This window comes from Chaetodon trifascialis, chromosome 1 (genome assembly GCF_039877785.1).
Source record: "Chaetodon trifascialis isolate fChaTrf1 chromosome 1, fChaTrf1.hap1, whole genome shotgun sequence".
Lineage (NCBI taxonomy): Eukaryota > Metazoa > Chordata > Actinopteri > Chaetodontiformes > Chaetodontidae > Chaetodon > Chaetodon trifascialis.
In genome coordinates, this window is record NC_092056.1 from 5463561 (window position 1) to 5607739 (window position 144179).

The 144179-nt window shown below is 42.2% G+C and overlaps 7 protein-coding genes across 22 annotated transcripts; 4 read left to right on the forward strand and 3 right to left on the reverse strand.

Annotated features, from left to right (window-relative positions):
• Positions 1-2140: 2140 nt before the first annotated feature.
• On the forward strand, positions 2141-5357 carry fibinb (fin bud initiation factor b). Its single transcript, XM_070958867.1, has one exon. It carries the CDS (start codon positions 2522-2524, stop codon positions 3137-3139), a length of 618 nt encoding a protein of 205 aa, XP_070814968.1. The 5' UTR covers positions 2141-2521; the 3' UTR covers positions 3140-5357.
• Positions 5358-7733: 2376 nt separating this feature from the next.
• On the forward strand, positions 7734-33047 carry bbox1 (butyrobetaine (gamma), 2-oxoglutarate dioxygenase (gamma-butyrobetaine hydroxylase) 1). Its single transcript, XM_070959389.1, has 9 exons — positions 7734-8000; positions 9506-9966; positions 12257-12371; positions 27430-27628; positions 28485-28590; positions 28775-28971; positions 29461-29627; positions 30865-31905; positions 32720-33047. Exons 2-8 carry the CDS (start codon positions 9562-9564, stop codon positions 31023-31025), a joined length of 1350 nt encoding a protein of 449 aa, XP_070815490.1. The 5' UTR covers positions 7734-8000; positions 9506-9561; the 3' UTR covers positions 31026-31905; positions 32720-33047.
• A 75-nt stretch (positions 33048-33122) lies between these two features.
• Positions 33123-75051, reverse strand: madd (MAP-kinase activating death domain). 16 transcript variants are annotated; one of them, XM_070966117.1, is made up of 36 exons: positions 74841-75051; positions 73442-74083; positions 70459-70762; positions 69001-69132; positions 68762-68875; positions 68578-68658; positions 64500-64672; positions 63958-64193; positions 63719-63875; positions 63482-63585; positions 63192-63397; positions 62683-62936; positions 62306-62445; positions 61578-61679; positions 61030-61071; positions 59137-59196; positions 54305-54413; positions 53968-54154; positions 53360-53510; positions 52858-53061; positions 51425-51475; positions 49759-49862; positions 49331-49414; positions 48535-48693; positions 47681-47801; positions 46214-46276; positions 45103-45223; positions 44865-44970; positions 44661-44771; positions 44470-44577; positions 44207-44371; positions 44044-44116; positions 43377-43483; positions 39892-39961; positions 36865-36911; positions 33123-35821 (listed from the first exon to the last, which is right to left on the reverse strand). In XM_070966117.1, exons 1-36 carry the CDS (start codon positions 74897-74899, stop codon positions 35708-35710), a joined length of 5061 nt encoding a protein of 1686 aa, XP_070822218.1. In that variant the 5' UTR covers positions 74900-75051; the 3' UTR covers positions 33123-35707. The 16 variants fall into 16 exon arrangements, with proteins under 16 accessions (XP_070822218.1, XP_070822207.1, XP_070822198.1 ...); XM_070966106.1 differs by having other exon boundaries at positions 49334-49414; positions 68569-68658; XM_070966097.1 differs by having other exon boundaries at positions 68569-68658.
• Positions 75052-87824: 12773 nt separating this feature from the next.
• nr1h3 (nuclear receptor subfamily 1, group H, member 3) lies at positions 87825-102634 on the reverse strand. The gene is made up of 11 exons (XM_070962006.1): positions 102461-102634; positions 98922-99123; positions 96627-96709; positions 95923-96165; positions 94525-94791; positions 94160-94365; positions 91191-91370; positions 90733-90832; positions 90228-90341; positions 89980-90074; positions 87825-89614 (listed from the first exon to the last, which is right to left on the reverse strand). The coding sequence occupies exons 3-11, from the start codon at positions 96667-96669 to the stop codon at positions 89468-89470; spliced, it is 1395 nt and encodes a 464-aa protein (XP_070818107.1). The 5' UTR covers positions 96670-96709; positions 98922-99123; positions 102461-102634; the 3' UTR covers positions 87825-89467.
• A 1483-nt stretch (positions 102635-104117) lies between these two features.
• Positions 104118-107944, forward strand: arl14ep (ADP-ribosylation factor-like 14 effector protein). The gene is made up of 5 exons (XM_070964329.1): positions 104118-104300; positions 104883-105078; positions 105178-105306; positions 105616-105656; positions 107033-107944. Exons 1-5 carry the CDS (start codon positions 104230-104232, stop codon positions 107259-107261), a joined length of 666 nt encoding a protein of 221 aa, XP_070820430.1. The 5' UTR covers positions 104118-104229; the 3' UTR covers positions 107262-107944.
• Positions 107945-112511: 4567 nt separating this feature from the next.
• On the reverse strand, positions 112512-115335 carry fshb (follicle stimulating hormone subunit beta). The gene is made up of 3 exons (XM_070962496.1): positions 115322-115335; positions 113377-113560; positions 112512-112715 (listed from the first exon to the last, which is right to left on the reverse strand). The coding sequence occupies exons 1-3, from the start codon at positions 115333-115335 to the stop codon at positions 112512-112514; spliced, it is 402 nt and encodes a 133-aa protein (XP_070818597.1).
• A 9730-nt stretch (positions 115336-125065) lies between these two features.
• kcna4 (potassium voltage-gated channel, shaker-related subfamily, member 4) lies at positions 125066-129556 on the forward strand. Its single transcript, XM_070957570.1, has 2 exons — positions 125066-125616; positions 125913-129556. The coding sequence occupies exon 2, from the start codon at positions 126540-126542 to the stop codon at positions 128631-128633; it is 2094 nt and encodes a 697-aa protein (XP_070813671.1). The 5' UTR covers positions 125066-125616; positions 125913-126539; the 3' UTR covers positions 128634-129556.
• Positions 129557-144179: the final 14623 nt, after the last annotated feature.

The following is a 144179-nucleotide window of genomic DNA, read 5'->3' on the forward strand; positions in this document are numbered from 1 at the left end:
ACACTGAGGCAAAGACACGGTGACTGACATCAAATCATGTTCTTTCAATTTCTCAGTGTTATTATCGAGGTGAGATACAGACACGATGAGCAGTGAAGCATTTCTCCGCATCATAAATCAGACTGATGCACATTGCAGACCCCGGTTTATGTAAGGCTTATGTAACACTCACTCTCTGGTTTTGTATCACAACAGGATATTTCATAAATAAACTGCAGATATAAACCAGCTTTTTACGACGGGTTTACCACTTAAAACTTGCTCTGCTCAGGCTTAATTTATGCAGGTCAGAACCCTGAATAATCACTCGTGCAGTGGAAAAATGAGAGCAGGATTCCTCAGAGGTACAGTAGGTGATGGTGTAACGTCTGCTGTTTCCACTGGAAAGATATGCACACATTGAGTGGAATTGTGGGTTTAGCCAATTAGATCACTCTTAACATGCTAGTTCTTGAGATATAAGATCACGATTATTCTTCCCTTTGGGCATTGCCTTTGTGACTACGGCAGCTTAAGCTCACTGGAAAAAGTGCTATCATTACATTTGAATGGCATTTGTTGGATCAATGTATTAAAACTTCTACTTTAAACACTGCTGGTGTACTGTTTCAGTACTGGAAGATATTTCACAGCATGTCTTTTATCCCCCAAGTAAGTGCAGTTGTAATCAGTGTGGAATACAGTACTCAACAGGTGACCATTGCATGTATTTTTATTTCCTTTGAACTAATCTGGACTTGTAATTTGATGCCAACAGGCGACGAAAAAAAACAGGTGGTCGCTATGTTTTTATGCCTCCTGAACTCAAACAGTAGTCTTTGTAATGTCACCTACACTGGCTAGACATGCTTTATTTCTGCTGTTGGATACTGACTTTTACACTTTATCCTATTGCTAAATAAAACGCTGAACAATCGTAGATAAAACGGGCATAAAATCTTTTAAATCCAGTTCACGTTTTATTCTTGGATATGTTTAAACAGGGATAAAGTGGACATTAAAGTGGACAAAAGTCAGGTTTAGCTCTACTTTACAGAGTGATACTTCTAACAGTAAAGGACTGATGTAGCCTGCTTTGCACTTACTTGCAATCACTTTATAGGCAGTGCAGGGAGAAGAATTTGGATACTTTACTGAAGCACAAATGGCAATACCACACGGAAAAACACTCCGTTACAAGTCCTGCATTCAAATTTTTATGTAAACATGAGTCCAATAAGCAAAATGCAGCAGAATGACTCCTATCAGAGGAATATATTATGACACATTGTAATACTGGATCATTATCCTTGATGCACAAAACCTGCGGCATGTAAATGTTGTATCGGGTTGAGGTGGAACAAATTTTAACTACTTTATATATAGTGGTGGGCAGTCTAATCTGGAACAACACATCTAATTTGCATGTTTTGTATGTAAAGTATTCATCTGTTGTTCATCATTTTTAAGTCTTTATATTTCATTGTGTCTCATCTACTGGAGCCCACGCTGAGCTTTTGCTTGTAGCATCATTATACATTGACTACACTATAATGTGAGAACATATATGCAGAACTGCCCATTTCAGAATAAAACATATATAGTGATGCATTAATGTGTGAGCATCACTTTAATGTTTGCAAATGCAAGAGCTGATTTCACCTGATTACTGAGTATCTTACAGTAATCTATATTAATACATTATACTTTATAAATTGATAATATTGTGGACTAATAATCTGGATCTGCAAAGTAACTAGAAAGTAAAGCTGTCAAATAGTAGAGAATCAAACATTATTTCCCTCTTACATGTAGTGGACTGAAAGTATAAAGTAATGCAAAATGGAAATACTCAAGCAAAACACAAGTACCTCAAAATTATACTTGAGTAATAGTTTACATTCCAACACTGGATTCAAGTTTTACGTATGTGGTCTTATTTCTCAGTAGCCTAATAACTTTATTAACCCTCAACGCCAACTTGTCACGGCTCTGTGAATTAACACAAACTGGGTCTTTCCTGGTCTGAGCGAGGCTCTAACAGCTTGGCCCCTCTGGCAGCCTCCTCCAGACTGAATGCAGCCTTTTAAGTGACGGAGGGGCTGTAATTTGAGAGTAGCACCGTGGTATTATTAGCCAAAAGCCGACGCGCGGCACTTGAGACATCCAGATGTTGCGTTTGAGGCACCAAGCGAAGTCGGGTTTACTGCTCTTTCCACGCTGAAACCAACTTTCATACATTGCTTTCCTGCTCAGGACAGCGATGGATGCTGACAAGCTCGACTAAAGGAAGACAAGTGGGGCTGTTAAAAAGCATTTTCACGCCACTTTTATCTGTTTGGACAAAGAGGATATTGAGGAGGACGTGAACGCTGCGGCAAAGCCTCCACTAACTGCGCAGTTTGGCCGCTTTAACCTGATTGAAATGTTTGTGTTTCTACGCCGGATCGGAATTAAGTAGTCCATCAGTCACTTTCAGAGATACCGATTAAAAATCTATCATTTCCTAATCCTCTGTGTATTTTGGGACAAGTGGAGCATCATGGCTATTCTTCACTTTCTCCTGTGTGCCGGGATGTTGTCAACGTGTGGAGCTTTTTTCAAGGGACCGTTACATCCGGAGATGTCCAACGGTACTTTTCATCATTATTTCGTGCCGGACGGTGACTACGAGGAAAACGACGACCCGGAGAAATGCCAGATGCTCTTCAAAATGACCGACGAGCGAAAGTGCGGTCTCGACGAGGACCAGGACGCCGTCATAAAGGACGATTTCACCATCATCAAGAGGCAGATCGAGGACTCGGCCAGGGTGCTGGAGGGGATCGGGAAAAGCATCTCGTACGACCTGGACGGAGAGGACAGCTACGGGAAATACTTGCGGAGGGAGACGGCTCAGATAAGCGAGGCGTTTACAAACTCGGAGAAATCTCTGCTGGAGCTGGAGGTGAAATTCAAGCAGAGCCAGGAGAGCGAGCTGAAGGAGGAGCACCGGCTCAGCGACGACTTTCTGAACATGGTCGTGCACACGCGGGACGTCCTGAAGGAGACACTGGACATATCCCTGGGACTGAAGGACAAGCACGAGCTCCTGTCCCTGATCATCCGCAGCCACGGCACGAGACTGAGCCGACTGAAGAACGAATACATGAAGTTCTGAGAGAAAGTAGTTCCTACCCGTCCTATCACAGTACTATTTTTATTTTTATTTTTATTTTTATTTTTGTGGTGGAGTGTGAGGCAAAGTTGAGCAGTCATATCAGGGATAAAACCAGCTTCAATTGAATCATGAAAAAACAAAACAACACATTTTCTCCTTTAACTCTAGAGTAGTGGCTCCCAGCGACGGGGTCGTGACCCCTCCAGTGGGTCAAAAGATATCTCTGAGGTCACAAGGTGATTAATGGGATAGGAAAGAAGATTGTACATATATATTTGTCTTTTTCACTTTTATTTGTGCAATTCTGGACAGTTCACCTCTTATTGTAGCTGAAAATGAATGAAATTAAACAATGGAAGTGAAATCTGGCCCATTTGCTCACAATTCATAGACATATGAGACGTAACCACCGCTTTGGAGGCAGCCATGCAGAGAGTCTTGGGTTGATATACTCAGGTTTTGTCATCTGTCTCCAAAGTTAGATTACCAAACAGGCAAAAAAGGCAACTACCCCAAGGCCCCAGACCCCCAGGGGCCCCCCAAAAAGCCCAACATTCACTGCACCAGTTGTGTCTTGCTAATTTTGTTAGTTGTAAATTATGTGGCAAATTTAAACTACTGAAGTACAATATCAACTATGACGGGTCCTACGTTATTACCCAATCTCATGACATAGTTTATATTGTACTCAGTTCCAAAAAAATGTAATGTGAGAAACACATTTATAGATACAGTTGCTATTATAAAAACTACAATTCAAATCCAGGTTATATAAAAACCTGGGCATATAAAACTATTGCTAAGTGCCACTCATGGCGAGTAAGAAAATGTGTTGTTCTGACCTTTAGAAAAGTCTGTTGGACTGTATCTGACATGAACAATGTTATTTTTTTTTATAGAAAGAGCACAAAGGGTGGGCAATGTGAATAACAGCCTTTTTCACAGTACATGAAACTTTATATGACAATATTTTGATAAGTTTTCTGGAGAAAATCCAACTGAGAAACTGTTAATGGGTAAGATAACCAGAGAGGAATGTCTGCTTTTGGCCGATCCAGCAAATTGAAAGTACCTCATCATATTGATGGAAAAGTTCATATAAAAATCCAATATTGCCATAAAGCGTTCCTGCTAAGTGATTTGCAGTTCACCTAGAGATATGAAAGATAGCTACCGCAGTGTAAACGATATGGCTCTCAAGGCAAATATATCATCATCTGACTGCGTAAACTGTCATATTGCCCACTTCTAGAAACACACAATAGTGATCTGTACAGCTAAATACAAATTACAGTAATATTTTCAATAAATAATGTATGGCCTTAATGTCAGTGAAACATTATCTGCCAATCAGTAAACCAAAGCTTCCTCTTTTCTTGGTCATTTTTGGTTGTTATTGCTTTGAATTTACCTGTAATGAGTCACAGGTTTGTGTGTGTGTGTCTCTGTGTGTAAAACAACGGCTTCCAACATGAGTCAGCCAATCAAAACAAGTGAGAACAGGAACTATCAGCTTTTAAAACACAAGTACTGTCATCAGATGAAGGGTTTTCCAAAACTCACTGTGAGCAAGATAAAAAGGATTAAGTACAATTGTTGACATGTTGGAGATCTTATGTTCACTGGTGAATGCTCTGTGTTTGGTCGAATAAAGGAGTTTTGGAAAACTCTCCATATAGCAGTGAAGCAGTAGACAAGGTGCGCTTCGTGTATTTGGTTGAAAGCTCCTAACATGAGCAGCGTTATTGTTGCCCTTCTCTGACACTCCAGATGAATGTTTCTAAGAATATCAAAAAATGTTTACATATTATGAACACCTATCTGTTGTATTTTTTTCTTTACAGGCTAGCACACTTTGCACAATTCTTTACTACGGTGCTAAAGGTTGTGACATGGTTTAAATGCAAGGCCTTCACTGTGCTGTTTTGCACAGGCAGTATACTCTTGTAAAATGTACAGTGTATTATTAGAGGTAAGTAAATACTGTGAGTGCCAATATCTTTATTACAGAACACATTAATATGTATTCATTGTTTATATAAAGTTTTGAAATAGAGCAGCATATATCTATTCTTGTTTACCTTTAAGATATGTGGCGAGATGTGATACTTTGACGGATAAGACTGCAGGCAGCACTCGTGGACTTCAGTGTCAAACATCAAACTGTGTGACAACATTCTTGGTGGATTGAGTTGTGTCTTCTCAAATAAAGAGTTTGTGTTTGAAAATACAGTTTTGTTGTGAGAACATTGTTTTTTATGGCAAAAAATCTCAATTTTATGAGATATTCCTTTGAAACATGGTATGAGTTCAAACAAGGTCAAAGCATTCGTCTTTTCCACTCTTACTGGCCTCTTCTAGTAGTTAATAATGTAAAAGTGGGAATAAACCAGTCCTTATTTTGCTGTGAATTACATTAAGCTGCATCCAGGAGGTCCCCAGGTTTTGTATTTAGCAGACCCCACAATGTGGCACTAACACTATAATCATTAGGATGGCGTACTGTATTCCTCTCGGTATTCGTTTTATAAGGGTTTGAGGTCTGCTGGTAATTATACACACAGGCAGTGCCCCCCTATGAGTGCTTTGAAGGAAGAAGCTGGTTGTTGGTATTTATGAGGAACAGAGATGTAAAGAAGTCGTGTTGATGGTATTTTGAGTGGTGCGGTCGGCCTCTCAAACAACCTGTTTTTCCTCTATTTTGGTCCACTCTGCTGATTTCTTTTTCTTTTTAAGTTCCCGAATAAGGTTGAGTAAGCAGTTTGAAGCAAAGGCATTCAAATGTCACCAGTATCCACAAGTACATATTCAAAAGTGCCAACTGATATAAATTATGTAACATTGCAAAGACATTTTCACTTGTGGTTACACTCAGACAATAGAATCTTTGAGCACTGATTACACTTGTGATGAGGCAACATACAGTACATGCAGAACCAAAACCTTTGGCCTGCATTGAATGTTTCCATGAAAGGAGAAAGCCCCTGGTTTTCTCATTTATGTAAACAGATTACTGGCATCATCCTGAGGAAAAAACTTATACGTGACATGCATCTTGAATGGTGGAGCTATCATTGTTAGTGGAAATTTACTGTTCTACATCATATTTTATATTGCATTTTATTTTGTGATTTTAAATCCAGTGTTGCATAACATTAACAACCTTCAACTCAAGATAACCTTTGGTTTATTTGAGATATGGTAAAACTTTTCAGTGAATTGTTTGTGCAAAGTGTCATTTACAGGCTGACACAAAGTGCATTCCATGATACAACTATCAATCTTACTGTTGTTGTTGTTAATTTACACGTATGCACTGATGTCAGTCACAAAGGTGGCTGATCACAATCATCACTTACCCTTTGGAACTCAGGTCTCTCATGCCAAATGGATGACTGTGCGTGATCCTGGGTTAATAATTGCAAAATAAGGCTTTTAAAATCTGAACCCAGAAGTTAGGAGGTGTCACTCGGATTGAAGCCTGCACTGCACATCTACTAGGTACGGGTCTTCCTGCCTGAACCTGCAAGGGACGTAGGAAATATAAACTGAAAGAGGTATGACTGAACACAGACAAAACGATCATCACTTACATTTATCACTGACCAACATGTCACTTAGGTTCTTGATTAACTGAGCAATCTAGTCTTACAACAATTTCCCAGAGTCCAAGGTGGTGTCTTAAAATTCCTTGTTTTGTGCAACCATCAGTCCAAAATCCAAAGATATTCAATTTACTGTCAACATATGCCATATGCTGCAACATGTCAGAAATAACAGGTATAATTGGCTGGTTGGTTCTAAACATTGTAAGTCAGACTGGCTATGGTTGCTAGGCTAGGCTAACAATAGCCATGTCAGCTCAGGCTAGCTCTAATATTAATTTGTTGGGTCACTGCCAACTGTTTTTATAATCAATTAATCAGCATTTTTCAAGCAAAACTATGAAACAGTTGCTGGTTTCAGATTCTTAACTTTAATGATTTGCTGCTTTTCTTTGTTATTTATGATAATAAATGAAGAGTCTTTGGGATTTGGACTGACTGTTGAACAAAAGAATCAGAATTTTTTGATTTTTGACATTTTTTAGATTAAATTATTTGAATGAATGAATGATTTAAACGAAAATAATTGAAAATGAAAATATTTAGTTGCATCCCTTATGTCAATGCTGCATTTTCTACACATATTCAAGGTGTCTAGAGATTTAATTTGAATAATTTTGATATTGACTTCTCACTGAGAGCACACACAGGAAGTCAACCGTTTTATTTATCCACGTTCAGGGTTAGCTCATGTTGCTACTTAGCAAATGTTAGCATGCTAACAAGCCATACTATGGTTAATCACTGTAGCTGCTAAGCATATTAGCATTGTAACTGTAAGAAGACTGATGTTATTATGTAGCCCTAACCACCAATGTTCTTACGGTCTCTCGGGGCTTAGCATGGTTGTGTTGTGAAATTACCAATATTCTGATAGAGGGCCACCAGATCCCACAAAACCATTGTCCCCCAGAGACATTTGGTGGTCGGGCTAGTGGCTCACAACAGTCACTGCTCCCTCACTGCTCCCTCAATTGTTTCAACACAGCAGTTCACCCAGGAGAAATGCTCTTCCTATGGCGGGGCTGCTGTACTTTATCACTGCTGTTTAATAAAACAACAGTGTTGGCTCAGGACTCCGGTTGGGACTGAAAAGTAGGGCAACGTTCATGCACTTTGACGGATTATGTCATCCAGCACAGCCTCCCGGTCAACCTTTCACCTACTTTCTCTCACACTGACAGGCTTCATTTGTGTTGATGGAAGCAACACTCGCCGGGAAGAGGAGCAGTCGGCAAAATATTAACGTCATACAGGTATCGTCTGAGAGCAGAAAACACTCTCGTTTGTGCAGAAAACTTTAAAGGAGGAGTTGAGAACGAAGGATGACCAGTTGGCTCCTCTGTTGGCTTTAAAACGGAAACAAGGATGGAAGTTAAACTGGAACCGAGGGGCGCGTTTAGCTAGCTAGCAAAAGTTAGCTGACAACAGTTAGCTCCTTCAGAGGCTAAACATGGATTTAGCTGCTTCACGGTTGTCATTGTCAAAGGACGTGAACTACACGAACCAATAAGACGGGCAGCTAGTTTGTCGCCAGAGGCTTGCTTGTGTTTAATGTATGTATGTTGTATGCTTATTAAACTCAGATCCACCTCTGGTAATGACGTGACAGTTGCAATAGCTGTTGGTAAGTTAGTTTAAGGAAACCCGATTCAGTTTTAACAGTTTTAAAGAAACTGCAGTTAGCGGGACTTGGTATCCAAACAAGTCCCGCAAACAAACGCCACACGCATTCATCAAGTCAGACAAGGTGTTGTTTTGAAACGGCTGCCCAAAAACCTTGTCCTTAGAGGAACATAATCAGATGGTCACACTGAAAACATCAGATTAACAGCCGTATGTTGGTGATTCGTGAGAGCTGCATTGGTTTTCTTTCACTGGACTAATCAACCAGCCACGTGAGGATAATGTATTAATCGTTTTGATAGAAATGCCAAACATTTGACAGCTCCAGGTTCTCAGACTTTTCCTTCCGCTGCTTTCATTGTCTTAACATTGCAGTAAGTTGAATATATTTGGATTTTGGACTGTTTAATGTCACTTGGGGCTGAGGAAATTGCTCAGGAAATTGCAATGGGAAATTTTTACTTCTTTTGTAGACCAAATGATCAATCAATTAATCAAGAAAATAATCAACTGATTAATCAGCTATGAAATCAGCTATGAAGCTATGAAATAATAATTGCAGCCCTAGTTAAATAATTTGCGGCCTCTAATGTGTCTGGCACAGGGGAACAGCTCAAGAAAATTGCACTCAGGTGCAGGATTTTGGACCATGGCACACTTGTATTGTGCGTCTTAAAATAATGCTGCTGTTTTGCACTGCAGCGTCGCCATCGTACTGTCAGCAGGCCAGGCTCAGAAAATCCCTCTGCTTGGCACAGCAACCAGCCGCAATTCCCAAAGCTCCTTGAAAAAAGATCACTCATTTTGAACTGTATCTGATGAGCTTGGCGTTGATCAGAAACAAGTGTAGCGCCACGATTGTGCTTTTTAAATGAGGTTTAGAAGTAGATACGAATTAATATATGATATATATAGGCCAGAAAGAATGTTGGTGATGCTCTTTAATACATCAGTGCGTTAATTTACCTTCCTCACATTGGCTCTTGCTATGCAGTTGTGATCTAAGTAAATGTAGCTTTGTAGGAGACTCTTAATGTTGAAAACTTGATAAATTTGGTGTATTATCCACCCCTAGTTTCTATTAGATTCTCTGTCATCCCAGTTTTTTCATTACACTGCTTCTCTTTGCCTACAGAGTTGGAGGCCCTTCCTGATCAAGAGACATAGCTGTCTGCAGGGAACCATTCAGAAATGTGGATGAGTACATTTTCACGTTTCGTCCTGCCTGCCCTGCAGAGGAGCACCTCTGCCATGGCCTGCCAGGCGCTCAGGGCTTGTCGTAGACCAGGACAAGCTGCAGGTCCACCACCCTCTTGTCTGACATCAGTGCAGCTTCGTGGACATCATTCGCTGGGGTCAGCTTCCCTCCCTTTGGCTCGCCACTCAGTGAGGCACGTCCGGGCTCTGGACGAGGAGAGGCTGATGGAGGTGGAGTGGGAGGATGGAGGCCACAGTCTGTACCCGTTCATCTGGCTGAGAGACAACTGCCAGTGTCCACTGTGTACTCTGGAGTCAGCTCAGGCTCGGAAACTGCTGATGGCCGATCTCGATATCCACACAGGAGTCAATGTTGTGGAGGTCACCGATGACAACAAGGTAGGCTGCTGCAATTATCTGACCTATTCACACACTCAGTGTGAATGTTCTATATTAAGAGAAAAATATGAATGTTGGAGTTATTACTTGCCTGAATATGTAAATGTCCAATAAATTCAGAGAACATCCTGTTCGACATTAATTTCCTTTAAGCACTGTGGTTGTGCTTCTGCACAATTTTACAATTCGACTGGATGGGACATTTTGGGTGCCTTAAGTTTCATTTTCAGTGACAGCTGATCTGATCTAAAACCCCTACATCACATTACACTATTTCTCTACCTATCGATCATTGCTTTTATAAGATGAACATGATATGCTACTGCATGACACTAGTCTTCCCCACAATTTTTGATATCACTCTGCATTTTTTGTTCATCATGTATTCAGTGTTTCCTCTAGGATTTTTTTTTCAGCAGCGGGGGCAGGCTGTCTGGGGGGCTGGGGCGGCATAAACAAATTGACTGCAGATTTTATTTTTGCAACCTATTTATTGAATGGCTAGATGAAAATTGCTTTTTAAAGGCTGAATGTGTGTGTGCGTGTGTGTGTGTGCGCCTGCGCTGTGTCTGTAAACCCCGCTCCTCCCCCTCCTGCTCAGTGCATACACACTGAAGCCACCACACATCATGTAGTTGACCAATCAAGTGCAGCTTGAACGGGAAAAATAGTCGAGAAAAAAAAAACAAAAAAAAAACCCCAAAGCGGCTCCTGCTCTGGCTCCGATCGTTCATGTCAAAGAGCGGCTCTAAGAGCCGTTTTGTTCACGACCGACACATCACTACTGACTAGCATCATCTTCATCAGCTGTCTTTCTCTTCTTAGAGAAATATTTGAACAAGGTCATCTGAAAATGCAGTCAGCTGTTCAGGCGTGTCAGACTCATTCCACAAAGGGCCGTGTGGCTGCAGGTTTTTCCTCAACCAATCAAGAGCATGCAGTCTGACCAATCAGCTGTCTGAAGACTGAGATCATCTAATGAATTGAGTCAAGTCTGGTGTGCTGCTGCTTGGTTGGAAAGAAAACCTTCAGCCACTCGGCCCTTTGTGGAATGAGTTTGATACCTGTGAGTTACATCATGGCGTGTAGCGACACTGAGTTGGCACCGGGCCCAATTAACTTAAGCTACTGATATGATATGTTACATAACGTTAGCTGGCCATCATTATTTTGTGAATGTCTATTTAAGTTGTAAAATCTATTATCAGTTATCTTAAGCTAATAAATCTACCTTTTCTCCGGTAAGTCGCTGCCCTATTTTCCAAGACGACACTCCTCTGACTCTCTGACCTGGTGCCTGGGTGCTTGACGTGATGTCACTTTCAAGGCTGCACTCTTGCAAGTAATTAACGTCGGACTCTGCTGTGAGGTGGAGACATGCGGCCGTGTGTATTTGCGACAATAAAAAAAGAAAAAAAAGAAATTTGAAGGAGCGGCGGCTAGGATTTAGGAACGAATGTAGAGGAAACACTGTGTATTGCAGTTAAACAACACAAATCTTACTGTACTTTGGTATCATGAAACATTTTAGGTTGGTATGAGTGGCATTGCACTTTATGAGGGCAGCTGCCTGCTTATAAACTGTTAACTAAGATGATCTGATTTTGGCAGAAGTGCACGTTCAGCCTGACCTCTAAGTCCTCCAAAAGAACCGCCTTTTGTGAGCTGCGTCATTCACTGGATTCGGCCCCTGGAGTGGGACACAGATATAAACAGATTGCTTTGACGTGACAGTGTTGCCAAGCTACTGTGTGCCATTTGTTTTTGTTGATAAAAATCAAATGCAATACATTTCCTGTATTTTTTTTGTTTCATGTACCAAGATTTACTGAGTGGCCTATTATAGTGAACGCGTGTTGAATACCACAACAATGGTTCCACACTTGCTGCTGCCTCTGGCTATGGAAAAGATTAGATGACGCATTGGCCAAAAGCTCCCACAAGTATTAAAAAGGCACATGGTAAACATAGGACATCCTCATTTGAAAAGAAAACAAACATTTCTTTCTCAGTTTTATGAACCAAAAGAGCAGCTTCAAAGCTTTCAGGAAGGTTACGCTTTGAAGCAGATAAGTATTCTTTTTAGAAACAAGTGAAATATTATGAGCATCAAAATCATCTATGGTTTAACCACATCACTGCCAATCAACAAAGAAGACTGTCACCTACTGTTAACTTGAAAGAGAGGCAGTATACTGTCTACTGATGGTTTATCGTAGCAAAATATTGAGAGGTGGAAACATGGAGAAAGTGGCCCGTTGGGATCGCTAACCTTTCTGTCTCTCCACAGGTGTCCATCGTGTGGCCTGACCAGCACACCAGCGTGTTTGACACAGAGTGGCTGAAGAAACGCTGCTTCTCTCCTGCTGCCAGACAAGCAATGCAAGAAGAGCTTTTCCTCAACAGTGAGTCTCGCTTTTAACGTTTTAAAGCGTAAGTCTGTGTTGTGGAATTTCATGTTATGAACATGGTATCGGGGACTGCCTCCTCCTGCAGTTTGTAGGTACAGCTGCTGTAAGTGCCATACAGGAATTTGTCCTGTAGAAATACACTCAGTTGCCACTTTATTAGCTTAAACTAATGCAGTCTAATACAACAAGCCTGCAATAAATCCTACTTTCATAAACGGTTCAGTTCTGTTTTTGTTGAAAACGCTGTAGAGAGATGTTGATTCATGTTGCAGGATGTGTAGCTGTTATATTGCATTGCATTATACTGCCATTATTTTTGTACACATCATTTGTATCAATGAGGGCAGCCTAATAACAGAAACACCCCTCTATGAAATGCAGTACAGTTCAACAGCATCATAAACGAAAGCTTCCAGAATGATTATACAGTTTAATCTATACCTCTCTGAAACTAAAGATGAACATTATTACCTTTGTGATGGGAGGATTTATTGCAGGACTGTTGTAGCAGACTTAGTTTTAGCTAAGTGTACCTAATAAAGTGGCCACTGAGTGTATGTTTAATATACATCAGGGGCTTTTTATAGAGAACTTTCAGTTCAAGTTGTGACGTACCTCCCAAATGTGTTTACTATGTGTATGCACATATCAGTTCAGCGGTATAGCACTGATATGAAAAAAAAAATACACATATTTCACACAAGCTGCTGACTGCACTGATCTGACACTAATGATTGCTTTCTAATTGATTACCCTTTGGTTGATTTAATGGTCAAAGAGACAGTTTCATGAATTACAGCTTTTTAAAGCAGAGCCTGAGAACTGCAGTTTGTCTGCTTGCCAGACAGCAAGTGTTACCCCAACAACCCTGATGGAGTTTATCATGGATAACAGTTTCCACACCGTGAGCACGTGCCATCGCGAATATTTCACTTTGAATACACACCTTTGTCGTCAACATTAAAAGTATATCCTTGTAACTCCCCCCAAAATCCCTTTGTTAAATCCAGGCAGCCCATTCAATGACAGACTTCATCCATCGTCTATACCCGACCATCCCTTTTCGGGGTTGCGGGGGAGCTGGAGCCTATCAACGGGCGAGAGGCGGGGTACACCCTGAACTGGTCGCCAGCCAATCGCAGGGCAACATATATAGACAAACAATCATTCACGCTCACACTCACACTCACACCCACACCCACACCTAAGGGCAATTTAGCGTCACCAATTAACCTAATGAACTTCCTCCTCTGTGGGAGGAAGCCGGAGTGCCCGCAGAGAACATGCAAACTTCATACAGAAAGGCCCCGCCTGACCCGGGATCAAACCGGCGACCTTCTTGCTGTGAGGCACGCGCACTACCTGCTGCGCCACTGTGTCGTTCAATGACAGACTTCTCAGACTTGAAAATGAAATGGTCAATGTAATCAATTTTGACTTTTATCAAAAGCATCAATGTAGTAACATGCTCGGTGTAACTGATTGCAAAATACAAGATGATCTCATTTTCATATTTTCCTTTCACTGTAACCACACTGGAAAGTGAGTAATAAAAAGCCAGAAAATGAAAGAGCAAGAGTTTCAGTGATACAGTTGTTGTTATGAAAGAGTATGTCATGGTCAGCTGAAACTCATTTCACCCTGACTTTAGAGTAAAATAACAAACAGAATAATTTGTGATTTTGTTCTGGATTGTCTGTGTCATTTTAGATGTTTTAGACATCGTTTCCATCATTACGTCTTTTGTTCTATTGTTACCTCCGTTGAGGTGGTTAGCCTTTCGGTCCGCTTTGTTGGTTTGTCTGTCAGCAGGGTTACGGGAAAAACTACTGACCCCATTTTCATGAAAGTTGGTGGACGGGTGTAGCATTGACCAAGGAAGAACTCTGCTCTGAGCCATGGGACAAATACATGAATTATTTTTTACTTTGACTAACATTGCAAGGGAGGGCATTTGGCCTCAGTGGAATAAGTGCCATAGATCCTAAAATCCAGTACATGGCTGTAAGAGTCAGTAGTGACAAAACATTTATTGTAGAAATACAATGAAGGCATATCACATTCCACATTGACAGGTACCAGTAATCCTGTGGTGTAGCCGACACACACTGATGCTCAAACTTCATACAGAAAGCACTCGTAATGGAGCAGTCAGTGTTTTCATGGGAGAACGAGTAGGATTATAACATCGCCACCATTGTAACAACGCTTTTTTCTCAAACTAAGGTCTGGCTTTGGAAACGTAATGTCTGGTTTTCGCAAATACATGTTAAGGATGTGAAATATTTCCAGTTTAGAAGAACATAATGAATGCACAGCTGAGCTGAGATCCTGAGGCTTCAGCTAAGCACAACCGTGTTCTAGTTTCTAGTTTTGGAAGTATGTCCACGCATACTGCATAGTGGACTATTAGCCATGGTCGACGTCTGCACTGTCCTTTTCTAGGTGTTAGCTATAAAAACACTGCCATATTCTAATATATTTTGCAGATAACGCTAATCCTTTTTTGGAATGAAGAACATCAAAAATTGTCTTAATTAGGTGTTAACACTTAATATTTTAAAATTCACTTTAATAGGTTAACACTTGGCATGTGTCAGCAGCAGGAGCTGAGTAGTTGTTCATTGTCATTATGTAATTAAGCAGCAGCTCCCTGTGTGTGTGTGTGTGTGTGTGTGTGTGTGTGTGTGTGTGTGTGTGTGTGTGTGTGTGTGTGTGTGTGTGTGTGTGTGTAGTTGTTGAAATAAAAATTAATGGACTTTCTCTGCTAACTTTCCTGAGCATAAAAAGATGCCCCTGATTTAAACTCTTCTTTCCACACATTTTTTTTTCTCAGTAACATAACAGCATTGTCGAGGAAGGAGGTTTTCCTAAAGACTGGGAAGAGAAGTCATTTTACAGTACATTTACAATGGCCCAATACACTTTACAGTCTGCCAGACAGCAGAGGAGAAAGTCTAGCTGTGGAACAAGGTAGCGGCGTTTCAGTGGAGCGGGGGATGGACTGAAGTTGGTTTGTGTACACACACGAGGTCCTGAAGGACCCACAGGGCTGAGCGGCTCCTGCTCTGTTCCGGACTGATTAAGGTCATGTGTGTGTTGCAGACCTCCTTTATTCACGTTGAGGTGTAAATAGATCCCCCTCATAGCAATTTAGAGTCATTTTGTAGTGTATATCCTTTTCAGCCATTCTCAGCACAGAGCCAGGAGCGCTCCTGGAAGACACGGCTAAGCTCATACACCAAAAGACAATTCAGGATGACGTGCGCTCACACACACACACACACACAAACACACACACTCTGGGTTTAATTATTTCCTCATGAACGCCAGTCTGAAATTCCTTGCACCGAAAAATTCTGGGAAGGCCCTTATTCTCGAAAGATGGATGATGAGCAGCGCTCGCCTCTGAGGATTTTGCTCACATTCTCACTCATTACCTCTCCGTGACGTCAGCTCGCTGAAGCGTGGTCCACGGTTTGAATTCCTGTTTCCTTTTTCGTGCAGCGCACCTAGATTTTACAGGCCCAAGTGTGCCTGTTAAAGTGATCAAAACAGTGAGAGTTTAGCACACTGGGGACACAGTGAGGTCAATATGAAAATTGGAGCTGTGGGGATATTATTCAGCCTGTGCTACACCTCCTGCTTTTATGTCTTCAGTAATGTTTTTTTCTTCTGCTTATGCCGTTTCTATGGAGTTGTGCAACTGAGACCGCAGTATGTAGTTCAGCTATTACTGGAGGAGACATAGAACTAGTACTATTCAAGGGCACTTTTTATGTTTATTATACAGTCCAGAATATAGAAATCAACTAGAACGTGCTGAATTCACGCTTCTGAATAGTTTCCGATGGAGCAGGCGAATGATCAGGTCAGCTTTAGGATCCTGTTGATTCGTGAGCAAGAAACCATTTTCCATCATTCTCAGACAGTGAATTTTACTTTTTAGAGACTCTCCATGTATCATAACTGTTCTGTCAGTCCTCCAGGTCGGGCTTCATTTTCAAATGTCTTCTGTAGCATATTGGATGCACATGTGGATTGTTAGCATCTCAAGTTTATTGTCCTTGTATGAAACTGATCTGAGGCACAGTTCGTCTGCACGTGAATCGGCGTGAGGCTGAAAGGCTGACGTCTGTATAAATGTGAGCCTCAGACCCCCTTCTGCCTCTGCCATATGGAAAACTTATTTAGAGCGAGGGTCGAGAAAAGATCTGCATGTTCTTACCAAACACAAGCTCACTGTTGTCAGCATTTCCTTCCTCTGGAACGGACAAATCCCTGAGCCTGTAGGTGTGTGTAACCAGGCATTTAAACTCAAAATGCCTGGTGTCCAAGGCTGGAGAGTTCTTCTTACTAAATCTCTGATATCCCAGTATGTAGTTAGTTTTTTTATGGCCAGCTTTTTGAATTTTACCACTTTTGTCGCAATTTCTTGCAAATTTGGTTTCTATTTCCTTGGACAAACTTTTTTTGTGTTTGGCATCTTTTGTCAAAACTACTATGTGCTGTTGGATTTATGTCTTTTTAATCAAATGCCTTTGACTCTGTTACCATGAACAGAAGTATTACATCTCATTCATAGACGTATTCAGGATCATTGGAATTCACACGTGCCGTTTTTTTGCCGGCATGCGCACTTTGAACCTTTCAACATCTCATGGAGGAGAGTGATGATGTTGAATCGCTCTCGGGAACACCGAAAGCTTATGTCACTCACAGCCTTATCTGCAGTGACTCTTCCTTTCACCGATAAATCTGTCAGTGATTTACTGAAACGCCAGATGCTTTTAATATTTGAACCATGTCATCGTTTCAGGACTCCCATTTTGCACTTGTCATGTTTATTTAGTCGAGGTGGGAATCATGACTAATTTCATGTCACTGGTATTTAAAAGATGGATGTGAAACAGGTTAAATGGATTTGTTAGAAATGTAAAAATATGCCCAAGCACATAGCCAAAACCTTTTCCAACAGCTCACATAGGTAGTTTGTAAAAGGAGTCTGGCTTCTCTCCGAGATGCATAGAAGACCGTTCTCTCATTCACTAAGCTTCAGACTTCAAAAAGCATGCTGACATGTCATTTTTATTTGCTTTGATCACAGAGAATAAGTGCATCAAGTTGTACTAATAGAAGTACCACAGCCTGGCCATCTTTGGCCAGTCACATTTCTTTCTAGTCCATTTATTATCATTAGCTTTCGTTCCCCTTGTTCCTTCAGTTGATTGCTAATTTTATTTTTTAGCAGCAGGACAAAAGCAGTTGACATACTTAAAGTTTATCCTAAAGAGTGGGACTTACCACCTATAATAGATACAGTTAAATAGAACAGTTTGAGCTGCGTGGTTCTGATTTCTGATAATAATAATGATGGTGGCTTGGTCTTAAAGTTTGTTTTATTCTCTTATCCTGTGTTACACATTGTTAAAATTGGGGTTTCTTTTTCTTAATTTAGTCTCTGATCACTACTGATGCTGTCGACCAAACCATCAGTGAAAAGTTGAAATAAACTAGAAAGATTATCTTTTATTCCAGAAAGTTCATTTTTGACCTTGGATGTAGGAGTTTAACCATCCATGGGACATGACAGTATAGTAGTGCAATAGATTGGACCATAACACAGTAGAAAGTATAATAATGTACTCAAAGAGATGTAAAGTATGATTAAGAGTTCAACACCACACCCAAAATGTCCCAAATGTTTGATTCCTGTTTTTCAGCTAAGGTTGCAATAAATGGCCACTTTTATTGTCCTGCAAATACAGACATTTCTAAATAATAGCTTTTCAATAAATGAACAAACACAGTCGTAAAATATGCTCCAAATATTTGAAAGCTTAGGAAACATTGAAAGGAGTTTGCTGGACACATTTTGTGAAATGTATCGTTTTTCCCACGAGTGTGATTGAAAACAATGATGACATTAAAGGTGCAGTGAGATTCTCTCACTGTAACAGCTGTCCCCGTTTTGTCCATCCCCTGGCCTGCCAAAAAAACGTCCCTGGTTACCAGTGGCAGCCAATAATGCGAAAAATTTTCAACCTTAAGCTGTAGATTGTCTGACAAAATATCCCTGACACCTCACAATGTCTTTACCTCAACTGTCTGGTCGTAATCAGCCTTTTTGCAGCTGTATAAAAATCTCTGTGAAGCTGTCAGAAGTCTGACAAAGGCCATACATGCCCTAAATACATGGTGGAAAATATTCCCCCAGCAGTGTGTACTTTATCCAGCCCATACTCCAAAAAAACAGAATGAAATCATTTGCAAACGAACTGTGTTTACTGACAGCAGTTTTACAAAGTGTTCCTGAGCTCATGGAGTAATCCCCTTCACACAATCATGTGTTCACAAAGTGGTGAACCTCACTCCATCCTCGCTTGTGAATGACTGAGCCTTTCCAGGATGCCCCTTTCAATCAACCTGTTTACCTGTGGAATGATCCAAACAGGCATTCCACATCTTTCTCAGTCTTTAGTTGCTCCTGTCCCAACTTGATTGAAACGTGTTGCTGCATCAAAATTCAGAATAAGCAGATATTTACAGAAATCAATGTAGCAGATCAACTTTTTTGTAATCTGGGTTGTAGAGTACCGTGGTGCATGTTAATGCGTTAAGATACCAGTACAGACAGGTGATGTTTAGCAGGCTCAATAAGTATAATAATTCTATCTTGTCTGCCAAAAAACATCATTAATCAGTTAAAGTTGATTCAGAACTGGGTGCTCATTAGAACCAGAGGAAGATACCTACATAAATATATTAAAGTTATAGTGGTAAAGGTTGTCTTTGCAGTTCTCTTGGCAGTAGTTTGCTGTGTAGCTTGTGGCATTGTGGCTTTTTGCTCTCATTTCCAGCTCTGAATACTTACAGCGTACGTCAGTTCGTGTTCCATTTGGATTGGACAGTTATCATAAACTTCCTGACCAACTGGACTGAGGTTCTTCTAAACGGACTCAGCTGGGTTTGGACTTTTGTCCATTAAGTCTACTGACTGATTCTATAATTCAGCCAAGTAGCAGCTGATTTGTCATTTCCCTGTCTGGCTGGTGTTTCCCCTTTGCCATCTGGTCTGAATTTAGCCTTCTATGTCATCGCTCGCCAGTTGACAGACAGGCTCCTGGAAACATAGCTGCGGAGGTCCATCCGTGGAAAAACGTGTTTTTTCAAACCCGACCATCACTTCACAGCCGCTTACAGCTTCAGTAGAAGTGACTTCTCAAACACGTGCTAACGTACACGTGTATATGCTGTGTTATCGACTTGAAAGGAATTTGAGGAATCTAATCTGGAAACTGTGACTTCAGTGTTTTCATTTGTCAAAATGAGCTCTTATCATTGTTCAGTGTGCTATAATGGACAGCTGAGGGTTTTAGCAACTCAGATTTGTTAAAAGTACTGGTGGCCAGCCAAATCTTTTTACATTTCGAACGTCTCAAGAGAAGCTTGGCTTCCTTTCAACAAATTTCACTATTTTTCACCCACACACAGTTTATTTTTCAGTGTATTCCTGTAATTCCTTCACGGATCAACTGTGTTTGGGTTAAATCCCTTTTCTTTGTCATCTCTTTTGAAATTTCAACACCTTTACATCAGACTGCATGGAAAGCTGGTGACTATAATGATTGGATTTTTCATTTCTCTGGCAAGCCAGACCTCCTGCTTGGCACTTTAAATAATACTGAAAGCACCGAATATAAGTTGGCAAGAAGGACATAATTTGACAAACTACTGCAAGAAATTTGGGAACCCGAACTTGCTGATGGAGAAAGAGTTGAGTTTGGATTAGTGTGTGAGGGCCTGCAGCTCTCCAGTGAGAAAACACTGCTCACTCTGTCTCTTTCAAACTGGGAAAGCAGAGGTTGGCTGCTCTGTCTTCCAGGCATGTTTCATAGATAAAGGTGTGTTTGTTGAATTAGTGGAAGGTGGAGTGAGTTTCTTGCAGCCCCATTAATATGCAGACACACATTACGCACACTGTGAAAACACAAACATACATGCTAACTGTTGAGTGGAATATAACTGAGAACAGAGTTTTTATTTTTCAAATGTCTGGACTCATGGGTGTGGTTTGCCTGGGTGTAGACCTTTGAACCCGCCCACTCCACCGAGGTGTCTGATTCGTCTGGCATCATGACATGAAACTGCAGTTTCTTGTTTGAAAAGGCAACGATCCAATGAGTGCCACAGGGGTGCGAACCATGAGCCAATCAGGCCGCTATAGACACGACAGATGCTGCCATCGAGCCTGTCCTAAATCGATGTAAAGAGCCAATTGTTTTTTTTGTTTTTTTAACACTCTTAAAACCCTGGCAAAACCATGTTTTAGCATGGCTACACATCAGTGTCGACTTAAAGGACCACTGTATAGGATGTAGTGGCATCTAGTGGTGAGATTGCAGATTGCAACTAACTGAAAATCTCTTGCCTCAGCCCTCCCTTCCCAAGAGCAGAGCCTGCAGTGGCTACAAAACTAGCAAGAACACATAAGGTGCTCTGTAGAGTCAGAGTGTGGTTTGTCTTTTCTGAGCTACTGTACAAACATGGCAGTGCAATATGGTGGACTCTGTGGAAGAGGACCTGCGCCCTCTATAGATATAAAGAGCTCATTCTGAGGGAGCGAAAATGCAGCAGTTCTTACTTTCAGGTGATTTCACACTAATGGAAACAAAGTTGGGAGTATTATATTCCATTTCTGCCATATTCTGCAAATATATCCACCTAAATTTTAACGCACTGGTCCTTTTAAAATGGCATTAGATTCGGGTGGATACGGTGGTCTCCAGGGAATGAATCCCCTTCTCCCTCAGAAATCGGTTAGAGTGGAGGCAATGTCACACTGAAGAAGGAAACTGAGTATAATGAGCTGAAAGTTCTGTCTGAAATCAGGCAACAGTCTGGTAAGAATAGGACTATTCTTACACCTCTAAAAATGTAAAACCTTCATACGGACTGCAAAGACTGCATTTACATTTTCCTCTTTCCACGTTAACCTTTGCCACTTTGTATATTTACTTCCAGACATTGTCTCCAAGAGGAAACGAAAGTCTTCAAATAAGTATTTGTGGCAAATGTGTTACATTTCTCCATATAGGTGTAAATAACAAATTAACCAAATATGATGCTCCTCCTCATTAAATAAATAAGTTGCTTTATGTTGTCATGTGAGTTTAATGATAACTAATGAAGGCACATGTTGGCGGTGGTGGTATTGTAATGGGTGCTACGTCTTCTCAAGACACTACTCATTAATCATTTATCAGATTTTGTACTTGCAGCTGTTTACAAGATGAGTTGGGGGTGAAAACATGGTTTAAATTCAGGGTGTCTGTATTGTCTTACACATGTATTAACAGAGATGGAACAGTGTTAATGATTTATTGCTTACTGTGATTAATGAGATAGTCAGTCAAATGATTCTTCATTGGAGGAGGAAGTAATCAGAACTTTTACCTCAGTAAAAGTCACAGGACTAAATAAAAAAAAAACAGTTACTCATAATGCAGAACAATGATGTTCTTAGTGTTAAACTGTTGTGTAATTATTGGATTATTATTACCGATTCATTCCTATGTTAGTAGTGTTTTATTCATAGATTGTATAAAACATGGAGATGTCATGATGCCACCTGTAGGTTCCTGAAAAGCCATTGTGGAGCTCAGTGACAGTGGCTCCGGACATCGCCACCTTGTTAGCGCCTGACTGCACAAAACTCTCAGTCAATCCAAAAATGAACCAAGAGGTGAAGCTTGGGTGGAGCTGAGGTGGGCCAAATGAAGCCGGTTGTTGAAACATCTCGGTTAGCTGTCACCAGCTGGAGTCTATGGGGATTGACTCGCTTTTGGAGCCAGACTTAAGTGGCCATTTGAGGAACTGCAGTTTTTGGCACTTTCAAGTTGCCTCTTGGTTTCAATGCTATAGTTGATCGAGGTGCTATTTTCCATATTTATCTCTTCTATGGCCTCTGATGGTTAGTTCAGTCTGTGAAAATGCATCATATTTTGTAAGATCATCAAATGTTTGGTAAATGAAATCTAAATTTTTAATGTGACTCATAGCTGCAGCTGTCATGTCACACCAAGGACTAAAAAGTACAATATTTCCCTCTGAATTGGAGAAGAAATAGGAAATACAACAGGAAACACTGAGGAAGAGCACATGCCTCAAATTACTTGAGTAAATGTGAGTGGTTACATTCCACCACAGGCTTTATTGATACTGACGTTTCAGTAAAATCAGATAAATTAGATATTTGGGAATCAAATTACAGATGAAATAATGCAGTCTCATTCTGTTTTATCTCAGTGAAATTTCTGAAATGTGCTGTACAGCAGCTTGAATCAAATGTATAAAGCTTAATCTTCGTAAAAAAGTTGTTTGTGCCCATCTGGTTTTGAGCCCTCCGCTGTGCATTGCACAGACGGCCCATTGAAGTGAGCTGATCTGAGCTCTGTGATAAAACTTAACCAAGTCAAAACAAAAGCTCTCCGGATAACTGCAGTGATTCAAACTGAGCTTTGAAGGCGCTTGCAGCTGCAGAGGAGAGCGACGCTGCCCTCTGAGCTTAAACAGAGCACAGTGAGGGAGAGCCAAACTGCCATGAGCTGCCTGACAGCCACAGGAGCCACGGCTTCAGGTTTCCTCATCTGGAAAAGCCACTGTAGCAGACCACGACCGAGGGGCAAACAGGAGAGGGGATTAAGCACATATACTATCTTGTCAGAGTGTCAGTGGTGTTCTTTCAAACACATGCCAGCACAGTCCCCCCTGTGACAACTGCACTGATTTTACACAAATGAACAAATTAAATTAAAGCCGCAGTTGCTGATTTTGTTTGGCTACTTAACAGCAGCTGTAAACACAACATTAACATATCATCATCTTAGCAAACAGTTCTTATTTTCACATTCAGTGGTTACATTATAAGTCATTTGGATTAGTTTTTCTGGCCACCATGTGAATGTAGGTCTAATATTCACTCTCCTTTAGCTCTGTTTTTGGTCTCCATCAACTCCAAAATATCTGGCTATTTATGTGCTACATGCAGGTAGTATACACTGGATTCATCCTTTCCAAACTTTTCTCAGGAAGCACTGTAAAAGAATACATCTCTTAGTATTTCATTCAGTTACAGACGTTGAAGAACAATATTGTTATATTGGCTGTTTTAAACGTATAGCAACAAATGCACTAGCTTATGGCTAACGTATATGGGAAATCCCATTAGGATGCTAGCAGTTGCATATATGATTAAAATGCACATTTCGAACAAACTTGTTTTCATTAACAAAGGATTTCAATACTAGTATTCTTAATATTCAATGTCAAAATGACTGTATGAGTCTATACTCATAGGCAAACGTGTTTTCTGGCCAACTAAAGTCAAAAGAGACAAAAGAAGTGACCGTTTACTTCCCCATGTATCATCGAAACTACGGCAAGACTAATAGAACAAAATAAACATGACATTAGTAGTCACTCCCTTTCCCCAGATGAACATCAGAACATCACAGGAAGGATATTAAAATAACATGACAAACAGGCGCGTACAATCAGAATCAGAAACCTGACGACAACTAGACCATAAATCACAAAAGACCACACAGCTGTAGTCTAACAAGCAAATACCTGCAAGCCTGCAGTACATTGTATTCAGTAAACGTTTCATTGTTGCTGCAGTGGAGGAGAAAATTTCCTCCTGAAGTAAGGTGGAGTAAAAGTACAGGGAATACTCAAGTGAAGCACAAGTACTTCAAAACTACTGCAGTAGAGTTCTTAAATAAATGTACTTTCCCACAGTTGGAGCTCTGTCTTTTCTGCTCTAGATTAGCTAGATTTGCTATCTGCAGCAGTTCAGGTGACCAGGCCCTCATTCGTTCTTTACTCTGCGACCAGTGTGAGCTGACAAGACCCTAAAACAAGAACTTCCTTGTGATCCTTCACATCTAAGATTTGTGATTAACCTTTCCAGTTAAAAACAAGCACATGCAAGCAGCTCATTACATGATGAGAAGGCAGATAGTCATGCGCAGTTTTCATCTTTTGTTCGACCCGGCCGCCTCAGCGTGAACTCACTCAACAGCAGCGAGCGTGCTAAGTGTTCACAATGAGATGCGAGCTGAACTGCAGCCAGGGCTGCACAGCTGATGTACACGCACAGTGCGACCAGCGCTGGAGCCTCTTTGTCATAGGTGACACCCCAAACCGCGGTACTGAAGCACCGCCGTGCCTCTACAAGACATCCAGGTACAGTTTCACAAGAGTAATTGTAACACTCAGGCTTGACCTTTGCCCCAGTTCCTCATTCCCTGCCTTTGTTTCCCTCCGCCCTCTTGACAAGTTTTAACAAGCGGGGGGTTCCCGACCCTTTGAACTGTGCGGCCGGAGGCTGATTATTTGTGACAACAACCTGGAGGGAGGTCCACGAGTCATGATGACCACTGTGTTTCTGACTGATGTTGCGTCTCCGTGAGCTCTGGGCCTCACTGCCTGTCTCACTGGAATTCCTGGTCACCACTTGAAGTCTGTCTGTTGCAACTGCAAACCTTTATTGCCTTCAGAGTGAACACCACATTGTCTTTTCATGTTTTCGACACTTTAGAGGACGATAAATTATGCAAGAAGTTCAGCACGCTCGCCCCGCTGTGTGTCCATGGCCTGCAGGCTTTGGCTGCGTAATCTGTTTGTGATGCAGCCATTTGGAAAGTTGTTTTGAAGTTGGTGGGTACTGAAAAGAGACGCGAGGAGGAGCCATGAACATCAGACAGGTACACAATCTCCTCAGCTAAACCCTCCTCCGCCTCCTCCCACAAATGTACTTAGCAGCTGTTTCTGTGGAAGTCACTGGAGAGCAGTTGTATGGAAAAAGCTGTGGAGCCAGCTGGGTGGAGAGCTGTGGGAGGATTTTTTCCACTTCTGTCTGTCTGACAGAGACGGGCTCATTTTTCTCAGCGAGCTATTCTTCTTGAAGCGTGCAGGCTATTGCATGCAGAGGCAGCGTTTTCAAATGGAGACCAATTAATGAAGTTGTAATATTGGTCTACTTCTCATAAAGTTTTTTCAAAGTTTAGTTATTTTTAAGTCTGAAAATTTTCAACTAGACGTTGATGATGTGTGTAGTTTGACAGAAAGCGTGTGCTCATACTGGACTTGTTTTTGACTTGGTTTTCTTTGCCTGTAGCACACCAGACAACATTTTCAACACATTATTCGACTTTCTTGATACCACCTTGGAAAAACAAAAAAAGTGCCTTAAAAGTAGAGATGTGTGTTGATGGAAAATATAAATGAATGGGTGGGCGATATTGTCGATTTTTACTGTGACAATATTGTATCACAATATTAAAAAATAAAAGGGATAACCACTCAAAACATGATTCTACCTGCTTTCGCTCTATTAGCAATGTAAGGGAAAACATCTTCTGAAAGAAAAAAATATTTAAAAAGCAGATGTGTTTATTGGCTCCAGATGGGAATGAAAATGAATTGATGAGTGATTATAGGCCTGCATGTGTTTTGGGAGGAGTAACCTGCCCCATTATGTAGGTTAATTATTAAATGTAATGCGATTCATTGGCAGAGTTAGGGGGGTAGGATTAGGCGTCTCAACAGCATTTACTTGGCAGAAAACCCTAAGTGTATGATATAAGAACAACATTCAGTATACCATGGGGCATGTCTATAGAGTAGATTTACATACAGCAGCAGACACACATAACGACACGGCACGCTACAAAGGAGTCTTTCATGCTCAAAGCATGCTGTGCTGCAGTAGGAAGTGAGGAGATAATGTTAGCTCTGGCTATCTGAGACTAAAAAAGCAACCTGAAAAACAAGCGAAGCCTCTTCTCAGTGTTAAATACGCCAACATTTCTCCAGCTCGTGGTCTACGGTAGATGTTATTGGCAGCATTAGCTGCAGAACATGCTAACGGCATATTCAACAGGCTAACCAGCAAAATAAAGAGTAAAGCAACACAAAAATTGCAAATCAAAATAAAGGCCCTCAAAGCAGTGTGTGGTTAAATGAGTAGCACACAGTCTAAGAGTTCTGTTGATTCATGCAGCCAACAACAGAGAAACTGCCGTGCGATGCTTGTCGTATATACTGCTTCTTATCAGAGTCTGCATTTATACTGAGGAAAATAGTAGTTACTGGATGTAACTCCAGTTCTGTGAGCACAATTACAATTAATCACTTGGCAGACGCTTTTATACACACACTGTTGGTGCAGCATCAGGGGCAGTTTTGGGGTTCAGTATGTTGCCCAAGGATGCTTCGGCATGTGGACTCCCGAGGCCAGGGATCGAACCACCGACCTCCTGATAGGTGGATGACTGCTGGATGACTTGCCCTTACAAGTACATGCATAGCCCTTTACCTTCAGCCACAATAAATCACGTTATTTTTCCTATGCTAAAACATTTGTCACGATAATGATGGCATTACAAAATCCATATCGAAACTGATATACTGCCCACCCCTGGTGGGCTCTATAGGTCATTTCTGCTGCACACCTGGATGGTTCTAGTCCATTTTTATTGGTTGAACCGTACAATGGGATAATGTCGACACAGATGTCTTCCTTGAAAACATAAAGTATCTTTGTGAATGCAAGCTTCCACCAGTGAATTCTGACAGTGTCCATCTGTGGCTTTTATTCATGCATATGCAAAAACCTGCCAGTGAACCAGTTGTTGAGATTTGTTAATGTGACATGCAGAGACATGCAGAATCTCACACAGGTTTGTTACAGACAATATAGAGGGAGCTGGGTGGGGACGAAGAAAAGGCCGCAACATCTGATAAAGTTGCTATGATACAGGCCAGTTCTGTCCTTGTTGTACAGCGTTTGTTTGTTTAACAGAGCAGCTACAGGAAAGGACAAAGACTCACGGTCGGGTGGAAAAGCTTCATGTTGGTGCATTGCAGACATGGCTTATGTCCTGTCAGACAAACAAAAACCAAAAGAAACTCCTGCATGTATGTATGTAAGTCTCCCTGAGATGAGATGAAATAACATTTCTTCCATGTCCTCTTTCTACTTCAGAGCGTTCTTATTGGGGCTCCAAGCTGCACATTCCCACAGCTGACTACCATGAAGTCCTCCATGACGATAAGGCCGCGCTGGCCTGGCTCCTGGCCCTGCGTCGTGTTGGCATCGTCAACCTGAAGGGGGCTCCAGCAGAGCAAGGCCAAGTGTCCAGGCTCGCTGAGAGGATTGGCTATCTCCGGCTGACATTCTACGGGTAAGACTCTGTGACGTTCATCCAGTTCGCTCCAGTCGTTCTCAGCCAAACCACTGTTTAATAATCGGACTCCCCACTAAATCATGAACTGCTGAATTTTTCCGCTGATCATATTTTAGCTGGAGCACTGCCCAGGGAGCGTTATTAGTGAAGATTAAATACAAAAGACCTTATTTACATCCCTTTTCCAGGGAATCGGAAAAACGCGGGCAGATATTTTGATGAAAGAAGTTCTCAGATTCTCACTTTACAAAATTAATGTTGAGGAAAATGTGTCCACTAGTCAATTATCTGTAGCTTTGATTCATTTTGGTTCCATGGAAACGCTTAGAGAGTGTCTGTTAGCCCTTCATCACTTTGACGTATTGCAGTGCTGATTATTTGAGGACAGAGACGAGCAAAACAACCTTAAAGCATTCCAGCTTTTTTAAGCCAGAGGAATTACCTGGTGCACTCAGTCAGAACAGAGGTTTGGAGCGTAAAGCTTTTCCACTGCCAGTGGATGAGCTCATACTGCTGCAAGTGAAGAGACTGCAGACTAAAGCTGAAGGCCCGCCATCAGAGAAACTCGACTGTTTTACGAGTCGGGCATCCAAACGAGGCATGCAAACAGAACATGGAAGATAACTTTACCTCATTAGTGCTCAACTCCTGCTGCATCTCAATGAAGTATCTACTTCAGAGTCTCCAGTCTGTGCATTCCTGTGAAGCTGCCCAGTCTGCCCTCAGGGATCCCTGCAAAGTTCATCTCATCTCTGCCTTTTCTCCACTCAGCCTAATTGTTGCTGCTTATCTTCTAAAGCAACGTTAAATAATTAACGTGGAGTTTATTAATGGATGTTATCTTTGTCCTCAGGCACACATGGCAGGTCCAGGACAAATACATGGCAAACAATGTAGCCTACACATCAGGAAGGCTGAGTCTCCACACAGACTACCCTGCATTACACTTTGCACCTGGAGTGAGTAGAATCTGATTTGTATGGTCTATTTAGAGGATTAAACTGGACTAAACAGACATGGTTTCACTTACGAATTTATGTGCTGCTTTTATAAGTTCGTCCCAACTGCTGCCATTTGCCTTATGTGTCGTCAGAGCTGCAAAAGGAGCATTGTGTGGCATGTGTGCGTTGTTGGCTTTTGTAGGTGCAGTTTCTGCACTGCATCAACCAGGCCGTGGAAGGAGGGGAGAGCATGGTGGTGGACGGCTTCTACATGGCCGAGCAGCTGCAGAGAGAAGACCCGGAGGCCTTCCGGACGCTCACCTCGTTGCTTATCGACTTCACCGACACGGGGACCGACTACTGCGACTTCATGCTGCAGTCCAAGAAATGCATCATCGAGTGAGTGGAGGCATCACCTGTTTGTTCTTTATTCCCACACACACACACACACACACACACACACACACACACACACACACACACACTCACGCACATTTACTATCTGTGTGTGAAGCAGAGACTCTGCAAAAATTAAAATGAGTAGCATTTCAGAGAAGAGATGCGGTGGTCCTTCTCACCAGTGAGAGTTTGTGTGATTTGAAATGAGACACTGCCATCTGCTGTTCAGATTTATTATGACCAGATATACAGCGTGGCCTCGTGTGGAAAGCCCTCACTGAAGAATGAGAGCCACACAATAATATTCATCGTGCTGGAATGAGATATTTATTAATCAATGTGTGTGATAAATAACAGTTATTTCAAATTCTGTCCAGGTAGAAGCACTGAAACCATTGATTACGCTCATAACTGATGAATCCATTGATCTATGTGAAGATCATGATTGATGTTAGTTTGACTTTGAACTTCCTCCTTCTCTCTGAGCAGCGCTGACGCCGAGGGTCGAGTCTTGAGAATAAACTACAACAACGCCACCAGAGATTCGGTGCTGGACCTCCCCTTGCATCAGGTCCAGCCCTTCTACAGAGCCCTGAAAGCCTTTGTGGATATCATGTACCGACCAGAGAACGTGGTCACCTACAGAATGGAGCCAGGTCAGTGTGCGCCTCTCGAAACTCTGCTCGTATGAAGGGTAAGAAAAGGAATCTGCAAAGCCCCCTAATCACAGGAGGCTTATATGTGCCCGAACCTCTGATCCAGTGGATGAAAGATGAAAAGAAGATAGAAGGAAAGACACGGTGAAAGATTCGCACACAGAACGTGAACATGCACATTGATGTGCGACATGTTTGTCATCGTCAAGGTCACGATGACAGAATGAATGTTCCTCTGTCACCGTAGACTAAATCAAATCACCCAAGTCTCCTCTAACCGTTTCCAAATACTCGCTAAGAGTCCGCAGCATCCTGTGACAAAGATAGAGTGATGGTATCGTACGAGACACCGAGGACATCAAAGTGCAGCAGGATGGCGTGGTTAGTATGGAGACGGCGTTTCGACAGCAGCAGGGTTCAAGCCTCGGTGTGAGAAAGCATCCATCCTGATGACGTGTCCTTGAGGCGGTTCAAAGGGTTCAGTATGCTACAAACAAGCCTGTTAGCATGTGCTGTCCAACCACGTCTTAAGGTTTAAACCTGCCACGCCTGAGCAAGGGCAGGGACATGATGACATGACCAATAGCTAAACCCTACGTGAACAGTAGCTGTCCAATCATTGTTCAGCAATCATTCAATCAATCATTGACAGAATTCACACATGTTGAAGTGGTGAGCATGAGGCTGTCGTGAGAGAGATGCATGGACGTTTAAACAGTGTGAGAAACATACTAAACAGTGTGTTTATCTGCTTCAAAGGATGACCCCGATGTTAGCATGTCTGGCTAACTAGCTTACAGTGGTAACCAACTGTTAAAGCCCATTTGTAGCACAGTGACTGTGTCGGAGCTGGTCCTTAATGCTAAGATCTCACAGTGTTGCTATCATTAGCAGCTCTGTTCTGCTCTTCATTGGATTTTAGTTTACACCCCAGCAGCTGCAGCCATCGTTACCTCGGACAGCTTTGATTCTGTGTCTTCATCCAGTAAAATTAGTCTTATCTCAGAATTTTGCAAACCCACCAGGGTTTGGAACTGAACATGTTCAACGCCTGCTCGGAGAACCCCAAACTGTTCTACTCCCCCCTGCAGAATTCACTGTACCGTCATTTTCATCTGCTGTTTCAAGTCACGCATGCATGCGTCAAAAACGGTGGGTCTGGACCTGCAAGGGAAGAAACCAGATGAAATATACCTCAGACCTTCCTTTCTGATCTGTGTTCGTTGTTGTATTTCAGGAGACGTGGTGACCTTTGATAACTGGCGTCTGCTGCACGGGCGGAGGAGCTACATCAGCAGGCCAGACAGGTTGCGACACCTGGAGGGGGCCTACCTGGACTGGGATGAAGTCATGTCTCGCCTCCGGATACTCCGCAGCTCGGTCCACGGGAACGTCTGAGCTTTACAGCCGTAGCAGAGTCTGATTATTGTTGCTGGGCGGCTCTAAACGATGAGGTGATCTTAAAAACAGTCACAGAGGGCAAAGTGCAACTGAAATATGTGACAACACGTCGAGACCTAATTCTCTGAAGTAGCCAAGCATCAAATCATGAAGGAAAGACAGAACCGATCCTTTTGATTGGTTAAACATGTGCAAAGTTTAAGTGATGACAGCAATGCCTCAATGCAAAGATGAAGAAAACACGTACCTTTTAAAGGTGCCAAATTATTTTTCTATGCCTAAACTGAAGAGGTGTTATACACCGAGTACTCCATGTTTTGTAATAGTTTTATAAGCTTTCTAAGCTGGTTTATTTTTCCTGCTTCTCTGATTAATATTTGGCTCGAGACGTCCTCTGAAATCTGCTTATAATCCACCACATTCACTGCCCGTCATTCTGCTCGATGACGATAAATCAGTCTGAAATTACAGCATCACAGCGCGTCTGTTCCTGCGTGTAGGGAGTGATTTCAGACTCTGCCCTGAAGCTAATGTTGCTGTAACTCTGTTTTCGCTTCCCTCTTACTGTCTGCTACAGTATCTTCTACCTCTACCTTTAAATCCGGTGCCTGCACACAGGAGTGGATGTCTTGGACTTTCCTTTCAGTCTGTTGAGTTGCAGTCTGAGCTCAAAGTCGCCTTAAGTCGCAGTTTATCTTCTGTACGAGAAGTGGCAGCATGAGGCAACTGTAATTAATCTGAACTGACCCTTCAGATTTAGTTGTAGACGTGTTCGTGTGGTTGAGATACAGTGTTCTGTAGCTGTCCAATGGAAACCATGTATTTTTAAAGAAAAACGTAAAGGTTGAATATTGTAATTAGAAAATAATTTTGCCTCGTAAAGGTCCAGTGTGAAGGATTTAGCAGCATCTAGTGGCGAGGTTGCAGACAAGTGAATACCCGTCACCTGTTGGGGGCTGTTAAAAATGTGAAAGGCGCTCTCAAGAATCAGCGTTTGGTTTGTCTGTTCTGTGCTACTGTAGAAACATGGACTCCATGGAAGAGGACCTGCTACCTCTGTAGATGTAAGAGCTAATGTACGAGCTAATTAAGATAACGAAAATGATTCTCATTTTCTGGTTTTCACGCACTGATGAAAACATACTTATGAACACCCCCTGTACCCCCCCCCCCCCCCCACAGGCCTCACACTGGACCTTTAAGCTAAATCAACCACGTAAAGCTCATTGGATTATCTGAGAGGTGTATCGTCACATAAGAAAACCGGCTCGGTTATCTTGGCGACATTTTAGAGACACTTGGTTTTTGAGGCACAGCGGCGAAACGCTTTCTCTCGCACCTGCAGGAGTCTGAATGTGATCAGGGAGGAAAGACGTTATTTCATGGTGGAAAACTCACACTGTCCTGTTTGAGGTTTATTCTTTAGCTGCTGGAGATTTGATGTTGAGTCCTGCTCATGGTTTCAAGTCTTTTCCTGCAGCTAAAGAGCCCCCAGACTCTCCTCTACAACCCCCCCCCCACTTTATTTTTAATGTGTTTCTCAGCAAGCTAAAGACAATATGGACGTACTTCCATAGTAAAAACCAGTCTGATCAGGCTTTCATAGAAGTGCTTTGGTCGACATTTTGCACAATTAATAATGTGCCGTTATTTTTATTTTTTTTCCTTTTTCCTTTCCTGCAGTCCTAAAGGTTCAGTGTGTAGGATTTAGTGGCATCTAGTGGTGAGGACCCCTCCCGTCACCCTTCCCTATGGAGGCTGTTAAAAACACGAAAGGCGCTCTTTAGAGCCAGTGTTTGGTTTGTCCTTTCAGGGCTACAGTAGAAACATGGCTGACTCTGGGAAGGAGGACCCGCTCCCTGTAGATGTAATGAGCTCATTGTGAGGTAACAGAAGCACATTAAATCCTCCACACTGGACCTTTCAGTATGAACTCAGAGCATTAAGTGAACTTTTAATCTTAATCAGATTTGTTTCACTGAAGTCACAATTTGCTATAATAAATCTTGAAAGTTCTTCACTGCGTCTTCCACTCATTTACAAACTTTTCATTTACATTTTCTCTTCAGAAAATGACAAAACATGAACTGCACCGAGCTTTGTATGCGACAACTTTATTATATTGCCAAAGCTGTACATATTCTATAAATACTTTGTCAAATACTGGAATACTTACACTCGGCATCTCATTTCATGTATTCCCTCTCGTTACAGCAGCTGGCTAGTACAATGACAGAGATGAGTTGCAATAATCCAGTTTAAAAAAATGTCCTTTTAACTGAAGCAGAAAGAGCTGTGTCCCATTCTCTCCGACCAAACGGGTTTTGGAGCTGCGGCAGATCCAGTTCAGTCTTCTTCACGCCGGCGTGCGTGGCGGCTTTCATTAATGCAACAGCATCTGAATATCCTACTGATTACTTTCCTTTGCACAGTTAAATGACTAAAAACACAAGCATGTCAGAATCAAAACAAAAGCATCTTCCAGTGATATAGCTGTACCGATATATTGCTGATCTGGGGAAACTGTTCACCACATGAACGCATGTGCACGCACACACACACAGACACACAAACACACTCGTCACGGTGGAAGGTAATGGGCCAGCGATGGGACCAGATTCAACTGTTCTTTACTATCACAGAAACAACATTAAGACTTGGCCACGGCTGTGGGCTTCAACACGTCTGAAAGATCGATCACAGGACGCAAAACTGCTGCTGCCAGTTCAGAGGATTTTGCGCTTTTGTCACAAGCGAATCCGCGACGTCAGAGCAGGTGTTTCTCCTCAGCAGGTTACGGCGTGAATTGTCCTTAACAACACACAATATTCTGTATTCAGCCTCTCAGATGTGACACTTTTTTAAGTCTAAAGCTGAGCAACAGTACGCAACACAAATTTTAATGAGTCAACGTAGACTCTGGGAAATAATAGATTCTATTTACGTCTATTTTCCAGACCAAACCATAATTTTATTTGCAGCCTTCATGTGACCACAGGTGGTCGCTGTTTGCAAGTTTCTGTCTGCAAGGCTGCTTTCCCCAATTTACACAAACAATAAGCCACATTTTCTGATGGTCTGTGTCATAAATGTCTGACTTCTGTGGTTTCATTCGCTCTTAAACTGCAGAGTCGCTGTTCTGACTCATCTCCAGGCTGATGTCGACACGTCTGACAGTTTTTGGATGCAGCATTTTTTTAAAAGCTTTCCAGGTTGAGATCAACAAACGTATGACGGGCAATGGGTCACCATCAACGTAAAGTGTGATCCTTTACTGCCGACCTGTTGTAAAGACTGAATAACGACCACGCAACAGCGCCGCCCGTGGTCACACATCGGACACTGCGGTGTAACGCTGGTCTGAGCCGGCTGTGTTTGCTTTCTACCTCATTTCAGTCCCACAAACAATTCAGACTAAATCCAAATGGAAAAGTTACTGTAGCGTCTGTGCCAACACCTGACCTGACGTTCACCTGCACCACCTGCTGCTGTTTAAAACACCTGCTGTGACATCACTGACTGGGGGCGTGGCCTGAGCGCAAAATGCTCCAAAGCTTGCTCCTGTGGAGAGCAACGCAGCAGCCGTTTTTAGAGTTCAACAGACAAACTTTAAACAGTCATATTAAACTGAAATCATCATATTCACTTCAATCAATATGCACTATAGAAAAAAAAAAGGTCTTCCTTACATTCGTCACCCTGTGAACGCCAGTTAACTTAAGAAAACCTGGCTCTGGCAATGGCTAACTACTTATTAAGTATTGCACATCTAGCAAATCAACAATTTGTAACATTTTTTTCCAGAGAAATGTACAGTCAATATATGTATATATTAAATAAATACTATATATAGAAATATATATAATATTTATTTTTCATCCTCATAATAACATGCAATTGATAACAGCAGACCACAGACGAGAAGTTTTACAGTAGAACTAGAACAGTAATTCAGCCTGGCGGGCCGATATAGGGCGAGAGAACACATCTGAGACCACTCACATTATTTTAGGGTTCAAACACTTGAAGAAGCGTTTACATGCGGTGCTCTGGTGCAGTTTACAGTAGCTTTTTCAGTATGGGACATCCTGCACTACAAGAGGGTCTCTGGATGTTTCACCAGGTTTAACTTGGACAGACTGGAACTTTACAGTAACCACATATCACAGAATAACTCACACAGTCGTATGGAGACGGGGGGGTGGGGGTGGGGGGCGCGACTCTGTAGTGAACTGTCAAGGCTGTGCATGGGACCTGCATGCACTCTGTGCCTCGGGGCCATCCCTCACATCTCCTCCTGTCAGTAAGAACAGTTGGGTCTTGGCAGCCGGAGCGATAGAAGACTTTCACGCTGACGAGAGGAGCTCGAGGGGAGTCGCTCCCCCCGAGTTCAGGAGCAGGCAAACATTTAGCTAGTTGGTATGATCATCAGGACGACGGCAATGAGGCGTTGGAAGTTATTTACACGACAATACAGAGCAAACACGTCTACACAACAGGGTCGAAAAAGGGTCTTAGGCTTGTATGTACAGGAGGAGGGAGCGGGGGTGTGTGCTTAGAGTAAAGTGAGGGATTGTCAGGAGTCTGTGGTTTTAGAGCTGAGATGCCATTTCAAGTAGAGGCACACCGAAGATGGGGAGGGGGGCGGGGGTGGAGAGGGAGAGGGCACGGGGCGTAGACTAGCTAGGAAGGGGTCTCGGTGACAGAATCTTGGGTTTTCCTTCTGCCTCCTTCCCCTTCACTGCCGCCACGTAGGAGAAAAGGCAGAGGACGGAGTAACAGATCTGATGTGCCTGCAGGAGGAGGAAACAAGTGTGAGGACGACAAGGCCCAGGTGTGAGGTCACATCTGTGTACAGTTAAACATAGGACGAGGATCAAAGCGACACGAGAGGCTCCCGGTCAGTCCGAACGCTGCCGGAATGAGGACTGTTGCATAATTCAGCATTTAAAGGCGCCCTGAGGAGTTCTCTGACCACTAATAACGGCGTGGAGCCACGTTTCTGTGAGCGGCTTCCTGTTTTGTTGTGCACGCTGGCGTCGTCGCGCACATTCCTGCAGCTTCACGCTGATCGACAGCTGGACAGTAAAGAAGACGTGCAGCAATTTCCTAAAGACTGCGAGCACGGATGTAAGCAACGCACGCAAACGCTTCAAAAATCAGCTCCGCAAATGTTTAATGAGGAAGGAAATGACTTCAGCATGTTTGTTAGAGCTCGAGGAGACACACGATTGGCGCGTAACACGGAATGGAAACAGGAATGGACTTTTGCTCACAATAAAACTCCACAGGGCTCCTTTAATGTGTGCTGAAGTGAGCCTGAACTCTGCCGATGGAAGCTGCTGATTGGTCAGTGCACTGAAATGTCTTTGTGATGTAACCTATGAGCTCACTGGTCATTAAAGGCAATAAACTCTCTGGTCTCACAGCTGCTGAAACCTCTCGTTTCGAGTAAGTTTTAAGTATTCAGTGGAGGTCGTGCTCAGTTTACTTCGTGCTCATCGAGCCAGAGGATTGAATAACTGCTCTATAGATCTACTTTTCCTGAAGATCTCCTTATCTACAACCACGCTGGTGCAGGCGCGTGCATTTTTAAAATCAGTGCTCATCTTACATTGAGTTAGAAGTCTCAAAAGGTGCTGTAATCTGAAAACAGGAAGTCAAACTGCCTCCGTCTCAGAGACGATGGCCTCAGTTTTCAGTCCTCCACGGGGCTGCTGCTGTTTACAGATGTTAATGTCGAGGCACACATCGTTCTGCACACCTTGCGTCTCACTAGCACTCTACATGCACTGGTAAGAAAGTACTGACTCTGGCAGAAGAAGCGAGGACTCACCATGGGGGTCTTGTACTTGTGGATCACCACTTCTTTAGTTTCAGGAACTATGCCGGTGCAAGAGACAAAACAAAGAATTCAAAGGCAGCAGGAACCTCAGTGAGATACTGTTTGAGAGCTTTGGGGACTACAGGGGTGGACTTTCAACAAGGTGTAAAATGGGACGTGGGCCAAGAAGAGTCCACCTCAACAGTCAGCTGACGTTTAGACAGAGGGGGTGACGACAGCGAGGGGGGGTCATTCTGCAGGTTTCAGCAGCAGGCTGCTGTTAAAGCCTGGTTATGTTGAAAGACATTAAAGGTTGGAAGTTTGGACACAGCTTCCCATTCAGTGGTTTGTCTTTACTCTGTTATCTTCTGCATTGTGGATCAATACTGAAGACATTCAAAGTGAGAAATGACACATGGATTTGTGTAGCGAGCAAGAACATGTTTTAGATTTTAGATCCGTCAAAACAGCCACTGTTTGCATCACCAGCTTCACGAGGTGTTCACCTGGAATGGTCTTCAGTTCACAGGTGAGCCTCTTGCCTTGTTAATGTGTTTGAGAGCATCAGCAGTGTTTGTGTTCAGTTAACAGCTCTATTTGACCTCTGCAGTGATCCAAGAACTGATCAACTACGTAAAGACAAATGACAGTCCATCATTTCTTTAAAGGCCAATCAGCCTGGAACATTTCAGGAGCTTTGAATGCATCTTTAAGTGAAACTGGCTCTCATCAGGACCGCTCCAGGTAAAGAAGACCAGCAGTTCCCTCTGCTGCAGAGCATAAGCTCATCACAGCTTCCCTCCTCAGAAATCACCACGTAACAAACTCGTCCTCGCTCTGGGAATTTTCCTAAAGCTCGGACTCCTTGTTAGACATTCTCAGGCTGAGTCAGGAGCTTTCCGACGGTATTCTCTGAGTGTTTGTGAACACCTCGTGAAGCTGCTGAGAGGACGCCGACAGCGTGCAAAGCTGGCATCGCAGGAAAAGGCTGCAAAGACAAACTCTGCTGTTTGCACTCGTTTCTCTGACCACATGTGTCCGTTCATGTGTGTAATGCCGCCAATATCAATCTGCAATGTGTAAAAACAGTAAAAACAAAGAAAAAGCACTGAACGAAGAGGCTGTTTTTCATACTGCATATTAATACTCTGACTATGTGAATGGTGAGTTATGTTTATATGTGACAAAGTATTAAATCTGAACTGTTGGTGAGACGTTCATGGCCCACAAAATGGACAAATAAAAACACAAATGTCTTACAACAAGAGACTGCAAAGGTTGTAAAGTCTCAAATATGAAAAAGAAGAATACACAATAAAAAAACAAAAAAAAGGGGGGGGGGGGCAGCCTCCCCTCCCTAAACCCTCCTCCCCCAGTGAACTGAAAGGTAGAAAACATCACAGAAAAGCAGCTACAAGAGGCCAAAATCTTTTGACCCAGGACCGCGTCACTGTCCACAGGACAGATTGACTTTTCATTAGTAACTGTGAACCCATAGCGGAGATGAGAAGGCTGAGATCTGGACAGATGTGACATGTTAAACCCCTCAGCTCAACACCCCCCAAAAGCATCATCAGCCCCACCAGAGATCTCCGCTGGCTGAGATTCAGACTATCAGAGGATGACAGAGCACGTGACAGATGGAGTCTGGGGTGACCTCCGAAATGAAAAGCCAGTGATGAAGGAAGCAGAGGAAGAGTGGTGGTGCAAGAAAGGAAAAGATGCATCGATGAAGAGGGTCGAGCGAGGAAATACTCTGCACGGAATTAGTTGATAAGAAAGGAGAAAGGTGACAACACTTTACCTGCTGGAGAATGAAGGTTTTCATAGTGGCAAAGATGAGGGCAACATTACAAAAGCAGCACAGAGACACGACAGTAACCCAGCCCGGCACTCGACTCCTGAAACCTCTGACGGCCTCACTCTGCAGCGCCATCCTGGAAGCCATCTTTGTTGACTTCCCCTTAGAAATGTAAACAGAGCGCTAACCCTTCACACTCCTGCTCCCTTCACTGAAACACAGAGGCAGTGAGCTCCAAACAAGCCCTCCATACTGTCTTCTACTTGGTGTATCTGACTCTTTTTTAATGAAGCTTTTTCATAAATTAATGGTGAATTTCTACCTGATAGAGGAAGAAGGACGTTTTTTTCTGCAGCATTGTGCAGGTACGTATGCAGCTTCATATTAAAGGGACAAAAGGATTTCCTGAATCAGCTGAACGCTGCAGTTTCAAGCAATCTTCCTCAAACAGGAGTAAACAGTGCTTTTGTTTGGGACTATTTTCAGCGGTGGATTAATACACATTCTGTGCGATCCACCCAAAATAAACTCCAGTGTGCGTTCAGAGCGATGAAGGGACACGTCGGTGTAACAGTGTGACTCACTGACGTGTTTTCATAGCTCAGATAAATGAAGCTGTGGATTCACAGTCCATACGTTTTCAGCAGCTCTGGTCTTTTTTAAGGAGATTTATGCAGAATATCAGCAAACTCTACGTTTATCTTTCAGCTGTCGTGATATTTGCTCACATTAGAAACGTGTGAATCTCTGCTTTGACTTGTAAATTTGATCAAATCTGTTTCACCTCCTGTAAAGTACTTTTATTAGATTTCTCTTTTATTACACATTAATTTGTGCATCAGGCTGTACCACAAGAACCGGCACTGCTTCTTTTGAAGGAGTATCTTAGTTTTAACTTCTACTTGTGCCTTTAGGTTGTAAAATGCAAAAACACACTTCCTGTCCTTCCTGTCCTCACACTTCTGTTTAACACTGTACGAGCTTCTCTCCCTCACCAGCTTCATCCCTCTTCATCAACCCAATGAAATGTCGCTGGAACGCTACCATGAGATTTAAAGAAAACCAGGTCCTCTGAAGAATTCATCACTCCCTCCACCACCTAAAGACATCAGTGCCTCCTCAGGAGAGCGAGCATCCAATTTAGTGAACCCTTATTAGCTCTCGTCAATACATTTGCCATGAAGCTGAGTTACTGCCGTGCCGAGTACAGGCCTAGAATCAATAGATGGTGTAATTACCAAATTCCTCCAGGACAAAGACTCCCTTCACTGTATTGCACTTTTTAATGTGACTCAGCTCTATGAAAACCTAAAAACAAACAAAAAACAAACAAAACAAAGACAGAACATTATTAACTCAACAACACTGGATGAAAAGTAAACACTTCATATTTAAAAATTAACCATGTTAAACTTGTTTTATTCAGTATGAAAGGTAAAAATAAAACAACTACACATGGAGTGCAAGCTTTTAACAGCTGACGAAAGAAAAGAAAAGCACACTATGAGAAGTTTCCATGATCAAACGCATACATGGGCGACGGTTAAATGAGGAGAAATGCATTTAGTCTGCTCAAAGCTCGAAACTAATTCAACGTGACTCGTTTCATTAATGAAGCGTATCAGAACTGGAATAATTTCTAGTTATATTTGGATGGAAAACAGCAAAGGAAGTTAAAAAAAAAGGCACATTTCTTTTTATGCTCAGAGATGCAATTTGGCCCATATGATGCATACATGGAAGTTACAGATAAAAATGTAGACGAGGACACAAAATTAGATTTGCCATACAGCTACAACAGTTAAAAGAAAAGACAGAGGAAACAAAAGGAACCCAATAAGATGTAACTGCTAATAAGCAAACACAGCAGAGGTTGTGTACCTTCCGCTCCTTGCAGGGGGAGAGAGCATGGGAGAGAAATGGTTTGGATTATTATCGACAGAAGAGCACAAACACTCGACGACACGAGGAGAGGGCGCTAACCAGAGCCAATATGAAAAAAAAAAAAATAAATAACCGTCACAAGAGGAACCAGCCCCGAAAACTAAGAAATAGGAGAGGACTAGAGGTTTGACTAGGGTATTGAGAGCTGGATTCACCTTTGTTTGCCTGGACTTTAAACATCTCAGTCCCCCAGAGCCCTCCATGCCTCCTCCTCCAGCAACAAGGGCTGGCACCAACGCCACTTGCTCACACAGCAGAACAGATAAATGAGGGCAGTCACTGACGGACAGAAAATCCCGCTACGACGTATAAATGTCACCTCCGACACCATCTCACTGCAGAGCGGCACAGGACCCGACCCGGCGCTCGCTCCTGAAAACTCTAGAGATATAAATAAAGCTGCTGCTGAGGGTTTGGTGACACTGTTCTATTCAAAATCCATAAAAACGATCCAGCTGATCTGCAAATACTCCCAATCAGTTGTTCTAGAAATGTGGAGTCTTAACTGTTAACTGTATTCTGCTGGGATGGTAATGAAAAAACTTTTCCAAAGTGGCACTCTTTGCAATATGAAGCGCAAAAACTCAACTTTGGCCAAAAGAGCCTGAGGCAGAAAAAGCAGAAGCAGCAAGAAAAAGCAGGCAGTAATCATGACAGCGACTGAGCGCAGCAGCATCCACGTTAGAGGGTCGGTTCACCCAAATTATGAAAATCCATTTCGTCGGGCCGAGCAGAAAGTTTGGGTTTTACAATAGAGAGTAATGGAATTTTATTAGCGACGCTTACAGCGATGAAGAATTCTGCTTAAACCTGCATTACCTGACTTTTTGGACATTTGGGGGAAGCAGAAACAAGTTCTAAACATAATATTTAATTTGGTTTAGCACATAGCTGCTTATCTGTGCATCCAGCAGACACAGAGCTGAGCAGCAGTCACTTACATGGAGTCGTCTGTCTGTCCAATACGCGAGTCTGTGTCCAATATTGACTCACAACCCCCGAGGAAACCATCTGTCTGTCAGCTAGTTGCTAACTCTGTCTGCAGGACAGGTTGTAGAAATGGGTTTCAGAGGCCGAAACAACGCTATGAAGAGCGCTGAGTGAACCAAAGCAGTGAAGTAGTGAGCTGTAAACTCAAAACAATGAGCTGAAAGGTTCCGCAGAGCTGAGAGGGACTGAATCTTAACTCATTTCATCTGTTGTTAATATAAAAATACTAATTAGAGCAGCTTGAAAATCCAGTCATCCCAAATGATTTTTGCATTTATTGTGAGTATTTTTTATTAGATCTGCAAACACAGTTTAAAATAGAGCTGAAATGATTAGTCCAGTAATCTATGACTTCACTGACTGAAAATGTACTATTGTGATCATTGATGAAGTCATTTTTTCATCAGTTTCAGCTTCTCAAAAGTGAATTATTTGCTTTTGTTCTCTCTCATCAGTGATATGTAACTGCATATCAACAAACAATTTGGAGTATGTCAACTTGTGAATTGTGGAAATTTTTCTGTTTTCTGTCATTTTATGGACTAAACAATTATTTTAGAAAATAATCAGCAAACTACTCGAGGACATAAATGATTGCAAGTTGCAGGCTTACTTTAAATGAACATTATGATGGGGAACCAGCTGCACTGTGACTGGTTAATGCACATATAGCTGTGAGGTCTGTGGATCCTCAGAAACCAGGACACTGCTGCTGCTGCTGCTGCTGCTGCAGAATACTTTCTGTGGGCGCCGCAGACGAGACTCCATTCAGCTCCATTGTGCTGCGCTGGAGGCAGAGAGCTCTAAACAGCCAAACATCTCAAATTTCTCAAAAACCAATAATTTCAAACACAACTGTCTACTCGGCAACAAACCAAGAGGGCTGAAGTAAGAAGGCGTTTATTTTTTTTGTAATTTGGGTGAACTGACTCTTACAAGTTACTTCTGCTGTAGAGAAATCAGTTTAAAGATGCAGGACGTCCGTTGAGGAACCTCGCTGCTGAATCTTCTTTGCTCTTTGTTAAGCCCTCACTCTTTTGCTCGGCATGTCTGAACTGTCTGCAGAGGGTCCCTGCTCTTTCAACACGGTCACTTCTCAGACTATCCACTGTTCAATCACAGCTTCACACTCTAATGAACCTGAAGACGCACACGAACCCCGGCTACGACTACCTGCGCAGATGAGAAGACAACACAGGACGATGTTCAAGGGTCCAAACTTAAATGTGAAAGTTGCTATTAAATAGCCAATTATTAATGAAAAGTCTTTGCTCAAGGTCATCCGGCTTACCACTGATGCACGACACACACACACATTAACACTTCATCTCCTCCCACACAGGAAATGAACAATGAGGTTTGAGCACCACGGATGTCAAAAGAAGCTTGTGTGGAAGGATGTGTCAATATCGTTTTTCGGGAAACGCATGCATGCAAATGAACGCACACGCACAAACAAACAAACACAAACTGAAACTGAAAAAAAAAAGCAAATCCAAAAAAAGCAAAAAGCACAAACAGGAATTCTTCCTCTAAGGGATTAACGTCAGGTACGATTAACGCCAATCAAAGATGCCGTCAGTCATCGCTAACAGTTTGACTACTGAGATTTATTTTTAATGACAATAGAGGAAGACGTGGAGAGATGAAAGGAAATGAGGCAAACAGGAGAGATGAGCAGAAAGGTGGACAGAAGGACGGGATGAACTCTGAACCATCATGAGTGATTTTCGTGTCATGCCCTCGTGAGATGAGAAGCAGTTTCTCGGCTGTGGTGCTGGCCTCTTACCTGGCTGTGCATGAATTTAAGGTTGATTCCTTCCAGTGTGACCTGCAGCAGTCCACCTTCACCAGTCTTCATGTCCTGGACGGGGAACTCTCCGCCCAGCTCTGGACCTGAGGGAGACCACACCCAAAAACACTCAGATGACTGCATGCATCAAAAATAAAAGACATCAGGCACTGCTGGGACGTGGGGCGGGAACGTTTCAACTTGTCCTAGTTGTGGATTTTATTCTTAAGTCTTAAACAGACTCCACAATACTAGAATAATGACAGAATTTTTAGAAGGAAGTCAATGAACAACAGGAGTGTAATTAATTACATTCGAGACTGTTTTATTAATGTGTAATCACACTCAAACTGAGTCTACGTCATTATTATTCGTCATTTCAAAATAAATGACCGATCTTAGGACGATATTTTCTGCCTTTCTCCTGCTTTGCTTTAGATATATTTAGCTTCGACCCTGGAACCAGGTGTTTCACACCTTCTCAACGTGCAAACGTCTCATCAGAAGCTATGCCCAGTCCTCCCTGAGATCAGACTAGTACACATTCAAAGTGCAGGCTGGACGGCCTCTTTTCGGAAAGCTATAAAGAAATAAAAAGAACGACAAAAAGAAAGAAAAAAGAAAAAGCAGGACACTTGGGCACAGCCACTCGCTCGGTCCATACCTGGTTTAATGCTTTGCTGTCTTGCTGCAGCTCTTTCCATGCTGTCTTTCACACAGTAATAGAGTTCACGACACTAGAACGCAGAGAGGAAAATCATGAATTTCTAATCGATGTTTCCTGAGGCGAATGAAAGCACAGGATGCAGAGGCACGCCGTTTCTCACCTTTTTGGTATAGAACTTGTTGAGCTGCGTCTCCTGGCCGTTGCGTCTCCAGAGACACAGCACCTTGGTCTTGGGACAGTAGGTCATGTTGATGAGCTTCTCGTACCACCAGCGCTCGTAAACTGTGCCGATGTTGCTGCGCAGGACGATGCAGTCATCGCAAACCTGAACCAGAGACGAGTGACGTTGAATATTAGAAAACATGGCTTCAACATGCCTTCTGTATCATCGTGAAGGACACTTAAAGTCAAGACTCTGCGCACCTCCATGAAAAAGATGTCTCCTGTGGTATCGGTGCCTGCATGCACAACAAACGTTTGCTTCTTGATGTGGCGGCTCCCGCTGGGCCTGATGGGAAGCTCACGGCCGTTCTGAAAGCACAGTTCAGTACAGATAATTACATATAATGAACATCGGCTGAACTGCCTGAACTCAAAAAAGGCCAGATATTCACCATGTTGGCCAGTTTGTCCAGTATCTCGTTGATCTCTTGGCTGTACGTGAGGCCAATGTGGGACTTCCCCATCAAACGCCTCACTTTCTTCCTGATGTCATTTTTGTTCAACTAAACAAAGAAAAACATCCACAGGGAACAAAGGTTGAGATATCTGGAGGTGCAATAAAACGTCAAAGTTCAACGAACTGATGCCGTCCGTACTTTCATCATTAGCATGTATGCAATCATATTGTGCAGCAGGGTGGCCAGAAGTCTGTCTTCATCGTCCTCCAGACGCTTGCGGTCATGATCTCCTAACGACAAGTATCTGTGTCGATGAGCAAAACGCAGAAAGCAAGAATTAATAGTCCAGGACCAGAATCACAAAGTTATCTACCAACTGTGAAAACAAAAACAACAAAGTAACAAAGCATGCATTTGAGCGTCAGCTAGGCTCAACCTTTCGATCATCTCCTGGGGTCCCTGGTCCATGCCCATGCCCTCACGCTCCAACATCACGGCGTCTAAGTAGGCGTCCTCCCAGAACTGCAGCTGGTCCCACAGCGTGGAGCGCTCCTTACCTGAGCACACGGAGATGGACACATGTAGCTCCTGAAACAGCTGGACAAGTTCGTCAACAACGAAGCCGATGCATTCAAAGACAGCCCAAACCGTGCGCAGACACAAGCATGCACTCTTTCAGACCAGCTAATTACATAACCAGCTGTCACACTGTACAGTTACTACAAGGTTTCAGTATGTAATGAGGTACTGATGTTCCTCCATTTCAACAAAGTCTGCTTTCAGAAACTGAGCCAAGAGGTCACACGCCGTGGACATGCAGGAAAAACAACAGAGTCAATTAGGCAAATTACACTTACACAGAATGATGCTTGTTGTAGCATGATGGAGGCTCACAGCTAACAGGTCGAATAAAAGCTTGACTTAAATTGTTTTGACAGCAGTTATCCTTTTTCTTGAGAGCAGTGTTCCATTTATAGATGCTGCCTTCAAGTGCTGCTCTTTGTAACCTTTAAGGCACAGTCTGGACTGGGGAAAAGAACTTTTCCTCTACTAATTTAGAAATTAAGCTGCAAATAACCACAAAATTATTGAAAACATATTGCACTTGTACTGTCAGACGTTTCCCAGTCTCATTTACCAGCTGGTGGCTCGTGTGAGTGTGTTCAACCTCGCGTTAAATTTCTGACAGCACTTGAAGGCAACATGCACTCATCCCATATGCAAATCCATGAAATGTTGAGCTTTCAGTGCAACGTGAAAGCTAGTCAGGAAAGTGGTTGAAAACACAGCTGAGCAGAAATTAAAATAAACGTCAGAGCAACAGTGAAAGGAAATCACACACTGAGAGGGAAAGTGAGCACATTCTGCAGGATTGCTTCTATTTTTCACCCCGATCTCATGTGAAGAAACACAGAGGTGCAGCAGCTCATCAACAGACAGGAAAAAGTCCCATCACATCAAAGAATAAACACAGAGCTGAACAATGGCTAGCCACACACATACACACACACATTGGAAAAAGGGCAAAGCCAAGAGATTAGCCCTACTTAGAGAAAAGGTTTCCATGGCAGCATCCTCGAGTTGATCCCAAACGGAGCTCTTATCGCGGCCTGGAAGAATTTCCCAGGAGGAGCAGCAGGAGGGACGAGAAGCAGTGAGAGCAGCAGGGGGTTAGGCGAAGAGGTGAGGAGGTTTAATGGCAAAAAACAAGAGCAGAGCGAGCCGAGAACCACACCGGAGGAACGAAAACCAGGGCAGACAGACACGTCGCGCTCATTTACTCACTGATTAATCAACTACAGCACAATGTCACTTTTAAACATGTCGAGCAGTCAAGTAGGTGAGCAACAATCTTGTTGCTGTGATCAAAACTGATTTTAAGCGCTTCTTGCTTTTACATGGCAAAGACTTAGAATATCAAATTAACACAACTTTGCTTTGTTAAACCTAAAATCTGAATTAAACACTTGTGATGTATTTACAGCAGCTGCAGTCGTGACTTTCCACAGTGCAAATAAATATTCTTAAAATGACAGATCGAGCATTCATACTGGTTTTTTCCTTCCCTTTGATGTTAACTGTTTCTCATTCACCTTACATACATATTCTTGAATCCATTTTGCCAAACTTTCAGAGACTACAAAAATGGAAATAAAAGTAAGACTAAATATCTTAAATCGAGGTACTACTGCTTGTTATGTGTCTGATAAGATCTTTCTTCTGAGCAGGCGGTTTCTATGTTCACTTGCTTCAAGCTTTTTTGTACTTAATTATCTTAATAAGATATTATAACTTCTTATGGAGATTAATGCTTGAAAATAGAATTTCCAGAGTTCTGAAGCTGTTTGATCGAACTGATTTGTCAAAGTCAGTATTTCTTTGTATCCAGGCAAATATACCTGTTTTTAATCTGACTGTACTGTGATTGAAAAGCAAACAGGTGGCAGATAATTTAGGTTATTTCATGTCACATTTCCCTCTTTCTTTCTTTCTTTCTTGTTTTCCAGAGTTTTTGCAGTGAATACAGCCCACTTCTCTCAGTAGGGTTAACTCATCACTACGTATAATCAGCCCAGTTCGGGTCAGAACACATCGTGGTGTAACTTTTCACCTTCTAACACATGTTCAGCTCACAGTTTCATAATGAACATCACATCACTTCTTGGTAGTCACATGTCTGACTTCTGCTTTTTACTCTTAAAAATAACTATTGTCACGATTAGTGAAAGTTCACTGTGGTCACACTGATGGTCAAACTAAAGTAAGAGCTTGCACAAGTTGTAGTGAGTGAAAGGTCACGACATCTAGCAACAGTTCGATTAGTGGAAGTGACTTTTAATGTTTGCCAAAGATAATGTTAGTAAAGCAGTGCAGATCGATCTAGTGAAGTATGGGAATGAGAAAATACACCTTCAAATCACACAAAGTGTTTCTAAGAACAGAGGAATCAGAATAAATGTCAGCTGTCTGACTGAGCTGTGAAAGGAAGCAGAGAAGTGGAGAGCAGATCTTACCCAGCAGGCCTTCACAAAGGTAAATCCTCATACTGATGTCCTCCATGGGCTGCGCAGGCGGCCCCTTGGCCATAGCGTGTACATGATCTTTAGCACTTGGTTTCAGTGTGTGGGTCTTTCCCTGTGGAAGCAGGACAGCGTTCATGATCCAGCAAGTGCATTCTGACAAAAAATACCGTTTCAAGTATTTTGAGTATTGATGAAGCTGTCTTTGATGGCTGGTTGGTTAGAACAGATGAGCAATGTATGGGCATGTAAGACACTAATCTAGACGTAACAGTTCCTGAGCACAGTCAATTAATAATTCATAACACAATGACAAACTTACTAAAACACAAACCACTACTGAAAATCCATTGACTGTTCAAGTCATCATAATGCCGTTAAAGACAGAAACGCAGCCTCAGACTGTCAAACAAAGCAAACTTTGATCGTGATCACAGTTTAAATGATCACTGATCACAGTGGAAAGACTGTGCAGACAGCTGTCTGCATAAAGGGACTGTGCAGCTGATGTAGTCTTTCAGGAGTGGGAAACTAGTCTGTAATCTCCCTTTTTTAGAGGTCACTTTTTTCTTTCCTTTTTTGGTTTGAAAATAGTGAAGAGGCAGACAGGAAATGAGGGAGAGACAGGCAGCTACGTTGCAAACGTGAGGCACTCTGATCTTTTTTAGTATGCATGGGAACTCTGGAATCCAATCAACTGCAGGCACCTCCTGTAGAGATTTCTAAGTAATTTGTGACTTCATGAGTTCAAATGAAGGAGGTTTGTGTTAAATAGTCTTATTCTAAGTTGGCTGTTATCTAAAGAACTGCATGATGGACATATTTCACTTCAGGTGTTTTACACTTACAAACACTGTACTGGTGGCTGGATTGGTTTCAATCTCGCTGTCAGAAAGAGTTCCTCTGGACTGATTTAAATGAGGGGCAATTCTCCCACCGAGGCCGTCCCCTGCTGTGCTGCTCAGGTCACTGTCAGCTCCGAGAGTCTCTCCAGAGCTATTGCTTATCTAAAAAAAAAAAAAAAAAAAAAAGGATCCAGGTGTAAGAACAATACACAACCAGAGGTGTTTCATGTGCAGGAGGTTTGGTACGAAAGCGGCTTTTCTCATTCATATTCACGGTGAGTGACTCATTTTTACACTATTCCTGTTTGACCTTTGCCTGACAAAGATCTTAGGACCAAAATGTCTTTGTTACTTATGATCTTCAAAATTCAGCTTGGCAAGTTTTCTCCTCTAGAGAAAAAAAATACAATTCTTCATGTTTGAACAATGTTTGACTGCACAACATGAGTCTGTAAATGACTGAAAGTTTAACAGGCTACAGGTAGAAATACTGTACATTATGCAGATATGTGTATGCAATTATCCATAACGCTGTGAAAGTAAAAATAATTTCACCGTGCACAAACCAAGGCTGCGATCAATGATTTGTCCAACAGCACACTGCTAACAACAGGCTGACATGCCACCTATGTTTCTTATTTTCACTTGTTTTTTTTATTCAGATTTTGAAGAGTAAAGGACAAGAAAATGGTATGAACCAAAAATATCATCCTAGAATCTGCAGTTAATACTGTGAAGTACTGTGTATCTGGAACACACGGGCCCAAAGTGTGTGATATCTGAGTTGGCTGCGCCCTACCACTGTGCTAGCCTCTGAGTCCTGGCTGGTGCTTCTCGTCAGGATCGGCGGCTCCGAGCTCGTTACAGACTCTGTGTCGCTCTTCTGTAAACCCAAAGGATAAAAAGAGCAGAGAGTTCAGTGTGACACTTATTGACAGAGAGAACCATTAGCAGGTTTTAATATTCACAGACCAGCACCATAGGCTGAAGGCTGCCAGCACAGCAGAGCCTGCAAACACTAGCATGTGAAAAATGAATCCATATAAATCAAACAGTCTCTGGTCTGTGTGCTGTGTGTGCAGCCTGCAGCCCTGAGGATGTCTGACTGTGATTTTAATGCTTACACAGCACCACAAAGAAAGAGAGAGCTGATGAATCAAACCCAGGTATTTACAAAAGATTTTTCATGAATCTAACTCTCTACTTGACAACAGTCTACAAACAGACCTGAGATCCAGACGTGACGCTGAGGCCACTGTCAGCACTGATCTGGGATTTCTTCTCCTCTGCATCGGTCACCTGGGGGCGCTGCTGCTTTGCTCCTTCGGACCCTGCAGGACACACCCCGTTATCAGTACGCTTCCACGAACAGGACGACATTATCTTCTTGCCTCACTGAGAGTCGCTTCACTCAAAGCCCACACAGCACAGCAACACTGACGCTACGTCCATCTGAAGTGCCAAAGCCTCTATTTAAACACCGCGTTACACTTGTGACACAGCAAAGCGTTCAGTATAAATACCTTATTCATGTTTGGGAAATGATTTTCGTACCAAAGACTCTGAGACAGAAGGTGCCTCTTGCCAAAAATATAGCGTGACTATAATACACCTCATCCAAAGAGGCAACAAAACTTTTTAGGACTTTCTAAAAAATACTGGTGCATAACTGAGCAGGAACAGATGAAGTTTTCAAACACCAGACAGAGAAGTTACAGAGGGGCAAGCAGAGAGTGCCATAAGATTGGGGGAAAAGTTAAATGAAAATAAAACTGCAAGAGCGTGACATTAATTTTCAGTCAATGCTGCAAACGAGGCCCAAGTTACACCAAAAACAACAAACAGACACAGGCAGTTAGGCATGCAGACAAACTGATGGACGGTAAAGGAGACATTTTCTGTTTCAAGTGTGATCTGTCCTTTGTTATTTATCACCTCAGTGGGTGCAGACATGGTGACAAGTAGGTCCTGACACTTCCTTTTTGTCACTTTAAGTTTGCAAACCATTTAGTGAAGCCTTGAAAAGTGCCAGCAACTGTAGGATATTGGCTGTAGATACACAATTTGCAGCAAGCCACTTGAAACTGGAAAAAATACAGTTAAAAGAGCAGGACAGGGCAGCAGGTATTCATTCTGCTCATCTTGCATGGTGTCAAGGAAAAAAACAGTGCAAAACAAAGTGACATCGCTTGAACTTAAGCCAGTGACTATAAATAAAATATAAATCAATTTGATTTTAAGTGTAGAGAATTAAATAATGCACCTGCCTAAACTGTAGGCAGTGAGGACAAAAACCTTTACACAGCACTACATTTCTGTTCTGCATCCCACCTTGTGAGCTACAGCTACTGGGCTAACAAAGCTAAGGTCATTACTAAAACTAGCACATACTGTAGTAATGCCTGCTGGAAGAACTTACCAGACTGGCTGCCATCAAGTCTTGATTAAACACAGCATGAAGTTTGTTTTTTTTGCAGCTAAAACGAGGGTCGCATTTCTCACAGCACTATATGTGTGAGAAATCCTGTGACCCTTGTTGTCATACAGTAAATACAGTAAATTTAATACCACTGGAGGATTCCAATACTACTGCATATATCCAGTGTCATGTGCAGTACGTGCAAAACTAGAAAATCTGAGTGTCTCCACTTTCATCACAGATCCACATTCAGTTGTAGTACATCATCAAGTCAATGTAAAAATCTTGATCTCACATCAACTCTGTGACCTTTTGTCGCTTTTCCATTAGGAGCTCTGCTTTTGATTTATTCATGTGTAAAGACACTGGTGAGATTGGAAAGGTGGAGAGAAGGGGGTGGGAAAAGGTCAACAGCTGAACACCCCGATCCTTTTTTTATTTCTTTCTTTTTTTGGTGTGTGAAAAGTCTCTTACTCTGTGGTTTTTCCATAGCTTTTTGCTTATCCTGGTGCTTGCTCCACAATTCTACCCAAGATGCATTGCAAGCAAGGAGAGAAAGACAGAGAGAGAGTCAGAGAGCTGGTTGAAAAGGCATGTATGGTGGATGAGCATTCAAATCAAAACAAAAACAGAAGAAGCACTGAGAATCTGTCATTACTGAATAAAGGTGTTTTGTAATGTTTGCATGTAGCTGCGCTTCAGTCCGAACAGAATGAAAAACAAGGCTTTTGTTGTCAAGTTGGATCCGCTGTGTGTAACAGCTACTAAGATAACATTACAACACACCCAGAGCTCCTGGCCCAAAGTCCTGGAGAGCCACACAGTGACGTCAGAATGAGCTTTGGCTCTGACCACCGGCCACCGACCGCTTTTGTCTGGCTCTCCAGAGCAAAGGTGTGAGAGAGAGAGAGGTGGTTGATTCGGAAAAAAGAGCATGGGATGGGGTTGAGAGGCCGACTAGCCAGCAGGTGGAATGGAGCAGTTGCAGAAGCCGGGATGCAAGTCTCACAGCATTCTGTAGAATTGAAGGTGCAACTTCTAACAGGAAAAGAAGGGGTGCGGGTAGGAGAGGTGTCAGGGTGGTTGACTGAAAGTGTCCCCCGTATACAGACCCAGAAAAATTCTCAGACAATTAAGTGCCAGAGAGATTTTTTAGGATTTTCTAAGTCAGTTGGTTCTTTGGCAACCAATAGAAAACTGTTTCCGTGGTGAAATTTGTCTCTTGACTGGGACTGTTTACTGGGGAGCGATGCTTCCACCCTCCATGCTGAGAGCAAAGGGAGCTGCCATTTTCTACAGCACGCCTCGCAGAAACCTGCAGTAAAGGCAAAGACGAGCACCGGTTTGACTATCAATGCGCATACCTCTGGTTTCCCTCGTCCACTACTGCAGATTTAGGTGTTGGGAGACCAAAAGAAAGACATGCATTCAAGGTGCGAAGAGGCTGACAACAGAACTCCAGAGAGGAGGCAAACAGGGGCACAGATGTTTCAGGAAGGGGAGACAAACACACGCAGTCCAGCCTGGAACACAGGGGAATATTCCAGACACTTCAAGGCTACTTCATATCTGAAGTAGGAATATTTGAAGCAGGGCCAGATTCTGAATTTGAGTTTCATTTAAATCATTTCGTATTTTTGAAAATCAAGAAGTCATTTCATTGACACTATAAACGTTCGTGTTTTTGACAAAGCCCACCTGAGTGATTATCAGCAGTATTCCAGGTCAAAGTGTGTGGAATATTATAACACCTGTGAGAATCTGTCTGGGACAAGTGAAGGGATCTTTCTTTGAGACGGCTGGAGGGGGGGGGGGAGACTAATATTTAGGGTTGATGAGCTTGTAGGGGACGGGGGGACGGGGGTCTCACAGTGCACATGCAACCGCGGCTGGAGTGGTGTACACACCAATCGAGGCAATAAAGTTCTCCTCGTTCAGACTCCGGGTATCAAAATGGCGGGCTCCTTTGCCCGTTGTGTGGTGCGGCAGCTGCAGGTGGGGAACATTCAGGAGACCCTGAGGTCTGGCAGTCTCCATACGACCAGAAGGACTCTCTTTACTCCCTGGGCTGCCAGCACTGTCTGTGGGGCTTCGCTTGCGTTTTTCTGGGTCTACCAAGTTATCAGAATTAAGGGGCCAGAGACAGAGTGAGAAAATATGTGGAGGTTTAAACTGGGAGAGGATCAACAGTGTTAGACAAAGAAGGAAAAACAGTGACGAGATCTAAACTTTACAAGTATAATTAATGTTTTTAGTGACTCAAATCTAGCATGCAGCTTTAAGATCAATTTAAACGCAATGCAAAGAAGTATTAGTAGCATAGGGCCACTGCTGTTATGCTTCCAAGCACAAAACCTATCGAGAAAATATGGCGACAAACGAGTGTATGCATTTCAGTTTCAAACATACCTTTGGTCTGATAATGTGTGCGTGCTATTTCCAGTAAGCTGAAGACGCTGGCCATTCCCCCGAGGCCTGCATTGGTGTAAGAGTGCTCCAGACTGGAGACTGTGCACTTCAAGATGTCCAGCATGCCTTTGTACACCTTTCTGCTCACCTCCTGGAAACACACACAGTAACAAGGTTTAGAAAGACTTCAACGAGACAGAAAAATACAAGCAAGACTACAAACTCCATGTTCTGAAGAGAGATGTGTCTGCACAGATTATAATCCCAGACAAATATGTGAGCTACATACAAGAGAGGTAACTTTACTGTTCTTGGATTTCTTTGGATTTTGGACACTAAACTAAACTCTATGTTACTGAATAAAATGAGCATCACCTTGGGGTATGGGATATTATAACAGGAAATTTACACACAAAATGATCCGAATATAATCAACTGAATAATAAACTAGTTCAAAGCTTGAGTGAAGGGAAAAGAATAATGAAATTACAATGTGTAACTAGATGTTAGCGATGCAAATGTCAGATTTGTGCTGTTATTTCCCATTGCTGTTGATGTTGTGTATTTCTTGGCACATCAGATCGTAGTGGGGAGAAAAAGTATCTCACCACATCACGTATGATCTCCTGTCTGGCATCCTCCTCCGACTGGATGGCTCTGTTCAGCTTACTCAACACGAAGACGCGAAGCTGCTCGTTCTCCAACAGGCGGCGCACTTTTTTCATGTTGAGCCAGCCGACTCCCTGACCATCCAGAACGCTCTGCACCACTTCCTTCAAGAACTGCTGGTTCTCGCTGAAATCGAAATAAGTCAGTTTTGGTTACAGAGCACTTGATATGGACAGTATTTGTAACCTTTAAACCCAACAAATACAGGATAACGTAATATAAATAACAACAACATGCTCTTATCTTTCTGATTGTACATTTGACAGAATTCATTACCTCGTGTTGTTGACTCGTCCCTGAGGAGAGGGCGACTCTCTCTTCACTGTTGGACTGTGCTTGATCACTGAAGACTTCTGGTCCACCAGTGCTCGAGGTGCACGCGCGCCTGCAACAAGATCAACAACAATGAGGTTTCTGAACTCCAAGAGGAAGACAACCAAGATGACAAAACAAAATCTGCAAACTACTTGGTCACTAGATAGAAGAGCACTCAGTAGAAGTGGACTGGACACACACAAAGGCACTTGCTCACCAGGTACTGTAAACCAGGACAGGAAACAACTTTCAAACTAGCTTCCACATCGAATAGAAAAGAAAGCAGTTTACAGGTTTGTGAAGAGGACAGGCACACCTGGAATCTACTGAAGGTTAGCTACTGCTGAACAGGCAAATCACTGGAGCTGCTAGAGTCTATTATTACAACACGAAAGGTGAAGGACAACTCAAACAGGGACATGGTGCACACACACACACACACACACACACACGCACACGCACGCACAGGAGTCCAAATGGTGCTCTTGGTGGTGGCATCACACATTAGCAGCATAGAGACGTGAGTCAGAGGGAACACAGAATATACAGCAGCGACATCAATGATATCATGCATGAAAGAAAAGAAAAGGATGTGTGGATGGGGAGGAAAATGAGCTACACTGCGACGTCACAAGCTGACTCATTTTAAAACACTGCTGTGAGATGCTCGGCTTCTGCGAGCGAACCACCTGTCGGGGGTTGGGTCAATCATTTCATGATTATATTCTAATCTAATGACTAAAGACACTCAAAACATTCAGGCAAGTCTGTTCATTTTCTCACTGAACTGAGTCGGACTGTCCCTGCAGTCCAAACCTCTGCAGCCTTTCATGAAGCAGTAATAAGCGTCGTATCTTGATGCAGAAGTTCCCGTTTTCTTTACCTGAGTGATTCCTTTGATTGTTGTGCACATTCCAGCATCTGAGGACAAAAATTCCTCTGGTGTGAATGTTTTCATTCCACGTAAAGCTGAGCACACACTGTGTTGTTATTAAGCCTGTCCATTGTGTTAACTCACACTGCATGTTTTAATGTGCCTCTCTGCATCCTGCAATCCCAGTGACTCACATTGTGCGGCTCAATTGACCGCCCACGACATGATGCTCGCACTGAATGTTAACACTGAAGCCCTGGCTGGTTTTGTCCATTGACGATTCCAATAAAGTTTGTTCAAACAAGACAACCACATACTCAACAATGTTGACAAAAAGAAAGAAAGGCAGCATTACTTTGTGGAATTCTACTAAGTGTTCAAGACAATATGGCATCTATTCTGCACTGAAGGTCAGTTTCATATTGCAGCTTTATCAAACGTCACATGAAATACGACTCCAGTTATATTAAAACACGCTCACTACAATCTGTAAGGCTTTGGAAGCCACGTGTGCTCTGGAACTGTAAGACAGCCGGAAACAAACCAATTCATTTAGATCATTCAGGTAAGCAACCAGGTGACCTCTCAGCCTGCACGTCGAGCAACAACCGATCTGAAATTTGATGATAAAATCACGTTTAATCCTGAAAGCGTCTGCCAAAGTCCCCTGAAGATGTCGACACAGCGTATTGGTTCACATGTTGATGAAATAAAACCCGACCTTATCAAACTCTGGACCAGGCTGGAATTCATATGGTCAGGTCTAATTAGGTTGAGTCAAGTCTCTCAGGAAGTTGGAAAACAGAGCACTGAAGATGTGTGTCATCATCACAATATATGGTATTAACTCTCATTGCAACACAATAAATCCTAAACAACTCTTGAAATGATATAATGAATGCAAGTACTGAACTTTGCTCAGGTGGCTGAAAAGCTCCAGGTTATCAAAGCACAGTCATCCACAGCTCTGCTGATCTACACTGAGGGCATTTAGTGAGTCCCGAGCAAGAAAAACACCACAAACATAATGACAAAGAGCTAAAGAGTAAGACGAGCTCAATTTCTCCATTTTGTCAGTGACTGATTCTGTTTCTGAGGCTTTAAAGGACAGGGAGGATCTGACGTGTGTCATTACAGGCTGCTTCACTGTCACTCATATGTGACAGCTGGGATCTACTGTTTATTATTGTTGCTGGAGTGTCGTGGGGACAAGAAATGAGCTTTTATTCCAGATTCCAATACTTTTCACAAGCAGAATCTTTCAGCGTCTGAAAACCAAAATTAAGAAGAAATTAATGAGACTGCATCTGAAACCTAAAGGCTCTTTATGAGAATGACAAACAGTACTGCTGGGAGACCGTGGAGGCTGCTTATGGATTTTGTCCATCATGAATGTGGTCATATAGATGGCAGGTTAAATGAAAAAGTTTGTCGCTAACAAACAGAAGCAGGTCCAGTGGACTCCACGAGGCTTTCATCAATATGTTTTGCTGGACGGCCTGCAGGTCTTGGTGAGACGTCCGCTTTTAACTGTGTTTTTACAGCGGCTGCAAGAGCACAGAGGTGCAGAATATCAAAGAAGGATACTTTGAGGCTGCAGCTTTTTTAAATGGTCCTTGACCTTAAGGGTCAAATGATTTTCCAACCTGAGTAACAAAAACTGTAGTGAAGCTGATATGAATCCCAATCTGAGGCAGCTAAAGCTTGTAGTGCACAAACAGGTCAGAAACAAACAGAGTTAGAAAACAGCACTGAGTTGGCCAACCGGGAACAGATCACAAGCGTACGAGTCACTGTAGCATCAGCGTGTGTCTGACTTCATGTTTGGACTGTTCAACACTGTCATCTGCAGTCAGAGAAATGACTGATGATAAAATGTGTATCAAACGTCACAAATTCAAGTTTCTAATGTCGTTTATAGTTAATTCGTTTCTGTATGCTGTCTGAGGAGTGGAATGTTACATGAGCCTTTCAGAAATTTCTGATCCCTTTTAGACAGAACATAAATTCACCTTCTGAGTCCAGCACTGCCTGCAGCACCGCATGCCTGTCTAGATGGTCCAAGCTTAATTACGGTCTCCTGTGGACTAAAACCTGAGTGTTTCTGTTGCTGAACGTCATCAGCTCTACACATTCTGTGTAGCCCGCTGGCACAGCTGAAAACTGTTTGGTCAGCTTGATGGATAGAAAAGCATTTACAGTGAAACACAAACTGAACTGGAAGCGAGCAAGTTCGGAGAAAGAAAACCCTGAAAATTAAATGTTAGAATGAGAACTACAGGTAAGATGTTTATCAGGGCTGGCCAACCTAATGAAAGATTAAGATTTTCTGACTGGACTGTCATCGTTTGTGATTCTGCATCATGAGAAGACAACGGCAGCCCTGCAGATGAGGAAAAAAAAGGCTGGTGTGCAGCCAATCACAGGCGAGGATAACTGGGTTTGATGGTGTTTGCATGTTTTTTTTGTTCAGACGGGCTCTTGCACATGTCTACACAGTGACCAGTTTAGGAGATGATTTAGATGGTCTTTTGTGCTCACAGCTGTGAAACATTTGAAAAAGGGAATACTTGCCTGTTTCCTGTTTGTGAGGTCGTCTCCGACATGTATTCTCTTTTCTTTGTTAATTTTAGGTTTTATTTCATATTTACTGCCTACAGCACTGCTCCTGTTTATAGGTGCATCACTAATGGTCGGCATTTTATTTATTTATTAATAGGTTGATCCATTAATATCCTGCTTTTAAATGTAATGGTCTCCTGAGCTCCACTAATGCCTTCTTAAAATATGTGTTGTTGTGGCATTATGTCTTTTATAGAAGCTGTGAGCTGTCTGACTCATCTTTTCTTACTGTGTATGAGCAGCCAAACTAGTTTTAGTACTTGACCAGATTAACAGTAAGCTATTTAACGCTAGGATGCAAAAAAAAAAAAAGCCTTGTAAATATGACACCCGAGACAAAACTCACAACAAACCCCACAGTAGAAGTGAAGGGACATTTCTTGTAAGGTTTCACAACAGAAATAGTAAAACCCTTAAAGCTGAAAAGACATAACTTCCATTAATTAAGAACACTGCTGAATTTATTTACTTTGCCACATCTAATCATGTTTCAGTATGTTGTGATGATTCCAACAAACACCCAAAGCCTCCTGAGAGACCTCTGACAGAGTGACAGCTTCAATTCCTGTAACCTGAGAAACACGACAACACAAAATGCTCCGGAATATATGCAACATCATGCCTCATCTGTGAAGTGTGTAATCCAAATAACTAATGCTGGCACACACATGTGCAGGCTGTAGTTTGTATGAGAGAGGAAAACCATCGAAACAAGCAGCATCTCGCCTGGTAAAACCCTGAATTCAGCTCACTGATGATGAAAGAGTTTCACCAGTTAGGTCCAAAATTTGCATAATCCCACTGTAGTCACTGCTCATTGTGTTCAGCACAATTGGAGCATGATTGGGCCCAACCCCATTTGTGCTCTGTGGGAGCATAAATGACAAGCAAACAATGACAATGTCTATTCTTATTCTGCATCTCCAACATTCTGGTCTGCGCTTCATTTGCTTCCCCGTGCTTATTTGTTGCATAACGTATTGCTTCACTTTTTCCTGCGACTACCTGACACTACGTCTGAATATACTCCCTCTCAGAAGTCCATTGACACTCAGTTGTGATGAGGCTAGATCAATAAATAAAATTAATCATACTGTGGAGTGAAATAAGTTAGTCTGAGGAAGGGGAACAGTCACTATGAATGGCGGCGTGGTAAGACAACAGACTCAATGCTCCACTGGATCTGTGATGACACATACAGTGACTGAAATGAGGATAGACAGAGGGGGATGCTGGGAGATGTAGTTGACTGGCTTGGAGAAGCATGCAGCTCACTCGATAAAAGGGCAGAACCCACCTTCTCCGCTCCCCGGGCCGGCCTCTGTAATTATCTCCATTAGAGAATTTAGCCCAAATACTGCACACAAAACCCAGAATTAGTGCCGCGAAAAGGTGGACAGAGAGAGGGACACCGGCCCAGACACAACCAGTCTGAACATCAACCCATAACACAACAGACATGCACACTCAACATGGTGCCAAAACAAAGAAAATAAAAAAGTAAAAGAGAAAAGGGCAGACAGAAAAGAGAAGACAATATGTACTGATGATGGTGTCAAACCTGAAAGTGTTGATGACTAATGCCATGTGTCTGGCAACACATTCAACATCTGGAGTGTCAAGCAGGAGCCGTGTATAGCTCATATCATGTTGTGTATACATCAGCCTGAACCATGTGAATAATGCTGAACAGTCCAGATCAGTAATGAAAATGTCAATCTAAAGAAATGGATGTTGAGTTCTTTACAATCTGTGCATGATGTACGGCAGAAATCTTGTTTTGAGCATAAAAACACAAAAGATAACCATGACACACATTAAAATACTTCATCAGAACACCTGCGATCGTCAAAGTTTCATCGCTGTGTCTCTAATACAGCGAATGACCTCAAAAAGGGAAGGAAACACTCGACAGTGGGAGCCACCACACAAGCAAGCAAGGAAAAACACAGATGCGAGTCAGGAGGCTGGAAATCACTTCCATTCACTGAGGACACTTTCTGTGAATGTCATCCAAAGACATAAATGCAACTACGTTAAAACATGATCTAGGTAAATGCAGTTAAAACGGACTGAGCATCCTTGTTGTGGTAGTAAGGATGTGCAGATGCCACACCAATAACACTTTGTAGTCACGGTGGAAAATGTGTGCATCATAGTGCATCAAGAAGACTCCCACCAGTCACACAGAGCGGGATGGCAAAGGAACAGAGGGGGACATTTAAGACATTTAAGGTGTGTCCTCTATCTTAGTCCTACTGTATGCTGGAAAACAGGGTGTAAGACAGGTATAGGTCACTTCAAGGATAAAGAAATGCCTAGTCAGGGTGCTAAAACAAACTATCACAGCAGACATAACATACCCGGGCTGTCAGGGGCATCTGAACAACAAAGACAAAACACATCATAATCAAAGGAACGGAACATTTTCTATGGCAGCTATTCCACATGGAGTGGAGCTATTGAGTTAGATTACCATGCGTCACCTGTTTTTTCTCTCTGTTAAAGTGAAAATCCAGCCTAAACAGAATTCATATCACCCTCTCAGGCTACAAAAGTCTGAAATATTAGCCAGTTTAATAACTCTAGTCCCAAGCGCAATTTTAGTCACTGTGAGCAAAGCATGAGTGATTTGTCTGCGTTCTGCATAATTTATCTTGTCTTGTGTTCAGAAAAGTTAAGACTTTAATAAACAGCTGAATATGAGCATCAGCTGAGACTGTGGTTGGATATATTTTGCTTATGTTTTCCATTTATGCCAATAAAACCATATATCCTGCAGTTGGTTTGGATTGCTTCCTCTTTCTCTGTTTGCTTGGGAAAAAAACTGCCTTCCCACATTTATCTGCCTCCAAACCATACAGATTTGTCCCAATGTATGGTATAAACTACTCCAAACATGTTTAATATGAGCACATTCTACACCATCAGCTAATGGTATTAGAAGAGGTTACAAAAATGTCAAATTACTCAGTAGTTTGAGAGTTGTTCATCTCTGCAAATGAAGATAAAACCAACCCAGACTGTGGAGACAAGAGAAGTGAAGTCTGTTTTTGGGGTGGATTTTCCTTTTACTCACGAGAGAAAAACTGTTGCTGAACATATCCTCAATATTCTCCTTTAAAATAGTGCCATATCTGTTTGGCAGTCCAGTGGGAAGAAAGTCAGGCTATGAAACAGCTCTACAAACCTGCTTGTTCCATTTCCTCCTCAATATCAAAATTGAAATATTCTTTTACCCCCCCAAAAAATAAGTTGGACAAAGAAATGAAAACAAAAAGGCAGAGAAGATAAAAGAGTGAATTAATGAAGTAAGAAAAAACTCTGCTTTTCTGTTTAGAACTGCTTTTGGTCTTGTTAGTGACGGGTTAGGGCTTGTTAATTATCACAGTTTTTTAAGTATATTAAATGTTAAGATTCAAATGAACAGATCTCTGTATAATCTAAATCAGTAAGATAAAAGAGAATGAAAAAATTATTTAAGAAACAGTTACATGAGTGCAAGCATGAAGTCAGTGTTTAAAAATATATTAAATGAGTTCAGAAAAACAAAAATATTGAAAAATCACTTTTATTGACTCTTTATAAACTCTCCCTACACTATCTGTATATTTTGTACTATTTTTCTCATCACCCTCAAAGCCACACTGAACAACTAGGACAGACAATAAACACAAACACCAACTTCATGAGGAATTTGAACAGACGTGCAGGTGGTCAGGTTAGCTGCTGTCCTACCTTTCAGACTGGGGAAAGGTGTTGCTTTGTCCCTCGCTGCCTTGTTGGGAAGAGCAAGGTTGGACAGACTGAAACTGGTGCCATGGTTCTTGTAAAGGTTGCCTGTAGTGGGTGTAATAATAACAGAATCACAAACAGATGTGACGGTCCAGCAGAACTAATCAAAACAGTGATAAACCCGCCTTACTAATACGTAAATGACCATATCTAGAAAAAAACCTGACTCAAACTCAGTCATGATAACAGAGGACTTCATATAAAACAAAACCTACTGATGTAACTCATCCGTTAAACCTGGCAAAGCTGATTTTTTTTGGGTTCCGGCTCTTTAGCTGCTAAATGCTCCACTACGTTCAGCTGGACGTGAGCTTTGTCTGCTGTGTGGTGCTGAGCTGGCAGCATACAATGCTTTTCTTAAAGACCTTTTTCACTGAAAACAGCTGCTCTGCCTCAGATTGAGCAGCTCAGTCCTCGAGGAAACAGAAAATAAGAGTAAATTCTATGACAAAGCTACACTCACTGCACACTTTGGATTTTCATGTATGAGTGGGCATTTTTAAGCTTCAGCACACTGGGTGTTAGTCTTTAAGAATGGGTGAACTGGGTCTGACAAGTGCTTTTGGTTTTGGTGCTCAACTCATCACCACCCACAAAAATGATTCCACTTCCCGTGTTTTACAACCTGGACCTAGCTGATAAGACACCAAATGAAACTGAAGTATTCTTACTGGCAAAGGACATGAGTCCTCCGAATCCGTCATTGCTGCTGTTGGAAATGGTGGAGTTTGGTGAGCTGTTGCGGGAGTCGCCCTCCCCATCAGACTCTCCTGGGAGCCTCAGGCTACTGGGACGTAAAGGACGCTGTGCCCTAAAAGAACGGCCAACAGACATTAACCGTGCGTCACAGACACAGAAACATAGGCACACTATGGGAAACTCTGAACCATTCACACCACATCACACCACCAAAGATTCAAGACCACCATGAATGGAGAGCTTAATTGGACATGCTGGGTCATGACAGAGAACATTTCATGGTTTGGCCAGAGAGCCCGTTTGAATGATGAGAATGCATTCATTCAAGTGATGAACAAGTTTAACACACTTGTTGCCATTGAGGTTCTGGTTGAATCGAGGGGTGTATGACTCCACTTGCTCCTCTGCATCAGGATCATCCTCTGAGGGGAAGCCGTACTGAGGCTCAAAGTATGGGTTGTCATACTCTTGCTTTTTGTTGGCTGGGTCCACCAGGCCAGCATCAGCTGCAGGTCTGAGGAATGGCTGACTGATCAGTGCGGGGACAGGGTTCTGTAAAGCGGCACTCGCTGATGCTTCGATTTCAGGCGCATCCCCCTGCTCCTGAGCACACAGATGAATGGGAATGATTGAATGTGGAAAATGCCTCCTGTGTTTGAATAAATACTGTTTTCCTTTCTTTCATTTTAACACCGATTGGATCAAGTCTGCATTATTCTAGTTTGGCTTCTGATGAATATGACAAACATAAAAAACACTTCAAAAATAAATATCTGTCCAAATTAGTCATCAAAATATCAGACTTTTAGTTTCCTGAATGTGAATTTAAGCTTCAAACTCATTGGAACGATCACACACGTGGTTGACCCCCTGGATAATTGTGCTGGGGCTTGAGCTTGCAGTTGTGCTGGAGCTTGAGCGAAGAGGTTGTCCATCAGAGGGTTCGGCAGGTCCGTCCCCACCGGGCGGACCCTCCAAGCCACGACCTTCCCTGAAGTCCTCAAAGCATTGAAACTCAACCTCGCTAGCGTCTCCCAGTGCAGCATGGGTAGGCGGGTCCAAGCCTGAGAAATCGAGGTAGACCGTTAGGATGGATGGAAATGGTATGACTGCGGTGAACGCACATCTTTAATGAAACAACAACTTACTTGGTGTGTCTCCCTGGATGTCACCTTGGATCATCTCACTCACAAGGTCTCCGAGTGAGGAGTAGGATGAGCTGGAGTCATCGTATGCCTCACTGTCACTACCACTGCAACAAATCAAATTTATTACCCAGAGCTCCCAAACTGAAACTACATGCAACAAGTAGTAAAATAAAGCAAGAACTCAGTCAGCAGATTAAACTGGACTGTTGTCCTGAAAAGGATCTTGTGCTTTTTCACCTGTCTGTGGGGTCAGACTCATTGCCCTCATCCTCCAGGGGACCAGCCATAGCTTCAACCAGCTGGGAGCTTCCATCATACACTCGGTAGACCACTGGCTGTAGCTGGTGAGCATACCACTTGGGCTTGTCTCCGATTAAGGAGGGGTCAAACACATCTGAAACAGAGGTGTGCAGAGAATAATGTTTCTAAACATACTGCTCTGGATCCAGACCACGTTCATCTGAAATGAGCCTTACTGTTATGTATCCTCTGAAAGGCGAGGTTGGTGGGATTGAGAGCCCACTCTCCATAGAACTCCACTGCCTGGGTGTGAGAAAGTTTATCTGCAAAGGCAGAGCGTCGTGGCCGAGAGGCGAGAAAAGAAGACGACTGAAAAGCCACCACGGGCCGAGGGAAGAGGCGCAGGGTGCGGGTGTGCATCTGGAACCCCTGGAGAACGTTTGGGGAGTTGAAGAACCGTACCATGGCGACCCTGGAAAAGAAAATAAGTTGTCAGTGACTGAGACATTATTAGATCATAAGTATGAAAATTCTTCTAAATGTTGGTGTTGCATTAGAAAAATACATTTGTCAATCTTAAAATATATATCTTCTATCCTCTTCACATGTTTGCATATGTAAGATAAATATTAATAAAATCGGCCACTGCCACAACAAACAGGTCATTATCAGGCCAGAAATTTCATGCATTCGGTGCAGAAGTCATTATTTTCCTCACATACAGCAGACAGAGAGCAACATGACAGCTGGACAACAGAAAGAGGCATTTGCAGCTTGCCTGGTAGCAACATCCACAGAATCAACGTCATTGCCGTAAATCAGAGGGTTGAACTCTGTGGAGGACGGCGAAGCTTTATCTCGCCCGGGCGGCAGCAGGGGCATCTCCTGACCTTCCTGGAACTTCTCCAGGTTCAGAATGGGTTGGGTGTTCAAACTCATACTGGCCAGGGCCTAGAACAGGTGACAGTGACACAAATTACAAACACAGCAGTGGATCTGAAGAGAAAAACACAGCGCTGGGATGGACCACTCCCACGATTGGCATCAACATTTAGTTAAATAATTTCTATGCTTAATGGGACATCATATAAACCCTTTGCCCTCTCTAAAGAGGTAAACAATTAGGGCTAAAGTGACTGCTTGAAAGAGAACAGGGGAAAATCTGGTTTAAGGGATTTTATGATCCAAATTGCTAAAATTGATCGAAATGGTAAACCCTCTTTTTACCAAGCCTCTCTGCTGCCCAGTAGTGAGCTGCAGGGAAGTAAGAGATGCTAAAACTTAAGGGTCCCGACCCATGTTTTCCCCATTTTCACTGTTTTGACAATTTTACTTTACTCTTCTTACATACAGCCGCTGGAGGATCAGCTTTGTGCATGTTGATGCCTGTGGTGGGTGGGTCATTTTGGAGAGGAGGGGCACAAGGGAAGTAAGTCACTATGCATGGTTTGCTTTGAGGGAACTGCTGCAGACTCAAGAGTCAATGTTTAGCTTAGCATAATGGAACATTTAGTTGCTGGGTCTGGATGAATGTTAACGCTGTCAAAGTGATTAGCTTCATCATATCTTGTTTTGGTTACGAAAACACTCACTGATGCCAAGATAGATGCACGCACATTCAGTCATGCTCAAGCCAGAGCTAAGCAGTTTATCAAAAACTGGTCCGCATCATTCGGTGACACTCTTATGCATTTTATCCAAGTCTTGAAGAGTAAGAGAAAAGTAGTGACAAGCAAAATAATGTGAGAGAGAAGATATCCGTGCAGGGGCATTACACATTCCACAGGAGGAGAAATGAGTAACCTTATTTTCAGAGGAGAAGATCTGCTTTTGGGTGATCACGGTCAACCTAACCAGACACTAGGAAGGGGATAAGAGAGATGCGAGGAAATCACATGAAGGCCTGGGATGATAACTTCGTGACTGACACTGGAACAGCACATGACGGCCCTTTGCCTTTCTTTTCTTTGTCTCCTTTCAACAGCACTTCCCTATTTGTCTGTTTTTGCTGACAGCCATATTAAACATATTTTGGGGCCACTCAAATGTGACTCAAATAGATCTAAGTTCATGGAAAAATTCCAATGTTATATTTGATGAAAGAGGTGTTTTGTTGTTTCATCATTTCCATTCTCAATGCTGCAGTTTACTGGAGAAAGGAGATAAGAAAAGATAAATGTGGGATCGTTTTGACAAGGTGATGGACGGCCAGTAGTGCAAGAGAGAATTGCAAGACTGAGCGAGAGTGAAGAGAGAGAAAAGACCAACAGAGAAGGAGCAATATGAGGAAAGAAGAGATGTTTTTACGTGAAAGACAGTGAGAAACACATACAAAGCAATAATGTGACCAAAAACCAGACTTCACCTACAGAATCCAGCCACGAAAAGACACATGAAGGCCATCCATGGTGACCGACTGGGACAAACCAGTGGTTACAATGGAGTGGAGATGACAGATACAAAACAGCAGATCTTATCAGAAACAAAGATAAAATACTTGCACAATAAAGCACCTGCAGCTAAATAAAGGCTTTTCTAATCGTTCAGAAAAAAAGTGTCGGGTGAGCAGAAATAACACAACCACTATTTTTGTCAACGAAAATAAATCAGTCACCTCTTCGGACCGATTTATTGCAGTTATCTCGTGTTAAGTGCAAGTATTTTCAGTGACTCTCACATCAGCAGCATTCTGCTTTGGCATCGCAGTCTTCCGATTATCAGGGAAACCATCTTCAGTGACATTTTCTCCATTCACAGATATCAATATTGTGTGCTTGTTTCCAAATACACAACTGCTAATCTGAGGCTCTGAACACTCCTACACACCAGCCTCTCCATCACACACCCGAACACAGGGAGAGAGCTGCTAATCACACACACACACATACGCACACACACACACGGCTCCCGAACCGGCTCTGATTCAAGGCAAGTTAAACAAAATCAAGGATTTTAACAGAAAATCTGTTTCTGAATTGGTTTCAAAAACACGAGGCTATGTTTAAACGGAACATGTGAGGAAAGTTCTATGTTAGATGTGTTCAATGAGAAAATAGAATAAAAATTGAACACATGAAACCGCTTCGGTGTTTATATTGACTTCATAGCTCATGAAGCTTTGATCCTGCCTTCCTGAAAAATCCTTCGCATTTATCTGCAGAACACCTCCATTGCTTTTATTAAGAATTATGTCTGACTTGAGCAACATGCCTTTGTCATTTAAATGGGTGATTAAAAGGTGAATGCTGTCATTTGTGATGGAATCTAGGAAAACCCGTCGGATGTCGCGCTGGCACTTTTCCAGGAAAACGTGAAAATAGGTCGAAAGTCAAAATATTGGTGAAATTGGGTTTTCATTAAAATATTATTTTACAACATCTTTTCTATCGTTCCTGAAAATATCTCATTATATTTTGCTTGTTTAATATGTTAAAAACATTATATGAATTAGACATGCTGTTTGTCGTTACCTCCTACGAATGAAAAACGATCAGCGCAGGAAATCTGCCCCTAACTTGTTAGTCTACATAGCCTACGAAGATGGTTTTTCTATCATAGTTGGGGTGACCAGATGTCCCGCTTTGTGCAGGACAGTCAGGCATTTCCATTGCTTTTCACACGTCCCACAAATTGTGACGTTGTAGCGAACTGTTATTGACGTTGTCGCTAACAATTCGTCAACGTCACAATTTCCGGGATGTGTGAAAGGTAATGAAAATGCGTGACTGTCCCGCACAAAGCAGGACATCTGGTCACCCTAATCATAGCACATAACTTGAAGACGAAGTCATATTAATACGCATTTTTGGAGATGGAGAGAGTTTGAGGTAGCTGCTCATGTTCGGATTTAGAATCCTTGTTTTTAAACCTGTTTTTCTCAAAATTCTGCTCCAAATAATCCTACTGATCAGCTGACTCTGAGTGATCATAACACTTGATACAAACCAGATATAAAAATAATGAAAAGAGATTTGAAAAGAGCTTGAAATAAGCTATTAAAATCTCCAAAAGGTAAAAATTTCAACATGTGACTGGTTTTCCCCGATCCCATCACATTTTAGTATGTTGGTCTAATTTTATAGTGAAGAAAAATGATTGAATGACTTCATTCACTGTTGCCACTTGTGAGCCTGACATTTCTGCCTTTAGTCATGCAAATAAGAGTTTAAAATAACTAGTAAACCTAAACTGACAGTAAGTAACTTAATACCCTGCAGAGGTTTCAGAATTACTGTGGAAAAACAAGGATGCATGGCAATCCTTTACCAGCCAATGAGCATGCTCAGTGATCATCAGTGGTTTTCATATTTGCTAAGATGAGACTTTGTGTGATATGCTGTTGGTGTGCTAGCACTACGAAAAAGAAAGAGTTTCCATGAATCAGAACCAGATTCTGATGTTCTGTTAGATCACTGGGTTAGGGGAGCAAGTTAGTTACTACCAGCATTACTAAAGGTTTTGTTTGGGTAGCAGGGTCCTAGAATCTGATTTTACCTCCAAGAGCTAGAGCATGCAAGGAAAATGGGAAAAAAAGAAAAGAAAAACATTTGTTTGTGTTAGTGCACTTCAAAACCCATTTCAAATGCTCTCACACTCATCACAATACATACAACTGTGCTGAAGAAGGAAGCCCCTACTCTTCACACTGCTGAAAGAGAAGTTTTACATTCACATAAGAGTGCATTTAGCTAAAAGTCACGGGAACACACATCAAAGGTCGGCTCCAGAGTAATATGTGCCAGAAGTCCCACCGGTTTGGGATGAGGCCTGGCTGCCACAGCGCAGCAGAATCAGGAAATGTTACACTGATAAAAAAAATAAAATAAAATAAAATGAAGCCAAATCACATGCAGTACCTGCTTCAGATGTTTCTTCAGCTCGCCTGCTTCGGGCTCTGGTAGAGGTGGTAGAATCTCTGCACTGGTGGGTGCTATGACCTGTAGACAAAACACAGATGGATTAGTCATTATCTGTTAAATCTTCATTAAAACAGACAAAGCAAGATGAGAGGGAGGAGTAGATGCATGTGGGTGTTCTGACCTTGCTGCTGTCAAGGTCCACGAGCCACAGATCATCTGGCATTTTGAAATCAGCTTTGTAGAGGAAGAAGCTGGCTGGTACACCTATAATGTAAGGAGTGGGGGCAAGAAGGAGCTGTGGGGAGGAGAAAACATCATCAACGTCAGTCAAAACACACATCATTTTCAATTAAAAAGTGCACGTTTAGTAAAAATGCTCCATTTATTTGAAATATTTTTAAAACAAATGGCAAGCTTTACCTGTTCAGCAGACGCCATGCATGTCGGCAGTAAGGGGATGACAGGGAACATATACTCCAGAGGGTAGATCATAGCCACGAAGGCCATGACACTCATCGACAAAGCATTGTAATCTCTGGATTGAAGAATGACCTGAGAAAAGAAACAACATACAGGTTTTATACGGCAAACATGACAACCTTTAATGTTCCTGTGCGTCTGAGGCGTTCACTGCACCGTTATCTTCACACTGTCACATTTCAATCGACAGATATATAATCACTTAGCTGACTTCCTGCTCTAGTGCTCTGTAACACAATTAGTCATCCAATCTATCCACATTTCCTCTTATTGTCTGTAATGTAAAAGATGTGAAAGTCTGAATTTTGCCTTGGATTTGTAAGCGAAATATTAGAAACTGCATGGTTATGAAAAATTCATTTGGCAGCACAAAGTCCTTGAAAGGGAGTCGCTCTGAAAGCTCTCAGGCAGCACTTAGTTCAGCCGGGCTGAATTTGATGATGTACTACATTCATCTCCAAAAAACCAAAATGGATGAAAACAAGATGGCAGCGTTTCATACAGGTAAAGAACGTGTTTGTGGGGCTCGACCCAGAGGAGGAGAAGGTTGGAGGGGCTGCAAGCACTTCAGCTAATGGACGACTGCACTACCAAATACCTTTTTCTCAGAGCTTCTACTGAAGTTTTGAAAGAAGCTGCAAACGTGACTGATGGGACTAAATGAATTGTGCAGGAAATAAAAAAGGACAAAAATGTTGATTTAGAATTCAAAATATCTGCTTTTATGCTGAAACTTTTAGGTAGGAGAACACCTATTTAGGTAGGTGGCCCGGATAAATTCTGCACTTGAGAAACAGCGAAACTGTCCAGTATTCATCCTGCAGCATGGTGTTTCAGCACTGTGCCTGAAGCTGTGAAGCTTAGGTTTGATTTGGGTTGGCTGCAGATGAGCCTGTGCATCAATGTCACCGTAAACCAAGAGCAACAACAGAACACCACACCAGCACCAGCCAAACAAGGACGTCTATTACATCCTTGCTGATGCTTCCAGTGTTAATGATAGGGGAGCCTTTCCGTCACATGGTGTACGCTGTCGTCTCTTTACCCATCATGCTTTGTCCGCGCTGCAGTAAAATGGCTTCAGTGAGCCTACATCTAACAGAAAATGTCTGATGAAGGTCACACAGGGCATTTCTCAGGAGGTCTTTGAAAAAGCTCTTTGTCCAGGCGAGGACACAGAGCTGCATTCCAGAGGACACCACTGACCAATCACAACAGATTTTTATATAGCTTTGCTTGATTTTTGAAAAAATCTGTTTGGTCTTCAATAAAATGCAACTGAAGACAACCACACATCTCCTTCTGGTCTTTGAAAACACAAAGGAAAACAAAGACTCAAATGAAGAGTGATTGATAAGACAGTTTGCATCTCGAACTCACCGCCGCACTTGTCCTTACCTTGTGCTCTAGCAGAACGCAGCTGAGGACCTGAAGACAGGCGTCCACACCCAGCAGCTCCAAGGGCAGGTGCAGGGGGAAGTCGACCATGGAGAAGCGAGAGTTGTCAGGCAGGGCAAATGTGAGCGGCCGTTTGAGTTCGTGGGGCAGGACTTCCACATCCACGCGCCTCTGACCCGCCAGTGGTACCGGTGAACGCAGCAGCCGGTACACCCAGGATTCTATCTCCCGCAGGTCGGCCAGCAGCTGGCTGCCTTTCTCCTCCACCGACAGCGCCCCAGTGAACACCCGCCACATGGTGTCCCTAGGAAGGACGAGAACCAAGTGTATATTCAGAACTCACTGTGTGAATGTTTCAAATACATTCTTTTTTAATTTCATTCCAGATTTGTTTTTTTATTAATTTTGCATCAATGTGGTGTCTCCAAACTGTTTTGGACCAAAAGTCCAAAACACAAGCTATTCAGTTTATAAGCATGTAAAATAAAGAGAAGAATAGCAATAGCTGGAGAGAGACAGGTAAGACAGGAGAGAGACGGGATGACTCGCAGCAGAGGATCCAGGCTGGAACTGAACCTGAGCTCTGCATTAAAAATAAATAAATACAAATAAACTGAAAGAACTCATACAAATTGTATAAATAATGCAAAATGGAACATAAATATCAACGCAAACGGAACTCGTAAGATGTAACACCTGGAACTGATTGTGTGTCGAGTATTAAGCAGAAAAAAAACGATTACAAACTGACATCATATACAGTGACTGTATTAACATCGACGTAATCAAACATGTTCTACCAACATTAAAACATTCAGATTGACAAATACATTATTGATTTCAGTCAACAGTAAGTTTAGGCGTAAAAACAGACCAAAATAAATCATTTGCTCATTTTTTTACTGCCATGATGCTTCAGCAAACAGCCAGTGAAACCAATAATATGATGAGCAAATGAGAGTGAAAACAGAGGAGAGGCGCTTAAGCAATCGACGAAATATTGATGTGAAAACCCTCCACTCTGCACGCGGGGTGCCATTAAACCCTTTTGGAGTGTATACTTAGTGTATGCGTGTGGCAAGGAGGGAGATAAATCATTAGTCCTTTGGAGCCCTCCCACCAACTGCAGCTGCTACCCAAAGGCAGCCAGAGACCTCAATCTGTCAGAGCCGCCATAGCACAAAGCGCTCGCAGCCATTATGCAATGGCTCTCCTCCTTCTCTGTCATCGCCACACATTTCAACCAATCACGTCAGCAAAAAAAGATTCTCATGTCTGTTCAGCCTTTGGCTTGAACGGCCTTTTTCGAGGTTGTCTGAGAAACTACAGTTCTATACTGATGTTACGTGGCTCCGCTGCAGCATTTTACCGGAGGAAAAACTGTCGAGGTATGAGATTAACTGTGTATTACACATTCCTGCAATCCCCAGTAGTGATGAGGGGAAATGCTGCACTGGTTTAAAGCTATAAATAGAAGACTGTGGAGAAAACATGTGCACCTTGGGTGACCAGCAGTCATACTGGGCCTAAGCCAGTGTGAAGTGACAGCCTAATTAACACTTTGTCACTCCAAATCGTAATCTATTGAGTCAACCGTGGCAAGAGATTAACCAAAAGAGCTCCGCAAATACTGCCAGGTCATAACACAACGTCCCAGTGAAATACAGTGTACAGCGGTGGAAATTTTCTGCAGCTTGAATAAAATCAATCATGCCGGGTGGTTGATTAGGAAAAATCAAAACACAACATGATCAACTCTTTGCTTCAAGAGTAAAAATCACAGTGCAGTGCACAATGCCACTTCTTCATCAGGCTGTATAATGCAGTTCTTGTACACTTTTACTGTTTTTACTTTCTGGTTTAGGGTAACAACTTTTGCCATTTTTAAAAAATGGTACACAACTAAGAAGTAGCTCAAATGTCAAGAAATGACTTCACACACACAATTACATTTCCTATTCTTAAACACTGTATTTGTACTTCATCTGAACCTCTAACACTTAACATATTTCTAAATGCACTGTGGATTTTGTGGCAACACAAATGGTTGCCATAATTTGTCATTAAGGTGGAGTGTGATAGCGTAAAGCGTGCTGTGAAAACATGACACAAGCTACAGATGGTCTGTAAAACCACATGGAGCCACAGACAAAAGCTCTCGTGTTAATTTCTGCAATACAAACATACAAGGAACAGGTGGACAATGAGAGAAGCAGATGGGGGCAGAAAGAAAGCAGTAGGCTGAACGCAAAACATCAGCATCATCAGCCTTCTAAACTGCAGCAAAAAAAGGATTTAAAGATTTCAATGCCATGTCAGCATGAAAGCAATGATGCTACTCAACATCTTATGATGAAGACAAGTTATAAAGCATGAGTTGTATTTACCTAATTATCTTGCATTTTTAAGCAGTGCTATAGGTGTGCATGTACAGATGTACTATGGGCAAATGGCTAGAGGCTGTGAAGTCAATTATATTACACGATACACACATTTTGGAACGATGCACTGACCATCTTGAAAGCTATAAATTGATAGGATGATAGTGCATGTCATGTATTCATTAAAATCAAAGGTTTTATCCCCTTGTTAATATGAACGTACTCAGCAAATTTCACAGCAATCTGCCTGTTAGATAATGAGCTCTTGTGATCAAAGATGACATTTGGCCGAGGGGTGAGACAACAAGAAAGGTCACGGAGTGTCAAAAGCAATAACTGCTGATCATCTGACAAGCATGAACGTATTCTGCAATTTCATAGCAATCAACCAGATTTGGGTATTTCTATTATACAAAGTTTGTTCTGACAGTGGCCGTAAATACTTTGATAGCACCACCCTCCAACCAAACCATGTGCGAGTGCCTCAACCTTGACAACACTCCATGTTTGCTTTAATGTGCACCAGGACTGAATGGTAGTGTTACACGCAAACAACAGAGAGGAGCTGCATGTACACTTAAAGATGTAATCTTAGGCCTCACCTCTGGGTGGCGCGAGGGAGTCCAGCTCTTTGGGTTAGCCTCTGACTGCAGCAGTCCACCAGCCTCTTGAGAATATATAAGCATTCCCTGAAGGTGGAGAAGAAGGGGTAGTGGCTGAGTATGCACAGCGAGGTCAGCGTGCTGTTGCGGTTCCTGGCTGCCATCTTTGCAGTACGCCGCCTGTGCTGTGGGGACTTTCCAGCATTTAGCTCAGCACCTGGTTGCCCGCCCTCTTCTCCGGGGGCAGGCTGAGGGGCAGACTCAGCATTGTTAGGTGGAGATAACGAGGAGGGTGGGCCTCCACCGCTGCCATCAGAGCCCTCACTGGCGGCGTCCACCGCCTGTGCTGCTGTCTCTGTATGGCCACTCTTGTCCCCACGAGTGCGGTGATGTCCTCGCTGAAAGGAACGGTAGAAGTTGACGCAGATTCCGTAGCGGGTGATCCCTGAGTCCTTGTCGGTCAGAGTGAAAACAAATGAGGAGTCGTCACGAAGGCTAACTCTGCGCTGGCGTATGCTCAGGCAGCCCTCTGGTTGGCAGAAAAACACCACGTCCGGTGGGAGCGGGAAGTCGTGGTGGTCCTCCAGCGGGTAGCGGCGGAGGAGCTGAGGCGTCTGGGCCACACTGTCACTACTTGGTTGCCTGGAGGGGAGACGGACAAACATTTGTTTTGTTTTGAAAGCAGCGACGCAGGTTGTGTTGCTGCATCCATAGAACTGGTCTCTGTGCTGTTACAGCTCATATCTCACTTGTCTGCTAATGCATCTCCCCTCATGTATCAGCACAGTTTGGAATTTAATTTGAAAGGGTCATTAAATGATCAGAACCATTTCACAAAGGAGTAATCAAAGCCTTTGAACACTTGACAGTGATTAACAAAGCCCTGATAGTAGCCCAAAGGTTTCAGAAGCCAATTCTTAACCACATTTGGCCAAGAATACAAGAACCTTTTAGAAAACCTGGTCAAGGGAATTAAACAAATAACACCCATCCAATCCCACAACTCCAAAATTGCCTTTCAGCGAAACACTTAAATCCTAAACGTTCCAGTAGAGATACTCAGCGGCTGACTCTAAAAACAGTGCAGACTGGACAGTTCTCGAATTTCACTGTGTTCATGTGAATCATACTTTTCCCCTGCAGCTACTGTGCTTGAAACAATGTGCTACTGTACTTCATTATGCATGCTACATCATGTGGGAGTGCACTATGTGTGCTTTCAGATGAGGTATCTGATGCTGCGATTATGACCGATTTTCATCAAGTAGAGCTGGGACATATATTTTTTGTGAGACCACCCTGGAACCTCTGCAAAAACACCCCCTGCAGCAGCAACTTCATAATGTCACTGAAATAAATATGTTGACTCAGATATCACTTCTTTCAGTCAAATTCTTACCTTGCTCCAACCACCACCAGGTAGTCAAGAAGGCGAGGGCACATTTTCTTTTTCTCCATTTTGGATTGACCACGTCCTGTATGTCACGGCATCCAGGATTTGTGTTCTCTCTTGAGTCAGTGGTGCCTTTCCATCACAGGTGGGAAAGTTCAGGTGTGAGGTTGAAACACAGCTCCTTGATTATCATTGTGATGGCTCAAAAAAAAAAAAAAAAAAAAAAAAAAAAAAAAGAGTTAAACCTGTAACACAAAAAAAGGGAAAAAACATTTTAGGTCAAAGGTTTCTATTAAGGATGTGCTTCACAACTAATTTAATTTGTCAATTATTAATTTGATTAATTAATTATAAAACAGATAAAATGAAAAAAAGCTATTTCCTTATTATTTCCTGCATTTCATAAAACAAAACTGTAGTGTGTACTACCTTAATTTGATGTTGCATTCGTTGATAAAATGTCGGGGCACCACCTTCCTCAGCTAAGAAGGACTGCAGAAATTAACTGCTATAACGCTGATAAATACTAACGAATGAACTAACAGTAAACCAGTCTGATAACCTGAAGTGTAAATTCTGGATACAGGGATCGTATATATTCAGCTCAAAAGGACACCATCTAACCAGGACTTAAATCAAATTATCATTTATTAAGCAGAATTGTGGATAATGGGTGATGTACCATGAACAATAAGACAGAAGATGGGAGGTGATATGACAGAACACACAAGAAACTTATGGCAACACAAGGGTAAATAAATTGGCGATAGTGAGAGGCAGTCTAAAAGGAATAATGGGGACGCGAACGCAGAGTTAAGGGAAAGACGATTAATGGAGAGAATTTGGACGAATTGTCCGTGACGGATTATTTTAGACTGATAGTACAAATTAAGAGTCTCTTCGATGGCCGGTCGAAGAAGGCTACGAAATTAGTATTACTTGCCTAAATTTACTAATGAAAACAAAACAAAACGTTGGGCTAAAGAGGAAGTTAACTTTGAGGTTTACGGCAAATTATAAGAATACGTCTTCTGAAGATTATTTACGCTACCCGGAATGGCTTGAAGTAGCTCGAAGACGAAAACTTAAGGAGCAAAACGACTGTGCAAAACTTAAGACAAAAGCAAAGAAGAGAACTCAGCTGAGAGTAACTAGACGTGAAAAGAAACAAGGGAACAGAACTAAAACAACTAACAAAAAACAGAAAGAAACAAGGGAACAGAACTAAAACAACTAACAAAAAACAAAAATCTACTGACTGTATCGCGCACTACACGCAGTTTTTAAAGGTCGCTCCGGGGCGTGTCGAAAGGCAGGCCATCGAATCACGTGAGACTCTTTGTGACGCGCGGTGTAATCTCGCCTCATGGAGCTGAACTAATCAAAGAATCATACGAGGGGCTCATCTGCTTCTCACTATGGTCAATCACATATAATTTCAATGACCAATTTTCAATGGCATTTCAACACTGTTCACAGCATGCATTAGACACTTTCTATGGTTGGGTGAAAACATTAAATGATAATCATGGTACAGTTTTATCCTAACAGGTATAATAACTCAATGAATAACTAATACAAAAATAAAGGTAGGAATAAAGAGAGGCAGATTATATTTGTCAAGAATGATTATCACGATTACGGTTACTTATCGATAAATGTGCCAAGTCAAGCATATTCAGTCTGACAGTTAGGAAACTCTGGATGGCAGTATAGTTTTGTGGTGACAATTCATACAACTTTTTATAAAACCGTTAAAATCACAACTTGGTCATACTTCGGGTCAGAGATACGGGAAAAACATCAATATTATGCGTACCCCGAGTCCTGTAAGTTGAAAACGTGAAAAGTTAAGTTTAACATAAAAGTCTGGTTATCCTGGGGTATTGGGAAAAAGCACACAAACATGAGTCACTAGTTGCTTCAAGGGATGTCCGGTTTACGACCCATCAGCATTTGCTGATGTTTGTGGATTCCTCTGAGGCCTGCCATTTGTCTCTTCAGGCAGTCTTGTTGTATGGAGTCCTCGGGCTATTGGGGAAGTAATTAGCATAGAGTGGGACATCCTGGTTTAGAGATAGGCGCTGACCTTTTGGCTCTCTTTCTTCAGTGTGTTAGTAAGGTAGTTTACTGAGCCAGACTTCCTGTCTCTCTTCGAAATCAGATTGCATTATAGGTAAACCAGACGGTCTATAATTCAATCAGTTGGCGGGTTTACACCTCCATTTCCCTTGAGTGTCACCAGAAAAGGAGGGAAAGAAGGGGTCAGTTAAAGGCCGGTTCTGCTACAAAACGTATTTCTCATCTTATTGTTCAATGCTCTTTGGCAACTTTGGCAAGCACAGACAAGTCCACAACAATAAAAAAGACATTGAATAAATGGAATTGGAGATGCAGCCATGCACTGAGAACGAAAGGGAAATCTAATTCATACATATTCAATCAGATATAGCTTAAGTTTCTGTTGAGAGGAGTTAAAGGATTCAATTTAGACTGTCTCTCCACAAAGTTATGTTATACTCCAGCGTCTATTATATAATGATTTCACCTAATTTCAGTTAACTAGTGTTAGCTAAATCTGCCGTCTCTGATAGATTTCTATCCGTTTAGACATACAAACACACAATAACAGTTTAATTTAATGTCAAACGTAATGGACAGAAAGACCTTCTGTCTGTTTTATCTCTATTTTGCGATGGATCAAGCTTTATCAGGGGTTTTAGTTTTATCGAGCACTGTACAGTTAGTCTCTACCATTATTCAAATGCTGAACCCAAAGACAAAAGCAGACGGTGTCGTGTCCTATAATTCACCACAGCAGCTACACAAAGCCAGGCATCGGTTGGCTTTTTACTTACTAACAACTGGCATTTCTGGTGCTAACTAGCAAGGGTACCAACGTTTAATCAACCAGCCGGCTAATCATACACATCCCTGGTTTCTATGGACAGACTGAAGTATGAACCAATGACAAAAAACATGGATGTGGTTCACTCCAAATACATAACACCAACCAGTCACATGATTTTTCAGAGGTGCAAAATTGGGTTAAATATGGCATCACACTATCATGATTAATAGTCTCTATAAAGAAGCTGTGCAGTCTACTCAGTTTTGAAGTAGTCTCCACTTGTCCTGTACCCGTCTCATTGACTGCTTCAGTCAGTTTAAACGGCTTTTCATGAGGAGCCTTTCAGCCCACGTAGCAGTCATTGGTTCACATGCAGGTAAGTAAGGAGAGGCATGAAATCGACTTTGCTTTTTCAGATTCATGAGATTCAGGAGTTTTTTCAAATGAGAGCGAACAGAGAACAACGCTTGTACTGTCCCAGAGATTAAAAACACGCAGCAGACAGCTTATCAAGGACGCAGTTTTACGACGGATTTGCAAAAGAAACCGGAAACCTTTTCCTCTTCTAAAACTCAGAGTTCATTTTGTTTGTGAAAAATCTGAATGTGGTGGGGGAAAGAGCCCTTGAACATGACAGGGATAGTTCATTTTGTAAGATGTTTTCTTGCTGTCGAACAGCATTGTTGCTCTGCTGAAAATGTCACTGCAATGTCACATCTACATTTGACTTTGCAGGAATTGAAAAGACGACAATTATGCCATGTTGACATCACAAATTCCCATTTTACAGCGCGATCATCTCTACCAGACAGAGTGCATGGTAGACAATGAGACAAAGCTGGAGGAGCACAAAAGATGTCAGACATGACGAGCTTACATCAGCAGCTCCAGTGCAAAACAATGTTGCCCTCATTTTATCCAGTATGACAAAAAGGTAATAAAAGCAAATGTATGTGTTTTCGCATTGATTTTTCTGTTATGCCTATTATGTCTGCTGGTAGTGTTTGTTGGAGGATAAAGACTTTTCAGTAGAGGCTTGCTGTTATTGTAAGCAGCTTAGTGGCCTTGGTGGAATAAGCACTCTTCATAGCTTGTACTATGGCCCTGACAGCCCGGTGACCGACAGGTAGCTGCAGCACGCTCAACCAGCACCTCCACAGATGACTGTTTCCCACCATGGAGCCACTTACAGCTCCAGTCTAGCACCCTCTCAAGATAGTGATTAAGAACTTGGCACAGCAGGATGAAAATTTCTTAAATGGCTACATAAACTGCATGTTTACAACTGAACAGCTCCCACTGACAACATTACAACATCAGAAACAACATTTCTGCTGCTTCGTTGACAGCACATCGCAGAGCAGGCCATGCTTACGTCAACCAAAGCTACACCAGCAGTACCGGTGCTTAATCATGTCAAAGGATCAGCAGTCTGGATGTATTCTTGTAAAGATGAGACTGCAGAAGCCACTGCATTTAAAAAACAAGCACACCAGGAGAGGGTAGGGATGATGCTGGGGTCAACTCAGAAGACTTCTGCCTAAAACTATTTGCAGAAAACGATTTCTTTTCACACTCCCACAGATATTTCCTGTCACAATACTAGTTGCGACAATAGTAAACGTTACTGATATGCATGAGGAACTTGCCACTCCCCTACAAAAGGGTGATAGAGGTCAGGATCAAACTCAGTCTCTTTCATTGACATCTGCGTCTGTTAGTTAACGGCTGTTAATACCACTGTGTCTTACATCTACCGCCATATAAACAGTATGAAAAGAGCATAATGGGCATTTTCATTTCAAAGAACAGCTTGTGGCTGCAGTGAAGACTACAGTCGGAGGAGAACTTGGTATCTCTGTCTCTTCCGCACCAGATTCCTCCCAGCATGATTGTTAAGCGTTGTTACAAAATGGCGGCTATATAAAGAAGCTCTTGCTGTTTCATTCTGACGAACAAGCACCTAAATCTTACTGATAACTCCTGCTTGAGACTGCAGCATGCATGCTGTATATATTACACTTCATACATTATAACTGCATTATATGTATAATAAACTTTCAATCACAGTGAAGCAAGGACAAAAAACAAGGTGTCAAAACATATCTGACAGGATGAGCCCACATTAGCAACTGCATTATGTGTGGTGGAAAATAAAATCCAGTGACAGGATCTACTCTGAACAGAGTCATAGCGAACAGCCTTTACTCAAACACCAGCAAATGGCACATGCAGTCACTCCACCCTGAAACACAAACACTTTACCAAGAGCAGTTTTTCAGTGTCTCTTAAAGGCTGTTATCCCTGCACTGATAAGCTAATGGGTTTATAATCGAGCCAGTGGTTCATATGTACTACATACCGTTTATGCCTTCCAGCTGAAAAAGTCAGGATTAAGCTGGAAGGAAAGACTACAAAATGTGTCAGGGGTCAAGAAAGAGTTACCAAAAAGCCTCCCCATGAAGAAGAAAGATTTCTAATCATCTTACAAACATAAACCAAAACAAGAGTGCTGATGAACAATTAACATTGGAATCCATGAATTTGTGCAAGACTTCCTGTTTCAGTGCTGTTACAGGACGGTATACCTTAAAGCAGCCTGACAGAGTTTGTGCATTACTGACTTGCAAATATGTTTCTGTATTAAACGGCTTCAGCTGTAAATATCACATTATAAGAAAAAATATCATCCTGAAAACAGAAAGCCTGTCGCTCCAAGAAACTGCTCATTAACACCCACTGGCTTGTTTATATGTTCAAACTGGCATCAGCAGGAATAAAGAGGCTGCGTTTTCGACCAATATACTGCTGCAAAAAAGAACACTGAAACCGTAATAACCTGTGCTGACATGTCACAAGTGAAGTTCCAGCTTCACAGACGTGAACTTGTCAGGCAAAGACAGGCCATGCACACGCGATGGACACACAGGCCGCGTGGAAGTCATGAGTGGGACAGGTTGTCATAAACCCCAGCAGCCACAGCAGAGCCAGCGTGTGACGCAGCCACATCCAGTGGACATCAGGGGTGACTAAGGCTTCAGATGCATTATGGGTCCAATTATAGCTAATAACTCCAATTGTGAGCAGAGGAGCCTTTTACAGAGGAACACCTTGATGGAGCATGTTGGTAAAATGCTCAAATTTTATTATCATACAGGCTGAAATAGAGAATGTAACACTGTCACTGACATCTTAGTATCATCACATCGCCACTTTGTTTCCGTGTTTATCCTTTATCATGTTTGAGAAGAAATCTCGTGATCCAAACTTGACAGGGTTGACATAAGGAATGAGTAAACCGGCTAACGCTGTCCAGTGCAAAGCTGGGTGCAGTGCCATAACACGACACGGCTCAAACTGCAGCACACAGTGGGCTGAAGCATGTCTGGTTGAGTCAGCCTAATGTCAGCACTCAGTACATTTGGTAAAATTCAAATGCTTGCTTTTGCATGTCAAAGAACAAGAAGACCAAAGATAACAGTCACCTGACATGAGCACATCTGCTCTGACAGCCAGGTAAGAATACACACCCTCATGTTGCAAGACTCAGTTGAACCTTCCTCACAGCAATGGCAGATTACACAGAGGAAATAATTCAAACAAGACAAGATATTCCTGCAGTGAGGACTAGGCCTATGCAGAATACAGATCCAACCCTACTTATCTAAGGAAACCATCAGGACAATGAATCAACATGCAGGTCTGGCAACATGAATGCTTCCTGGTGCAAAGCCAAAACGGCTTTTTTATGAGGCAGCAGAGCTGGACTCACCGGGCACAAAGATACAGGAGCACAGCATCATTTTTAGATGACAATGGAAGACTACACCACTTCAGTAATTGTATTTAATGAGTGAGCTAGGTATTGAACCTTGTCTCTCTTAAAAAAAAAAATTTAAAAGCCAGATAAAAGAATCACAACGCTGTGTAATCTTCAAAGGCAGGGTAATGATGTAGGTTAACACAAAAGATGAATCTGGCCAGAGTGGTCTGCAGGCAACACTCACTGGTTATATAAGCACAGAGAGGAGATGGATATGATTCACAGGCCTCCAACATGGACAGCATTTCTTGCCAGTCACAATGAACAGCAGAAACTAGCGATGGACACACACGACAGAGGGGTGCGGTGGTGATTAAGAGCGTATCGATTGTTGCATTCTCGCTTTTAGATTACAATCTTTTTTCTTACAGAACCAACGGTGCAATGTTCCACGGATGAACAGCTGTAAGAACTATTTTGGTCCCCTGTCAATAAAACTGGTTAGCACAAAATGAACGCCTGGAACTCTCCAGGCTCACACTGACAAAGTACAAGGCCCTCCACGGCATTCATTGCTTAAGAACTCCTAAGGTTTCCAAACCGTGTCAAGCCTGTGACTCCTCACAGTGCTCAGACTATTCTGTTGTCTGCTGCTTGTCAGTAGGAAAATGATCTTAATTTGCATTCATTCGTATAGGGTCATTTTTCACTTGTGTTGGAACAGTGGGAGTCAGGTGCAGTGGTATGGTGACAGGTAGTGTCTGGGTCATGTGTCATCACGCAAGCTGTCACATCAAATTACGTATGGTTGGTGTTTACTTACTTTACTAGCTTTACATTCACGCCCTGTTTTTTATTCTGGAATAAATCATTTACCAATGCCTTGGTCTTAAAACATGCTTTTCCTCCATCAGGATTTTAAAACTACACTGATGATCCTGATCAGAAACAACACTGTGCAGTAGATGATGTATTTGTCCTATGTAGAGCTGCAATGATTAATCAATCAGCAATCAACTAATTACCAAATATTTTGCAAAACAGTCAGTTTGAGTAATTTTTTTTAAGTCAAAATCCTGATTGCAGCTTCTTAAATGTGAATATTTTCCAGTTTCTTCACTCCTCTGTGACAGTAAACTGAATATCTTTAGGTCATAAAAACAAAACTGATGTACATCGTTTTTTCTTATAGATCAAACAACACATCAATTAATCCAGAAAATAATCCACAGATTAATCGGCAACAAAAACAACATTAGTTGCAGCTGTATTCCTGTGTAACCATTCGCCACTGTTTTATTGGACTGTTTGTGCTCAGCCTTCGACGTCCACATCAAATTATACTGCAGGATCAATGAAGCTGACATTACCTTCAATCATAATATGTTGTGTAATATGTGTGAAGCTAGTCTTTAACATCTGCAGCTGCTTACAGTCAGTCTGAGTGTGCAGTCAGTAAGAGCTTTCATGTATTTCTGAACTGATTTTTACCTGACAGTATTACCTTAACATACATATATAAATACACACACACGCACATACATACATACATATCAGAACATATACTTCAATATTAAGCTGCAGAATGACATTCATTCATTCATTCATTCATTCACTCCGTCCTCCTCTGCTCCTCACCTCGCTGACATCGTTGATCATCCTCCTAAATGTCAATGACGTTCGATCCATTTACGATTAAATTAACGTTAAGTGCTTTGTCAAAAGCTGGTTTGACATTGAGTAATATTATACAACTGCAAAATGATGCTATAGGCGTGATGGGTTTCACTAACGAACGATTACAGCTGAATGGCTTTACGGTAACGAACAGAGTAACAGACAAATCCTACACATGAGCTAACGTTAGTTACGGGGTGTTGTTGGATTTTACTACCTGTCAAGCTAGTACGGTACGATACGCTGAGAGGAGGGGGACCATTCACAGTAGCATCACAAGAAATGTGATAATGCGATGCCAACGCTTCCCGAGAGAGCTGGCCGTGCATCTTGGGGCAGTGTTATCATTTTTTAGATTTATGACAAGCTGTCAGGCCTTGACATGTTCACCCCAACGATGCATCCTCTTACCCCCACTCTGCTAGCTTCCTACGTCACGAGTGGATTAGCTAGCTAGCTAGCTAGTTAGCTGCCGAGCTGCTAACAGCAGTTTGACCGATTTGTGTCATAAACAGCAGCCTGTAAAATGTAGCCACGGGTGGAGAAATCAGAAAACAGTCCAGAACACACGCCAAGAATGTGCTGGATGGGTTTAAAAAGCAATGACGATGAGAAAGAACATCCTCACCTCCTTACATTAGCCGATTAGCTGCTAACATTTGCTGCGAAGCCAGCTGCTGATGACGGCCTGGGTGGTGGGTGCCCTCCTCGGTCACAGAGGGAGGGAGGCAGCGGTGTTTGTCAGAATTCAGCCTTCTTTCTTTTAAATTACGGTGGATCATCGGAAACACTTGACGAGGACGGCGGATGTGGAGGCTTGCTCCTCCGTCTAGCTGGCTCGCAGCGTGACGAATGATGCGAGATGTGTGTTCGCCTCTCAGCTCGATGGACGCGCGGCTCGGTCAGTTACAACCTGCCTTCACAACATCCTCTTCATCACCATCCGTTGGCAGGGAGTTCCGCATACACAGTGCCCGACCTAACGGAAGCGACAACCAAGCCTGACGAAACCCACCTACCTCCCCGCAGGACTGACGTTAGTGTCTCTGTGGTGGCAGGAGTTCATTCAACGATAAGTCTCAACTGTTTTCTGTGTTTTACGGTGTTTTACTGCCTAAAAGCCCTTCAGGTAACCTCTAAGTATGTATTTTAACACCCCACCACCCCCAAACGGTGCAATTATAATAACTGAAAGGAAAACAAATGATGCCCAAATGAAACATCAGTACCACTTTTATTATTAACATTACTGTTAGCTGTAAGGTACAGTAATTCATGCCAATTAAAATTACTTAAAAGTGACACTAACAAGAATATTAAGGGTAGTATTAGTTTTGAGGTACTTATACACATATTTTGTAATCAATCCACAAAAATTTGTCACAATCCCAAAAGACACTTTTTCCCCAAAATATAATATAAAGCCTGAAGGAGCAGAATGTGAATGAATTTTAAAAAGCCCTCAATTTTTCATTCCATTAATATTGTTCAATGTTTTTCTGTAAAGCCACCAAAGCAAAATAGTGGCCAGGAGAACATATTGAGATGAATGAGTGCATATTTACAATTCAGAGGAACCTTAAAAGGAAATCTTGCCTCGAGTGATGTCACTTGAGTCAGCACTTGGTGGGGCTGAAGACTACAAGTGTGAAAATGACAAAAATCTGGGGGTGTGGAATTAGAAAGAAGTGAGATCGCCAGACTTCATCTCTGCTTGAGGCTACATTAGCCAATACCAGCATTAACATACCCGAAACTCTTGGCAGACCTGTCAGTAGTTGAGTTGCATTGTGGGTAATGTAGGTGCTAGGATTTGAAAATTCCTGGCAAAATTCATTCTGCTGCATCAACTTTTTTTTTTTTTTTTTTTTTAATTGTTTATCTTCTGTCCAGCAATGTTATAGGAGTGCAACGCTACATCGCTGGAGTATTCTTAAAACAACTCACATTTTTAATTCATTCTGGAGCCCCCTGGTGGCTACGAGGCTCTAGGCAGCCACGCGTGGTTTTAGATAGAGCTTGTTTTCTGTTAGATCGTTTATAAAATTTCTAGCATTCAACTGTACTGTATGTTTTGGCATATAATACAAATTTGAGTTCCCTTTAAACCACACTCACAAAATTAAGTGACCCTTTTGGTACATATATTGTAAAATGTATCAGTCATAGGCCTGTAATTTGAGTGTGATCCTGACGTTTTTGTATTTCATCCATCATTATTACAACCCCCTAATACCAATTCAAAGTTATGTGGTAGTGTAGAATGCCATGTGTTTCTGACAACATCCTCTTCAAAGGGCAACTCAAAATCATTGTCTATGAAAATCAAACATTTTAAGCATGCAGTGCAGCTTATTAAAGAAAACATATGTACTGGCAGTAGCAATATTGATAGCCTAAATAACCAAAGTGACCTGAGCCAGTAATAGAAATGTTTCACTGTCCAGGACATAAACTGAGGCTGAGAGGTAAATCTGAGTACACGTAGACAATCGCGAAGGTCTTTTTTGCATTTAAGTCCATCGTAAAAAATCTGACCAGCAAACAAGTGATTTTGATTCCAAACATATCAGCACTACAGCATAGCTTTAATTTATACTGTACATACAAAACAGATCTTCAGGAGTTACAAGTATTAAAATAGGTTTGCATTTCTATATATCAATAATGTTTACAGTGTCACCCTTTGAAGACAGGAATTAAATGAGATCAGAGATGACAATTACAGTATATACAGTACAATAAAACTCGACAGCTACAGCATTAAAACAACATGTACAGTAAGAAACAAAGATTTAAGAGTCAACAATTGATGCTTTCTGCTCATTTGATCACAAAATATTGGTGGGATTCCATCGGGACATGGTGGAAAATGTACCCCAATGTCACAGAGGCCAGTTTTAAACTTGATGGTTACTGTTTGGCTAGAAGTACCCTGAAAGCAGCAAACCAAAACCCAGAAGTAAACCTCACATCTCATCGCAGAGGGACCCACAAGAAGGTTTTGTATATCCCACTGAAACAAAGCGCTGGCATGGTTCCAAAATGCTGCACACTCTTGCATTAATCTGCTTCTTCTAATATTGATCCAAAACCATTAAATATGGTACTAAAGGGTTAGAAGGATGTAAGAAAATCATTAACAAAAACATGTTCCCATTGTAGAGCATCGATAAAACGTAAATCAGATTGTGAGAGGGAAGGTTAAAGGCTTGATGCAATGTGTGGTCAGAAAATGTCAGGACACCACTCACTTCTGCCTTCATGTTTGTGCTGAATGAAAAGTGTGCGTCAGGAAGTGATTCTCTTATACTTCGAACATAAAGTTTGACATTTAAATCAGGCAACTGTCAAATTAGCAATGTAGCACAATACATCTGAAGTTGGGAGTTAAACTTCATGTTGTCTTGCACAACTGAAACGATTACCTAACTGGAGCCTTTCATCAGGTGTTTTTCCGAGCAACGGGGCAGAGGAGGAAACACACTCTGGTTGCTATTGTTTCTGTGATTCTGCAGGTTCAAGAACATACTGTACCACTGCTCATACAATAAAGAATGAGGAGGAAAAACATCCATTTCTTTGTATTCATTCAACCAATAGGTGGAGCCTGCTGCACGTAGTCCCTTTACAATGTTTTATGGTGCAAGAGGTCAGGTTATGTCAGGTCTTTAAAATCAGACTGAGCCAGCGTTCATCCAGCTGGATCAAAGACGTGCCAGGCAGAAGCAGTGAATTCTGGTCTACTGCTCCAGTTCGCCGTTAGATTGTTTAATCAACAAAATGAAACAGAAAAATCAATTGTATGTATCATAGTGGAACTGAATGGAAAATACAACCATGGGAGTTTACTCCAATTTATGCTTTTACCATTATTTAAGTTGAATTAGTGAGCAGTGCAGTATTGCTTTCATGTGTTTCGACTGGGTTTCAAAGACACATGTTCCTGTCCTGTTCTATGGCGTAAAACATTTTAACATGTAACAGTAGGAAAACACAATCAGCGGTGGCTGGATTCATTTTGGCTACTTCAGTTTCAGTGTCCTGGTATTGTGCATGGTGGCTAACTGTCTGCATGACTTACTGGGATACTTGAATGGAGCAAATTTTTCCTAATGGTATTAGTAACACGTGCTTTTCCTACTGTGACGAGCGAAAATACGTGCTGTGAAAAAGGCCTGTTGTTAAAAAACACAGTTTGACCATCTGGGAGATCCATAGCTGGTCATTAATTAAAAAAAAAAAAAAAAAAAAAACATTATGCAATACGGAGACACTGGCGGATGAAGTAAGAGGAAAAGACTTCAAAAGTCGAACATTGACGTTCAAATGATTAAAACAAAGGAGATCCAGATTATCTCATTCAGACTGAATTAAAACTCGGCCTGCCTGTCAGTATCACTGAGGATGACGCCGCTCGTGTCTGTGTTACTGTGAGATGTGTGAACGACTTTCTGTGCTTATGTGAAGAATCATGTAACAGGTTAGCTTTTAAATAGAATTTTATTAATTAACAGCCATTAAGAAATTGTATCTGAAAATGGTAAAAAAGAATTACAATCATGTATAATGCCTGATTTTAACTGGCACTGAAATGACTTTCATTGAAAAACGGGCTGCAGTGGCATCATGAAGTCCAGTTTTTAGCCCTCTTGATGCAACACGAGTGTGAAGAGAGAATAAACTTCACAATTCTGAATTTGCATTGACATTCCTTTATCAGCCGTTACGCAATTCAAGTTTACACTGCACAGGAAAACGCATGGAAAACAGGGCATGAACACAAACATCGAAATCTCTGTAGTTTATCATAACCTAAAGTTTTAATGTTTCTACTCATTTCCTGTTGTTCTCTGCTCCTGTTAATAAAGATTTTGGTAGTTTTTAAGCAAGTTCCAGAGTCTGACCAGTTAAAGCTGTTGGTGTGGAGTACCCATTCAAGACTATGGTAGACCTTTAAATCAAGCTACTTTTCCATCAGGTATTAAACTTTTCCTCAGTATTATTCATACAGTATATTATCAAAAATAAAAGGCTGTGAAATTTTCCGTATCCTGTTCAAACTACCTGTGTGTTGCTCATATATTTCTCACCTTTAAATGCTTGTGTTAAAAAAACAACAAAATTAAATATGAAAATAACTATAGTGCTTTGTAACGAAATTAATAAAAGTACATCTCACACACACATAATGACGAATCAGCTGTTAATAGAGGCAATCCTTTCCATCTTGAGTTCAGAATCCAACTTTGTCAGGATGGGTTTTTATTCATTTGACAGGAGGGTCACAGAGATGATAGTCTGGCTTCCTTTTTTAAACAACATTTAATCTTTACATGGAATTTGAAGACACCTTAGTACCACCTACTTCAAGGTACCAGTGCTCCGTGTTTAAAAAAAAAGAAAGAAAAAAGGATTTAGTCGCATCACAATTTCCTGTAAAAGAGGGCACCGTCTCCCGGTCACCTGCAGAGGTTTACTTTCTTGTGCGTTAGTAGGTGATTGTACAATCTTGTGGATACTTGTCATGTGTGCATTCTATACAGTTGTACTGTGAAAATAAATATACAATTTACATGAAAGTTAATGGGCATCTATAAATGACCAAAAGGGTCCCTTATGCACTTGGAAGAACTAAATTAATCTAATAGAAATTAAAGAAACCTCCAATTCCCAGAGGTCTACTTCACATTACTTTACCTGAGCGACTACACCAACCTTTTGAACCCTGCACTTACTCCAAAAGGAACACAAACTATTTGTTGCCATATCACAATGCACAATACCAACCAGATGGCCAACCATTTCAGCCTAACATCAATAAAGTGAACAGCAGATTTGGGTCCGCTCATGCTTCACTGAATTCATTTCCACCTATTGCACGACTGCGAAAATCACAATTTCAACCGAATGTGCAGCTGTTATCCTGATGTTTGAGACAGCCACAGCCAAGACCTGCTCAGAGATTTCTGATTATTATTCTTAGAGGATGAGTATAGAACTGTACTAGAGATCAACGTAACTTTCAACAAATATTAAATCCGATAACTGGCTAGAGAGCCTGATGCTGGTATTTAATATCGCCATAATCATGTCAGCATCTACACAAAAAGAACAAAACGCTCAAAGAAAACTAGGTGTTCATGGTTCTCCTTTTGAACACAAAGCCATTTAGCAGTCTGTCTGAGAGCAAAGGGCAATGATGCTCTCCTCCCACCAGAAAAAAAAAAAAAAAAATCTCAACGCTATAACCAATCCCTGACCGGATGGACAGAGAGGAGTCCTGCGATGTCATGTCTGTCTCAGGCTTCACAAAGCCAAAGTGTGACATCAGGTTTGCAGTCACTCGTTGACGTCCCAGATTTCAGAGAGCAGCGGTGGAAGTTTCTTGTCCTGGAGGCGAAGGGCAAAAACCTGCTCCGAGTGGACACTACTTAGTGTACGAAGGCTCACCAGCTTCATCAGCATACGGGGAAACATCAAGTGATCCTGAGGAAACCATTGCAACAATTAAAAAAATAAAATACTACCAGGAGAAGACAGGACACCCTCTGCCTTACAGTCACTTGTGCAGCATCTCTGTCGGAATGATTAATAATATTGCCTACTTTCAGTTAGATATAAAGACATAACAAAGGAGCCAAGTGGCTCACATGTAGTAGCTGCATTACAGTAAAAACAGTTTCTAATGATGGCCTTTCACATCCAGTTCTTGTAACTTTTCAAACCCCCCACCAGTCTGAACAAAGCAATGTAACCTCAGCCCTGACCCCATGTGCTTGTTGTGATGACGACAACCAGGTTATGCTGAAATCGTCAGTCACAGGAGGTTACATGAACCAATGGGCACTTACATTTGGTCTCTTTATCATGATGTAAGAGCGCAGTGCGTCCACATAGGGTTGCTGCAGCCTCTCCACAAGATCGTGATCCTGCACATTCGGCCGATCTAAACAGAGATTACCCAACAAAACAGACACCTATTAATCTCTTTTATTACAGATTATCTGATTTGTCCCCTGAAGAACTGACAGGGGCAGCATGAGCTAAATACATTTTCACTCTGTTTACTGAGGTACTTGTGTAGTTTATGAATTCTGACCTGCGGAGAAGATGTTGATGGCGATGAGCAGGGCATATTCTGCCTCGTCCAGACGCAGGTCATTCATTCCTTTCGAGAACTCAAAGATGGGGTTAATGAACTCAAACTGAAGCCCTGAGGAGGTGAGAGTTGAGAGAGGGACAAGTAAACAAAAAAATCACTTTAAAGAAGGAAACATGGTGTAATAATACACTCTGAGCTTTAGGGTTTCCTGAGCAGAAGGAGTGGAATTATTGGAAACAGTGAAGTCAGACCAACATGTGTTTATTTTTCTATAGAGAATACCAAACAAACATACCCCTTTCTCACTAAGCACAATAATATACGGCATTTATGAGTTTCATATGTTGTCGTTGATATCGGATTGTTTAGTAAGAAGTAAACATACAAAACTCTGTTTAGTCTAATTATACTTATTTCTAAACAGCATGTAAACCAGATGGAATACAGAATGTCTGTGTTTATCTTCCATAAACATTTGACGGGCAGAAATGAGCAAATATACCTGCTTTGGCGAAATCCTCCTTATTGTAGCTGAAATCTTTTAGAAATGTGATGCTATCAATAGCAGGATTGTAACGCCGAGATGTCTCGAGCAGCATAATCTGAGGAAGACAAACACACGTTGGTGAGTGGAATAACATTATACAGTCAAACTAAGAGATATTCAAAGAAACTGTCAGAATTATACACGTCGCAACTTAGTTTGTGCAACAGTGTGACTGAGGAGCAGCATGTCTACGGTCTTCTATGCTAACATTGTAAAGAGTCACGACCTTACTGCCATATTTAGAAATGAGTTACTTGTTCTTTCTTCTGGAGAGCTCAAGCAATTAGTTCAATTGTAACGTGTTCAAGTAACAATGATCTAATGATGTATAGCGGCAAGGCCTTGCATTAAGAGAAAAAAATTCAAAAATTAGAGCTACAACAAATAATATTTCAAGATAAACCATGACAAACCTCAATAGTAGATGTCTTCAGTAGAGCAATCTGGTCCTCCCTCGTGAGCTCCAGGAAGCCAGGAAGCTGCTTAGCAAAATCCACGATCTCCTGGACCGACATGATTGCGAGCTCAGTGAAGTGGGCGAATCGCTGCTGACGCACTTCTCGATTCTGCAAGTCCTGACTCTGTGGCCACGGCTGTTGGATGCGTGTGCGCACACGCACACACACACACACACACACACACACACACACACACACACACACACACACACACACACACACACACACACACACACACACACACACACACACACACACACACACACACACACACACACACACACACACACGAACTGGTTTGTAAACATTCCCCTGATGTGTTTTCAACAGCTAAGCAACAGATACAGAATATTGTGGGTTGAACCTGGACAGAGATGCTCTAATCAAGTACACTTAGACCAGAAATTGACGACAGATGTCTGTGACTCTCAGTGAAAACATCAGCCGTCACACAGTAACCACAGCTTGGCTCTAGAGCAGCTACAGATGGGTGACAAACGAAAGGAAAAACCAGAATAAATGAAGAAACATAACAAACGCAGATGCTTCCACACAGGTGCATTGCATGGTAAAATTAAACAATCACCATCTAATCATGCTCTGTAGCATGTATTAAAATGCTGAGTAGGCCCAGCTGATCTTGATTCTGTGCCAAGATGGCAAGAGATAAACATCTAAGTGACTCTGAAGTTGGGTTCATTGGGAATGTAATGATACTTGGCAAGAAAGTAAATTTGTGATACAAATATGTGATGACTCCAACAAAAAATGATTTACGATACGTCTGCTTTTGACTTCACTCGTTCGACATCGTACATCACTTGCATCAGTAGCTGTATCAAGGTGTGAAGACATGGCAGCCGCAAGTGAAGGTCTCAAACTGATGATGCATGATCCCGTTTCAAATCGGAGGTGTGACAGCATTTTGGCTGGTAACAGTGTGAAAGCGTCACAGGAGAATGATTACCTACACAAACAGCAGTTATTAATAATGATAGTGCGATCTGACTGATCTGAGCGGGGGACATGTAGGGTGTTCTTCATCAAACTTGCCCTGCTTTTGAAACACACATTGGGGTCTGCAATGCAAAAGTGTTGAAATCCGGTGTCACAGAATGGGAGCTTATAAAAGGCTAATCACAGAACTGCTGTTGATATAGACAATGTGAGAAATATGGATGTTGCAGTGAGAGAGGACAGGCTAGCAAGTGTTGTGCCCTCACATTACACTTGGCCACCCAAGAGGGTCTGAGTGTAGCCCACATCAGCTGCTTGTTGGATCAAGCGAGGCCGGTTGCAGCCTTCTTCCACCAAAGCTCAACAGCCACCAGTGTTCTGGCATGAAACAGAAAGCAGCTGAGCTCTCCTAAACACAGACGACTGACAAAATGCCCATGAAATCGATGGTCTGGAAGGCTCAGACATCAGAGATGCTGCGGTCATAGAGAGGTTTCACAAACTTCTGAAAAAAAAAACAAAAAAACACCACTGTACTGCTAAGGAACAAACTCGACTATGCCTCTCATTGTGCCTTTGAAGCATATGATCGAGCATAGCATGGAATTCAACAAAGACCCCCTCACTGTGAGCAATGTGAAGAGAGCTACACTCCACAACCTTTCAGACAGATACACCGTTAATACAGCTACCTCCTGGAGGACACTGTGGACCCCAGATTCCAAACTCTGCCTCATTTAGAGAAGGACCAGCACCAGGATGTGTTCCACAGGCTGCAGGAAAAAGGTGTGCAGGTGCAACACAACCAATTTCTTTTACTCTCTCTCTGTATGTGTGCAGTGACTTTTTCAATGACTATATATTATATTTTTTCTAAATGTCTTCCAGTGTAATGTAGATCTTGGAGGTGTTGCCTCTGTGCTTAAAAAAAAAGAGAGACCCACGACTCTGTTACATTTACTTTCATTTCATCTCACTGTGGAGTTAACAGATGGGGGGCGGCAGGTACCAGTAACCCCACACCTGCAGCAAAACAGCCGGTAAACCAGCCAGACACTGCAGCCTGAGCCGCCTCCTCTTAAGAAGACAGCGTTGGACGGACTCCTTGGACGTACCTTCCCTGAACCAGCAGCAGAACAGTGACTGAAGTGCCATTTATATTTAGACCTATGGGAAAGACTTCAGCAAAGTGGGCTGGAAATTGTGGTCGACAGCACACATTTGATAACTGTGATCCATTAGGAAAAACAGAAGAGCAACGTCAATGCAGTGTGTGACCAGACGGAGTCAGCAAGAACAGTCTACTGACAGTTACATAGGGAGGGATATTATAGCAGCGCTGCAGTGCACAAACCACCCATTATAAAGATGGATGCACATTTGAGAGTTCGTGGTGCAAACACAGGAACCAGTCGACAGAGAAGTGGAAAAAAAGCGATATGATCGGATGAGTCATCCTTCACCATATTCTCGACACGTGGGCGAGTGCATGTGTGGCAAACACCAAGAGTACAGGCCCCAATGCTTGGCCCCTGCAGTGAGGGGATCTGGTTCTGTTGTTCTGTGGGGACATTTTGCTGCCATGGTTTGAGTTCCTGACACTTGCAGAATCAATGTCAAGGCGCACTGAAGCAGTTCTGGCAGCACGTGGTGGCCCAACACCTTATTAAGACACTTTATGTTGGTTATTCCTTTAATTTGTCAGCCCTCTCTATATTTTCACCCACAGCTGCCTTCTTGGCAGAATACCAATCACCCATATTTAATACCTTGAATGCAACCCCTGTTACTTCTTCAAGTGAAGCTAATTTTAACATCCCAGTTCATTGTGACTACTTTATTTAGCCGCATCTTTAAATAGGCCTAATTTAGCAATAAATTCATTGGTCACTGGTTGATATTACATGAGAGACAATGAGAGACTGGTCAAAAACAATCCACATCTGTCCTTTGAGACGTTCACTTACTGTCACTTTTGGTCGGTCGAGGAAAGACCTCTTGTTGCATTGCTTCTGCATGGCCACCAGCTTCTCGATCATCTCCTGCTGCTGTGGATCCAGTGCGGTTGCTTCCTGTAGAGGGGTGGGGGTGACCACTGTGGACGTGCGGGCCGTTTCCTCCTCGTGCTGCTTCTTCATCTTCTTCAGTCTGATTTGTTCCTCAGAGAGCACACCTACAGGTCAAAGAGGGATGCACATGTTGACTAAAGCTCAAACCCTGAGTTCATAGGATGTTGTCAAGACTTTCATTCTAACTGCAATCCCACCGTGCCATCCCGCAGTGGAATGCAGCTTTTCTCTACCTCTGATTCGTTTGGCATTCAGACACTCACACTGCTCCAGCATGCCTGCTTCCCGACACTTGCGCAGGCGGCACTGCTGGCACTTGCGGCGCATGTACATGTCCATTTCACAGCGTCCGTTGTTCTTACAGGAGTACTGGGCACTTTTGATGACGCTGCGTCGAAAGAAGCCCTTGCAGCCCTCACAGCTCAACACATTGTAATGGAAACCAGAGGCCTTGTCACCACATACGCTGCACACCTCATTGCCAAGCATCTTCGGAGCAGGCCCCTTCTTTCTCTTCACTGGCTGACCATCTATACGCACACGAAAAACAGAGAGGATAAGTTATATTAAGCACTTTCATCCTTTTCAGTTATGGAAATTCTCTGAAGCAGCAACTTGTATATAGAGGGTTATATGATATGTGCTGGAGGCTAGGTAATGTCTGCCTCTCATTTGAATGAAGAAAGATGAGTATTTCTCGACATCCCATCTCGACAGAGATAAGTCAGAGACAGCTCTGTATGTGAATATGCGTCACACACATCCTGTCATATGTCCTCTGAGTCCAGATCATCTGCACAGTCAAAGAAAATCCATTTTATTTCTAATGCAAAAAAGGGTTTGAAGGCTAAAATTCACATTACTTCTATCAACCTTATAAATGGGACATAATAAATGCGCTGTTACCAGTTTAGATACACTTGTACAATCTGATCTTTTTAAGGCTGTAACTAGTGGCGGGCTGCATCAAACTCCTTCCTAACTATCTGCCAACCACAGAAGTCAGTTGAGGTCACAGTGAGCTTGACCTTCGACTTTCAAAATCTAATCAGTTCATCATTGAGTCCAAGTGGACGTTTGTGCCAAATTTGAAGAAATTCCCTCAAGGTGTTCCTGAGATGTTGTGAATGCCTCAGGCCACGGCACAGGCATACAGAATACTGGTTAGTCGAGTCTCAGGAAGCTGCCATGCCAGTCCAATTACACCCACAGACATACTTGTGGAAACACATCAGACACAGACCGCGATATTTGATTCCAGATTAAAAACAGGCATATCAGGGGCTGACAGTGAACGAGCTTGAAAATATACTTCAGTAAAATGTTCAGATCACCATTTGACTGCATCTTGATGCCTGTTCTCACGTGTCACATTTCATCTTCAGAATGCTGATGCAATCAGTGATGTCCTGTTTCCCATCAGCGGTGACTAATGTTTACTAAAGCAGCAATATTTACAGACACTACACGTGGTTGTTCCAGAAACACAACCTCTAAAAAAGAGGTGTGCTATTTATTTTAGTTTAGTTTAAATGTGCTGTTTTTTTGTTTAACTTCTTTTTTCCTTCAATACAACAGGGATACAAATTTAACATCAGTTCTTGACAGCAATATTAAAAGCTGTGTACTATATCTATTTAAAGTAAGTACTTTTCCCTCACCTGTGCTGGCAGATGTGTCACCTGCAGCTGGATCCAGCTTAATGTCACTGGGATCTATCGGCAGAGGGCTGCTCATCTCAGTCAGTGAAGGGCCATTATGAGGGGGGACGGGGAAGTCATCTGTGTGAGAGAGGTCAGCCAGTGACAGCAGGCCGTCATGCTTCATTGTGGCGCTTCCACTGCTCTCCTCAACTATGCAGTCCAGCTGCAGCTCAGAGGCCCCGTCAAACACCTTACTCTCATCTGACAGAGGACACAAACACGTTCAAAACAACCACCGATCACCTTGTAACACCGTGACAGACAAAAGAAACGTAGACATTCAGCAAGCAAAGCCGGTACACAACAGAAACACAAACAATGTAATACTCATGGAATAAATACTACTTTGACGAAACAGCTGTGCTCTTAGGCTACAGAACTCAAACCTCATGGGTCACAGATGGATGCATTTCAGAAAAATGATTCAACAGACAACCATGCATGAACTTTTATCAATATATTAATCAACATGTCGTTTTTAGGTTAACAAAATCATAGATGACAGAATAAACAGACCAGGGTGGATAGCCAACTTTAGAGCAGATAACTAGAACGCTAAACAAACTTTGTGCCAGAGTAAAATAAAGAGATGTACTGAGAGAACTGATCCCTGTCCAGTCTGACCTCACACAGGGCACTAATACAGAGATGGTTCCTCTTACCATGACCAACATCTGGGATATCAGTCACAGACAGCGTGGACATCTTCTGCACAGCAGCTTGTCATAACGAAATCAACGTGTACCTGTGCAATAAAAACAAGAATAATACTCTATTTAAAACAGCAAACCAAAGCCAGAACTATAAAGTAAAGCCTGGTTTAGTACAAGTCAAAGCAAAGTATAACCACAAAAAATTCATCAAGCAAAAGGAAAATATCCTGAAGCAAAATTTCAAATTGGTTGACATGGTGGTAGATAGTGTACAGTAATCCTATGTAGGCTGTGTACACATTCAAAACAGGGTTGTGGTTAAATTACATCAATGTTATGGTCTTACACAGCATAAATCACTTCTTAGAAAGATCTAAAATATGACAAGTGGAACTGACTCAGACCCTGCCCATAAAAATGTGCATACAGGAGAGCCAACTGGCTCCTAAAGCAGAAGTGAAAGTTTGTCATGTGGCACATATGGATGCATTTCAGGAAACTGATTCAGCAGACACACAGGCATGAGTTTTGGCTATTCTTAACCAGCCTTCAAGAAGGAAATCCCAGTTTAAAAACATAGGCTTTCTCTAATTTATTGTGACAAATACAAATGATAACTATAAAAATATCTAGTAAGTTTATTATCATGTCAAATCATACAGAACTGTGCTTAAACACCCATTTTATGCCAAATTCATGACTCCTGTTATATCAGTTGCCATCAGGCCCACATAACTAAAACTAATGTAGTTTAATGCAACAGTTCTGCAGTAAATCTTTCCCTTATGAAGCTTGTAAAGTTCAGCCTTTGTTGAAACTGTTTTAGAAAGCTGTTGATTTAGCTGAACTATATTGTACTGTAATGTATCTGTGATATAAAAATGGGGTGGATTAAATAACCAGGTGGGAACATCAGTAATTGTAAGTGAAGATATGACAGGCTATTCTGTTTACTACCCAGTTCACAGATAGTGATTATCACCGTGGCACAGACAGGGCCCTCAATACAACAAAATGCACTGTGCCAACCTACTTGGCATACAGGTGTAATATCCGAACTACTTATGATAAACGTCTAGTGTTCCAATTATATGGAGACTGGGTCACAGAGGTTATGTTGTCCCTGCTGGCGATCCCATTTGTAATCACTTCTCTACTTGCTTAAAAATAATTGCAGCTAATATTCCCAAGTATTGAAAACATTGATCGGAAAATGAATAGACAGACAGACAGAAAGGAAATCCTTCTTCAAAACCATTTAAAAAACTTTTCAGACAGTTTATAGCAGTCTCAAAAAGTACCTTGTTCTTTGCATATAGAAAAAAAACAGCTGTACTCTGACAGCACACACAGCAAATCAGTTCAGAATTGTGAGATCTAAATTTGGTTTGCTAGTGTTAGCCTATCAATATTATTACCTGATTTGTAAAGCTGGGCTGGGCAGCTACTAGTCCCATTCATTTTATGTGCACCCCTGTATGTGTGCGTGGGAGTGTGTGTGTGAAAAAACAAACTTTGCATTATGTAATGTCACCTTTTCGTCACTAAAATATGACATACAATTACCCAATATCGCAGCGATTCTAAACTTGTAGATGACAACTGGCCTGTCAACTATAGAAATCAAACGCTGATGTCAGGGGCCAGCCTGGCGTGATTTCTAAAACTTACTGAGTTTTAGAAATCATCCAATGAAATTACTCAAGACACTCACAACAAAGATCAGAAAGGTGGGCACCCTCAACACTAGACAGATGAAAGAGAATGAAAAAACAACTGCAATAAATAAAGAGAAAGCATAAGAAGTAATTTAAGTAACCCAAGTCCCATTAATAAGCTTTAAACACCACAGTAAACCAGTAAAGCAGTTATTGTTGCAGTTGTCCAAGTTAAAAGCTTTCAGACAGGAGGTGATAATGATGCGAGATGACAAGATACCGTGTGACTTTTTTAAATATAATATCAGCTGTGAGTGTGTGCACTTAATGTTGGCTAATATTACACTAACGTGAGGAAAAGCATGGCTATGACTAACACTGTGTTTGCCTTTGAAATATCCATGTCAGCACTAAACAGCAGCATTGCAAATTGCTGCAAAGACAGAATGAAACTGTACTGGGATTTTTCAATAATCACCTATATTTTCCCACATTTCCACTCACAATTATCGAGCATTTTGTTCTCAACAACACTGATCGATGCCTCCATAAAAACAAAAAGGACATTTAAATACAAAGCCTCGTTTCACTCAAATTGAACTGTCACAGTTACTCTGTGACGGACATAGCGTTGAACTGACCTTACCTCTGAAGCTGATGTCTTATTTATCGCCTATCCATCTTGCCCATGTGAGTCCACAACCTCAGTCTGTCGATATCCCTGCACTGATGGAAGACTCGCTTGCCCGAGGAACCTTGGGGATGCCAAAACCCCTGTGGCCTATTGGCAGAAGTTTAACGACTCAATATCTTGAAGAGAGTGAGTAGGAAAGGAGACGAGTCCCCTTCTACAATGCCCGATGGGAGACAGGAGGGAAAACAGAGAGAGGGAGGGAGGGTGAAAGAGAGAACACAAGAGGTTACTATTGGTCATGTGCACGGCTCTTAAATCCCCACAGGGCTGTGGTGCTCCAGCCTTTGCCTCTTTGAGTATTTAAGCACTGCATTTTACTCAAATAGCCTCAGACACCTAAAGATGATTCCATCTTTCTTCCAGTTCTTTCAAAATATGAGCAGTATTGTCATCCACTGCCTGAGGTCCCAATCTTTTAAGGCCATTACCACTCTCAGCCTTTGTCACAGAAATGTCACCAAGCATATGAAATGAAAATTCACATATATTACATCTAGCTGGAAGGCGTCAGTCAGGTCACTGAAAGAGAAAGACTGTAACCTGGAGGTACTGAGATTTAGAACAGGTCTAATACTGACATATTGAGAAACCACAAATCAATATGTCAAACGCCATGTCAGCATAGCGGATTGTAACTAAACTTGTTTGACTTACAAGTTACACAAGTTCTCAAATCTGTTTTATAGACCACGGGTCTAGTAATCAAAGGTATCTGCTTTTATTGGGTGAATTTGCATTCTTTGATTGTAAAACCATTCTTCTCTGCCTGTGAACTCATGCCATCCCCACCCCAAACTCTCCGCTCAAGTCCAATGTCCCCTGCGTCTTATCAGCCAGCCACCTTTGTCCATGTGCATGTTTTCATAGACTCTGGAAATTAAATGAAAGCACCAACAAAATCGATACAGCACTGAATAAAACCCAAACGGCTATGGCTACAACAGTGCAGTCATCATCACTTTTTATAAATGATTTTATCTCACAAGTCAACTTATACCTAAGCAACTGACTTAAAAGACAGGACCAGTTTTTATCTTACATGTGGACGAGTCAAACCACAGTTCGCTCCATGATAATCTTATAATTTGAATAGATTTTTAATCCTCATAGAATATTTAGCTGACATTGAAATTCAGACCTCTTATAAGAAGTGTAAATATAACTACTGACTTGAGATTATTTAGCAAGTAGTGCTGAAACAATCACTCAGTTAATCAATCAGTTGATGGATAGCAAAATTAATATGCAACAATTCAGATAGTAAACTAGTAATTTTGTCTTCAAAAATACTAAAATGTACTGGTTCCAGCACCTCCAATGAGAATATTTGCTGGTTTCTTTGTCTTCTATGATTATTATCTGAATACCTTTGGATTCTGGACTACTGGTCAGACAAAGCAAACTATCTTAGTACACATTGGGAAATTATAATGATCATTTTTGACATGTTGATCAATAAAGAACATAATTAGCAGAGTAGTGGATGATAATTTTTAGTTGCAGTCCTTCTAAGGGCACTGTGCTGAGGACGTAAAGTCTGAAAAACTTGCAACATCGTCCCAGTCACTGTCACCAACCATGTCGGTTCCTTACAGAGTGATTGTGAGAAGGCTGTGTTCATGAATGCCTCTCAGTCAGTAAACCAAACATGAGTGTACAAATACAGTCAGCATGACTGAGTGGGAAACGTTCCTTTCTCAAAGTCTCAGAGTACCAGCGGATGTAACTCTCTCCGGTGAAGCAAAGACGGACTACCATACTCAGCAACAACTTGGTGTGAAAGCAAAGAGTCAGTGCTTTCAGGAGTCACAGGCTCCAAAACGAATCAACGTTCCCACAAACAGACTGATGGAAGAAGAAGTACATTCAGTGCTTCGAGGCCTTGCAGACCCACCCAGATGTTTTCACTTCTTCTCACTGGAAATCTCTGCCCAGGTTAACATTGGGTGGAGCTCTGCTGGGAATTATGTAAGGTCATCAGACTAATGTAAATGATAAAGATGCAGCAAGGTGCAACAGTCTTGAAGGACTTATCAGGCAAAATAAGAGAAACCGTCTGTGTGGGTAGACCACAGATGTTTAGAGACTTTCAGTTAAAACCTTGTTTAGACACACATACACACACAACAAACAGGCACTTTTAGCAAGATGCAAGACCCAACAGTCACAGCCTGGCCTGCTCTGCCAAGCCAAATTAGCTCATTTGCAATTTGCCTCGGTGATTAGTTTGTTAGCTGTCAATTTATGGCAAGCCCTTTAAACATTTAATCAGCGGGGCTGACTCGTCAGGATTTAGTTTTCACTCTTGGAAATGACATTTCGTCATGTCAAAATATAATTATGAATGGTTAAAGTATTCATTTAAGACATCTACAAAACAAGTTTGCCTTGTTAGAAACATACTTTCACAAGCAGAAATGACATTTCAACTAGTCAAATGTGATTTACAGATATCTTTACTTTAATTATGGCCATCAGTAAATCCTTTTTCCCTAGTAAGACAATGAGAGACATTTTTAGTTAATTTCCACATCTTGATGAAGGACTGTGGAAATGCAAATTCCCATTTCACATATCAACAGCTGTATTTCCAATATGGACAGCATATCAACAAAGCACTCTGGATATGTGAGCGTCATATCATTAAAATACCCAAAAGCCTTTGGCTGGCTTTTAAATAAGCAATGTCTACCTCATGAATATTCAACAAATTTTTACGTATTACCAGATTAATTTTGGATCAATTTGTGAAGAATTATGAGAGGAACTGTAGATATAATAGAAAATATAATTGTTGCTCGTGCGAATCTCGTTTTCCTTTATTACAATCGCGGTTCAGATGTATGAAATGCAATTCCAGATATTTGGCATTACATTATTACTGGTTACAATGCCAAGCCATTCGAATTGGTCAAAGACAATTATTGCTGTGTACAGCTGTTATTACTGATTAAGTGTTAATAAGGCTTACCACTGTCAACTAACGCTTTACGTAAAACCGTTAGCGCTGTTTCGCAACCGTAATGTGTAGTTCGGTAAACATCTGAGAGACCAAACAGCAACTTCAGACAGATTTCACAACGTTTATGTTGACAATTCAGCGTCTGTCGTGGTTGTTTTGACCACAGACCTGCGGCTAACATTAGCCAAGTTAGTTTACCAGCCTCGCTGTCAGTTAACTGGTAGGAGAGGCAAACAAATGTCGTTAGCTAGCTCCAAGTTCGGTTGAAAACACTAGCTATCGACAACAACATTTGAGTGCGCCAATCGTCAACTCGCTAGTCTTGAAACACTGCTTGTTAACAAAATACAGCTGAATGTTTAGTTGAGATTAGCTTCAAAGTCAATCCAAACAAGGCCAATATTGTTAAGGTTAGCCTAACACCCCCGCACTCGAAAGGAACTCCCTTTTCACAACTTCAACTTAGCAAGCTTGGCTAACTTCACATCACGGACACGAACATAACAAAAAGCAAACTTGTCTGACTTGCCAGAGACTTCAGGAGTTTTCGAATACTTGTCAGTTTCGGGGAAGCTACTCCATCCGTTCGTGGCTGTTGACAGCAGCTGTGACTATCAGGGCTAGCATGATAGCATGTTAGCTCGCTAGCTAGCGTAGTTGAATCATGTGACTGAGCGGCCCCGGGTAGCTCAAGCTGTGGCTCGCGCAGCAGGGCACAGGTTTCATCAGGCTGAGACAGAGACAGAGACATTTGGGAATTTACTGCCCAGTGTTCAGTCTTACAGACATCCTGAGTATGTAAAGTCCCAGCAAGGTCCCCCGTTCAAACTGTAACCTTTAAGCTCAGATACAAGAAACTTTTGGCTCCAAAAGCAAAATATAATATAACATATAACTGTAACAACAAGACACTGAGTGTATATGGTCAGACTCATCTATCAGGGTACTTGGGGGCAAAAGTGAATTGTTGGGTCCCCACTTACCACCCAGCCTGCCTTTTGTGAATCGTGTATTCTGTCAAAGCTCCCATTAGGTAAGGTCCAGATAGAGACCCAGAAACTACAATTACTCCAATGATGGAATACTATTAACTGACCCCAAATGTTTTGCATTAGCCGTGGTCATTTATTTAGGAATATTCACCATATGGGTAGAAAAATATACAGGTGTTAAAACTAATTTTGACACTGGAACTTCTATAAGACATGGCCACGATACTGGGTAATATTTTCCAAACAAATTTTACTTCTTTTACTACGATCGATATTGTACTTTAGTGGTACAAATTTCCTGACAAATATTTAATTAATCAAATTAAATCAACTGACACACAGTGAACCTGAGGCCTGGGGTGCTTGCCCACTTTGTCTGGTTGGTGGTCCAGCCTTGTAAATTAGAGGTTAATCAAATAAACAGCTGCGTTCAAAGGGAGGGCCATAGGCGGTTTTTGTATGTATGTTTTACAGAAAGACAGGGAGTATATTACTGTTACAATGCTCCTTAAAGGTTATATTCAGGGCACAAAAACTCTGCATATAACGACCCTTAAGTAGACAATCCAAGAAAAAGAAATAGCATAAAAATAGTTAAAATAATAATAATAAGGATGATAAATCCTTTTTAGCATACAACTTTTTTTCTTTTTTTTTTCAAAACCCAAGTTTAAAAAAAACTTTAAATTCATGGTGGGGTTGTCTTGGCCCAAAAAAACCCAAAAACAACCACCAAAAAAAAAAAAAAAAAAAAAACCCTTCCTGTTTCATCTATGAGAAACATCTGTCACACACCCACACATTCTTTTATGTACTGATGTACACTAATTGATGTCATTTTACTCAAAAAGAAGAAGTGTTCCTTTACTTCAGTAAAGATAGCCATGTTTCAATAAAGATCGAACATGTCATCACAAGTAAAAGGTGACTAATACAGCTGTGAAATAAATGTAGTGGAGTAAAAACATCTCAGTTTCCCTCTGAGATGTAGTATAAGTAGCCAAAATGGTAATATTCAAAGTACAAGTGCCTGAAAATTCTATTAGTGTAGCACAGCTACAGTTTTTCGCATTCTTTTTCTTTATCGATGAAAAAAAGATAACCTTAAGTATATATTCTGATGATTATCTGAGCCGCCGCTAGAGGGCAGATTCGTCCATGGCAAAACAGGAAGTTGAAGCGGATGTACATTTTATCTCCGCCGAAGAAGAAGCCGGATGAAAACAATCGCAAATCGTAGGGATTTTTCCTACACGCTTTCAGCACAATTTTCTGCATAATCACATAGTTTCGATAAAAGGACACCATGCCTGTTATTTGTGCGGCAATAGGTTGTAACAATAAGTTTGTTAAAGGGTCAGAAATAAGATTTTACAGGTAAGTTTTCACCGGTTGAAAGGAAGTTTTTGGTACAACCGATCTTTCAACATGTTCACGTTAGCTTTGAGAGAATTTAGAAACCGACGTGAATAGCGTTGTTTTTTAAATTGACTAACTAATGCAGTCATTGACGATATCTCCTCTTGGCCACTGAAAGTATTAAAGTAACGTGAAAACATTTGCAACTTAAACGTGTCCTGGAATAATTTACCATGGTGCCAGTGAGCTAATGCTTGTTCCCCTAGTTATAGTAACCTTATACTACTAACCATGAAAACCGTCCTGTTACCTCGCGTGTCATCTTTTCTGCTGTGTGTGTGTGTGTGTGTGCGCGCGTGTTTGCTGAAGTAGCCGCCGTCTCCCACGCGGGGATGGGACAGGACCAACCGGGGCTGAACAACACCCGAGCTAGCATACTGACATAGCATTTACTTACAACATAAAGCACTAACATTCACAATTTTAAAGCGCAGTGTGTCATTTGACACGTGTGTGGTTAAACTGATCCTAACATTGTCAGGTGCGATGGTTGAAATCCTTCAGCCTGGTCGGAAGCTGACTCCTTCTCCCGTCTATCAGGTTCCCGCTCAGCAAGCCTGAACTTGCCAGCAAATGGGTGCACAGCTTGGGGATGAAAAACTTCATCCCGACCGCCAACACCTGCCTATGCTCAGAGCATTTCCGGAACGACTGCTTCAGGGACTACAACGGCAAACAGTTTCTGAGGGAGGATGCAGTGCCCACTCTATTCACCCATGGCCAGGACTCCACAAAGGTGTGTCTTCACATGACTATAAAGACTAGCTTTGGCGAACAGTTTGTTTTTGGTCTGAAAAAGTCAACCTCTTTTACATAAAGTGTGATAATTCCACAGATTGAACTTCGTAAAAGAGGGGTGATACCGAAGGAGCCAAGCATCGTGAATCAAATGGGAACACAAGCAGACCGAGACAGAGCGAAAGAGGCTGGCAGTCTACGCAGAGAGAAGAGAGGAGGGTTCAGGGTGAGTTTTCTGCCCCCGCCATTCGTACTGTGGGTAGATAATGTTAACTATTAGAGTATCAAATGCATGCGTATTACAAACAACTATTGTTTTGAAGGATACTTTAAGTTTTAAGTAGTAAATTGGCTGAAACCTGCAAAAATACACTAAATCCTTAAAGGTCCAGTGTGTAGGATTTGGTGGCAGTGAGGTTGCAGTTTGCAACCATCTGAATGCCCCTTGCCTCTCCCGTCCTGTACTAAGCGTGCAGGAGAACACACGGGCCGAAAAACTGAAAATTTAAATTTAAATGTATTTGTTTTGTCACAGGGTGGACGAGGAGCCCGTGGAGGAAAGCAAATGTCTGACAGGTGAGGCAGTGTGTGGGTGTGTATTCCTTGTACAGTAGAAGTATGTCTTTACAGTTTTCACCTCTTTATCTCTGCTTGTGATTTGAATGAGAGGCCTTTGAGGCACGTAGCCCATCCCAGATAAACCCGCTGCTGCTTCTGTCAGACACTGGTTTGGTTTGGTGGAAAGATGCTGAGCTGAAGAGGAAAACTTGCTTCTTCTCTCGTTATGAGGCCATCACTGACTTTAAACTCAAAAAGACTTGAACAAATGGTGACACGTCTTATGTTCCTGCGCTCGTCATGTGACCTGTGATGTATTTTTCTTTTTGTGACAGTAATGGCTAAACACAGGCAGTTTAGGTGAGATATGTTCAGCAGAGAAACAATGGATTTTGACGGCAGGAAAAATAATCGCTCCGCATTTTAAGGCCAGAATGTAAAAGTCAAAGTACAAAATGCCTGTTTCTCAAACAGCCTTTCCAACATTTCACCTAATCAAGAGAGGAGCGAGAGAGAAGGCGGACAGCAGAGAAGCAGTGAAGGAAAACGTGAAGGAAAACGGCGCATCTGACTGAATTATTTTAACAGACATTATAACAGAGACATTTAAATATGTCAGACTGCAGCAGATTTTCTTGGTAAAAAAAACTGCTAATTTCTGGGTAACAGAAACTCTGTTTGTGTGACTGTTGTCCGTCATGCAGTGCATTCAGTGCAGCAGCTCAGGAACAAGCAAGAACAGCCGCCACCATAATGCGGCTTTTTTCCCACAGTCGAATATTAATTTTCACAATCAAATGGCTTTTTTTCACGATTCGATTGTATATTTGAATCTAGAATATTTGTTGTTGTACTGCGCCCCCTGTGGCCAGCTGTGTACAGAGGAAAGAGATGACCTGTCCAGTTAAACTGTATGTAGATGGTTTCTGTTGTGATTCAAGACAACAATTAGTGTGTGAATTGATGAGGTGGGTTTAGGGAACGTTTATGACCAAACAGCAGCTGGAACACCTGATCGTCCCAGTCTGACTGTATCAGTGTCCTGTAGGAGCAGTCAGAGGTGGTGGTTCTCCTTTAGGTGCCGGCCTGGCTAATGAGATTAATTAAATGTGAAAGTAGATTTGATCATCGCTTCATAATGCTGTCAAAGAAAAAAACGTCCCCTCGGTGAATGTTTCATAATATTAATTGTCGCTGCCAGGCTGGTGTTTGCCGACTGGCCTGAACCATTAAAGATGTAAATTTATACAGAGTTTAGATTCAGTTGTGATCAATTTATACTGTCAGATATGAATAAAACAAACAGTAATTAAAGAAAACCACAGAGGATGAAAAATGTTTCAAAGAAAAAAAAAAAAACTCAGTAATGTCAGTCTTTCATCTCCTGCCTGCAGACACACCATCGGAGCCAAGAGCAGAGTGTACGACAGCAAAGGCCGCCTGCTCTCCAACAGCAAGGACATGTGCGACTGTCTGGATGTGGACTGCATGGGCTGCTTCTACCCCTGCCCCGAATGCGGCTCCCGCAAGTGTGGGGTGGAGTGCCGCTGCGACAGGAAGTGGCTTTACGAGCAGGTGGAGGTGGAGGGTGGAGAGATCATCCGGAATAAGTATGCTGTGTAGTCAGCAGGGACTCTTGGGGCTTTAAATGTTCGATGTTGGTATCAGGGGCGCTTTCTGAGAATCAAAGCATGCTCTTTCCCTGAACTCTGCAGCACAGTCGGGCAGATGGAAAATTCAAGACTTTGGTTTTTTTAAAGGGATCTTCCAGGCTGATATTACTCAGATTTTCAAAGCTGCTGCCTGCGGTAGAAAATGCTGCAGAGCAATGTAAGTATTCTGCTGAATGTACACTTTGTCAATCTAAAGATGTTGCTGCTGTTCCCTTTAAAGGTCCAGTGTGTAGGATGTAGTGGCACCTAGAGGTGAGGTTGCAGATTGCAAGTAAGTGAAGACTCCTCTGCTCACCCTCGTTTTCCAGAGCTGTGTAGAGCTGCAGAACTGCTCAGATAGTATCATCTCATTTCTACACGTCAGCTTCAGGTCACGTATCACACAGTCCAGGGTTGCTTTGCCTTCATCTCCTCTGCTTTTTTGCGGGGAACGCTGGCAGCGAGACAGCTGCAAAACGTGGTCCTGCCATGTTTGAATTTTGAGGAATTACAGTGGTGGATGTTTGCAGAATTGAAATGCAAGTCCTCATGGTCTTGCATGGAAAATGTGGTGTGCTGTCAGTTTACCACGACATCCCAAAAACCTTGTTTTAAAAAATGTAAATTAAATAAATACAAGAATGCTGTTCTGTTATTTTTGCTAAGTTTTCATTGCCACTGTCTCCATAATGCATTTTATAGCTCTTTTTTTAAAGGGCTACATATAAATGAAGCTTATTAATATTTATGAAACCCAGTCGATGAGAGCAGAGAGCGAGTCGATGCAAACAAGCCATTCATCAAAGCAGCTGAAGTTTTGCTCCAAACTCCAAATTTAAATTCAAATATTTTCTCCGTGGGATAATTTGTGTTGCACCAGCTTCAAGAACAGGAGACGCATTAAAACCAGATACCAGCCTCTAAATGACAACTGCTCTCTCTCACTCTGACTGCTGGCAGGAATATTAATTACTGTTGGGCTGATGGAAGGATTAACATCATTATTTTCATGGGCCATGAATCATTTGACTATTACCTGATATTCACGTGTCAGAAGTTCTCTATGATGAGTATTTGACGTTTTGGACCAGAATCCTTCATGTCGTGTTTTTAGCCGCATTAGCGATGTGGTTTGAGGTGGACGGTCAGTTCATCGCTTTGCTCCAGACTGGATGGCTTTTGCTTTGGCGTGAAACTTAGTACAAACAGTAATTTTTCACAAAAGATGAATGTTAATGAGTTTGGTGATTCCCTCATTTTTCCTCAAGTGCCACCATGAAAATGAGAGTTTATTTAAATCAACGTCTGCTGGATGCACGGACATGAAACTGGTACCGATGCTTCATGCTGAGGGGTGACGTGTAGTTTTTAGTGAAAGTTCTTGTCTACTATTGGACAGATTTTATGAAATGTGATGCAGACATTCATTTTCCCCCCAGGATGAATTGTAATAACTTTACAATCAGGGAGCGCCATCAGGTTCAGGTTTTCATTGGTCCACTGCGTTCAGTGACCAGCATGCCTGCAAGACTAATGACATTATTGTTAGCATACTCACATTAGCTCAGAGCCCCTCTGTGCCTGTGTGGAGCCTCACAGAGCCACTGCAGATTCTTTGATTTGTTAATAGGCTACATAATTTCATTTGCTAGCACAAAGCAGCCCAGTTGCTGTGGGAATGAATAAATTAGTGGTAGTTTCAGTGGAGGGCTGCAGCTTTGATTCTGAACAGTTCGGTTTGGTGTGCCTCACTCACACCAGTACTGACTGGTTTAAAGCACGTATTAATTAAATGCACACAAAAACAACAAACATGCAGAAACATCTGTGTGCTTTGAACAGCCATTAATGAAAGATCGTAGTGACAACAGGCTGCTCTGGACTGTACCCTTCTTAAAACATCTGCAGTCCTTAGTTTTCAGAAAATTCAACTCAGGGAAGAATTCATCATATCCTGACTCAAAGCCATCCACTACATGACCGTCCATGTCTGTCCCCCTCCAGCAGAGCAACAGACTCATCTATAAACTTGATAAAATGCCCATCTAAATATTGGCTGCGGCGGTCGTCAGTGAGAGCCGAGCGCAGACCTCCAGGGAGCCGCTGGATCAAAGAAAGGACACCAGTGACCTGCCCGGACTGGAAGCTGTCCGCAGATATTCAGCCTGCAGCGTTCACACTGCACCGGAGATGTGACAGGACCCAAAGAGCACGAAGACGTTTGACCACTGAATCGAACCACACTCGTGTCTGTAATTACAGGACATCTCAGGTATCCATAACAGCCTCTACTCTCACTGGTCAGCCACAGTTACGTGCTTACTAGTGGAAAGTGGATTTAAAGATATCCAAAGCTTTGATTGTACTAGTGAAAACTAATCGTAATATATGTGACACCCCCGACCACCACCCACCAAATATATACTAAATATAGGCTACACTTAAGGTTTTATTCATCCCATGCCACTGAAATTCACTTGTTAGAGCTGCAGCAGAATAAAAAGGAGAGGTAAAAAAAACAAAACAAGTAGAACAAACAGACAATAAAAAGATACAAAATAAAATCTTACGTAAACTGATTCTGATTTTTTTCGGTGGCTAAAATCGGTTTTGCTGCCGCGCCGTCCACAGCAGTCCATTGCTTAACTTCACACACCAGCAGCCATGCTGCCTCTCCAAACTGGAGGCGTGCCGACTACACTGATGATGAAAAAGTACCTCATACTACCCCGCTTCAAAAAACCCAAACTATCCATTAAAGGATTCACTCATTCCTCTTCTTATGGGTGTAATTAATGCAGCACCCAAAGCTCAAAGCCTCCCTGAGCCATGGGGCCGGACCACGACTCAGGGATTCATCCGTGGTTATATTTATGTTAATACACACACAAAAAGAGCCTTTAAATTCTCTCCCTTCTGACCCATCTCACTGTTGAAGTCAGATGATAAATTGATTCATAATGCTGTAGCCAACAGGCTAAGTAGACACTTATCAAAACTGATAAACTCTGAAGCCTGAAGGTTATTTCACATCATCACTTGAAAGCCTCCAGGGCCGAGCGGAGAATAACTGTTACTCTGGATGCGTTTGACAGGATTGAAGGGCCTTATTTGTTCAGGGTCTTGGCCAAGTTTTGTTGTTTTCTTCCCCCTTCTTTTATTAATGGGGTCAGTACGCTTTATGAAAAAACCTCAAGCCAAAATTATCACCAGTGGACTAACGTCCACTGCTTCTCCTCTGAGTAGATCGAGCAGACAGGGTCGCCCTTTGCCTCCTGGGCTCTTTGTCCCGGCCGATGAGCCTCTGGCAAACAAAATCAGGCGAGACTCAGACATAAATGGCTTTAAAGTGGGTCCAACAACCCACAAAATGAATCTTGTAGTGGATGGTGCAATACTTTATTTGACAAAATTTCCTTGCTAAGTTACAAAGTCTCTTAGATGCTTCTGGGGCCATTTCAGGATATGAGGTAAAATGTGAAAAAAGATAAATTATCCCACTGATATATTTTGATTATGCTGAACATCAACAACGAAGCCCAGTAACTGGTCCCCAAACAGGGTAAGATGCCTTGGAGTTATGGTAAATAATAATAATTTGTAGAAACTTAATTTCCCTGCATTGGTTAGTGAGTAGGATAGTCATAGTGATGGAAGTGGATTCACATAAATGTGAATGTCTTTTCTCGCCCTGACCCTTTGCAGCAGCACAGTTTCTTTAAATCCATTTAACATGTTAGCACTTTATATGGCATAGTAAGACCTGAGTACTGATCAGACACGTGTTTAGTTAATGACCTCTAAATAAATACAAATGTACTGAACTGTTATTTATTAAAATAATGTTGTCCGATACCCGATCCAGCTATTTGAGTCTGTATCAAACCTGTATCCGATATCCACGTTGGTGCATCTCCACAATGAACTGAGTGGTCTCTGACTGCTTAGTTTTAAAAGTATTATTTGGCTGGCTGTCCGCCTGACTTTCATATGAACGTATACCTTTAAAGAGAAAGAGCCAAATGGACCCTGAGGATCAAACCAGCAGGCCTGACAGCCCAGTTTAGATACATATAATAAAAATGTGGTTTAAGGTCTGCGTGAGTCTTGGACCAGAAGCTTGTCTGTCACTCAAAGCACCTTTGAGACAGAAGAAAGAATTGATGTCTTTTGAACAACCAAAGAGAAGGTTCAAAAAATTTGTTTTGGCTGACTCGACCTGTGCTCGGTGATATAGAACAGCTGCTTCATGAGTACCTGGGTTCATTTCAAAAATGTATTTTCTGTTGATGAATGGTGCTTCAAAGCCAGGGTTGCATAAATCTACAGAGAGGCGGGAGTCAGACTTAAATGTAACAACTGATGCAGAGCTTTGGTCTGAACTGTGCCAAAAAAGTTCTGTCGGCCGCTATTAATGCCAGATTCAGATCGATCCGTTAGAACTTTCACCAACTCTTAACTTTCAGGGGGTTGTGTGCTGGACTACAGCTGTTCCCCCTCTCCTGTCTTTGTGCTCCTCTCCTGGCTGTGCCCTTCCTCTAACTATCATCATCACACAGGGTCCTGCTGCAATAACGGCTCAAGTGCAGAACTTGTTGTTGATACAGTATTCATTACTCATGTTGCATAACATTATCCTAAACACCATCTTCCTGACATTGTATCTGCTCCACCCAAACAATGCGCAGAGTCCTGATGAGAGGAAGATTTCGCCTGCAGAGCTATTTCTAAATTTAGTGTTTCCTGCTGAAGAGAGCCACTGATCAGCAGGCACTTTAGTGGAGCTTCTGGAAAAGCGCAAACTCTATATTTTCATTTCCAGCTGTCAAGAAAGAGTTTAGGCCTGCTCTTTCTCTTATGGGATGACCTCCAGGTCTCAGCAGGAAAACGCCATTCTCAGGATATTGAATGTTAGGAGTCAGTGGCTTTTGTCAGGACAAAATAGGAGCTGTTGTTGGGACATTTCATCGCTCCGTCGACCTTTACAGCTTTACAGCCACTCTGCTATCTTACTGCCGCATCCACAGAAGACAGCAGGGTGAAATGTGCTGCTGATAATGACAACTGAATTTCAATTAAACACAGATGTGTTCTTGCGGTCACTTCAAGATATAAGAGGACAAATGTAAAGCACTTGATCTTACAAATAAAGCACAAAACCCCAAAACTTATGTGATACCTGTTTATTTCAGTACCAATGAAGGAGAGACGATGGGTTTCTTTAAAAGGACGGACAGCTCGGTACGAGTCCGGGGAAATGCCCACAGTATGTGTCTTCTCCATTACATGCAGTGCACTGGCAGTTTCTGGCCACAGGGTAGGTGACCCCCACTGGACATCCTTTGATGTATTTCACCTCGTAGGACCAGTCCCCGTTACAGATCTTCTGCTCAGGCCAGTCATGGTGGCCCATGTAGACCGGATCCTGTCAGCGACACCAACAGACAACAGTGCAAGGTTGAAACACACGGACATGAACAAGTTCAGCCCCTCACGTGAATCCATCTTCACGTTTCCAGCAGCAGATAATTCTAAACTGATCACTCCCGTCTGCACCCACTGGCATGAAGAACTAGTAGTAAGATTCAATTAGAGATAAAAGGGCCGTCTAACCACTAAAACTTAAAACACTGGCTGCAGTCTGTCATAGACTGGCAGGTTTTTAATAAAAGAACTAAAACTTGACCACATCTGAACATCTAAGAGATGCTGCAAAAGTTTTTTTTTTTTTTTTTTTACATCAGTCCTGTTTGTAGATGAAACAGTGAACCTGGAGGCTGTTTCAAGAAGCACGTTTACAGATGCAACAGGTCATTTTTATATGTATGACTGTACGTTCCAGATTTGAGAAGGCTAACTCACTCAAGTTACACAGATAATCTGGATTCTAAATTTTTCATTTTTCTCAGTTAATCATTAGGCTCGTCTTATTTGTAGTGTGAATAAATCTGTGATTAAGTCGAATTAACTGAGGTAAACTCCAATGGAAAAACTTATTTAACACAGGGAATATTCATATTATGCCAACTTTATACACTGGAGCATGATCAGCTGGCAGAGTTATGAAACTTCGACTCATCCGGTACCTCGAGGTAGCACTGTCCTGCACATATGGTGGTGTAAACGAACTCGGTGCTGCCACAGCTCTCCACGGGGATGCTGATGTTGGTTGGACGACAGCTGATGCTGCAGTCCTGCCCCGCCCCCGCCAGTGCCAGCACTGCTGCCATGACAACCAGCTGCATCCTCCTCCGGGTGCAACGCAGACGCCTGCCACAAGAGGGGATCAGGCCTCACATCAGACTGAACCACATCAGAAGGCCCAGCAAGTTCATGTGGATTACAGCGAGGCACTGTGTCGTCATGGCTCTCTGAAGCTTGTGGGTTAATGGTGGTTTTAGATCTACAGGAGATATTTATGTTTGACTCTTGAGTCTCCTTAAATTTGCATCTGCTTGAAACAGCTCTGCAATTACATGAAATGATCTGTGGTTAATGTCTGACACCATCCAGAGCAGCTGGGCTTGTGAAATCTGCATCACTGTGTAAATCAGTTTCATTACAGTATTTGTAGTCTGTATGTATAATCTGTAATGAAACATGTAATAGAGAAGATGAGCAAAAAATAGTTTTTTGGAGAGCCTCAATTAACTGAAATTTAGTTCTTCATCTTCAGATTTTTGTTCACACAGGAGACTTCCTACCAGGAGCTAAAGGGCCAGTTCACCTGAATTACACCTGTCCAGCCACACAGATAATTCTTGTTTTATTTGAGACATCTGTCTCTGAGATTTCCACCCCAATAAGGTGAAAGCATCAAAGAATTCCATTTTAAAGACTCGTCAACACGGCTTTTTGAAACAATGTCCGACTCTCAGAAAAGTCTACAAATGATGTCATGGTGTTAATATGTGGCATTCACTACACATGCACAACAACAGCACAGCAAAGGTGATCAGAGATAAAAGAGGGATAAGGACATGGCCAATGATCATTTCCATATTCTTATTCTTTTTCCAGTTAGATTCACATCGATCAACTGTGATGGAATCATAATTTCTGCCACATAGCGTAACTTTAAATACACAGCATTAGCATTTAATCTACATAAATGAAGAAAAGGTACCTGTAGAGCTCAGTTGTTGCTTTGAACCTTGTTTCTTCTGTCACTCTCTAAACATCTGGAACGGCTTTCAACCTGTGGCTGTCCTTTCTGTCACTTAAATACTGCTGCTCATAAATCCTTTTAATCTATTCAACCTTTGGCTCGGTGACCACTTTTTTCTACCTGACTGGACTTAAGAGCAAATCCTCGTCACTTTCCCTCAACAGTTCAGGGATGGCCCTTGACTCAAGGTCTTTCCTTATGCGCTGGAGGAGTGTGACGCTATCCACAGAACCCTTGTTTAGACTACATGAGTGGAAGGTCTAGATGGACTACAGAAATAAAAAACAAATCTGCCCCCACAGTGGGATGGAAAACACCAACATCAGTAATTAATTTGCCATCTTCCAGTTTTTCCAGTGTACCAATGGCAGTAACACACCTTGTCTGTGTGTATGTAGTTAAGTTTATACACACACACACACACACACACACACACACAGCCGACAGATTAAACTCCCTTTAAACAGTTTTCCTGGTCCTCGCGTTACGTGTTAAGCGGTGCACGGGTGCACTGAAATGGAGTGGATCTATAGTACATGATCAAATGACGTCAGGTCCAGACAATCAATTAAGTTCCAACGTGACATGGGAATCACTGGTATTGACTATTGAGAGCCTGAGCAAACTTTTATCTGGTCGCTATGTCAGTCAATCTGAACCTTTCAGCCATCTTTTTAGCCTCCAGGTTACAGGACGTCTGTTCAGCAACAGGTCATGGTTTTATCAGCCATTTAGATTAGTTTTGGACTGATTTTTATAAAACTGATGGCTTCCACCCAATTTGGAGAGGGACCAGGAAGCTGATGTCAAATTTGATCAGCTATATAGCTTTTATCTCCTTCTGACCCACATCTCATTAAGACCTGAACAGTCTCATCTTGAATCAAAATACATGCACTCTTGATGGAGAGGGTCCTGCTGGCGCTTAGCCTGTTTTCATTCATTTGAATGATAAAACTTGGTATGATAGCTGCCAAGTCCCAGAAAATCCTCTCAGTATCAATAACCATTTACTCCAGAACTATAGTCATATCCCTGCTATAATCATTGAAATCCACAGTTAAATATAAGAGCTACAATGTTCAAAAGCAGAATAACATCATCCACATTGAGCCCTCCTTTCCCATCACCTGTCACTCTGCAAAATGTTCCTTTAAACACTGCCTTTACTAACATTAGATCACTTTCTAGTAGTTTCTAATAAATCACGGCTTATTTATGACGAGATGAACCACCATAGTCTTGATCTTATAGGCTTACGTGAAACCAGGTTAAAGCCAAATGACTGAAGGACTAAATGAGGCATCACCTCCAAAGTGTCACATGAATTAAGATAAGGGGGGGGGGGGGGGGGGCACAGGTGCTATATGTGAGTCCAGATCATTAATAATAAACCCAATGATCGCTGCTGTTTGAGGTACTACTACTCTAAGAATCAATCTTTTTTCATGAATATTGTCATTTTATATTTACCTGTGGGCCTTTCTACCTGTCTTTGTAGTCTTTATGGTGGATTTCAATATTCATGTTGATGACAAATCTGAGCCATTCAGTTAAACTTTCCTATATCTCATAGATTCTACTCTCCACTCTTCTTTCAATTCACTGCTTCTGTATTTTTTAGGTTACACTGTCCAGACATTGTATTTTAGATTCTAAACTGTATTGTACCTTTTCCTAATTCTGAGCCACTATTGTTATGAATAAGGAGCAGTTCTCTTACTCATGGAAATGTGCTTTCATCTTTGAAAACATAGGTTATCAGGCCACTCTCAAAAAAACATGAGCCGGACCCCGATTTGATGAGCAACGACAGACCAATCACAAATCTGCCATTCTTTTAAAAACTCCTTGAAAAAAACAGCGGCTCCACAATTCATAGATCACCTTTCATTCAATAATCTGTTTGAACCCCATCAATCCAGCTTGGGAAAATTCCACAGCGCAGAAACTGCTCTGACAAAAGTGGCTAATGATTTATTACTTTCTACAGACTCTGGCTCAGTTTCAGTACAAGTGCACCAAGACCTCAGAGCAGCATTCAACATGATTGATCACCACATTCTATTAAAGAGTTATGTTGGTCTCTCTGACACTGCTCTCTTCTGGTTTACATCACATTAAAGTGACAGATCTCACTTTGTTTTACACAACAACAGTTCATCAGACCACAAGAAGGTCAGTTATGGTGTGCCACAGGGATCTGTGCTCTGCCCTATTCTTTTTTCTCTTTACATGTTGCCCTTTGGTATATTCATCAATCATTACAAACTAGGTTTTCATTCCTATGCAGATGATAGTCAGCTTTATATTTCCAATAATGCTGACGCATGTTATCAGCTGGTGAAGCTGTAAAAAAACCTATTGAAAATCAATAAAACTGAAGAAATGCGAGAGAAATGCTAGTTCAGGGTCCAGATTAGAAACAGTCCAATAATCTAACTCTGTCAGTCCAATTTCATTCAGGTTTTATTTTGTTGGATTTTATCTCACTTTTGATATGTTTCTAAATATTCCAAGATGTTTTTTTTATATTGTGTATTATATGTATTTTAACTCAGTTTTTACATTTTATTATATTTTGCTAGTGTTGTTCATTACTGTTTTATTTTATGTACAGCCCTTAGGGGCATACTTTGTGATATCAGGCTACGATAAACTTTGGCTAACTATGACAGCTTTAAAATCATTCTGGCATTCTGGGTTTTATTTATTGAAAAACGAGAGATATGAAGACTCTGTAGAACCAAAAAAAACACTTCAAGGCCATCTTTTTTTATCCCACTGCTATGATGCCAAAGCAAAAACAAGTTTCCCACACTGGCTTTAAGTCTTTCTGTGTGCAGGATCTAAAAACTGATACATCAACGTCTACAACTGCAGAGAGCCTCAGCGGCGCTCTCCATCTCTATGAATAATCTGTGTGTGAGTCAGAAATTTACAACTCCACACTTCCTCCCAAACATTTTTCTTTATTAATGAGCTGCAATTTAGTTCTAGTTGGCAGCAGTCCCACACTGAACAAATAGTTCTGCATTAAAGTTAAAGAAAGTATCAAAAGCACAAATACTCATTATAAAGAATGAGTACAGAGTATTATTTTATTATCTTATGCTGTATATTGTATGTTTATCACTAATATGTTTTAATATTGTAGCTGATCAAGGTTTAAATAAAGTGACAAAGTATATAAAGCTGTCAGATAAATGTGTCGAGTACAAAAAACAAAAGAAGTAGTGTAGAAGCAGTAGTAGAAGGTAACACGGTACATTTACGGTGCTTGTACTGTTGATTCTTTTCATCTGATGCCACTTTATACTTCTACTTCACTACAAGTCAAGGGCACATGAAAATGTACAAGTACACCTGAAATAATTAATTGATTAATTGACTGACAAAATATTAATTGGCAATTATTTTTCAAAATAATTTTAGTCATTGTGAGGACCTGCTTATTTTTAATAATTTTGAGGTTTGGACTGTTTGTTGGAAAAAACAAGTGTGAATATTACAGTTTGGATTCATTATTTGCAGTCCAGCAGAAAACAGTTCAAATTTAGCTCCTCTACCAAGACACAGTCACAGGGGCCAATTATCTGCATTAAGAACTTTCATTTTAAGTACATCATCTTGATTAAACTTAGAAACTTTTACATAAGTATCATTTTCAAAGCAGGTAAAGGATCTGAACACTTCCTTCACCGGTGCTATAAAGTAACATACAATGATGAAACTCAGTGAAGTACAATTCCCCCCTTAAAAGTACAGTACTTTCAGTAAATGTTAGCTTTTGACACCACTGCTTGCCTCCCTTTTGTTTAATACAGCCTCCGAGCCTGCGGCTGTCTGTTTTTGAGAAATTCTGTGTTCTGCTGCATTCAGTAAAAAGTTAGCACTGCACCACGAGCTGGACGGTCTGCAGTGACAGTAGAGTATAAGTACTTGGGCAGCAGCCACGGTTCATCCAAATGCTGCTCCGTCTGCCCTTGCAGACACCAGGGACTCAGGTTCCCCAGCATCCTGCGAACTGCCGTACCTGCCTAACAAGGACTTTTAGAGTGTCACCCTCGTCCAAGGCACTGCTTCCTTTCAGAAACCTCAGCTGAAATACATCATTGTTAGCATGCATTTTGTCCTTAATGAACACCAGTCATAGTTGATTAATCTTGTATTCAGAGTAGAACACATCATCAGTCACTTTCGGAGTAGTCTGAATAACAGCTGGTAATTCCTCTGAAAATGAGAGCATCTGCACTGAAACTTGATTCATTAAGTATGGGGCTGAAAAATTACATCCGTGCATGCAGCGCATTGATATGCTAATTACATGAACACCTTCTTTTATTCACAAAAGGGCAGGCAAGGCTTTTAAGTTCAATATCATGGTCCTAAAAATAGCTTATTGCTGCTGTAGCAAGTTCAAAGTAAACAGTGCTAAAGAAGCGATAAAATAAATCAGGGTGAGCATCTTATTTCCCTTTACAACAGCCATAAGAAAAGGAGGCCTGGCCTGTAATGTCCACTGGGATCAATTTGGAAATGATGGACGAGGTGATGGTTTCAATGACCAGGATGATTTTTTGGTCCATAACTCGAAGCGCAGCTATAAAAAAAAAAGCTCATTTTGGTGCAACAGCTCAGACAAGCTTTACACAGAGCCACACATAAAACACCTCAGAGCCATACATCTTGCTGACATCACAGATTTGAGTCACAGGTCATTGGTTTTGAGCTCTGGAACAGAGTCCTCTCACTTTTTATTTTTTTTATCAACACATCGTAAACACTGCCACGACAGGTCTGACAGCATCTACAAACCCACTCACACTCACACCTTGCTCTCGTCTCCGCAGAGTCTCGCCTGCTCTGTCTCTTCCATCTGCTGCTGCACGAGCCCGTGATCGCAGTCACCAACAGGCAGAAACTAAGAAACGGCAACTTCAAATCATCCTGTCGCATGTAAAAACACTCGCCGAGGCCCTGAACACAACACACCACCCCACACTCACGTTTTCACCCTCCTTCCATCAGGTCCAAACAAAACGCCTCCACAGCATTGCCAAGGACAGGACTTTTGTTTGGTGACTGTACTGGATGTTTCTATGTGCAGGCTGAGTGTGGACGTAGGTGGTAGGTGTGTTCATGTATATCGACTGCTGATGATTCTTCACTGTCTTCTGTTCTCTGCTCTCTGTTCTCTCTCCATTTTTACAGCCAATCTATTGTTTGATTTCTCATATCAGCACATCTGTGTTCCTTTGTCTGTTAAACACCTCTTCGTTCAGAAGGTACATAACTCTCCTGTTGTGGTCTTTTAAATCGTGTGGTCCTGGTCTGTGGCCCTTTTTCCAAACAGCCCCAACACTACCCAGCCTTGCTGCTTCAGTCACTCCCCTGAATGGTCAGAATTTGGTTTAGGTTACAGTTAACACAGTTAAATGCTTTAAACTTTAAGAGTAGCTTAAAGAGGACTTCACCAGGTAACCATTGTACTTCTAAAACATTGGCAGACTCACAATGGACGGTTAAAAATGCGGCAGAACCAGAGATATCATTTTTTTCTATTCCATGCATTCTTCTTCTTTGCCAAAACCTGTTGCCTACATAACCCACAATGCATCTCATTTCAGGAGTGGTGGGTAATGCAGCCTCAAGCTGCTAGCCTCAAACAAAGACATGGAATGGTAAGCTCACTTCTTTCTAACTCTGTGACTAATCAACATTGACTCAAGTCTGCAGCTCCTTCTAGAGTAACAAAAAGCTTAATGCGACTTTTTCACCAACACGTCGTCATAGCTAAACAGTGGAACAAGTTGATTGCCAATGAATCACAAATGGATATAGACTGTACGATCATTGGAGGGGATCAGTGACAGGCTTACTGAACTTTGGTTGTCACGTGGTTAATGTTGTGAAATGATTGCAGTTTACTGAGGACTCCCAAAGATCTGTATGACCTTCCTCAAAGTTTCATGTCTGTGTCCCCTGTGACCACACACAGCACTGCAGATGGGTGTGCTCATAGGTGTGCTTGGTTGTAGCTGTAACCACACCCAGCAGTGATGTATGTCTGTACCTCACTGCAGCAAGATGAGACGTAAAACAACTGGAAGTCAGCAAAAAATGTTCTGCTGTGTGATTTGCACACATTGGCCATATCACAATATATATTAATACAGGACAAATACTAATTATATCATGACATTGATTTTGACCATATTGCGCAGTGCTGTGTGAATTGAATGGTTTATCTGAGAGATGTTTGAATGCAGTATTATGCAGCTTGTTCTCAGGAATCGGCACCCGACTGAACGAAATCTTCCTGCTGTCCACTGGTGCAAAACATGACTTTCCATCATGCTGACAAGGGCAAAAGGTTATCATTGCATCATTAACTCTTACACTTCAGTTTCAAAAGTCTCCAACTTTTCTGACTTCATCAGCCAGTTCTGAATGACGCTCTTGTAAAAATGCCAAGGAGAAGCTAGATTTTACAATATTCAGAATTACTTTTGAATGCAGCATAATTTGTATGTGTATGTTTTGTTAACACTTTATATGAAGGTACATGTATTCACCATCAACTTATTAGCATGCATATTATGAGCATACTGGTTCTTATTAATGCCTTATTCTGTATGACCATATTTTATGACTACTACTACTACCTAAGAGTTTTTCCTCAATAACCTCCTAATTATTGATGACTGATAGTAAGTTAAGAAGTTGTTGTACAAGAATTATGACCTTCATAACCATAACCCTCAGAATAAGGTATACTAAGGAATTCATGATGACTAATAAAAAGCCAATATGCTACAAATATGCCTACTAATACGCTGCTAGTTAGTGATGAATATGTGCGCCTTCATATAAAGTGTTACTGTAAGTTTCAGTAAGATGCAGGAAGACACTGTCAACAGATGCAGCTGTGTTGCAGCTCTGGCATTAGTTCAAAGTGCATCTAAACGTGTGTGTAATAAGGCACCTTCCATCCTCACTCTATCACCTCTTGTTATTCCTGACCTCACAACTCCCCCTGGTGCTGACTGAGGTGGATGCTCAATGAAGTGCAAGAGGTGAGTGTGCTTGATGTGTGTGTGGTGGGTGGAAGGTTGCCTACATATTGTGCAGACTAGAAAAGAGCTCCTCTAATGTCTTAGGTAAGTATGTGAAATACAGATGGCAGTGAAGACGAGCTCTTTAAAGACTCAGTGAGTGTTGCACTGTCAGCAATACTGAATGTTTCACTAGCATAAGCCTCTGCATCGGATCTTCTGTTTCAGATTTCCTCTTATGAAAAAGAAGCACAGTGATTGGATGAGTCGTTTGAGAGGGAAGCGCACAAGCAACCAAGAATATGATATATAGGAATATTACAACTAGAGATTTTAAAAATACCTCAGGGAATGATTAGGATCCCTTAGAGGAATAGAGCATCGGTTTTCAGGTCTGGAATAACGGGCTGTTCTTGTCCTAATTAGAGTTTTTCAGTCAAACAGATAGTTTGAATCAAATCGACTGGACTGAATGGGCTATAGCTACTGATTGCGGTGTATCCCAGCACCAGGCTTGCAGTGGTACCTGCAGAAAAACCAATTATCAGCACAATCAAATTAAACCTGGGAGGTTTCAAAGGTGCAATGAATAAGACTTTTACTGTCCCATAGCACAAAATGATCCAAATAAATCTGCGGTGGCAATAAGGTGATCAATAACAGTGACTCAACAGTTACCTCGCCAGGTACTGAAATGTCTGGTTTTTAAAGTTTTTAAAGGCTACATGCACTTTTGACTTCTCAGGGAATGACCGATGGCACAAACATCTGCTGTTCTACGTAAAAAATAAAAAGCAAATTTAATATTACAGAATAATATACAGTGATGATAATATTTCATGGTCTGTTTTAGATCTCTGCTGTACTTGTAAGACCCTGACAATTCATGGATTTTTCTCAGTTGCAGGTTTCAGCACAGGTTGTAATTACACGGCCACTAATCATCATATTGCTTACTGCGTTCCGCCTAAGTATCATTATTTACACAAATCTGTGGCACATACCTGTACATTTATAAGAGCTACTTTGGCTACCTTAATGAAAAATCACCATGATATTCAATATAGTGACCTGTCTGTTGTTTTCAATACTCATTACTCAAAAAAGTAATGCATTCTTAATTGCTTTTTCAATAGGAATGCATTGTTTGACTAATTAACACCTGAGCACAGTAATTTGTTAGGCTGCTTGCTGTGTTACAGTCTTACAATTGATGACTGCATTCTCTCCTGCTTTCAAAAACTCAGGTTAGCTCAGGTCTCTCTCATGTGAAAGATAAAGAACTTCTCCTGATTCTATTACAAATTAGTTTATGATGAGAAGACGACCACTAAAGCATACAGCATATGAGTTGTTGCACTATAGGCTTAAATTATATGCCTGAAACCACAAACCCGATTCCTAAAAAGTTGGGACGCCGTGTAAAACATCGATAAAGCAGAATGTGATAACTTGCTGATCCTTTTTTGACATATACTCGATTGAAAACAGCAGAAAGACGATATATTTAATGTCTGAGCTCATCAGTTTCATTGATTTTTGTAAATATCTGCTGATTCTGAATCTGATGCAGGAACACTTTTCAAACAAGTCGGGACAGGAGCAACTGGGAAGAAGACTGGGAAAGATGTGGAATGCTCCATGTTTTAGGATCATTCCACAGGTAAACAGGTTGACTGGTAAAGGGTGATAGTATCGTGATTGGGTATGAAAGGGGCATCCTGGAAAGGCTCAGTCGTTCACTAGCAAGGATGGAGCGAGGTTCAGCACTTTGTGAACACATGATTGGATAAAGGATATTAACACATGAGCTCAGGAACACTTACCGTAGACTTATGTACTGTAGAGTTACACTATGCTCTTTAGTCATTTCAGGTGACACAGAAACACAAACACACTGCTGTTTCTGCTGTTGGGGGGTATTTTTTACCAGAGACCTCATGATGGCAGGGCCCCTGAGCACAGGGCTGCTGAAGTGTCTGGCCACTTGAAAGCTTGTTGTTATTCTCACATATGGATTTATGAATGTTTTAGATGTTTATTTCCCACCACTACAAACCTGGAAACCTTTGAAACTTCTGTGAGGATGAGAGGAAAACAAGGTATTCCTTGTTGCATGGAGCCCATAAGTCTTGGCTGTACACCTGAACTTCAGAGCTTTTGCTTGTGATGCGACGCCCTCATATTACAAATATCCATGGTTCTATTTACTTCGTATTGTGCTTCAGTGGCCTGTTCATTATTTTTGCTCGTAACAAATTGTCTGATGAGTTCCTGATTCAGTCTCAGTAAGACATTAGACACCCTAATGTGCTTCTCACAGAGATACTACCATTAATACACATTTACATAAGCAATTAAAGAGTTTGTATTAATGATTAATAATCTTCATTTTGTGTTTTTGTCATCTGATAATTTAAAAATATAAGACAATTTTACTGCTGTTTGTAAACATAATCAATTTAGGAGGGACGACAGGGCTTCTTCCTGTGTTTGAAAGTTATTGGTGGTGGTGAGGGTGGTGAGGGTGACTCTTGCTTCTATTCAGGGATTGTACCTTTAAGAGAAAATCATCAGAAAAGTGCTGCTTCCTTTTTAATTACAACATTAATGTTACTCTGTAACAACACTGAGGTGCATTTTAATTCAAAAGGAGTATTTACAAAAAGTCCTTCATTCTCAGTGCAGCACTTGATTGGCTGCAGGCCATTCTTGTATCATGTGATGTTTTTACATGTTGTATACAGCTTTTATACAGCTGAGGATTTCCACTATGGCAGACACTGAAGTTGCACTGTATTGTACTGTAACAGCCCATTAACTCTCTGAGCAGCTGCTGATTTTACATCTGCAGCATCAACACAAACTCAGTGGTTTTCTGTCAGATTTCCTTTGACTGAGCTGCTCTGGCACACGCACAAAGAACAAACACATGTATTCACTTGTGAACTGGCAGGTGTGATAATGAACTGATTGGCCTGATGCTAAATTGTGTTCACATGCAGAGAAATGGCAGGAAAACTGTACTTTTTAAGTATTTTCACTGCTTTAAATTCACATTTTCTGAAAATAAGCTGATTTGAAACCCACACACTCAGATGAAATCTTTATGGATCTATTGAAAATGCGTTAAATAAATAAATAAATAAATAAATAAATAAATAAATAATCGATTATTATTATGAACACGTGGAGGCACCTTCTTCCAGAATAATTTCTAAAGGTAAAACAGGACAAATTCAGCCGGTGTTTTGGTGGGCTGGGGAGACGGATTTCACTGAAAACTGCGAGTGCGCCAGCCGTTTTACACTCTGCTCGCAGCGACTTAGAAGTACGGACGTTACATTAGGAATGAATGGAGAGTAATGCATTACATTTTTGAGGTAAGGACACCGGTTGCCACCCAGCAGTGATGATGAAGGGCAGAGGAGGCTCGGGTGTGAGACTGCAGCACGGTGCGCAGTGACCGGCTGCATCCACTGGGGGAGGACCGAGCACCGCCTGCGTGCGCTGCGGAACATGAACGACTTTCTCACCGAGGCTCTCCATCATCACACACACAATGGGAAGGATACCGGAGAATAGGTAGGGCCACAGCGGCAGACAGACAGATGTGTGATGCTCAGCCTCAACCACGGGGCCGTTTCTCCTCGCCTGCGTGAAGGTAAACTTTTACCCACCCTCGCATCTTTCTGCCGCGACCGCGCGGAGCTGTCATTGATGCCAACTCGCCGCTTGCACACCTGCTTCTTTTTCCCCCCTTTTTCTTCAATGATTATTGCTGCCAGTGTATGAGGAGCGATGCAGCAGAAACGGGGGCTGAAGTGGCAATAGATCCTGTTGAATTGAGACAAGACGTCGAGACGCAGCCGAAAAGTGTCCTCCTCAGAGTGCGTCAGAGCACGGATGTATGTAGTGGATGATAGGGTCGCTGGTTGGATACGACGAGGAATTTGTGATATCACCCCCCCAAAATCAAGAGGGAATTTGGGCAAAAGCGAAGAACTGCATCCTCACATAGCCTCCCTCCTCCTCCACATCCTCCTCCGGCAGATTTGTTTGTAGGGGGCTGAGGCGATTTCGTTTGGCCCCTTTCACATGTAAGTATGAATATCAGAATGAAGGGACGCTATTTAAATGGGCAAAATTTCGTGCGTAATGTCTCTTCTAAACATAGCCTCAATATATTCCATGCATTCATTTCCGAAAGCCTACCTTCATGTTCACTCCATAATAACAATGATAATGATGTGCCAATCAAGTTTTACCGCCCTTATATTGCAAAAGATGCGTAGTATCCTGGACTATGCAGTCACCAAAACAACGGACATCCTTAGGAATACAGAATTTTTTCACCCAAACCAACTGCTGTTTTCTCTTGTCTTTTTCCTCGCAGCTCCAGAGAGCGTCGGTGGAATAAAGTCATTCAGATTCACCGGAGCGCCATAACATAACAGCAAAGATCCAGTTTTTTTTTTGTTTTTTTTTAATCTCATCATATAAAATGGCAACCAGGAGTGACCACGGACGATCAAAAGACGCATTCGGGCGCAAGCCGCGGCCGTGGAGGAATTAACCACCTGATGGGCTCCGGAGAAACCGAGGAGAGACTGTTTTGGTGTCGCTTGTTGACTTGGTGATTTATAATGTTGAACAAATAAAAGGCGCTGCAAGTTTTGACACAGAGCGTCTGCGTAACAGGCTATGCCACCGGCCCTTACACATTTTGGGTATGGTAATGATGTCATAAAATATTGGAGGCCTGTGCCTAAACGGGAAGACAGGCTGATCAATATCTCCTATCATGTAAGTAGCCACATGGACTGCACTCAGCATGGACCTAATTGTGGTGTGTTTGTTATTCTGACATTCTCGTATTCACAACTGATTGGTCGAAGCGGTTGATGCCTCATTTTCTCTCTCTGCGCGCTCTGAGCTGCAACTTTTATCCCCTGGCCTGCATCCACGTCGCCCTGAGGCGGCTCCTGTAGCGCTCACGGACCGAACTGCTCATTGACTTAAAATGGAGTTTGCCATGGTTGGTGCGGACGGCGGGTGCAACAGTCACCTGCCGTACGGATATGCCCAAGCTCGCGCACGGGAGAGGGAGCGCGAGAGGGAGCGACAGGCTGCCCAGACCAGAGCTGCGGCTGCGGCGGCCGCTGCCGAAGGTGGGTCCGGTGCGGAGGGAGGAGGCGGCGGCGGCGGCGGCGGCGGCGGCGGTAGTGGCGGCGGCGTGGGGGGGTCCACCTCCACCTCCTCGAGCGCTCATCTCCTTAACAACCGCCAGCATCCGTCTCGCGCCGCCTCCTCCGCGAACGCCAACATCAGCAGCGGCGGTACCGCCTCGCGCCCCTCCTCCTCCTCCTCCTCCACCTCCTCCTCGCAGCCGCCACAGCACCAACAGGAGCCCGAGCAGCAGCAGCAGAGAGTTCTCAGAGAGCGGAAAAAGCAGCGCGGCGTCGGACGGTGGAGACGCAGCCGGACGACTCTCGGCGGAGACCTGCGCCACTCGGAGCTGGCGCTGCTCGGATCCGAGGAGGACATCATGATAGAGGAGGAAGAGGCCGAGGGAGCCGAGGAAGAGGAGGAGGAGGAGGAGGAGGGGGACCGGGGCAGCAAGAGGTCGAGTTTTCTGTGTAACATGGATGATGAGGAGGAGACCGTGTCGCTCACTGACAGGCGCCCGCAGTCCGGGTACGAAAACGTTTACAGCGAGTGCGGCTGCTGCGAGAGGGTCGTCATCAACGTGTCGGGTCTGAAGTTTGAAACTCAACTCAAGACTCTCACTCAGTTCCCAGACACTCTCCTGGGAGACCCCGACAAGCGTATCAGGTACTTCGACCCGCTAAGGAACGAATACTTCTTCGACCGGAACCGACCGAGTTTTGACGCCATTCTTTACTATTACCAGTCCGGGGGGCGGTTGAAAAGACCCGTCAACGTCCCGTTTGACATCTTCTCCGAGGAGGTGAAGTTTTACGAACTCGGGGAAGAGGCGATCCTCAAGTTTCGGGAGGATGAGGGTTTTGTCAAAGAGGAGGAGAAACCTCTACCGGAGGACGAGTTCAAGCGCCAAATTTGGCTGCTTTTTGAGTATCCGGAGAGCTCGAGCCCTGCCAGGGGGATCGCGGTCGTCTCCGTCCTGGTCATCGTTATTTCTATTGTCATTTTCTGCCTGGAGACGCTGCCGGAGTTCAGGGATGAAAAAGAGTATCTACAGCCACGACACAACTCCACTCAACCTGACCACGGATTTACTCCCTTCAACGACCCGTTTTTCATCGTGGAGACGGTTTGCATCATCTGGTTCTCCTTTGAGATTATAGTCCGCTTCTTCGCGAGTCCGAGCAAACCGGCTTTCTTTAAAAACATTATGAACTCAATAGACATTGTATCCATTTTGCCTTATTTCATAACTCTCGGCACGGACCTGGCGCAGCACCAAGGCAACGGGCAGCAGGCGATGAGCTTCGCCATCCTGAGAATAATCCGCCTTGTCAGGGTGTTTCGCATCTTCAAGCTGTCCAGGCACTCCAAGGGGCTGCAGATCCTGGGTCATACCCTGCGCGCCAGCATGAGGGAGCTGGCCCTCCTCATTTTCTTCCTGGTCATAGGTGTCATCCTGTTCTCCAGCGCAGTGTACTTCGCCGAGGCGGACGAGCCCACCTCCCAGTTCACGAGCATCCCCGACGCTTTCTGGTGGGCGGTGGTGACCATGACGACGGTGGGCTACGGTGACATGAAGCCCATCACTGTCGGGGGGAAGATAGTGGGCTCCCTGTGCGCGATCGCTGGCGTGTTAACCATCGCGCTCCCGGTGCCGGTCATAGTGTCCAACTTCAACTACTTTTACCACAGGGAGACCGATAACGAAGACCAGACGCCGGTGGTGGAGAGCATGCCCCCGGGCTGCCCGTATTTCCCGGACTTTCTAAGGAAATTCAAGGGCTCGCCCTCTGGCTCCTCGCTGGGTGACAAAGCGGAGTATATGGAGATGGAGGAGGGGGTGACGGAGTCGTTGTGCGGGCTGGACAAGAGCCCCAGTAAAGGAAACGGCACAGACATAGGCAGGAGAAACAGTACTAACTCAAAATCCATTCAGACTGACGTGTGATTACGAGTAGAGTTTCGTTTTTTTTTTCTTTTTTTTCCAAGGAAGAATACGCCCTATAAAGACACTGTACGCCCGAGAGCAGGTGGTCCCCCTAACACAAGTTTTACGCACGCCTCAGAGTCCACACACACAAGCACGCGCGCGCAACGCGCGCGCAACACACACACACACACACACACACACACACACACACACACACACACACACACACACACACACACACACACACACACACACACACACACACACCAATTGGCAGGTTAAAATACTTCATTCTCTCCATCTCAGAACAATAGTTTCCCCCAAATCCTCTCCACGCTGATGGTCCTTTAGGAACAATTATGACCAATATTTGCCTAATGGGTTTATTGATTAATTCATCTAACCCGTGCGGGCTTCCAAATCTGACATAAAATCGAAATTCGAGACAAGACAGGCTATGCATTCGCACTTTATAAGTTTCATCTGTCAATAAGAGAAAGGGTAGGGATGATCGTTTTGCTGTTATGCAATAAAGTTCAAATTTGTTTGCACTAATGTAGACTTTGCGCTGGGTTTGGCTGATTTTTATTTCAGAGACAGAAACTGTAGGCCATGCAAATGGCAACATCTTAGTCATCCTGAGCTGACCACTTAGGCGAAGAATGTTTGAGTAACTTCCTCAAAGAGAGCAAACGAAGAATATTAACAACCTCTTTCATGCGCTGCCAATAAAATTTGGCCTCCATGAAAGGAAAAAGCGGACAGATAGACTAGAAGATTTTTGTTACTGTTCCAACATTTAATATTAACAAAAGGCTCATTGATAAGACATAGCATTTAGCAGTCATCAAATAAACCAGGGCTAGAATTATTTCTATAACATCTACATAGAAACGCTTTTCCACAACAGGCCAAAAAAAAAAAGAAAAAGAAAAGAAAAGCCTTGTGTTGTCGAGCCACCGTGAGAGCTAAGCACAGGAGTTCAAACAGGCTGGAGAAATGACTTGCCCCGCCAGGTTTTGTATGGACAGGCTTGGGGCCTTAGCGACAACAGTTTCCCTAGTTTCATTTAAACCACCTCAAAATGACAATATCCCTTTACACGGACGCAGATGGAAAGCTATAGCAAAAATGACTCTGTTGTGGAAACTCCTTGGAGGGGAGTTTACGAGCAACCTCCTCTCCTGTCCGCTGGACTTCGTGCACAATTTTTTTTCTCAAGAGGACTATTATTATCTCCGAGCTCAGAGGATCTCCGGGATGTGGATGTCTTCCAAGGTATGTAGCCTACAGTTCATGTGTGACACTGATTAACATGATGAAAACAACTGTCACTGTCATGGGAGTTAGCCAATAATGCTCCTGAACATCATCAGACAGATGCTAAATACAACAAATACAACACTCACTGCGTGCCACATTTAGATACACATCAAATTTACTAATACGTCACTCTGATATTTATTTGTTGCACTTTGTTGCTCCTTAGACCAAAGAATGACGCATGGTTACGCGTGCGTAATAGCGCGTAAAATGCAGCGTCTGGCCATCATGTGATTAATTAATGTTTCTCTCGTCCAACGTTCATGCTACACTCAGGTCTAACAGCCAACAATATTACAAACACATTCTCATTCGTAATAGCTGCAATTATCTCATCTGAAGTGATGTCAGGTCAGGCTGCTGAGAACTTGTGCCAGAGAAGGATTCCGTGGCACATTATTAAGCGTCTGAAAAGTTTACAAACGCAGTACTTCAGCTAAAGCTTGAGAGCAGCAGTTATTTCTAAAAAAAAAAACAAAAAAACAAAACAAAACAAAACAAAAAAACCCGAAAGTAAAGTGCTACAGAGTTAAGTCCCTGTTTTGGTGGACAGTCTTCACATCATAACATAATAGATTTTAGTTTTTAGCCGTCTTTGTCTCAGCTGTCCTGTCATCTTATTGATCTCACATCCCTCAGCAGGTTTAGCATGTGGACACTGTGACACATGAAGTCAGAACAGATTGGCATGTATGATTTCAAAGGTGAAAACTAAAACAAAAAAAGCAAAACTTAAAGCCCCTTCCTTTCCAAAAGTGTGTTCTGCTTTTTCTTACTTCAGTTTGAGCTTCAGTTTGCAGTTTGACACCAGAAGGCTGTTTTCACATTCATCTGCTGACGGGGGGAAAGTTGATCTGCGCTCACCTTAAATCTCTGTTTAAGACGTGTACATACGAGCAGGATTTTGAGACATCACCACTGGTTAGAAAGCCAGCCGTGGTCAAATATGCAACTCGCACAAGCGTGGTGTGGAAACTTGAAGCCTTCCAGTGCACAAACACTGAGAGTGGACTTTTCAGTGAAGCAGACATCTTTTGTCCAGCAGTTAAATATTTCTGTGAAAGTTGGTTTCTTTGCAGATTCATAGATTGTGGATTTTTCATTTCATTGGTGCAATGTAATTAAGAATTTTTAAATGGGTAATTCAACTTTTTTGAGGAAAAATATATCTGGCAGAAGTTATTATTATTGAAAGCGATGTATTTTTATGTCTTTGGGTTGTGCCAAGTTTGTCTCACATGGCATCACCTGGTTTACAGATGGAAGTCACAAAAGACACAATTTTAAATTTTTTCTTCTTGTCATACATTGAAGAAAAGGCTGAGAAAACATGATTGTTGCTCTCAGAAAAGTTAAAAAGCCACAGCACAGCCTCACGGCGCTTTGCAGTATTTTGAGTATTGATAAAACGCATCAAAAGATACTACATGCTGTACTTACAAACATGCCAACTTTTGTCACAATCAATAACCATTTGCATTCATACTGTCACTCAGCCCATCAGTGCTTCTCAGCATTTCTCAGCACATAATCACTGCATCAGCGTATAATAATTCACTGCACTGTGTTTACATCCTCAGAAGAACTATTCATACAAGATCCTTTCAACACCTGCACCCACAACCACACTCGCAGCACCATCGTGGCACAGAGCCAGCTCCTCTTGATACCTCACACTTCACACTTACATAATGTGGCTTATGGCAAGAGGCGCAATCCAAAACATTTTTCGAGCAAAGTGTGTGGGTCAGGCATATTCTTAGGCCTGTAGCTGCTGAGCTGACTGTGAAAACAGCCTGTATCATCCTGAGCCACAGAACGGAGCTGAATGGTTTTTGACTGCTCATAGCGCCCCATTGTCACGTGCACGGTGAGTCTTTGTAGTGCAGATTTAGACCATATGGCCGGGCCATGTGACAAAGTGAGAGTTATTTATGGTTATTTCTCAAAAGAGTATTCCACGCCTGTCAAAGGACATAGAGAGGTGGAAAGAGAGCGTGCGGTACATAATGTCAGGCTGGGTTATGTAAAAATAGGAAGGACAGAGGAGAAACGAGTCGAGCTGATTGACAGAGAGTTAATCGCCGGTGTTGTTTATCAGTTAATAGTTTGAGTCACTGATCTGTCAAAGACACGGACAGCGAACATCTGTTGGCTCTGGTTTCTCCACTGTGTCCATTTGCTGCTTGACTATTTTATTCCAGTGTAACATGAAGACTTCCGGCCTGTTGGCCAGACAAAATAAACAGTCTGAAGATGCACTTGAGGTTATGGGTGCTAGTGATGTGTGTTCGTCAGTATTAATGTCTCTTAAGGGCTAAATGATTGATGAATCCTTTGATTTGAACTGATAGATGATAAACTGATGATAAAAGTAATAATCACAACTCTAACAGGTATGACACAGCGACACTCTTGTGGGTGGATGGATGGATGGATGGATGGATGGATGGATGGATGGATGGATGGATGGATGGATGGATGGATGGATGGATGGATGGATGGATGGATGCTCATTGCTGAATATGATGTTATAATGCTTCACTCAGTACAGACAGTACAGACAGTAGTGAACCACGGTGATTGGGGTTTTCTTGTAGAGTGAACTTCACTGGTCAGTCACATTTGTTTTTTGTTTTTAGCCACAGTGTGCAGCCTCTCTGCAGTGTTTTAAACCCACAGGGTGAGAACCCTGTGGGGCAGCTCATCATACATAACACTGTCTGTAACTGATGATGAAAACATTCCCAAAAATACCTAAATATAGAGGAGAACTGAGTCCATTTTTTTTCACTGCATTACGCTCAGGCTCAGGGAAAAGCTTCAACTACTAAAGCACAGAACAGCTTCAGAGCTGGAATGTCTGACACGTCTCTGAGTTAATCAGATCTTTTTAAACTGTGTTGATTAAATGCAACAGAGCAGCGCTGAGGTTTTCCACTGTGGTTATCACACTGGCATCTGCATTTACAAATGTTTCACTGAATTAGGCGCCTCACACCCCACACTCCACATTTCACGTGGCAGTTGACTCGTCTGGATTGAAGCAACCTGCTCTGCATAACAGAAGCCAAATTGTGCTGACAGCCATAGGTCAGAGTCACGGCTGACCCTGCTGACAAATGGCTCATTTAGCTGCTCAGAAAATGACTGCTACCTGCAGCCAAGACAGCCATCCATCTTCTACATCCGCTAATACCTGTTCAGGGTCACAGGCGGCTGGAGCCCATCCCAGCAAACACTGGACGAGAGGCAGGGAACGCTCTGGACAGGATGCCAGTTATTCACAGCGCTAGCGTAAAGACAAACATTCGCACTCATTTTCATGCAGCAGGGGAATTTGGAGTTTCAAGTTTACCTGACCTGCATGTTTTTAGACTGATAGGTAATCCATACAAAGAGAAGGAGACTGAATGGATGATGCTCTACCACACATGACGGCCTTACTGTGTCTGAAGATGGCTGTAACATCGCATCACGCCCATACATCCAGCTTACACTAATGCCGTCCAATGCAACAGCCCTGCAGTAAATCCAACCTTCACGAAGGCTGTGATGTTCGCTTTTTCTAGAAACTGATGTGATAACTTTATTCTGAAGGCCGGAGTTTGTGGCTTTGTTGAAATGAGTCGCTTCTAATATTCTGTCCACCCCATTTATGTCAAATAAGTTAGAAACATAATTGTCAGTGTAACACTTAACAGCACCACAAACTGCAGCCTTCAAAATGACCATAAAGTTGAATCAAACTGATTTTATTCATATTCTTTAGTTTCTAGAGTCTATGCATGTCTTACAAATAGAAAATGCTCATGAAATCTGGAATATCGTCACATTGGAAATAACATTGGAATATTAGTGTGCATGTAAATCTAGTCAGTGTTACATAAGTTATAGCAAGGTGTACCTAATAAAGAGGCAACTGAATGTATCAGCCCTGAGATAAATGATTTGATTTCATTGTTGATGCTCTTTCCTGAAATTGAAGGCATTTTTTTTAAATTGACCTCTCACTTTTTGTCATATTCAGTGGTGAAAACAGCTCGTTGAAGTAACATTCAAACCACATGTAAGCTTCCATAATGTGTTCATGTAATTTTGCTGTTTATCACAATAGCAGAACATGAAACACATCAGTGTCCAACACTGATCATGAGTATGGCGTTGGAAGTGATGAAAAGTATTCTATTTCCAGAGGTGAGAGCTGACAGTGAGACGTACTGGCAGGTTGTTTCTGTAATAACATCGTGGGCAGACTCAGTGGTTTAGATTCTAATTCCCAATGTAAATTTTGGACTTTTAAAGGCACCGTTCAGCAACAGAAGAACCTTTCATTGTTGGTGCATTGCTGATTTTCTTGCCACGTCGTCACCACCACCACCCGACGCTCAGTCGATTAGTGTGAAACCATTGGAAGGAATGTTTATTGTGTCACTTGCACGCTTTTGCAGTCGTGTATGCATCTTTGTGGCGCAGTCACGGAGGGACACCCACACATCAAAACATTGCTCCATAGTGGTCAGAATCTCTGCAGGGTACGTTTAATGTGATGCCGCCACTCTGACCACCACTAAGCGGCCTAACCAACCAAATATTACTGCTATGAATGAGTATTTTAACTGAATGTTGCATATTTTTTTCCCATGTGAATGCGCAGTAACACTAACAATGGCTGCATTGTGTTTGCCACTTCAGTTTGACTTTGTGCAGTAGTATCATGTGCATTCCCTCCATTCGTAACAGTATGATCAAGGTGTAAGATAGAGGGAGCTGTCAATCAAACGATGTGCACACGCCCACACCGCTGACAGGCCTAATCAGCAAAATAAGTGAAATCAAGACGTGCATGAGACTGAAACATGTGATCAGCACATAATTGTCTATAAAAAAATCACAAGGTTAAATGTTAAGAATTTGACTGAGAGAGTTCTTCGCAGTTTTCCCACTGATCCAGCCGGCCATTTTCTCATAAATATAATGATTTTGTGGAAAAATCATTAATCAAGCAAAACCACGTAGACTGCAGACAATAATGCCTGATTGTTAGAGAGGACAGTCTTATATGTATTGTTTTAAGTAATTATTGTGAATAATCTACTCACAGAGGCGACGTCACGCCTCGCTGATAAAGATCTTTTCCTTTTAAGTAACCAAAGCAAGAAGAAAAGAAAAGAAAAACAAAAAAAAACACAGTGGAATTTTACGAGGCTGGAATGTCTCTCCATTCATCTGTCTTGCCAATACATTAATCAGGCCTGATAAAGGCTGTCAGCTGGCTGCGTTGCCAACACACACACAACACACGATCCCAGCTGTTGACATCATGCGTGTATTTACGATAATTGTTGCCCCTTTCAGAAATGAGCCGGCTGAGCTACCTTCTTGTAAAATCATTAACAAATGGTTCAAAGAGGATGAGACTGAATCATTAATCTTAACTCAAGAAGGCCGTTGACGCTGATTATGGATGAGCTGCTGTCCCTGCCAGGCAGTGAGATAAAGGCTTTCAACCAGGTTGGGTCAGCTGACCAGGTGTTTTTGGAGCGTTCCACATCTTTCCCGGTCATTTGTTGCTCCTGTTCCAACTTGATTGAAACATGTTGCTGCATCAAATTCAGAATAAGCAAATATTTACAAAAATCAATGAAGCTGATGAGGTCAAACATTAAAAATAGTTTAATTCGTAAGCCAGTGACGGCTGATAAACTCGGCCAGACATCTACAGTTACTGGTTAGAAGTGAGGCGCCTGGTGTTGTCTGCTTCTGTCTCAGACACAGGCGGTGTTGCTTCTAACGTGACTACATTTATTATCACTCCTGTAAACTGCTTGTGTGGCTTAACATACAGTTGATTGGACAACTTGCCCTTTCATTGACCAATTAACTGCTCCGTGGTAACATCTTTCTTGCTCCAGGCCATCATGCACTTGACAAAGACTGTCACCTCCCATTTTCCACGTAAACAAAATGTTCACGGGCCAGTCTGACGAGAGCAGTTCATAAAACACTCTCGGGATTACAGCCCCAGTGTAAGTTTAAACCAGCTCTGTTTCCACGCTGCAGTTACATAATGTCCCTCTATTGAAGGATAGCAACCTGATTCTGTGCACCCTCCACTGTATCGCCTCTTTCTAATTGGCTGCATTAATCTGACGATATCCCAGGCTTTGTTATGTTACTTCATTCTAGACGTGTAGATTGCTTCGCTAATTACACATATGCCTCGGTGTTGGGTTTCTCCACCCACAGAAAAATCTGCTGCTTTTGTGTGCTTCTGCTATTGCCTTACAGTCATGTGGAAAAACAGCAGTTGTTGCATGTTATGCATTTAGAAGAGAAATGCTGATTTGGTTGTATGGGTTCCAAAAGGAGGGCAAGTGTAAAATAAAATACAGATTGCAAAATCAATGTTTACAATATAATAAGGGTTTGTCAGTTTACCTGAGTGCTCACAGAGGTACAGTATGTGTGGTCAAATGGTGATTGAGTGTGCCGTCACACATAGACAATCTGGGGCAACAGAGGATTACAGATTTGTTATGGCATTGGGAAAGGTAAGCATTTCAAAGATTTGTCATATCAAGTTTAGGCTTTTTTTCCCTCATTTTCCAGAGTGCTACCTAAAGCCCCACAGCGCTGCAGCTTTTTATGAACAAGCTTGAGATTTGATTAAATGGAGCAGCTGCTCAACCATAAAAAAAGTTTTCTCTGCTGCTCCTTGTGAAGATGAGCTGGTGAGCAGAGGACACACTCCCTGCTGGTCCTGTAAACTTTTGAGGGGCCGCAGATGCCGATCACGCCGTGGGAATCAAGAAACACACACACACACATCAGTGTGTGTCCGGAAAATCACTGGAGAGTGAACTCGATAGCCATGCATGCACTGCAGGATGTAAACATTTAACTCTCTTAGGATTTATATCGCTTTTTTTGAGATTCTCAGCATGCTCTGAGTGTCTCCTGGACGAGGATAAGCATGGACACCAGGCATACTATCAGTGCCTCGTCCACACAGGTATTTTTCAAAATGTAGCCTTTTCTTTCTAACAGTTTTAAGTCATGCAAATGGAGCTTTTGGAAAACGCCCTCCAGGGCTGCAGCGTTGACGTGCAGACAAGGAAAACAGAGTTTTTGGCTTGCGGGGGACAGCGTGTGTGTCGTTATCGCCTTTGTTTGACTTCACTGTGTGCGCCTTATCTCCTTGTTGACATCTGGAGATTTTGTGCAATGGTGGACGTGGCCAAAATAGTGCTGATGCTAATCTTGCTAAAAGGACTTTTTGCATGTTTCCACGTAGATGTACACTTACTCCTCCACGTTTAATGAGAGTTCAGATTCAGAAAACCTTCATTGATCCCTGCAGGGAAATTGCTTTGCTGCAGTATGAACTCCTCAACACACAGTCAGAAAAGGATGGAATACCTAAAAAGGTGAAAAGATACAAAGTTACAAACTACTGTAAAGCTGGCATAACCATAATTCTAATAAGTAAACGTGTAAATGTGTGCCATGGTAATGGTAAGTAAATAACAACAATTTAAAAGTAAAGACAAAAAATGCATAATAAAAATAAAGTTCTACTTCACGGCTACATAATCCAGCGCTCACAGGACACAGACCCCGCCGCCAATGTTGCTGGTTTTGGACAAGACCCGGTTGTGAATTTACAAATCCTATTATGGCGAAGGCGGGCCATGCCTGTAGAAAGCACTTCAGTTGTTTTTGCATCATCAAATAGATGGAGGTTTTTTTAAAAGCAGGCAAGATTTTTTTGAGAATGAAGGACAAAAAAACCCTCTTTTGAAAATCCGTGTGAATCAGGCATCTAGGCTCCCACAAATTAGCATGACGCGTGCCATTCTTGGACAAAAAGAAGAGTTTGGAAAAAGGATTAGAGAAAACTGCAAGGGAACAAAATGAACACTGCTTTGAGAATATAGAACAAATATGAGAAAACAAACAAAGTTTCATTTTATTTTAGGCTCTTTGAACCACAAACTTAAATGTCTGTGCCTGAGTCTCTGAGCAAACATGAAAATACTTCAGGTTTGTTTGATCTACATAGAGCACTATAATGTGAAAACTGTGGAAAACATGTGAGTTGTATCACTGAAATGCATTAAATTGAAGGAAAATAGTGGATTCGGGCCTTTCTGTGTGAAGTTTGCATGTTCTTCCCGTGCATGTGTGGGTTCTCCTCGGGTACTCCGGCTTCCTCCCACAGACCAAAAACATGCTCATTAGGCTGATTGGTGACTCTAAATTGCCCCTAGGTGTGAGTGTGAGTGTGAATGGTTGTGTGTATGTGCCCTGTGATTGGCTGGTGACCGGTCCAGGGTGTACCCCGCCTCTCGCCCGTTGACAGCCAAGATAGGCTCCGGCCCCCCCACGACCTCGAAAGGGATAAGCGGCATAGAAAATGGATGGATGGATGGATGTGGTCATATCCTGCTTCTGTAACGTCACATGACGACCCATCAGAGTCATATCACTTCGTCTTATCAAAGCTGAAATTACTTTGTAGAATGTGAATTTATGTCTTCAGACTTTTATTATTTATATATCATTCTGACTCTTGGATGTGGAAATATTTGAAAAGAGGAAGTTATCTTTAAGTTATCTCTATCTAAGTTATTTTCTCAAACCTCAGCAGTCAGCATGATACCTTCGCCTGTCAAAAGGGTCCACCATTACTGACTTATTTGATTTTACTCTTTGTTTTCACAATCTCTCGTTGGATCAGTGACGGTATAGAAAGCATTCAGCGCGCTGTTAGAACAGTTTGTCTAAAAATACCTGAAGCTGCTCGTGATTAGATTAGACAACAGACAAATTCTCCTCTCTGTGCATCAAGGACTCGTGTAGGACAGACCAGGCCTGATGACACGGGGACGGGAGGTGTTAAAGTGCTGTCATTGTCTACATTATGTAACGTATACATACAGTACGTGTACACATACAAGACTCCAGTGTTGCATTGCTCTCAATGTTACACACAGTTACGACAGAGCTGGAGATATTAAAGGCCAAAGGCTACAGCTAAAGATAGGTAAAATAAACATCGACATACAGTAATATGAAAACACAAACACACACACACACACACACACACACACACACACACACACACACACACACACACACACACACACACACACACACACACACACATATATACTATACATATACATACATATATACATATGTATAAAAAGCAACATCATAGGATGGCTGAATACAAATATCTTTGTATGCATGTGTAGTTTTATGACAACTGTAGAGCTTTTCTCAGTGAATAAATCTGCTCTTTGGGAATATGTTGCTGAATAGGCCAAATAACAGGAGTAGCCTTTAGAGAGGCTCTAACTAATGATGAGTCAAATTACATTATTAATGTACTCCTGCTATATTAGGCTACAGCATACATCTCATGCAGCCTTAACTTTAGCAACATAACATCCTACAGCAAATTTCACATTAGCTTTTCATTTCATCTGAACATCAGGCTGGATTGTGCTGCCGCAGCAGTGTGGAGGTGTGTTTTTTAATCTCTCTGGAGACTGAGCCCACTGGTCCTTCCACTTTTTGGGTATTTAATTGAATGACGAAGAATATTATTACCCAAAACTAAAGGTCCATAAATGAATGTTGAAAATGTGCAATGTTGCAAAGTTGCAGAGAATTATTACCAACTCTGCATCTCTACGGAGCATTCAGGGCTGCAAATTGACTACATGGTTCCATTTTTACTGCTACCATCAATCCAATTTACAGCAAACAAGCTCTGATAAACTCTCTGTACACTACCTGTCCTACAAGAAACAGCAGACGAAGTAATGACCAGCAGGTGAAGACAGTTAAAGACCCAGATCCTTCACCGAATTAGTGGTAGATGGCAAACAATGGGCTTAAATCCATCAGGTGGACAGATACACAACTCCAGTGGGATGATAATGTCGCTCCTTGTTTACCATGTGTAAACTGCTTGCTAACAAATTAGCGTTGCCAGCCTTAAGGCGTAATAATATGTCAAGGTTGTGTATCTTGCAACTTGCTTTGGAGTTCTTCAGCCCTTAATCTCCAAAAAAATCCATTAATGCAGCTTAAGGTTTGCTTTCCTAAAAGTTAGAGCAGTTGAGCGGTTGGGACATTCAGCGCTTAATGTCTGGCAGTCAATTAATCATTCAGCACACATTGAACAATTTGTGCAAGATGACGGACGCGGGACAAACTTTTCTACACCACCTTTGACGCAAATCAAACAAATTCTCCACTGAGGACCTTTCCAGAAGCCTGTTTAAGTGTCAGTCCAGGGACTTGGCTTGGCAGCAAGCTACACAGCTTACTTTTAGTAGTGCAATGAAAGTAAGACTGCCAGTTGAGCGGAGAGTAGAGTGAACTTACATGTCATTAACTGGAAATCTTTGCACTCTGTTGCTACAACTTCCTCTGCAAAACCTGTGTGTGTGTGCAGTTAGAAATCTCAATGCGCCGAGCAGTACATTGATTCTTCATCACCCACAATATCAGGCTACACAGTCTAGAATCCTCGCAACGATCCCTCTTCTTCCTCCATCCTTTTCTCCGAAACCTGTTTGGTTTTCTTCCAGTATTTCCTGCTCTGTCAGGTATCAGCAGCTTGACAAAACGTTTCAATGATTACCATCTTACGCAGTTTGATAGCACTGTCAGTAAGCAGTACATCACCATTATCTAACACTTTACAGGAGCATGGTGTATTACTCACTTGCAGTGCTGTTAAAGAGACAACTTAGGCCTAAATTCAGGACACTATTCAGTGCAGTGGACAACTGAACACACCCCTCCGATCCGAGTACTTTTTCCACTTGTTCTGGGCAGTCTGAGAAATGTTAATGTTAAATGCTGATAGGTAATATCCAGTTATGTAAGTGCCACGTGTGCAGTCAACATCTATTACAGTCAGACGACCTCAAGTTTCACCCCATGGACAGTCGAGGCCAGCGTGGACATGGAAAACACAAATCCTAGATGAGCCTGGATCAGGGGGCGTCTCCTCCTGTATCGATCACAGTTACGTAAACTTGAGCCCGGCTCTCCAACATTAAAGCTTTCTCGGCTTTTGTCCTGCCCGAGCAGCGATTGTACGTGTTGGAAAATGGCTGCCATGACCAGACCTCTACAGACCTCGTCTCCCACTCGTTCTCTCTGCTCTCCTGCTTTGGAGTGACTAGATGCTTTTATGTGGAGTGACTAATGCTCGCTCTAAAGGGCCTGGGGTGTATCTCACTGTGTGTGCGGGTATGTGCAGTTGTGTGTGCGTGCACGCGAATGCTGTATGCAACCAATCAGTGTGTCGGGGCTCAGCTCGCTTACATGAAGATGAGTCAGTTTCATGGTCTGCAAAGACCGAGATCCCCCCCCCACACACTTCATCTCGATCCATGCAAATGGTTTGATTTGTAATTGTGCATAAGAGTTCGTGTGTACCATAACGCTGTAGTGCCAATTCATACGCATGTAAGGACGCTCAGATGAGAGCGGGAGGTCGGAGGTGAGAGCGCTGATTACCACAAACAATAACATTCACCGTGTGCCTGTTTTATAGCGAAACAGTCGGGAAATGATGTTTGAAAAGGAATTTTAAAACTGACTGTCAGACTGAAAATGGCCGCTTGAATATAGATTTGCATCAGATGAGGTGACATGGTCATGCGTTCTTCATTCGTTCATCACCCCCGTCGTGTGATGGGGCCCACAAAGGTACTAGAATGAATGGCCCTTAATGTGAGGAGGGGCCCATAGAGGACGACTGTACAGTATCCAGAATTTTGTACAACTTCGCTGATTATCACTCATAATTTAATTTAAATTAATTAATTTCAAATTAATTTAATAATTAATTCTTCCAATGTAAAAAAACTGAACTTCATATTTTTTTCTGGGTGATAAAACAAAGAATCAAAGAGCAGAAGTATTCGTAATTCAGTGAAATGTCGGCAGTGAAAGATCTCGCTTTGTGTTTCTGTCACTTTTACCTCTGTATTACAGTGCTGTTTGCACACAGAGCGTCTGCGGTGGCTGAAGTTCCCTTCAGGACAAAATAAAGAAATCAGAATAATGACAAAGATTATTGGTTTCATTGCTGTCACTGCTGGAGCTTATGTTCTTCTAATTCTAATTTTAAGAAGCACCTGTTCATGATGCTCACCGTCAGTGTCAGAACTCATATCTGTCGGTAACTGGAGGAACTGATGGTGCATCCTCCTCATTGAGTGTGAACGCACATAATGTAGCTGTCATTATGTAGGTGGGGCGGCGCAGTCACTCACTGCTTTGAACTATCATCTCACAGCATGAAGGTCCTCGGTTTGGGTGTAGAAAATGAATGGATGGCTCATGGAGGTGATTTGCTCAGCAGTTATTGGTTTGCCTGAAGCGTTTGTGCTGTTTTCGGCTCATGTGTGTTAACGTCTTGAATCTTTAGCCTTGAATCTTTGCAGTGTGGGGAAATGGTCAGTGCTTATGCTGTTTCTCATTGATTTCATCATGCTGCATTAGATATCTCGGACCTCATATTTGCGGAACAATTCACTGGTTAGCCGAGGTTAAAGGAGCCTTATAAAAGAAGCATCATAGCGGGTGTTACACATTGTTTCTATCGCCTTACTCTACAGGGCACTGCCACTATAAACAGAAATAGGGAGCTGAGGGGAAGGAAGAGCATTTTGCAGAAATTAATTCAAAGCAGCAGCTGGCAAATGGGTGAATCATTGCGACTGAAATGTCCATCAGCCAGTTCTTACACACTTTAGCTCCAGCCAGTCTTTTTCAAATCTGTCTCCAACAAATTATGTCTGCCTGGATTTTTGAGCAACATTGTTTTACTGTACATAAAAAGGATGTCGCGGTGCATGTTGGGAATACAAAGTGCAGCACTTTAACTCTGGATCCCAGGGTTTGAGTCCCGTGAGTGGTCAGATTAAAGCAACAAAAGCACTTTGGTTGAGGGTAAAAAAGGCTGGTGTTAGCTGAACACCTTTTGTCTCATGCTTCAGGTCGTTGTTGACTCTTTCTGCATCAATAAAGACCAAAACCTTAACCCTCCCTGAGCTGCAGAAGGTAATTTGTACAAACCTACCTCACTGCTGCTTCAAATCACTCCACTAAGCCCAATGACGCGCCAAACATGCACGAGCATTTTGCCGGGCTTCAAGTGGAGCATCAACGTTTGCAACCAGCTAGCAAACTAACGTCCGCTCCACACAGCTAGTTATGTTTCACTCAGAGAACCTGGAATATCCTTTTTTGTACTGTGATTGGCTAGTTATGTGCTAGCTAACCCTGACTGGTTGTTGGATTCAGACGGCTCCAGTTTTTCGGGCTGGTGTTCACGGACTGGAACCGTGTTAGTGACATAACTACTGTAGCTGCATGTGCCTAAACGTACCTGCAGAAACAAATATTAAAGGAAAGGTTTGACTTTTTGGGAAATATGCTTATTGTTTTCTTGCAGAGACTCAGATGTCTGTGTGATAAATACATTTCCTTCTGCAAATCAAGTTGAAACTACTAGTTGATTAATCAACTAGTCAGTGAAAATAAGATTAGCAACTGTTGTGATAACCGATTAATTGTTTGAGTCGTTTTTTCAAACACAACCACCAAATATTTGATAGTTCCAGGTGCTCAAATGTGAGAATTCACTGTTTTTTGGTTTTAAAGTGAATTGAATATTTTTTGGTTTCAGACTGAAAACTGGTGTCATCGTATTTTGGTCTAGCATACTTCAATGGACACTTGTCACCGTTTTCTGATCTTTTGTTGACTATATGATATATGACGTGTTCTGATATGAAACTATATTGTACCAATATCAGGATGAGGCATCTGGACAGTAAAATGTGGCGCGGCGGTTGAACTGAGCCACAGCTTCTCTGCATGTTTCTGGTAGCTGGTGAAGTTTCACTTTAGCTGCCACGTTTGCTCAAACACCTTCTCCTTCTGTCTGCAAATATCCGCTGACTGTAAACTTCAGACCTGCTCGATTAACCAAACCGCTCGACTGTTTCCCTCCGTGGCACCGCGCTGCCTCCCTCCGTTTCCCACTTTGATCACACACGCAACACACACCCTCCCACGGCTTCCGCAGCTTCCGTCTTCCTTTTGATTACATTTACTGCAGTAGGTCGGTTTTCATTTATTTATGCTCCTTTACCTCTCATTCAGATAATTTGTTATTGGGCCCTTCTGCTCTCTGTA

Coding starts and splice junctions, on each gene's coding strand:
- fibinb (XM_070958867.1), top strand. CDS start 2,522: ATGGCTATTCTTCACTTTCTCCTGTGTGCCGGGATGTTGTCAACGTGT.
- bbox1 (XM_070959389.1), top strand. CDS start 9,562: ATGTGGATGAGTACATTTTCACGTTTCGTCCTGCCTGCCCTGCAGAGG. Junction 12,372..27,429: donor AGAAGAGCTTTTCCTCAACA/GTGAGTCTCGCT, acceptor TTTCTACTTCAG/AGCGTTCTTATTGGGGCTCC. Junction 28,591..28,774: donor CATTACACTTTGCACCTGGA/GTGAGTAGAATC, acceptor TGGCTTTTGTAG/GTGCAGTTTCTGCACTGCAT.
- madd (XM_070966097.1), bottom strand. CDS start 74,899: ATGGAGAAAAAGAAAATGTGCCCTCGCCTTCTTGACTACCTGGTGGTG. Junction 61,680..62,305: donor AGGACTCATGTCCTTTGCCA/GTAAGAATACTT, acceptor CACCCACTACAG/GCAACCTTTACAAGAACCAT. Junction 44,772..44,864: donor CATACATGCTAATGATGAAA/GTACGGACGGCA, acceptor TTCTTTGTTTAG/TTGAACAAAAATGACATCAG.
- nr1h3 (XM_070962006.1), bottom strand. CDS start 96,669: ATGTCCACGCTGTCTGTGACTGATATCCCAGATGTTGGTCATG. Junction 96,166..96,626: donor TATCCCAGATGTTGGTCATG/GTAAGAGGAACC, acceptor GTCCTCTGTCAG/ATGAGAGTAAGGTGTTTGAC. Junction 94,366..94,524: donor AGCAGGCATGCTGGAGCAGT/GTGAGTGTCTGA, acceptor TTTGACCTGTAG/GTGTGCTCTCTGAGGAACAA.
- arl14ep (XM_070964329.1), top strand. CDS start 104,230: ATGCCTGTTATTTGTGCGGCAATAGGTTGTAACAATAAGTTTGTTAAA. Junction 105,079..105,177: donor ATGGCCAGGACTCCACAAAG/GTGTGTCTTCAC, acceptor ATAATTCCACAG/ATTGAACTTCGTAAAAGAGG. Junction 105,657..107,032: donor GGAAAGCAAATGTCTGACAG/GTGAGGCAGTGT, acceptor TCCTGCCTGCAG/ACACACCATCGGAGCCAAGA.
- fshb (XM_070962496.1), bottom strand. Junction 112,716..113,376: donor CAGGACAGTGCTACCTCGAG/GTACCGGATGAG, acceptor TGTCGCTGACAG/GATCCGGTCTACATGGGCCA.
- kcna4 (XM_070957570.1), top strand. CDS start 126,540: ATGGAGTTTGCCATGGTTGGTGCGGACGGCGGGTGCAACAGTCACCTG.